This window comes from Taudactylus pleione, unplaced genomic scaffold (genome assembly GCF_031769625.1).
Source record: "Taudactylus pleione unplaced genomic scaffold, aTauple2 ptg000116l, whole genome shotgun sequence".
Classification (NCBI taxonomy): domain Eukaryota; kingdom Metazoa; phylum Chordata; class Amphibia; order Anura; family Myobatrachidae; genus Taudactylus; species Taudactylus pleione.
The window spans coordinates 16,489,394-16,614,358 of record NW_028284518.1 but is presented as its reverse complement, the minus strand read 5'-3'; the positions used below and the strand labels follow the sequence as shown (position 1 = coordinate 16,614,358).

The window sequence follows — 124,965 nt, the reverse complement described above, 5'->3', positions numbered from 1 at the left end:
AGCAATGTCACGTCTCCGTTTAGGGAAACAGAGGGCATCGCCACCCCCGCCCCACCCACAAACTGCAGTAGACTGTCAATCACTGACAGTCTGCTGCCAGTCTCCGTGCGGGATCGCAGACCCATTCTGCACATGCGCAGAACAGTTCATGCGCCAGCGTAGATTCCCGATTATTGGGAATCTGCGTTCAGCAGTGCACTAGCATGCACTGCTGAATAAGGCCCTTAGTTCTCCCCCGCCTGGTCCTCTTGTAGCACATTCCAGTGAGCAGCTCTTCTCCTATCTTTTTACTAAACCACTCAAGCAGTTTGTGGCCTTTGTCCTCAACTGATCAGATAAGGTTGAACTATAGGATCCTCATTTGGGGAGCAGTGGGAGACTTGCCCCAGTCATGTGAGGAGAAAATATCTGTACTATGGCACAAGCTGCAATCTCTCACTTGTTCTCCACTATTCAATGTATTACAGGCAAAATCACCTATTTTAATACAGTACATATACCCAGTATAATACATGCCCCAGCCACCAATCAATCTCTGTAACTCTTTGTGTAATTATTTAATACTGTATATGTATCAATGTATCAAGAGGCATATTACTTTGCACTGTACTACAGTCTCCCCTTCTTATTAATACATGTCCTCATGAGTAGGACTCAAAGACAGGATTTTCCCTTTGTAATGTTCTTGGATTTTGTGCATTTTCCCACTTTCCCTTCTGATGTTGTTTTGAGTTGATTGCATATAAGGTGCACAATGTCCATGGCATAAGAGAACCCAGGACACAGGAACCCAGTCACAAAATCTTTTCCTATATCAATGCCTACCCACCACCTACATTGAAGTGCAACATCCTTCTAATTATTTTAGTCCTGTCAGGAAGCTTGGTCAGGGCTGCAGCTTCATTTCACATTCATGCCTTTTACTGTGCAAGATTGGCAATGTGATATGGGTCATAAACATATAGTATTGCCTGAGGCTGAAAATAGAAAGAACTGCATTGAGGAAGTACTATATAGCTCAAAACGCATTGACTGTGGAGTGGAGTCATCTTGGGTGGAGAGGAACCTGATCCTGGAGCTGGTGATTGTGGATGCTGTGTCCGTGGGGTTCCGGAGCCTTGATCCATTTTCCAACTATGTGCATCTAACACTACTTTATGGTAAAACCTCCAATCTACATTATTATTATTTTTTATGGAAATGTGTGTTGAATTATTTGATGAATAAATTTGCGTAAACAATATTATACCATGTTGGGGATATTATCTCCTTTATATTTTCATATATATTGAATATCTTTCTTCTGTGGGATTCTAAGGTAACAATAAGCAAATAAAACAAGAAAGGGAAGTACTATTTCAGCTTTTTTTACTTTATTATATTGCAATTGTATGGTGCGATTGAACAAATTCAATGTAAATGCCAATATCCTTACCATACCTGTTCTATGCTATTTTACACTTGTTCTTGGGTGGAACTGAGGTTCAGGAATGGACAGCTGAACATTGGGCATTTGAGGGCCATCTGGTGTTCACATATAGCAAATCAAACTTTTTGGTTCTTGCTTCTGCATTAATCCACTTTTCCAAAAAGCAGTATTCTATGCATAGGTTTTCCCAACAAAATGTGCACTTGAAAATGGTAATACATTTTCTTTCTGATAATTTTCATTCTCTCGATTTAAATTCTTACTATATGAAGGAATAATGTGGTACCCCAACAAGGCCTAAGAAGGACCTTTTTTAATTTTAATACAAAATGAGAGACTCTGCTCTCTCGAACAAGACTTTACTCAAGTGTGTTCGGGGGAGTGGAAAACTTAATTTTTCCATAGTGCAGGGATATATTATCTGGTGATAACCAGGCACTATTTGCTAAAGCACTACATTGTTTAAAGAATGAGCTTCTCTCTTTCAAATGTGGGTACCCCCACATGAACAGGTGCAATAAGTCAATAAGTATGGGTGATAGGGCACTAAAATGATGTTGACTCTCCCCTTGAACGTCAGTATTATTGGGGTTAAGGCATTTCTTTTTGTATTCCACTGATTGATGTTGGCTTGTCCTCTGCAGTCTTAAGGCACAGTATATGCAGAGGATGAGCCCCACTCATCCTCAACAGCAAAGGGGTTAAGGACTTTGCTTCTGCCTGACCCTTTTGCTTATCCTGCACTGTGGGCCTGATTCAGAGCCGGATGCTCTGACCAGAGCGCTCGCTCTGAATCAGGGCCCTCCTACCTAAAAATGGAGCGGCCTCCTGGCCGCTCGCATAGCTGCGGTAGGGTCTCGCTGCCGCAAGCCCAGGAGTGCTTTTGGCTCTATCAGAGCCAAAAGCACTCCCACTGACATCACTAGTGATGTCAGTGGGGTCTAACCCAGACGGAAGGCGTTCCCATGGGAACACCTCCATCTGGGCAGCAACGCCCCCGGCACGCCCACCAAAGGGAGCGTGCTGTCAGTCACCATCGACAGCACGCCCCCTTTGGTGCGAGACCCATAGCAACAGCTTGGCTGTCGCTATGTAGGTCACGCGCATGCGCATTAGGGCACCATCGAGCCACTTGCGAGCGTCCTGCGTTCGCGAGCGGGTATGAATGAGACCCTGTGTATCAGACCATTGGAAATGTTCCTGCTGCTACTTGCTCATATATGCAGGGCCGGCACTTCCACTAGGCAAACTTAGGCAGCTTCTAGGGGCGCCGGCCTCTAGAGGGCGCCCGGCCCTCCGATCACCCCCCCGATTTGCTGGGTGCCCACTGACATTGTGTTACCAGCGGGCACCCGGCTCCTTCTCTACCTCTACCCCCTCCACTCCCCCTCCTTGCTCCCCCGGTGCCGGAGGACGGAGCTCACTCCTGAGCTCCGTCTTCCGAGTCCCGCAGTGCACTATGGGAGTGACGTCATGACGTCACTCCCATAGTTCCGAGGAGCCTTTGCCGGCACAAAATTATTAAAAATATTGGATAAAATTACCTGCAGGCTGTGTGTTTAAGGTGTTTAGACATTCCCAAGATATCTCATTATGATATGCAAATATTTAAAAATACGGAAACATCCGATATCCAAAATACTTCTGGTCCCAAGCATTTTGGATATCAGAGACTCAACCTGTATCTACTAATATTTGGGGGTTGGGGAGCCGGGTAATTCCCCGGTGATCCCCACTGCTTTATGACTCCGCTTAGCGGGCTGTGAAGGAGGGGTGATACTGTCCAGTATGCTCTGTCAACTTCCCCCTAGGTTGCCGAGGGGGTCACATCACTACTGTCATGGTTGGGGATGGCCACTACCACCTGTAAGACTGTGTCTGCTGCTTTCTCCATTGCCTTAAGATCTGTCCCTTCTCCTCAGTGAGTCTCCACCCCTTTCCTTCTACCCTGTCTCTGTCCTCCTCCTCTAGCCTCCAATCATAGTCCCTGCCCCATCCTCTCCTCTAATAATGAGAAATTATAGCCACCGGCACTACCAAGAATACCTGATATTAATTATAAAACTACAACAGATGTTCCACCCTGCTGTTAACGGTTGCTAACCAAGAGAAGAACAAAGGAGAAAAATAACAGTGCTGTCATACCTCCCAACATGACCCTCTCCAGGAGGGACACAATGCTCTGGTCCTGGACTTCCCTGCAGCGCAGTTCAAAATTCAAATAGGGGAGCCACACCAACTGTCATTTCACACGCTGCCAAACATCACTGGCTGGGACTCACTGGCAGTTGGTGTAACTCCCCTATTTTAATTTTGGACTGTACTGCAGCCCCATCTCTGGTGCCGGCATCAATCATAAATTACCAGGGAAGTCCAGGACCAGAGCATTGTGTCCCTCCTGGAGAGGGTCATGTTGGGAGGTATGCGCTGTGGAACACCTTAAATATGAATTCATTTAATAATAAAAAAAGATTTCAGCTATGCTAGTAAATAATTAAATCTGTTTAATCATGTATGTAAAAAATTGTAAATGTAATATATAACAAATTTACTTATAACACACATGAATGTTCATATAAAAAGCAATCATATCAATGATCAGAATGTTATAATATGTCTCAAAAATGTAACACTAGATAATCGAAAATAACTAATCAACATCAGTTGATGATAAAAATAACTAACACTGAAACAAGGTAGCTGGTTTGTCCAAATCACATTCGAGTGGCACCGCTGCACAGAGAGTACCCTGCTCAGCCCTCAAAGTCCTGTCCACCATGGCCACAGTGATTGAGTGGCACCGCCGATCCCCTGCCCAACCCAGTCTACAGGCACAACTCCATCTAGCTACGGCTCTGCCCCATGTGCTGCCGATCACTGTGGCCACAGTGATTGGGTAGCCCCGCGGCAAACAGAATTCCCCACCCAGTGTCGCACTGGAGCCACGGCTACATTTGCCCCAGTTGCCCTGCAGCACAGCTAGTCCCCCACCCAGCCTGCCCCCAGTGTCCCAATCAGCATCGCTTAGCAGCCGCGGTACCACTCTGCCCCCAGTCAGCTCCTCACTGATTAATGCTGGGCAAAGTGATCAGGCAGCATGTTCAGTGTCCCCCCCAGTGGTCCCTGCAGCTACATCCTGCCCCCCCCTCCATCCCATTCCATATCTTAATTTGAATCCATATATTACAGTGTACATCTACTTGATCTAATTCTACCTCTCCCAATATACATATACCCATTTCCTCCCAATACACTTCCTGTACATCTCATCTCCACTCATCCATCCCTACACCATAGTCATACACACTTTACACGAAAGCGCTCTATATACCTCAATCATGTGGGATGCATTTTAATGTTTGTGTATATAAATATACATATAAGTCAGATGGAACCTACAGTATTGCACTATACAGTATACTAATAGAGTTGTAACTAAGAAGTGCAACTTGCACCACTGCCAAGGGTCACTACCAAATTTGTGTTGTTGGGGGCACTGGTGTGGTCTCTCGCCTAGGGCAGTAAAATGTTTAGGTACAGATTTTTAACTGCAATCTGCTGTATCCCATTTGCATGTTTTAACTGTATACTAGAATTGTCTTTTATTTATATTTAATATACTAGCTGAAGTACCCAACGTTGCCCGAGTTTAAATCTTCAAGTTATTACGTTAGGCATCCCAGAACAATTGACACTCCTCTGTGAAGTTTTCATTAGTATCCATCCAGTGGAAGGCCCAGAACAGGCTGCCCGGGCCAAAGTTCTGCCTAGCGTACACCAATGGGAGTCTGACTGGGACCCTAACCCTCCTAAAACCTGGCAAGAATCCAACTGAACCACCTTGCATTGGTTTCAAGTCCATTCTGTGAAGGGGTGTCCGAATGCATAACCGGACAGTCAAACAAACAGACCAATTAATTTTATATACAAGATTATTTAAATAAATGTACAAACTCCACATACATGAATCCCACATCCCATAGCCTCTTACTAGTGTCATGATGGTGATGTCTTTTCACCAGTTTGACTAAAGCTGTGTACACACTGGCAGTTATATTGCCCGCTCAACTAAATGGACGATATACAGCACCTGCAGATGTGTGCAGAAGATACGGCTGTGAATGACATATCACTTCAGCCCTGCAGCACAGCCGATGCCTGATATATCCACAGATATATATCAGCACATCTGGCTGTGTGTATGTTCAGCCCGTACACTTGCTGCAGGGACTGCCGGTCACTGACATCTTAATTGGGCAGGCACATTTAAATGCCAGCTCTGTTGTGATGTCAGACACAACACATCAGGTGGACGATTGGCAAGTGTATATGCATTTACCAATCATTAAATAAATCGGCGGATCAGCCGGAAGGTATGTACCCAGCATAAGCAAGTATAAGTTAAACTAGTGTTTGGGCTGTGTGTTTATCTTAATTTTTCCAAGATTCAATAAGGCCCTTACTATAGAGAATCCATTGAGAATTGGTCTATTCATATAGGCCCATTCCATTGCTCAATCAGTGTCAAAATATTGCCAAACCATTTACAATCTATTTTACCCCAAATTTTCACCTACCCTCAGCTCGGTTTCACCCGCAATATGTTAGGGGGTCAGAAAAGCCTTGCCCGCAAACTCAATTTAAAAAGAAAGCTTATGCTAAAATGTTTATATGCTAAAGAAAAGTTTTGAATATTGTGTTCTGGAACCACTTGATGAGGATCTTATGAGGCCCAAGCTTTTGGACACTCTTTTTCCCAGTTTTGTCCAGTATTTATATTCGTCTTTGGTCACCACCCTGGTTATTATCGATGTTCACAATTCCCCCTTAGTTATGTTCAGAGAGACAAGGCAGGGGTGGACCATGTCTCTTTTTTAGCATAGCTTTAGACCATCTTTTGTGGACATTGCAGTCATGGGATGGTTTTACTGGAATTTCATTGGCGACCCAAGAGAGCAAATGTTTGGAATTTGCAGATCATCTGCTTTTGTATATATCTAATCTGGAAGCTGTTTTAGCTAAAATCTTGGATATGTTTATGGAATTTGGTCTGGTTTTGGGTTTTACAATTAACCTTGTTAAATCACAGGCATTATATCTGGGCCCCATTACAAAGCCTCTCTGGAGTAAAGGTCTTCTATGGTATGCAGTCGGGAAGCCGGCGGACCTAATCCCGACCGCCGGTTTCCCGACTGTCATATCCTGGCAAGGGTCCAAAGACAGGCGTCGACATGCAGACGCCTGTCTTTAGACATACGCCGGGAGGCCGACGCCCGGCATCCTGATCGAAGGGACGTTGGGTGCGGATAGCCGTGGGTGAGGGATAGGGTTCCCGGGGGGGACTTAGGGTTAAGAACCCCCTCGTGAGGTTAGGTTTAGGCTAGGGGAAGGGGGGGTTAGGGTTAGGCACCCCCCCCGGGGGTCTTAGGTTTAGGCAGCAGGGAAGGGGGGGCTAGGTTTAGGCACTTAGAGGGGGGATTAGGGTTAGGTACTGGGGGGGGAGGTTAGGGTTAGGCACCCCTAAGGGAGGGTTAGGGGGTAGAATTAGGTTAGCTAATACTTACCTGAGGACGATCGGGATTTCCACTGCTGCCGGGATACCAACTGTAAATCATACCGATTCCTCTTCTATCATGCACTTCTAAATCCCTTACATGCTTATTAGTTTATTTGCTGAAAAGCATCCATAACTTGTATCTATATATCTTAATATGAGAGAACTTTTTAGCGTTGTTTTGGGTGACTTGTCTAGTTGGAAACATAGGATCTGATTCAGGTATTTTCATTTTGTATTCCCCTATCGATTTGGGCTCGTCCTCTGCAGACTCTGGCTAATGGTGGTGTCAACTTCCATAATTTTAAATTTATGTTGGTGAATTTAAGATTTGTCTGGTGTATCTAGTCTCAATATACTTAAGACAAATTCTTATACTGACCAGTCTTTTCTTACCAATGAAAAATTAGGGTATATTTACTAAAGGTCGATTTTAAACAATTTAAAATTGATCAACATCGATGTTGTGTTTCTGGGGCTATATCACACATTTACTATTACTTAGGAAAACAAATCAAAAATTGTATGTTAGTAAATGTGTGATTTAGCCCTAGAATCACAACATTGACCTTTAGTAAATATACTCCTTATTCTCTTTTCTACATTCTCATAGACAGGAGCTCACAGATGGGTGCTCCTCCACAATCCCTTATAAATGACCACATGGTGGTTATGGCACTATAGTCTAAAACAGTGGACTCTGAAGAGACGCCATTCTCCATTCCTTCCATTAGTCTCTGACCCCAAGTTTAGTATGGCCACACTGCCTTTTTCTTTATGGTCCCTTAGAGGGATCTCAACAATTCGTGCATTGGAGGACGTCATGGCTGAGAAAAAAAAACCCCTTCAGATACACTATATTATGGACAAATATGCCATTCACTATTTGCAGGTCTTGGCACTGTGTCAAGCCCAGCATTATGTTAGATCAGTGGTGCATCACTTCATATCTCAGTACTGGTCTAACGCATTAGATTTAATGTTATCACAACCTCTGTTGGGCACAAACGGTCTGATTCAGATTTTGGAATAGGCCAAGATACAGCAAGTAACAGTGTACCTGGACAAACCATGTTGCAATGCAAGGGGTGCAAATACATAATTTTTTTTGCATGCAGGGTAAATACTGTCTGCTTCTGCATGCAGCCAAGAAATGCTGGAGAGCTGTATTTTTACACTGCAATTTAGATTTAAGTTAGGACACCTCCCTCCCAAATCTAAATCTCTCTGCACATTGTAAATCTGCCCCACCTGCAGTGCAGCATGGTTTTACCTAGATGCAGTTATTTGTTCTTTCTTACTTTATTCCCAAATCAGAATCAGGCCCAAAGGCCATTTTGAGGCAATGCAACTATCCCTTTGTTTATTCACTACATTTGGGTGCGTTTCCTTATATGTCATTTTTGGCAACTAGTTAATCAATTTGCCTCTACCTACATAGCTGTCTCCCATTATCAGCAAAAAGGGAGTTTAATATTTACAGGAATAATTCCTAAAACTACTTATGTAAAAAACTTTTACTGATTGTATCAGCGTTGGTAGAAAATGTATACTGCACATCTGGATTATAAAGGATCCTTCTGCCTCGTCTTTGTTTCAATCTCAGTTATGTTACACTTTTCTAATGGATCGGCTAGAATCTACCCTGCATAAGGAAATTAAATGTTGTTTTAGACCTCAAGACTCAAAGCCATAGATGTTCTTGCTCTACTCAATTGTATGAGACTTGACAGTTGGTGGGGAGACCCTCCGATTCTACTAGTCACAGACGATTAATGGATGCTCTGGCCCATTGCCTCTCCCCATTTGGCCTGACTTTGAGAAATGTCGATCATGCCTAGTGTAAGGAAGGGGTTTCTTATGCATCACTACCTATAAATTCAGCAATTTTGTGTGCTCTTTGAGGCATGATCACGGTTTTTATGCTTTGATAATGTGTTTGAAGGTGTTCTATACCTCCCTTCAATATGTGCTAACTCACCTCTGTTCTCCATTTTGTCTGTTTTGAATACTGGGCCTGATTCAGACCCGCTCGCGAGCGCTGAGCGCTTGCAAGCGGGTCGATGTTGGCCAAGTGCGCATGCACACGACGGAGGCGGCTCCGTCGTGCGCATGCGTTAGGCCCGAATAACGACGGCCAAGCCGTCGTTATGGGTCTCGCACCAAAGGGGGCATGCTGTCGATGGTGATTGACAGCACGCCCCCTTTGGTGGGCGTGGCTGCCCAGACGGAGGCGTTCCCATGGGAACGCCTACCGTCTGGGGCCGGCCCCACTGACATCACTAGTGATGTCAGTGGGAGTGCTTTTGGCTCTGATAGAACCAAAAGCACTCCAGGGCTTGTGGCAGACGAGACCCTACCACAAGGGTCTCATCGCAAGCCCGATGGTCGCGATGGTCTTGACCATCGCAACATCATTTTGGCCGCTCGCTATAGCTGTGGGTGGTCACCCACACCTATGCGAGCGACCAGGAGGCCGCTCTTAAATTCAGAGGGACGGCCCTGATTCAGAGCGAGCGCTCTGTCAGAGCGTCCGGCTCTGAATCAGGGCCACTGTTTTCCATTATTGTATGTTTTGTTGTTGTCCCAACAAAAATTACTTTAAATAAATAAAACAAGAGGGGGCGTGGCTTGTACGCTGAAGAAAGAAGCAGCATGTTTAAGTGATGTTACTGCGTTCTGATGCGCTGAAAGTTTGTCTATGTTCAAATTTTAGGGTACTTTTCGACCCTTACAGTTTTTTGTCTGTTTCTCCCTTTTTTCTTAATTTTATTAACCCTGATGTGTCTTGTCCTGCTTATCTTATGATACGATTTATATGGTGTTTTCGCTATATGATGATGTTAACGTGGTTCAGTGGTTACTACATATCTTTTGTATATCACTATGACTACCCTTGTATATAGTACCTGGAATGTGGGTGGGATCAATTCCCCGATAAAAAGGAATCCTCCTTTATATGAAAAAACTCAAACTGGATGTTGTTTTCCTGCAGGAGGTACATCTCCTCCCTCCTGAGGTGATTAAGCTAAATATGCTGGGTTGGTCGGTTTTGGCCTCCTCCACATATACTTCTAAGGCTAGGGGGTAGTCATTTTGGTAAATAAAAATCTCAATACAATTATTCATTCGACTACTACCGACCCACATGGCCGTTATATTATTGCAGACGTATCAATTAACACTTCTAGATTTATGCTATGTAATCTATATGCTTCCAAATCACAGACCAAAAATTTTTTTTTACATATTCTTTCTAAAGTACATATGTACTCAGATGCATCCCTTATTCTTGGAGGAGACTTCAATTTAGTTGCCTCAAATGTATTAGACGGAAATACTATGTCTACAAGATCCTCTCCCCGAAAAATTGGTATCCCTTATATAGTGTTCACTCTAGCTCCGGCGGCAGGCAGGGCGCCGGAGCTAGAGAGGGCAACTTTGTGCGCGCGGCTGAAAAAGGGGCGTGGCCATGTAAAGGGGGTGTATCTATAAGACACGTCCCCTTTTCGTCATACTTGGGGGCGTGCCCGGCACTTACGGACACGCCGGGCAGCCCCCAAGCGCTGCAAACAGTGAGAATAGATGCCGGGCGCATGCGTCCGGCGTCTATTCTCCGGCGGTGACCGGGTCACCGCACATTTCTCCACCCGCGGGACACTGCGTCCCACCGGTGAAGACGGCACCCGCAGGCTGTGAGGGCAGGGCGCTTTTTGCCCTCCTTCTGGAGGGCAGGGTGCTTTTTGCCCTCCAGAAGGAGGGCAGGGCGCCGCGCCCCGCTAAAACAGCCTAGCGGGAACGCTACTTATATATGTGACCAGCTAGGATTGGTGGACGTGTGGAGAGCATGTCACCCGGTGGAACAGGATTTTACATGCTTGTCTGTGGCTCATGGCACCCTTTCCCGCATTGATTATCTATTGCTCTCCAATCATTTATTTTCCAGGGTAATAAACTCTAAAATAGAACCAATACATATATCGGATCATGCTCTGTGCTGGATGCAGATATCAAGCACTAGTGATAGGGGTCCTATCCATCAGTGGTGTTTTCCATCTTACTTGTCTAGTTCTATTAAGTTTCGTAATATGCTGGAGTCAGCGTAGAATGATTATAAATTTAATAACTCAGATTGTAAACATACTGATCCGCTCCTTTTTTGGCACTCTTCTAAACCTGTGTTAAGGGGTGTTATTTTGTCATATTGCAAACAGAGAGAAAAACAAATGGGATCGGATTACTTGGAATCTCAGGCGAAACTCACATCCACATATCATGAATTTAAAAGTAATCCTAATGCGATATCCAAACAGTCATATTATCTTCAAAAAAACAAGAGATATGGTAAGAACTTACCTTTGTTATCTCTGTTTCTACGAAGTCCATAGGGTCCACAGGGTGACCTTGGGGTATAGCTGGATCCTGGATCCTCGGGCACCACGGAGTTAAAGCTTTTAGCTGCTCCCAGGATGCACTTGGGTCCAACCTCCCCTATACCCCGCCCCCGAGCCACAGGCACCTCAGTTGGTAAGCAGCCCAGGCCGGAGGAGGAGACGAAACAGAGAGAAGGAAGACTGGAACACACAAGAACCATACTCACAGAAATGGGAGACGGAAAACCGGTGACCAGTCACAGAGCCCATATGAAGCCAGGTGCGTCAGGGCGGGTGCCCTGTGGACCCTATGGACTTCGTAGAAACAGAGATAACAAAGGTAAGTTCTTACCATATCTCTTGTTTTCTACTTCAGGGTCCATAGGGGTCCACAGGGTGACCTTGGGGATGTCCCAAAGCAGTCCAACTAAGGGCGGGGACGCTCCTGTGCTGATAGGAGAACCCAGCGCCCAAAGGATGCATCCTGAGAGGCAAAGGTGTCAAACGCATAGAACCTCAAAAAGGTCTGAATGGAAGACCAGGTGGCCGCCTTACAGAGCTGAACAGCAGAGGCGCCACGGCTAGCAGCCCAAGAAGGGCCCACGGACCGAGTGGAATGAGCCTTAACAGAGGCTGGAACAGGTAAACCCTCCTGCATATAAGCCTCAATAATAACAGAACGAAGCCAACGGGCTAGAGTCTGTTTGTTGGCAGGCCAACCCCTCTTGTGAAAACCAAAGAGGATAAACAAAGAATCCGACTTCCTCACAGAACTAGTCCGGTCCACATAAACCTGGAGTGCCCTTACAACGTCTAAGGAAGTCTCCCCAGCCGAAAGATCAGGTGACTGAAAGGCTGGTACAACAATTTCCTGATTAATGTGGAACCTGGAAACCACCTTAGGCAGGAAATCAGGACGAGTGCGAAGCACCGCTCTGTCCTGATGAAAAATCAGAAAAGGGGGACGACAAGAAAGCGCCCCCAAATCTGAAACCCTCCTGGCAGAAGCAATTGCCAAGAGGAAAACAGTTTTAAAAGTTAGCCACTTGAGCTCCACTGACTCCAAGGGCTCAAAAGGAGGACCCTGTAAGGCCCTAAGAACCACCGCCAAATCCCACGGGGCCACAGGTGGCACAAAGGGAGGCTGGATTCTCAAAACACCCTGGAAAAAGGTGTGTACGTCCGGCATAGCAGCGATCCTGCGCTGGAACCACACCGACAGACCAGATACGTGTACCTTCAGTGAAGAAAGACATAATCCTAAATCCAAACCGGACTGAAGGAAAGCCAGAATACGCGAAACTCGGAACACCTGGGGATCATAGTTTCTGGCCTCACACCACTGAAAGTACGTGTGCCACACTCTGTGGTAGATCCTCGCGGAAGCAGGCTTGCGCGCCCTCTGCATGGTGGTAATAACGGAGCTAGAAAAGCCCAGAGACCTCAGGACGGCTGTCTCAAGAGCCACGCCGTCAAAGATAGTCGACCCAGATCCGGGTGAAGACAGGGCCCCTGAGACAACAGGTCCCGCCGTTGAGGTAGGAGGTACGGAGCATCGATGGACAGGCTCCGCAGATCGGAGTACCACGGCCTTCTGGGCCACCAGGATCAGTGTGCCTCCGTCCTGTTTGAACTTGCGCAGGACCCGAGGCAGCAGAGATATCGGAGGGAACAAGTAAGCCAGTTGAAACAGCCATTTCACCGACAGCGCGTCTATCAGACTTGCGCCTGCGTCCCTTGTCCTTGACCCGTACACAGGCAGCTTGTGATTGTAACGGGACGCCATCAGGTCCAGCTCTGGCAGCCCCCACTTGTCCACGAGTAGTTGGAATACCTCTGGATGAAGCGACCATTCCCCGGGATGCACATCGTAACGGCTGAGGAAGTCTGCCTCCCAATTGAGGACTCCTGGGATGAAAACTGCCGAGAGAGCTGGAAGATAGCGCTCCGCCCAAGCCAGGACGCGGGACACCTCCGACATCGCAGCTCGACTGCGAGTCCCTCCCTGGTGATTGATGTACGCCACTGTGGTGGCGTTGTCTGACTGCACCTGAACGGCCCTTCCGTGAAGAGCGGTGCCGGACGACTGCAGGGCTCTGTATACTGCCCGCAGTTCCAGGATGTTGATGGGAAGAATCGCTTCCTCCGCCGACCAACGACCCTGAAGTGACAAGGAGCCTGTCACCGCCCCCCAACCCCGGAGACTGGCATCTGTCGTGAGCAGAACCCATTCCGGGATCCAAAAGGGGCGCCCCTCCAGGAGATGCGCTGTCTGCAGCCACCATGCTAAGGACAGACGCACCTCCGAGGACAACACCAGCATCTGAGAGCGGATCCTGTGTGGCAATCCGTTCCATTCTGAAAGAATCAGCCCCTGCAGGGGCCTGGAATGGAACTGGGCAAACTCCACCATGTCGAATGCCGACACCATGGACCCCAAAACTCTCATCGCTGAGTGCACCGACACTCTGCCACTGCTCAGACAACTGTGAATCCGCAGCTGTAAGGAGGAGACCTTCTCCGGAGTCAGAAAAATCCGTTGCTGACGAGAGTCCAGCAGGGCCCCCAAATGAACCATCCGTTGTGATGGGATGAGGGAGGATTTCTTCCAGTTGATCAACCAGCTGTGCGCCTGTAGACAAGCGACCGTCAGGTGGAGATGCTGGATCAGTACCTGCGGGGAGCTTGCCAGCAAGAGGAGGTCATCTAGATACGGTAGCAACCGTATCCCCTGGCTCCGAAGGTGAGCCGCCATGACCGCCATCACCTTGGTAAATACCCTTGGTGCCGTGGAGAGACCAAAGGGTAGAGCCCTGAATTGGTAGTGGTTGTGGAGAATAGCAAACCGCAGAAACCGTTGGTGCGATGTTGCTATAGGCACATGGAGGTAGGCATCCTGGATATCCAGGGAGACCATATAATCCCCCGGTTCCATCGCCAGTATGATGGAACGCAAAGTTTCCATCCTGAATTTGGGAACCCTGAGAAACCTGTTCAGGGACTTCAAATTGAGGATGGGGCGATGAGAGCCATTGGGTTTCTGCACCAGAAACAGCGTAGAGTAATACCCCATCCCACGTTGAGACTGTGGTACGGGTATAATGACCCCCGCCATCAGCAAGGCCTCTATGGCTTCCTGAACCTGCAAGGCCTTGGTTTTGTCCTGAGAAGGACTTGTGCAAAAAAACTGGCAAGGCGGCCTGTGCCGAAAAGACAGGGCGTACCCCTGGGAGACCACTTCTCGCACCCAGGCATCCGTGGTTGTATTGTGCCAGCACTGGGCGAATTGAAGAAGTCGGCCTCCCACTCTGGTGTCCCCCAGAGGGAGGCCTGTCCCATCACGCAGAAGGCTTATCTTCTGGCTTGGAAGAAGGGCGCCTAGCACTCCAGGCTTGCTTCTTTGGCTTTGAGGCGGTCTTGGGTGCGGACTGCCTCGGGAAGGACTGACCCTTTGCCTTGCCCTGAACCTGAAAGGAACGAAATGCCGAGCTCCGGACCTTAGCAGGTGTAGTAGCTGAAGGGAGGAAGGCTGACTTGGATTTTGCCAGGGTATCTACTATTTTGTCCAGGTCCGGACCAAATAGTAATTCCCCATTAAAAGGTAAGGCCTCCAAGCCTTTCTTTGAATCCGCGTCTGCTCTCCAAGACCACAACCACAAGGATCTACGAGCAGACACTGCTGCCGCCGAAACCCTAGAGGTCAACAGGCTAGCATCCAAAGATGCTTCTCCAATGTAGGAGGCGGCATCTCTCATCTGTCCTAACAACGCCCTCTGGACGTCCGGAGATTCATCCGTAAACGTGTCCTCCAAGGCGTTGGCCCACCCCTCAATGGCCTTGGCCACCCAGGAGATGGCCATGGACGGCCGGGCTACAGCCCCTGAGAGAGAATAAATAGACTTTAGACAAGTCTCCACCTTCCTGTCCGTAGGATCCTTCAGCGAGGATATAGACGGCAATGGCAAAGTAGCACTCCTGATGAGGCGTGTTACATGGGAATCGACTGCAGGCGGAGTTTCCCATTTCTTACAATGCGCTTCCGGGAATGGATAATTGGACGCCAAGCGTTTCTGTGGCAGGAAACGCTTACTGGGCGTCTGCCAGGCCAACGCCATGTGATCAGTCAACTGATCAGACAAGGGGAACGCTGTAGAAGTAACCTTAGCTTTTTTAAAACTAGGATACCTTGACTTGGGAGCGGGTGCCTCATCCTCAATCAGAAGAATAGCCCGCACCGCCTTAACCAGAGCCCGCACATTGATGGAAGACTTAGTGTCTACCTCCTGGACTGAGGCATCTGAGGCTGAGTCATCCTGTACCTCACCATCATCCGAGAACCCCTCAGAATCCGAAAGATGCGCAGCCTGTGCCATGACTGAGCGTTTAGACGCCCTGGAGGGCACGTCACTGCGCAACATCGACTGAAAAGCCGAAGATGCTGCCGCCAAATCTTGGACAGTGTGGGAAAGCGCATCCACCCAGGGTGGAGGAGCTGTCACAGGAGCCTGAAACGGCACCACAGGCGGCTGTGCCACAGGGGTGGACTGAATATACATTGGCAACCCCGCATAGGGACCAACAGGCTGAGACCCCGGGGGAGACTGCAATAATTGTGGGACACCCGGGGAAAGGGGGATGGCAGGCTGGGGCAACGCCCTAGTAGGGGCGGCAGTCGGGACCGACAGACGGTCCGCGATGGACACCAGCACCTGGGAAAACATCGCCCATGGTGGCTCCTGCGAAATGGGAGGTTTAGACATACCAGGGACCGCCTGGCACCGTCCGCACAGGCCGTCCTGTGACAAATCCTCCCTATCCACTCCTGCAGAACAGCGCCTGCAGGAGAACAATGCTGGAGCCCCGGAGTGCTCAATCTCCTCCTCAGACATGACTTAGGAAGAAAACGTGCGCACTCACCAGTGTGCTGAACAGCCCACAATATGGCACCGTGTAGCACACAACTGTATGTGACGGACCTCACAAATACGTGATCTATATAGGTGAGGTCAGTAGAAACACCCTTCCCCCGCACACCTGTAGGGCTTGTAGGAGAAGGAAAGGGATAGGTACAGGCTGACAGTAAGTAGAAAAAAGACACAGACAGGCAGCACTAGCAAAAGTCACATACCATGCAGGAAGATATACTCACTGCACCTTTCCACTACAATCAACCTCCCAGATTCAGTGTCTGGGAGGGCTATAGCGCTGTGTACACTGTCCTTGTCGGGGGAGAGGTACACAGGGGGACCGGTCCGCGTGCTCCCTGAGAGTATCCACGCTGCCAGTAAGAAAATGGCCGCTGGAGACCTCAGAGGAGGAGTGGCCGAGTAGCTGCAGCTCAGCGACGCCAGACTCCGAGCTGAAAGGCGCGCTGAGCTGAGGGGAGGAGCCTCTGACAGGGAAGGCTTCCTCCCCTGGCTAGCATATTTAACCCCCAAGGTTGCGGCATCCCGCTTGCCGCTTAATTACCCTGGTGGTCTAGTGGTCTGGCGGGGTATGCCTCCGATGGAGGGGGGGCCCGCTGCCACCGCTAGCGCCCCCGGTCTGTCCCCTAGACCGGGGGCATGGGACTGCATATGAAAGGCATTACCCGCGCACCGCCGCTAATCAGCGGTGCGCGGCTTACCTGATCTCCCCGGCGTCTTCCGGCAGCAGTCCCGGGGGAAACCAGAGTCCGGCTAGTACAGACTCTGGCTTCCCCCGCCGCGATCCCCAGTTCAGTGCTGGCGTCGCGGTGCCAGCAGGGAGAAGGAGCGGCAGCGTGGGCGTCTTACAGACAGCCCAGCGCTGCCGCTCTGGAGAAAAAAAAAAAAAAACTAATGTAAAAATAAATTTAACCTAGTTAAATAAAAAGCTTTAGGGGGCTGCTCCTGCAGCCCTCCCCCCCCGCAGGGTGACCCGACTCCGGCCGGGCACCATCTAAAACTGAGGTGCCTGTGGCTCGGGGGCGGGGTATAGGGGAGGTTGGACCCAAGTGCATCCTGGGAGCAGCTAAAAGCTTTAACTCCGTGGTGCCCGAGGATCCAGCTATACCCCAAGGTCACCCTGTGGACCCCTATGGACCCTGAAGTAGAAACAATGTTTTATCCTCAATGGAGTCTAAATATGCTTTCAATAAGGAATCGAGATACTATAGCCATGAGAATAAATCCAGTAGATTATTGTCTGATTTATTAAAAGGACATCACTCTCCTACACTTATTAAAGCCTTAAATAAAAATGACGGTAACTTAGTCAGATCTAATACAGATATCACAGAAATTCTTAAATCATTTTACTCTCAATTATATTCTAGTCCGGTCGTGGATGAGTCCAGGAGAACGGCTTTTTGGTCCAACATAAATGTACCCGTTATGTCCACAGATCAGGCTTCATCTTTGATAAATCCAGTAACCACAGATGAAATCACGGGAATAATTTCTTCTTTAAAACACGATAAAGCCCCAGGTCCTGATGGCCTCTCTAATGATTATTATAAGATTCTCTCCTCAAAAATTTCTGATACCCTCACGGCGGTTTATAATTGTATTCTAATGGGCAATAGCCTCCCACAATATTTTAACTCTGTCACTATCAAGAGTCTTGCCGAAGCCAGGTCGTGATCCAGAACTCCCCAGTTCATACCGTCAGATATCATTATTAAACACGGACTATAAGATTCTCACAAATTTATTAGCAAATAGATTTAAATTAGTCTTGCCATCCATTATTCACGCTGACCAAACTGGATTCATCCACGGCCGCCAGTCTGTTGCAAATATTAGGAAGGCAATTTCAATTATGCAGTGGGTGGAGTCCGCCGGTTGCCGCGATGCCAATGTAATATTATCATTAGATGCCGAAAAGGCGTTTGACTTAGTCACGTGGGGACACTTATTCGAGTCATTGCGGAGGTTTGGGGCGCCGGCGGAGTTCATCCAATTAATTGCTAATCTGTATTCAGACCCTATGACACAGGTGATGGGTAACGAATTTTTGTCCTCCCCGTTTTATATAAAGAGGGGTACTCGCCAGGGTTGTCCATTGTCGCCCTTACTTTTTGCGTTGGCTTTGGAGCCCCTGGCGATTGCTCGAGAATCCTCGCTTTATACTGGTATTATGGTGGGGAAGGTGGAGGCTAAGATGGCATTGTTTGCAGACGACATGCTTTTATTTATATCTAATCCTAGTGTATCTATTCCGGCAATTGTTTCTTTAATTGAGGATTTTGGGACGTTTGCTGGCTATAAAGTAAACTATACTAAGTCTGAAATGCTTTATCAGGAGATGTTACAGGGTTCGATTTACACCCAGTACTTTCCAGTGGTCACAACTACTCTCACATACAGTCAGGTGCATAAATATTGGGACATTGACAGAATTCTCATATTTTGGCCTCTATTCACCACCACAATGGCTTTGAAATGAAACAAACAAGATGTGCTTTAACTGTAGACTTGTATCAATTCGAGATGTTTTTGATCCAGGGGGGTCTTGATGTCTTTCTCTGAATTAAAAAAATAAGTATTAGTAAGTGGACAGACACTTCTTCATGTACTTGCAGATTAGACATTTCATTAACTCTATGCCCAAACCTAACGCTGAGCCACCTGCCCCTATGCAGACTATTTTTTCCTTTTCTCGTACCAGTCTTTATAGACTTAAACATTATAATATATATCTTAGATTCTCTCGGTATGGAAAAATTTGGGGAAACACTCTTAAAAGATGGTCAGAGGATACTGCTGATATCTCTGACGTAGATGTCTTGTTAGATCATAATTCAATGGTATTTAAATATTTACATACTGCTTCATTGCAGGAAACACATTTTAAAACAATGCACAGAGCATTTATTTCACAGGCTCAGAGAGCACATATTGTTCCAGACGAAACTGGCAAATGTCCAAAGTGTAAAATGCAGGGAGCTACATTCTTTCACAACTTTTAGCAATGTGTGAAGATAGCAATATTTTGGCATAAAATTATCAACTATATTAATCAGGTATTCAATTTAAATTTATCTAGAGACCCAAAAGCATGTCTGTTGGTAAACTTGTCGGGGTGGTACCTAGGTGTATTGGGAAAAAAGATTATTCCTGTCATAACCGTTATTCTCACTGTTGCAAAAAAGTTGATATTGAAATACTGGATCAAGAGGTCTACACTCTCTCTGGCCGAGCTGAAAAATATTCTCCTCCGCATAATTTATTTTGAAAGACGAGCTACCATCCCGGATATAGAAAAAGGTGTAACCAGATTCCATAAAAAATGGGAACATTATATTGCAGCTTTAGATATGTCAGTCCAAACACATATATACAAATTATTTAAACCCACTGCCTGGATTCTACACAGACAATTAGCCCCTTCTGTTTCATAATCAGAGATATCCAAATGTTTTGATACTTAAAAATTTAAAAGAGTGATCAACTGCTCACGTTTTCCTTTTCTAAGGAAGTAGAAAGTATACCATATATACGTGGTTACGAAATGTTCCCCCCCCTCTTGTGTGTTTCTAAATATGACCCCCTTTTTGTTGGTATTATTTTTGTATGTATGTTTTAATTTTCCTGTTGTACTATTTAACAAAGGAATATCTGTTTTTGATGCTGCATTTTATGTAACAAATAATTATTCAAGTTCTGACAACTTTATGTAAAATGTATCATTCTATATTTTGATAAATCCCTTTTGGAAAAACTTAATAAAATGTTTATGAAAAAACATAAAACAAAAATCTATACTGGCCAGACACAAAGCAGCTTGAGTGATATGCTAGTGAGAAAAACATCTTGTCACATCTTGGTCACAACCTACAGTAGTATCCTATAGAATCCTAGATTGTGACACCTTATTACAAGTTGTTACATTCTGATGTAAGCGGAACATTGAGGGATGAGCCTACTGTAGACTATGGGCCGGTTGACGCTATGCCGATCTTTGATTACACTCAAAGAGAATAAAGAGTTTATTGAAATACTTTGCAGTGTGAGGAAGGATGTTTTATAATCTGATGATCCATTATGGAATATATATATGAAGTGATGGTTCATATGCTCAGAAGAAAGGCGATTTCTGTACTGCTGTGAATGTCACCTTTTATTTTAGGTGAGCAGAACTACACTGTTTGATGCTTACTCTGCCTCTTTGAATGTATTCAGTGCCGGATCACCAACCAATGGGCCTCGCGCCTTTTAGGGACCCCGTGTCATTAATATTGATTTGATCTTGAAAGCAAATTACAACCAATCGTTCTTAAATGGTTTCCAAAAGATAGAGAAAATTAATCAATTCAAAGAAATGAAAACTTTACATCAAAAGACTCTATAATAGAGAAATACTGTATTAATGTAATGTAATTAACAATTTAAAGTACATAATCCATAGACATTAGATTCACATTACAGTTTGTCTCTTAAAAGCTCATCTTCTGTCAGCTTGTAAAAAATTTTCGGTGCAACCTACGTACGGTTTATTAAAATAGTTGGTAAAATTAAAAACTTATTAGGAGATAATTTGCGAGGGGGTCCTGAGATTTGGACTGCCTAGGGGCCTCCACCGAGTTTAGTCCGGCACTGAATGTTTTGCACAAACAATGTATTGAACTACATAGCAGAAATGTGATTTCTGCAAGGCATTGATTCTCACCCAATTCGCATGAGCAGAGCCTCAGTAGATTTGATTTGGTTGTGAACTTTTTTCTTTCCCCTTGACAACCTGCTCTGGAGGAGAGTTTACAGTCTTTCATACTGACTATCCGTGGTCAGGTTCCTTTTCATTCATTTGCGATGCTGCCCTGCCAGCTTTCCCAATAAGTTAATGGCTGCCAGGGCAATTTCTGCATTTACTATGTCCCCCAGTCCAGGTGGTACGGGAAGAGCCCCAGTGCTATCCAGCACTGGTTGGTTTGCATTGTAGGGCCACATTTTTGCAGGCTGATATAATGCCTTTGCTCAAGAGATCTCAAAACAAACTATCACTTGACTAAAGTAAAAGATCTACTAATACATATCACAAATATATACTGTATGCAAAGTTTAGAGTCCACCACTAAAATAGCTAGATAGATTTGTGATTGTGGAGATGGAAGGAGTGTGTTAGATTGGCAGTGCTACCGCTTCAGAGCTATTAATAAAATTCACTGAACGAAACTACAGTATCAAGTGTATGGAGCCTAATACATACCTACAAAAATATTTATTGTTGGAATTAAATTGCTCATAGAATTGGCTTATTCATAAACTTTACATAAAAAAGCAACCACATCAGTCTGGAACTATTAAGCAAGATACTGTATTTGAGATAAATAACTGACATCTGCCATGTTCTCACTAAACAGTATATTGTTAGTTATTTTGTGTATGTGACTTTGCATGTTCACATAGACAGTAATGTCAGAGCTATTCTTGTTCTATAAAAATCACTTTCTTTTCCCACAAGTAAAATGTTATGTATTTAGACCCTGACCAAAAATGTAAATTAGCAAACACGCTGAAGAAAAATACCAACAGATGACAGGGGCATACAGTATATACCAGGTAACTGCGCTTATTTATTTTTATTAATATGAAACCCCAAGTGGTATTATTATTATTATTATTATTATGAAAACATGGTTAAGTAAATTAATATTTTCTCGTGTTTTAATAAGGTTAACAGACAAAAGAAATATTTCAGAACCTATAGAGCATAAGGCAAAAATCACAACTTTGCTTTCTTTTGAAAGAAACTAATAATAGCATTCATGCACTCGTCCGACAGCCAGCGCTCCTTCAGGCGTTCACACTCTTGAATATTCACAGCATGTAGCTTCTCCTTTTCAGTCTCACGAATCAGCTGCTTGGAGAAAGCCAAGGACTGTTGGAAAAAGTCAAAAAACTATTTCTTAGGTTATATGTAATATATAAAACACTAATATCAACTATGATTACAGACTTTTGCGTCCCGGTGATATGTCCATCTAGTGCAGTGGTTCCCAAACTGGGTGCCGTGGGTACTTGCAGGGGTGCCATGGCTTGTTGGTTCAGGATCAAATCAAATGTATGGTCAATGGGCCTGATTCAGAATTGTATGCTTTTAGCATCGCTGCTGTGTCATTGGATGCAGCAGCGATGCTAAAATATGGTAATACCGTAGAAGCCGTCTTGTGTAAATAGCCACCTCCTGTCGGCTTCTGTGATCTGCGTGCACATTGGCCGAGGACGCAGCCATCGGATCAACTGCGTGAACATTGGCAATCTGAGTAATCCTCTAGTTACTCAGGATGGCCGGTGTTTTTACGCAGCCGGGGCTATAGAATCCGCATCGGAAAACACAGACACTGGCCTTGACACACCCAGTTTTCTAGGTAGCCGTCCGGCGCCACCCCCTTCCCAGCCTCCAAACGGCAGCAGCATGTCAATCATACAGCAGTTTAGGAGGCACTGCGAGCAATCTTGCAGACACAGGTCGGCATATGTGCAGTATCAGCCACTTTTGGAGTTCTACGCAAACCATCTGATTCGTGTACAACTCTGAATCAGACCCTATGTGATTGGCAGCCACCAGCGCTGGTTTTGCCTATTATTAAATATGTGGACAAACAGAAGCGCAACCCTGTTCACCACCACGGAACTGGACGACTGGTGAGCACAATTTATTTTAATAATAATCTCTGCTGAATTTCTCAATAAGAAAGTTTTGGCCTAGGGGTGCCATGAAAAAAATGCTGATACTCTAGGAGCCATGATTCAAGAAAGTTTAGGAACCACTGATCTAGTGAATTGTAAAGCATTTAAAAATAGACGTCTTTCATACCTTAATATCAATTGTTATAATGTAAATAACAAAACATTCAAAAGCTTTAAAATACGGTACATGATTTATAACATCCAATAAAATAATTTTAGTTCTGAACAATATTTTCTAAAAGCTAGAGCCACAATTCATCATCAAGTAAACAGTTTCACTTACATAGCTTATAAAAGTTTGCCTTGAGATTAGAGATGTGTCCTTGACACCCATTTATTACTTCTGCGTTTATCAATGTGAAAAGATTTTCATCTGTGTTTAGCTTGCAAAACAACTGTGAAGATGTACACTGAAAGCCAGTTGCCACCTTAATCTGAATGTGCACTCTGAGGACTAACAACATTACTAAGAGCTGCAAATTTACACTGAGACCTTAGCTCCCAGTTAGTAATTATCTTTAATTGCTAACTGGTAGCTAAGCATGTTAGTGGATAAAAGTAAAGGTCTTAATGAATATCGATGTTTTTGTTCAAATGTACACATTAAACAAATGTTAGTTAAAAATCTTCAATTCACATGTATACATTTGTGGAGAATGAATATACAGTACACAATATGTATATCTGAATAGGTGCCCACTAAGAAAAAACAAAACATCTGTCTAACATGAACAAAACTAGTGGCCATTTGCTGGGGTACAGACTAGTATTTACAGTAATAAATCATTTATTTCCTCCTCATTAATCATTATTTGCATGCAGTGCCAAGTAAAATTAATTACCAATTAAAACTGGAAGACACTACTTGGAAAAAATATTCTTACCATTACAGTACACTTCTGTACTGTAATGGTAAGTTAAATATAGCTGATATTATTCGTAGAAAAGTTGCACAAATATATATTTACTTGCAGCAAAGGCTTGGCACTCAGGATCCACATACATCATCAATGAAGGGTGCCCTCCGCAATTATTATATATATATATATATATATATATATATATATATATATATATATACATACACATACACACACACACACGTAGGTTGTACCCACTCAAATTTTGTGCCATATAGTCACCCTGGGTCACCTGTTAATGAGATTACTGTTCAAAGGTCATAATTGTACTTTTAAAATTTGCCCTTCAGTAACATAATTCCAAACCCAATTACTGTTTTCATGTATACTTACTGGAAGATTGCAAGACCATTCTTGTTGGTAAATTATTATTGATTGTTTTAGAATCGCTCCTTCCTCACCTCTATGTTTTTCTCTGTATGGGGGCAATTCAATTCAGAGCGAGTTGAATAGTTCAATTCAGCGTGCTGTTTAGTCCAACTATTACAAGTAAAGTCGGAGGGGACGATTCAATTGTTGTGTGGGCGGCGATAATGAGCGCCCAGTTTCGCGATTCAATTGTTCTGGGCGTCCATTAAATATCGCCCTCTTCACGCCCTATTAGACTGGGTTTAGCCATGTAAAATGGCTAAGCTTGTTTAAAATCTTGTTTAGGGCACCCTAATTATGGGTTTCTTGCACAGTTTTGCTCACACCCTGCTGAGGTTGCAAGCTGTAACGCAGGCGCCGGCAGCTATCGCGCTCAGACAGAGCAAAAATTTTATTGCTTTGTCTGGAGCCTTAAAAAAAATAGCAGAGAAAAAATTATGGAATCGCCCCTGGAGAAGGTCGGTTCTCGCAACTTAACCTGAGTGTTTAGTCGCGAGAACCAGCATTCCGGCTGCGAGACTGTTAGCACCGCGCTAAGCCGGAAAACAGCCTCATGGCCGGCACTTTAGTCAGATTTCTCCTTGCACCCTGAGGAGGGTGCGAGAAAAAAATAATTTAGTCGACCTAACAGTGAGCTGAATTGAATAGCTCCAGGACCAACTTTCTGGCGCTATTCAACTCATCCTGAATTGAATCGCCCCCAATATCCCTAAATCACCCTATTCTTATACTATGAGAAACTTTAATTCTTTATATATACGGATGTTATATGTACAGTTTCAGACTAATGAACACTGTGTACACGCCACAGTTATCAACCCTTTATTGACACTATAGAGCCAATGGGATGACAGACTTACATTTTTAGGTAAGCTACCATAAGCCTTCAATCTTTCCCAAACTTCCTTTTGGAAAGTGCTGTCTGGAAAAACCTCAGTGACCAGTCCAAGCTTACAGGCTTCATGTGCAGTCAGCAACTTGTTGAATAGAAGTACTTCTGCAGCCTGTTACAAAGACATGGATCAGCTTTGAAAAGTTTGCTACTAAAATGCCAGACAAGACAGGTCTATCAGAGCAGGTCATTATTTCTATAGTACATTTGGCCAACATTGCAACAACTGTTAGATTTTCCCCACGTCAAACTCTGCAGCAGACAATGACTACAATTACCCACATAATGTTTTTTTTTCATGGCTCAGTGTTGATCTTTTGATTTTATACTTTTGTTGCTTCAAAGCAGAACTGTTCAAAGGGCACTTTATTGAGAAACTTGTTTTTACATAAGGATCATGGTTTGCATGGATACTCTTGAAAATTCACGTTTTGTATTTTAAGAAACTTATACAGAGATTTCAGAACTGTAATTCATATCTAAAATGGAACAACTAAGGCAGAGGCTCAAATGGGTCTGAATACTTTTGATAATTACTGTATGTATGTAAAATGTGCCAAAACATTTTAAAATTGGAAAAACGTAACTGGCATCAACAAGTCCCATGCACTAACCTCATACCCGAATGCCAATCTGCAAGGAAATTTACCACCTACTATGTTTTACTAGCACAGAAGATCAGATGCATTTCTTTCTATATCCAGAGAGTGCAGACTTCATTATACATCATGACTTACTTTGCTTACACCCATAATACGAGGGAAAGTGTATGAAGAACAACCCTCTGGACTTTGCCCTAGCTGGCTGAAAGGAGTGTGGAAGGTTGCCTGCAAAAAGAGAGACACAGGGTCATACTTGTAGTGTGCATGTATTTTATCAAAAAAGCGAGAGCCGTATTATCGAAGGCAAAAAACACCTGCAATGTACGTAGATACAAATGAGCTATTGGTTAATGGAATGAAGACAAAGCAAGATCTGCACTCATAATGCCAGACACAATTTCATTAAATTTTTCTGGCAATAAAAATTTTCAAATTCAGAATTTTTTTAAGCAAAAAACAAAATGCAGTTAAAAATCAAGTCTTTCCTTCACATTAACAAACAAAAAACGGACACACAAAGTTTAGAATTAACCCATTACCCACCCAATAAATCAACACATTTTTTCATTTGTTTTGCTTGATAGATGTAAGAACATTTAGCAAAACTGAAAAACAGAACAAGGCTGTTGCAGTCACATCTGTCTTTTAAAAAGTGTGCCAGCAATTTATTATATTACCATTTCTTAAGAACAAATACACACTTCACTTTATTCCTATTGTCATTACCTATGAACTGATTCATGCATTATGTATTCATGTTTTAATGCATTTTATATTTATTAATATTCACCATTCACTTACATTAATACCTACATGCTGATACTATATTTAATATTTAATAACTTATTACCTCTATTTTTGTTATGGGTACCTGCTACCATTTAATTAAAATTGTATTTTATCTTACCTAAATCAGATTATTAATTGAAATAATAATATACAGTAATTGTTTGGTTTATTGAGAAATAGTAGAAACATAGGAATATACCAGCCACAACATTAAATATAAAATAAATAAATAATAAAAAAACTACAAGTTATTGATGTCTTGCAATTACGGAATAAAAATTATATTTTTCTATGGTCCATTAATCACAGTCCTCTTTGGGTTCTAGTATTTATTTGGGGAAAGTACATTTCTTAATAGTGGGGAACAGATCATAAATAAATATAATATATTAGTACTGTTCTTTATTTTAAATATGATTACCACTGCGTCTATTAGTTCATAAAGGACCAGTAAACTTACTCTGTCCGTAGCATAGACAAGGTCAAACAACCCCAATATAGTCACTGAGATACCAACTGCAGGTCCATTTACAACAGCAATGAGAGGCTTAGGAAAATCAATGAATTTATTGACAAATGCCCTGGTAGGAAAAAATGAAAATGTAAAAGATTAAACATTTATTTACATATTGAGCAATATCACTATTCTCACTTCCCTCATAAATAATATGACCACATTTTCCTGTTTCTACCCAGTTATCTCATTTAATCCTGTCTTAAATAGCTAATTCTTAAATATTTTTTCATCCCCCTTCTAATCCCCTATTTACCCAACTTTGTCACAAAAACATTCCTTATTTTGTCAAAACATTATACATTCTATTACCCTGCTCATTGGGTTGGCTAATTTCATATGAGCACACCTGCCTGACTGCTCCCATACACAAAACCAGCTGCTCTCATTCTAGTGATATACAGTACTGTACATAACAAAGTCACATAGAGAAGTGAAGTCATATGACATTTTTACAAAGGGGAGAATGAATGGGGTTATACATCATGTTTTTGTAGCTTGGTCTGCATAACCCAGTCAAACCTAGTGCATGACTGGTGCACAGATACAACATTTCTGACTTCATACAAAATGCCTCAAGTGAGTACACGTTCTAAAATATAATGATGTATTTGTGTACATACTTTACAGCAGGTTTCCACACTTGGTCCTCAAGGCACCCTAACAGTCCAGGTTTAAGGATATCCATGTTTGACCACAGGTACTTAATTAGTACCTCAATCAATTTGATTTAACTACCTGTGCTCAAGCATGGATATCTCTAAAACTTGAACTGTTGGGGTGCCTTGAGGACGATGTTTGGGAACTGCTGCTTCAGTCTTCCACAGACCTTCATATTTTCATAATAAGACATACTTGAAATGTGTGATAGGCTTTGTCACAGGCTAATTGCTGGTATAATATTTTGGATACCAGTGATTGGCAACCAATACTTTAAGGGGTGCATCTGTGGTCCTGTAACCTTCAAAAGCTTAATCTCATTAATAAGTAAAAAAAATACACAATTATTGTTACTGGTTTCTGATAATGCTGCTGCCTTGTCACGATCCTGTGCAGTTCCCGTGCTCTACCTGTGGTGTTGATCTCCTTGCAGAGGTTTTAAGCACATCTGAGACTCTATCCTTGTGATTTCCTGGGATGATTGCCTAATTAATCTAACTCCTCAGAGCCCTCCTTGCCAGATCATCAAGTCAAGTCCTGTGACTGCTCTCTAGGTCACATTTCCAGTTGTTCCTGCAAGTATATTCGGTGTCTGTCTGTAGGTTCTAGATCAGGGGTGGGCAATAAGCGTCCCTCCAGAAGTTTGTTGAACTACAAATACCAACATGCCTTGCAGCAGTTTTAGCATGGCCAAATAGCAAAACGGTTGGAGGGCATGCTGGGATGTGTAGTTCTACAACATCAGGGGGGCTGCTTATTGCCCACCCCTATTCTAGATCTTGGCTCCCTGATACCCTTTTTGCTTTGTGCCTTCCTTGAGTTAGTTATCTGGGTCATTATGCCTTACATCTCCTGTATCCTAATCATTGCATCCAGGACTTGTTTATTACTGCTTTCATCAGCTATCCAGGACTTGTGTAATTTTCTGCATTTACAGCGCATCCTGAAAGTATTCACAGCAATTCACTTTTTCCACATTTGGTGTTAATTTATTCCATTTTGGAATAAGACTGTAATTGTTGTCCTCAAAATTCTACACACAATACCCCATACTGACAATGTGTAAAAAATATTCACAGCCTTTGCTCAATACTTTGTTGATGCATCTTTGGCAGCAATTCAAGTCTTTTTTGAATAGAATGCCACAAGCTTGGCACACATATCTTTGGGCAGTTTCGCCCATTCCTCTTTGCAGCACCCCTCAAGCTCCATCAGGTTGGATGGCAAGCGTCGGTGCACATCCATATTCAGATCTCTCCAGAGATGTTCAATCGGATTCAAGTCTGGGCTCTGGCTGAGCCACTCAAGAACATTCACAGAGTTGTCCTGAAGCCACTTCTTTGATATCTTGGCTGTGTGATTAGGGTCATTGTCCTGCTGAAATATGAACAGTCGCCCCAGTCTAAGGTCAAGAGCGCTCTGGAGCAGGCTTTCATCCAGGATAACTCTGTGCATTGCTGCATTCATATTTCCCTCTATCCTGACTAGTCTCCCAGTTCCTGCCGCTGAAAAACATCCCCACAGCATGATGCTGTCACCACCATGCTTCACTGTAGGGATGGTATCGGCCTGGTGATGAATGGTGCCTGGTTTCCTCCAAACATAACGCCTGGCATTCATGCCAAAGAGTTCAATCTTTTGTTTCTCATGGTCTGAGAGTCCTTCAGGTGCATTTTGGCAAACTCCAGATATGCTGCCATGTGCTTCCGTCTGGCCACTCTACCATACAGGCCTGATTGGTGGATTGCTGCAGAGATGGTTGTCCTTCTGGAAGGTTCTCCTCTCTCCACAGAGAAATGCTGTAGCTCTGACAGAGTGACCATCGGGTTCTTGGTCACCTCCATGTATAGGGCCCTTCTCCCACGATTGCTCAGTTTAGACGGCCGGCCAACTGTAGGAAGAGTCCTGGTGGTTCCGAACTTCTTCCATTTACGGATGATGGAGGCCACTGTGCTCATTGGCACCTTCAAAGTAGCAGATATTTTTCTATACCCTTTCCCAGATTTGTGCCTTGAGGCAATCCTGTCTCGGAGGTCTACAGACAATTCCTTGGACTTCATGCTTGGTTTGTGTTCTGACATGCACTGTCAAGTGTGGGACCGTAAATAGACAGGTGTATGCCTTTCAAAATCATGACCAATCAACTGAATTTACCACAGGTAGACTCCAATTAAGCTGTATGAACATCTCAAAGGATGATCAGTGAAAACAGGATGAACCTAAGCTCAATTTTGAGCTTCATGGCAAAGGCTGTGAATACTTATTTTTTATAAAATTTGCAAAAATCTCATTCCATTTTGGAATAAGCCTGTAACATAACAAAATGTGGAAAAAATTAAGCGCTGTGAATACTTTCCAGATGCACTGTACTATATTCTGCTAATTATCTTCTGCCTGTAAGTTTCAGAATTCAATTATGCAGTGTATTTCCACCACTTATTAACCTGTTACCTGCATCCAGTACTAGGAACCAGTCTGCTTCATATCCTGCCTACTGTAGTACCGTACACGCAAGTCTGTTCTGGTTGCCTGGACTATACCTAGCTATATCACACATGTAGCATACTGCAAATAGTTTTTGGGTTTTCCGCTGCATTTATTTCACCCAGCATTTATTATAATTTCCTGTGCTACTAGAACTTGCATTCTATATCAGTGTCTGCTTACTGCCTGGACTTTTTGGATTGTTAAGACTCCGTGTATAGCAAGGATGGGATACGTTAAATATGCTGGTGGACGGGATCCCAGGCGTCGATATACCAACGCCGGAATCCCGACGCCCAGCATAATGCAGACACAGCTATCCCAAAGACATCAGGATACCGCCATCGGCATCCCAAAGGTAAGTATTACAGTTAGCTTGGGGATGGGGGGTTAGGTTTAGGGACCTCCAGAGGGAGATTAGGGTTAGACAACCCCCAGGACGGTTAGGCTTCTGGGGGGGGGGGGGGTTAGGCACCACAGGGGGAGGTTAGGGTTAGGCACTCCCCAGGGAGCGTTAGGTTTAGGGTGCGGGAAGGAAGGGTTAGGCACCACCTAGGGGGAGGTTAGGATTAGGCACCACCAAGGGAGAGGTTAGGATTAGGCACCACCAAGGGAGAGGTTAGGATTAGGGTACTTACCACCCGTCGGGATTCTGGACCTACCGGTGTCGGGTTTTGAAATGGCGGCCATTCAGCCGCCAGCCATTAATACCCAACCAGCAAGGACTTTATTTCAACTATCTGCATTCAGCAAGAAACTTGCATTTATTTACAGTATCCAAGTGCAGCAAGGACTTTTGCATTTCTTCTCCATCTCCTGCATTATTTGTGAATGCTTTTTCTGCTAATATCCTGCATGATTTGTATCCAGTGCTCTGAAACCTTAATCATCTGCATTAACTACTTTATACCTGTGTGTGTAATAAACCTAATTTCTGCTTCATCTTTAACTGTGGCACTTCTAATTCCCACACACAAACTTCCAGTGAAATTCCTGACAAGCCACATACAATTACCCACCAGCAGCTAAAATTGTTTTCTGCTACTGTATCTATGAAATGTTTCACAAACCTCTGCGATTTTAAGTTAATTTGGATGACCCGTTTTCACTTTCTGTTTTAAGTAATTTCATGTAATTTGAGTCAAGAGCCCCTCAATGTACAACGCTACATAATTGTAGTGCTTTATAAATAAATGATGATAATAGTACACTTAAAGAAAAATAAAAAATTGTCACAAAATGCCCCACAACCATCCCATTCAACTCACCCCTCACTGGGAGCATCAGTGTGCACCCACTACCAATAAATACTACTAAATGATACCTACCACTAATTTAATAACACACTGTCCAAAATGTCGACTTATCCTGTCAGTCATGATTCAGGAATTGGGGTCTTTCTTGTGATGAAAGGAGGGAGATCAGGAGGTGCTGACTGGACTAGACTCTAGTCCCTTCCTCCATTGATATTACTCAGATATCCTGCTTGTGTGATTATGTAATAGAGGCTGGACGAACATGATGTACTTAAAGCTTTACCTGCAACCTCAGGTCTGCTTTATTAAAATATGAGTCAGACTGGGAGAATAAAGCTGGAAAGGGCTGAAGATCGCAGCACGTCAGGCCTTCATTGTGGTGTGCATGAGGTTTCTGGCACAATCTACAGTAGTGTAAGATGTACTCTTGCTGACCCTTTGCTATTTAAATTACATAGTTAACTACATATATTATTTTCAAACAAAGCCATTTGAAATGAATCAAACATGTTGTTATCGCACTGGGGTTTCTAGTATATGCACCAAGAGAATATAATAAATTTGCAAATGAGTCACACACTGTAAAATTACTGCAGAATCATTAGCCATCTTCTCTTTGCCTTCTGCTGGAATGTTTGTGAAATTATTCAAGTCATTACCACTGCAAAAATAATCACCATGTCCTACAAATAAAGAGAACACAAACAGTGAGATTAGCCAAAAGACATAAAAGGCCTATATTTATATTTATTGGCTTATATTTCGAGTAGTGATATAATTTGTATTACAAAACATTTTGAAAGCGCTCTGTGCTGAAACATATAATGGTCAGCAAAGGCAAACAACAATTCAAATATAAATCCTAACCCAAAAACAACATTCTTGCCTAATCAATGCTTGGAGTTTGTCAGAATTTGTGGGTTTTTGTATGTCCACCAACCTCTTGAAGATTGATCACAAGTTCTCAATGGGATTAAGGTCTGGGGAGTCTCCTGGCCATGAACTCAAAATTTCGATGTTTTGTTACACGAGCCACTTAGTTATCACTTTTGCCTTATGGCAAGGTGCTCCATCATGCTGGAACAGGCATTGTTCATCGCCAAACTGTTCTTGGATGGTTGGGAGAAGTTGCTCTTGGAGGATGTTTTGGCACCATTCTTTATTCATGGCTGTGTTCTTGCGCAAAATTGTGAGTGATCGCCTCTCCCTTTGCTGAGAAGCAACCCCACGCCTGAATGGTCTCAGGATGCTTTACTGTTGGCATGACACAGGACTGATGGTAGCGCTCACTTTTCCTTCTCTGCACAAGCGTTTTTCCAGATGCACCAAACAATCTGAAAGGGTATTCATCAGAGAAAATTACTTTACCCCAGTCCTCAGCAGTCCAATCTCTGTACCTTTTGCTGAATATCAGTCTGTCCCTGATGTTTTTCCTGGAGAGAAGTGTTTTTTTTGCTGCCCTTCTTGACACCAGGCCATCCTCCACTTCTTGACACCAGGCCATCCTCCAAAAGTCTTCGTCCTGTGTCATGCCAACAGTTAAGCATCCTGAGACCATTCATGTGTGGGGTTGCTTCTCAGCCAAGGGAGCTCACTCACAGTTTTGCCTAAGAACACAGCCATGAATAAAAAATGGTACCAATACATCCTCCAAGAGCAACTTCTCCCAACCATCCAAGAACAGTTTGGTGATGAACAATGCCTTTTCCAGCATGATGGAGCACCCTGCCATAGGGCAAAAGTGATAACTAAGTGGCTCGGGGAACAAAACATCGAAATTTTGAGTCCATGGCCAGGAAACTCCCCAGACCTTAATCCCATTGAGAACTTGTCGTCAATCCTCAAGAGGCGGGTGGACAAACAAAAACCCACAAATTCTGACAAACTACCAGCATTGATTAGGCAAGAATGGGCGGCCATCAGTCAGTATGTGGCCCAGAATTTGATTGACAGCATGCCAGGGAGAATTGCAGAGGTCTTGAAAAAGAAGGGACAACACTGCAATCATTGACTCTTTGCATAAACTTAATGTAATTGTCAATAAAATACTTTGGGGTCTATTTACTAAGCAGTGTTAGGAGACAGAGTGAAAAGTGATAAGAAAGTGATAAGATGCCAACCAATCAGCTCCCAACTGTCATTTTTAAACACAGCCTGTGAGATGACAGTTGGGAGCTGATTGGCTGGCACCTTATCACTTTTCACTCTATCTCTTAACACTGCTTAGTAAATAGACCCCTTTGACACTTATGAAATGTCTTTAATTTTACTTCAGCTTACCATAGTAGCATCTGACAAAATGGTCTAAAAACACTGAAGTAGCAAACTTTGTGAAAACCAATACTTGTGTCATTCTTAAAACTTTTGGCCATGGTTGTATATTGAAGTAACAGATGCAGACCTTCAGAGGTCTGTCACTAGCTCTATCAATTGCTGGTGCCTGAGGACCGATGCAAATACATGTTGATAACAACGGCTGTCGGCACTAGTTAGCAGCTTCTGGTTGGCTGATTTTGCATTAGCGACTGAAGCTGGTGCTTTATTCATCGATTGCCTATAGATTGTGAGTTAGCGTACTTAAGAAAAAAATGGATTTATTTTCTTTAAAAACATTAGTGTTTATGGAATTTTCCACAAGAAATGTATTACAAAAGAAAAAAGGAAGTCATGAAGAAAACATAAGAAGGTTAAAGGGCCAGGAGAGTATACACAACACAAAAACAAATACAAGACCACATAGAATAAATCAGACACAAACATATACAATACACACTCATCTATTATAGACAGCAGGAAGGCATAGCAGTAGATCACTAACTTCGTCATTAAAGCCCAGAGTGAGAAGACTCCAAAAGACAAAGATCTGTAGTAGCATGAACAGCACTTTCTACTACCTCTCCGTTCCTCCCAATGTTCACTGTATGCAGAACAGCTCATTAAAAAGAGAGGGTAGAGTATCTACAATTTGCGGTTTCAAATTCGAAATGTTTCTTAATTTTTTTCTCAATAGCAGATAAGCTAGGTAATGAAAACAGTTTGCCAGACTTGCGCAATAGCCTCTTTAGTAGCCCCAGCAATAATTAGATACAGAGGGCAAGATTTTGTGCTGCCTATCCTGGGTTGGTCTATAGCTCACACACACGATTTTTTGAACGATTATCGTTAACGATATAGTTTATCATTCAATCGTTGTAAAAATTGTTCACTTTCTGAGTTAAAACGATGAACGATTATAGTTTATGAGCGTTCACGTTTTTAGTTTAGTCAGACTGACCAACTGAACGATTTTCATTAAGGGAATATGCAAAAATCATTTGTAGTTCAAAAAAATCGTTCATTACACTTTAAAAAATCTGACAGAAAATCGTTCATAAAATCATTCATAAAATCGTTGGTAACAAAATCGTTGTGTGTGTATGCAGCTTTAGTATTCATTTAAAGAACATTTCTGCATGATTACTATTACAGGAAAACCTGGAAACAAGTTTTAAAAATAATTGCCCATACAACCATGGACAGTGGTCGTGACAGATCATCCTTCCATTTGAGTTGGGCAGAAAATGTAACTCTCTTGGCATCATGTGGTAGTAGATGGTACCACAAAGTGACATCACCTCTATTGGTAGTACAAGAAAAGTTAGCTAATACTGTACATACAGAGGAGAAAAGGTTATTGAATACTGAAGGTGTATACTCTGTAGCCAAAGCCTCAGTTGCAAATATTTATAAAAATCCCAAGAAGGAATAGCGAAAGCAGACTGTAAATGACAGAAAGGAAGCAAACCATTAGCAAATGCTCCCCGGGAGTAGATAATCCATTGCTAGTCAACTTAGTAAACTGTAAATTTGGAATAAATTGGGCTTTCCCAGCCAGAGAGAGAGTTTGGGAAGGCAGCTGTATGTCCTCCGAATTCTTCCCAAGTGTATGCTTTGTCATAATGGTGGCGGGATGTAAAACTATGAGGACGGCTAGATAAAGGAGCCATAACAAACCTGAAAGTGAAAACAGCGGGGATAAATCTCTTTCGTAGACAGCCCACAACTTTGGGGAGATAAGCACAAACCATTCCCAATCTTGGTTTAACAAGCATGTAATCTGGTAATTCTCCAAACTAGGGAACGCCAGACCCCTTACTTAGGCATTGTCTATATATACCTAGCCATTCTAGGTTTACCTTTCACACATAAGAGTAGAATATTTTATATATGTATTACACAAGGTGACAGGAATCATTCTGGGCATGGTATGGAATGGATATAAGAATTTTGGGAGCAGAACAATTTTTATCACTGCAAGCCATCCCACCTACGAAACTTTCTGAAACATCCAATCTTTTGTGAGTTTCTCCATTTTACTGGGAAGTGGATTGAAATTACAAGCAAGCAACTCTTGCTCACACACTGGAATCTGTACCCCCAAATAGCTAAAACTGTAATATTGTAAAGTATATTTAAAGTTATGCTGCAATTCTGACACTGATGCAATGGCACTATGCAGGAGAGGGAGTGCTTCAGATTTAGGAGTATTTAACTTCTAAAACAACACAACACAAAGGCTCCTTCAGTGCCTCACACCTCTCCAGAATGCTTTAACACGTGGAGGGTATTATCTGGGGGTCTGTCTGCCCTTACAAATCCCACTTAATCCAATTGAGCTAAAGAAGGAAGCAAAGGATCCAATCTATTGGCAATTTTGAATAACGTTTGATGTCTGTGTTCAACATAGCAGTAGGGCGATAATTCTTAACAGAAGTAGGTATTTTGCCTGATTTAGGAAGGGCCACAATTTAGGCTTCAAGCATTTTCCAAGGGTAATGTCTGCAGAGGCTTCATTGAATACAGTCACCAAAGCAGAAGCTATATCATATTTGAAGACTTTGTAAAAATGATTAATGTAACCATCTGCGCTCAGAGCTTTGTCGAAAGCCTGAGATCAACAGCCCGAACAACTTACTCCTAACATCCAACGAGAGCCAAGAGACTGACAGACATCAGAATCAAGAGCGGGGAGACCAAAATTGTTCAAGAAAAGGTCAATGCCCTCTGCAGTGGGTTGAGGAGTATTCGTATCATCCCCAAGACTATATAGTAGAGCATCCTTTGGAATGTGGCAAATGTTTTTGCTGTGTATTATCCTTACTACAGGCCTGGCCAACCTGTGGCTTTCCAACTGTTGTAAAACTACAATTCCCAGCATGCCCTGGCACAGTATTTTTATTAAGAAATGCTAAAACTGTATCAGGGCATGCTAGAACTACACAACAGCTTGAGTGCCACAGGTTGGCCAGGCCAGTAGTAGAGAGTAATACTCAGCAAAAACATTTGCTACATTCAAAGAGTCAGCATCCTTTGTACCCACAGAGTTAAATATAGACCGAATTCGCTCTCGAGCCAATTTCACAATCAACTTCTGTGCAGGCAGTCTACCAGCTCGATGTGAAACATAACATTTCTGATTAAGGCAGAAAAAGTTCATGTGAACTTCCCGTAAAGAGTAGATATTCAACTCCTCTCTAGCTGTGACCAGCTCCTTTTAAAAGACCACTATCATTGGGATTAGTTTTATGTTTCTCCTTCAGCTGAGCGACCTTAGATTTTAGAGGAGACTGGCGTTTCAAATTAGCTTTGAGTCTAGTTGCCTTCTGGATCAAAGTTTAGCTTGCCATCCCAATTAGTGCACCAAACACAGACCTTTTCCTCTTGTTCTTCATTGGATTGTGGTCCCTCTTACTACAGCCTTAAGAAAACACCACAAATTAAAAGTAGATGTCCACTGCTTTGTTCATATCCACTAACAAAGTCAGGGATTGTTGAAGGACTTGTTTAGGCTCGAGTTTTGCTAGCAAATGGCCTCCCAAGCACCAAGGCAGATGGGGATTCCTTTTAGAGCCCACATCCCACAACAGAAAAAGGGGGGGAATGATTCCACCAGGACATAGGCAATATGGTGATTTTCGGAATTTGCTGTATGGTCCACTTATCGGACAAAACCAGCTTAATCCTAACTGTAAACATGTGAGAAAATGTAGTCCCTAACCATGGGATATCTTGCCCTTCACACGTCAAACAAGTCATACTCCGCTAAGAGTTGGTGAAAGACATGAGAAAGGTCCTGTGAAGGGGGGCTGTTTAGCTTAAAAGTAGGGTGTGATCTATCTAAAACTAGGCACTCCAGCATTTTTCTTTTATGCGGGCCATTTGACGCATAGCAATGGGGGTACTTAAGGCGAAGGCCTTATTAAAGTGAGTTTACTGTACAGCCGCTACATGAGCCTTTAATTTGGCAAAGTTCCTTGAGGCCAATTTCTGCTTATGGAGAGAAAGAAGTCCGTTAGCATTAAGAGATATTACATTAACCACAGCAGGATGAAAGGAAAATAATGTAAAACCTGTGTCTAGAAGTATGAATTATAGCTGCATACCCAGGTGTAAGGGATGAGAAAAGTTAGAAAACAATAAAACTGAAATAGCTTCACTAGGAGCTAGAAAGGGCCGCCAAAGCGTAGCGGCCCTAATGGTGAGATGGCAGTTAGAGGCCCATTTGCCATCACTCTTATAAAGAGAAAGAACATTAAAATACAAAAACAGAATAACTTGAGTGACAATGTGTATGGCCTACAGACTAACACAATGCCACAGAGTGGGGGAACGGGCACAAAATTGCAATCTATAAAACACGAACATAGCTGAAAATCACACCAGAACACAATATAAGTTATCAAGTACAGTGAAGGTCAGATACATGTATATAAAATACATATATATATATATATATATATATATATATATATAAAGATAGCTAAGAAGCAACAGGTGGTAGCAGGCAACATTATATAGAGTTAGTAAAGACTAAAGACCTGCAAAAAAAACCCAAACCTCTATTAAATAGAATGCAATATAACAGCTCAGGAAAAGGTGCCAAGAGACATTAACTACATGGCAAAATGCAGAGTCATCCCGTTGGCCCCATTGTGGACCAGTCCAACAAGATCATGGAGCCAGAAGAGCTCTGTGGAGAAGTTCCAGCAATGTTCCAAGAGACGAGCAGCTTGGAGGCTACCTCAAAAGTAGATATTTAGCAGTCGTCCTGTTGTGAGAAAATCAATTTTGTTGGGACTTCCCATCTCTAGGTAATATTTACCTCTCTCAGAGGATTGGTGAGACAGACACTTGGCAAAAGTAGCTGAAGAAATATCGCCAAAGACCTGAAGATCTCCCAAGGCCAGCGCATAATCTGACCACGGTCTGGCAGCTGTAAGGCATGCCTCTTTAATATGGAAAAAGTGCATCCTCATGAGAGGATCCTCTGAAGCCTTTTTGGTCTTTGGAATGCGGTGGATACAGACATGAGTAGATCAGAAATATTTGTAGTTGGCAATAGCTTCTAAAAAAGATCTGTAGCAAAGTCTATGAGACCAGCGTGTGGAATGGATTCAGGTATGCCTCGTAGTTTAAGGTTGTTTTGACGTGATCTATCTTCCAAATCACTGACCTTGTCCCTCAGAGCTATTACCTTCCCCGGCAATGCTTTGTGAAGAACTATTAAGTCATAATGGGATCCGACCACCTCGCCCATTTTGGTTTCCAGGTGTTCTGTACGGCCACCCACATCATCAATAGATTGTGGACAGGACAGAAGAGTAGCTCGCAATTCAACTGTCACCTTAAAGAGGGAGAGATGTTGTTTCACCGTCTCTACTTTAAGTGGTTCAGCGTCACCCACAGTACCAGACACCGGGCTTGGGATGAAACTAGCGGGTCTGGCCTCAGCTGGGGGGAGCGTCCCTTCCTCTGAGTCTCTGAAACACTCAATCCTCTTGAACCAGAGGGCAGGGTTTAAAAATAACTAACCGGAGGAACAGACCTGACACTTTCGGTCGTTTAGGAGCCATAATGGGGAGTCAAAAGTTAACAGACACAGGAAAAAGAACTATAAAGGAGGCGGTCACTGAAACAATGGGACCAATTAAAACATGAATGTGCAAGCTATAAATGAGCAATGGGAGATAGCAATGACAGGACATCCTGACGCCATGCTGGCATATGGCTGGCAGAGAAAGATCACATATTAGTCCAGGAAAATACTGAGGGTGCAGCAGCACCAAATGGGGAAGAATAAGCAATAAAGAGGATAGTAACTAAAGTACAGGCAACTATATACAAATTTGTATGAACAGTCTTGATATAGTGTGGTTCAGGGTTGCATAAAAATGTGATTTTTTTTATAAATAATTAAAAAAAAAAAAAAATCGGATTTATTTGATTTAAATCGGATTTATTTGATTTAAATCGTTTTTTTGGATTTAAAGAGGATTTGTTTATAAAATTTTTTTTTAAGTAAACTGTTTCATTTTAGATGTTTAAATCTTGTTTTCAGTAATAAATTAACAATTTTTGAAGTGAGAACAGTAACAAAATGAACACAGTAATAGAATACACACTAAACAGTTGCATCAAGAAGTACAAGTAGGCTCTGAATTTCACTCAGTTGTTTGAGTCTGACAAACATGTACATGTCTTTGTCCACGTCCTCACGTTTGTCCTCAACAGAAAAGGTTCTGTAGAATGCAACCAGCTTAGCTGCTTTTTCATTTCCCAATCTGTTGCGTGTTTTGGACTGTACAAAAATCCTTTCAATTCCTGCACTTGATGAAACTGCAGTGAACATCTGCTTCAGAAGATTTACTACAGAAGTGTCTAACTGAAGTTGAGCTGCGTAGGACAACCACCAGGCTAGAGGAGATACTTGGCATCCACTTCAAACATGTATAGTGCAAATGGTTTCATGGATGCATGAAAGTTGATGATGACCTGCATAATTTGACGATTATTGGCATGAGCAAACTCTATAGCAGTCTCAATTTCAGCAGGACTAAGCTTTACTCCTCTGTACCTAGGATCAAGTTGATTAGCCAGCAAGTGGGCATCTGTGAGTGCAATTTTAGCTATTGCCTTTGCCATCTTTACTACATTGCTCTAGTGTCCAATCTCTTCAAGATCATCTAACAGCTTCTTCCACACTTGTACGACATCACAGATTGTGCAGTTGCGTCTTTGTGCATGATCCAGAGCTACAGCTACATCGTTTGATTTAAATCGTGCAACCCTGTTGATTTAAATCATGAAAGGTCAGGACCGGATGTGGTCCAAATAACATTAAGAAAAATATGGCATTAAACAACGAGGTATCATAGGAAGAGCACTGAAGCATTTCTGAAAGCGCGGTATACTACTAATATTAGATATAACTTCTTAATATGCCCATAACCACCATCTAACAGCCAACAAAATTATATAAAATAAGAATATTAGTCACCGAGTTCTGTGACCAAATAATGGCAAGAGGCCTCAGACATACTACTAGATGTACTTTTCATTCAAAATACATGTTTCTATTTGAAACAAAACCAGTTATTTGTGTAAGGTTTTACTATAAAAGATAGTTATAATTTGTGATACCACTTGTAATGTATAACGGATGACATAGTTACTCACAATATAGGGGGAGATTTATCAAATCTTGGAGAGAAATAAAGTGAAGTTGCTCATAGCAACCAATCAGCTTCTAAGTGTCATTTTACAGACTGTGCTAGATATATTACAGTAGCTGATTGGTTGCCATGAGCAATTTCTCCACTTCATCTCTCTCTCTCTCCAAGACTTGATAAATCTCCCCCATAGTAATATATTTTTTATTATGATACTACACATATTTTACATCTAGTGATTTCAGTATTTTCTTCCAGATATTAGACCTACCTGTGCTGCTTATGTTGAAATGGAAATAAAAAATGTATTCTAAAAACAAACCTAATGTGCTTTTAGAGTAATACAAACCCACATATAGTTGTGTGTGATCCAACAGGTTATAACAGAGTGCATATAAATATTCAGTAAACAACATACCAGTCAAGACAGTAATAACAGAATCATCTCTTGTCGCCTCTTCTAAAGCCAGACCAATCTCCTCATACATCTGAAATAAAAAAATAAAGCCAATAAAAACTGGCATTTAGGACTAGGAATATAAATTAGGGAAATGTTCAAAAAGAAATGAGACTATTCTGCAGAAATTTCATGTTTCGCCGGCATTTGGCCTCAAGTATTCCCAGTCCTACAACATCCACACCACATGGCAGAGTGAATGAAAGTCATCGTTCCCCATATAGACTAACATTCTATAAATATGAATTTACAAATGCAGTGCAGAATGGCATTCCGAAAAATGGCAAAAGAAAAGAACAACTCAAATAGTATTTGCCAGAAATTCTCGCTTCTGCAATTTTGCCTCAAAACTTAAATCAGAATTTTAGATAATGACTACTTGTTTGCTTAGCAATAATATAAATTAAAAATCATACTGGCTACAACACATTATCACTATAAACTGACTGTCAGAGTTAACTGAAAAAAAAAAAAAAAAACCCAAAAAGCAAAGTTGCTGTCAAGAGAGAGCGTGTCAAAAAACAACATTAAACTCAGAAACTGACATGCCCCTGGCATAAGAAACTGCTTAAAGTCAGTGGTAAGCCATAATTCACTGGCAAAATCTCAATGGTCTGTTTCCAATTACTAACAGCCCATAATAAGACATGAGGAGATCTAGCAAGTGTACTTTTACTGTATTTTCTCATGCAGGCAAATGCAGTGGAAGCATAATTAGGTCAAATTGATATATGTCAACAGTAAGCAGAGACACACTGGACAAAACAATACACAAAGACAATACAACATGTACTTCACCTGCAAAGTGATAGCATTCTTCTTTTCTGGCCTATCCAGAAATATTGTAGTTATATTATTCTGACAAGAAACTTGTAGTGTTTCATATTTCTGTTCAGCTCCTGATGATGTCGATAATAGATTTGTGGTAGGAGACTCAGAAGAGATGAGATTAGAAACAATTTCTATATAAGATTGTCTGGCTTCATCCTGAACACACACATAGAAAAAAAAAACAATTAATTTCCTTGTAGAGTGCGCAATAAACTGTATTCTCTCCATTCTATCAGTTAAGAAAAGAAAAGGGATGTTTCAAAATGGATATATATAAAAATAAGTGTTGGATGTTCTTTTTACACAGCCAGCAATTCATTTTAGGGTTTGTTAACATATGTGAGAATTTCTTCCAAAGTCATTATTTATTTTAAATGCATTCTTTTAAAAAGACTGTAATAACAATTTGTTGTGTGGGTAAGATAATAATTCTCTGTATATTGAAAGATATAGATTTTTTTTTTTAATAGAAAAAGTAGAATTTTTAATGCTTGCCAAATAGAGCAAAAAACTTGACTCAAAATATTTCCATCTACAAATACATTCAAGATAATTAAACAATTTAAGAATTATAGCATTAATTGATGATTTAATCTTACCTCAATAGTTAAGCTTATCAAATTGTTTTTTATTACCTATGGCATAGTTCCCTTAAAAAAAATATTCAGGTATTTGCTGAGGCTTAGTTAATTAAACAATGGCCTCAAGATAGTGAATACCCATTGTATATTTTCCAGTATCGGGATGTATTTAAACCAGTGGTTCACAAACTTTCTTGAATCACAGTGTGCTCGAGTGTCAGCATTTTTTTCTTGGCAGCCTTAGGCCAAAAGTTTCTTATTTTGAAATTCAGCGGTTCTTCCTACAAACATTAGGCTGAGCAAGGGGGTTCAATGTGACCATCGCACCAATGTACTTCTGTTTGTAGTTTAGAAGTTAATTTTCTTTTCTAGTCCTGTGGTATCAATACACATTTTAGATTATTCTCGTTATATAGATAACATCTTTTTATGGTGTACAGGTGACAAAATAGACTTGTGCTGTTTATTGGAGAACCATAATAAAACTTTTAGTCCTGTTAACCTTTCTTACACAATAGATGTAGATTCAATCAATTTTTTGCATGTCACTATTAGAAAACAAGGCCCACTGATCGCAACATGCTACTTTCCTTCTCTAGTTTCCATTCTAAAACCTTACAATAGGGCTTATCTTTTTCACAGATATTATGCAGGTATATGGTTAAAATTACTAAACAGTGATTTTGCTGGGGGTTTGAACCCATATTGATTTATTTTTCAGTGGTTTGGACAGATATTCTCAAACCACCGGCAATGTTCAGCATTTTAGAAATGTCCAAACCCCCGGTGATTGGGTTCAGACCGCAGGAAAATATATATAAAAATGGACTTGAAATAAAACATCTTATGGAAATATACTTTGGCCCAGGACATTACATTGTAGTTAAATAAATAAATATAATAAATATTATATAATAAGAGTTATGGTATAACATGCCTTCGTTAACTCTTTTTCTTCGAGGTCCATGGGGTCCACAGCCATTACTCTGGGGTATATGGATTCATCCAGGCACCAAACAGTTAATCCAAGCTCTCAGCTCCCAGGATGCACAAGGTCCCCCCTATATACCCTGCCCCTGGTCACATGCAGTCAGTTGTTCTGTTTGGTGCAAGAAGGCACCACACTAACAGTGGGACTGCTGGAGCAGTCCCGAAGACCAAGTTTTTTTTTTTTTTTTTTTAGTATTACTGTTGCACTCTCCTGTTTGTATTTCCTGATAAACCTTAGAATAAGGGAAACCGGAAGAAACAAAAAATACGCCAGTCTGAAGTTTCACCCTACTGCCAGAGCGTCTACAAACTCAGCCACAGGATCCCTGGTTCTGGCCCGAACCCGGGGACCCTGTGGCTGTGACCCGAGGCATGTGGTCTACCACTGGAAGTTCCCATCTGTCCACAAGGCTCCGCAACCCCTGTGGCTGAAAAGCCCACTCTCTGGCATGTATATGCTGCTGGCTTACGAAGTCCACTTTCAAATTGAGGACTCCTGGTATGAACACAGCTGGTCCTGCTGGAAAAACTACATTCTGCCAAAATCAGAATGTTTGCTACTTTCGCTATGACAGCCTGGCTCCAAGTGCCTTCCTGATGGGTGAGGTAGGCTACTGCGGTATCAATGTTGGTTTGTATTTGTACAGGCCTGCTCCTTTAGCATTTACTGAGCTTCAACAAGCGTTCTTGAATACTGCCTTTAGTTCCAGGACGTTCATGGACAGACTGCTTTCCGTTGTTGTCCATCTTCCCTGAAACGTGTGTCGACCTGTCCATGCTCCCCAACTGCGGAAGCTGGCATTGTTCGTGAGGAGTACCCAATCTGGATCCAGAATGGGTGACCCTTGTTGAGATGGTACATCTGCAACCACCATGACAGGGACAGTCATACTTATGGTGAGAGACAGATTGTGTGTGCCTTGATTTGGAAATCCAGGCCGTACCATGGCCGGGCACCTAACAGCTCCTGATAGAGAAAGGACTGCCCTGAGGCAGGCTTCAAGTCTCTTATCAGTGGAACATTTAAAGGCAGATAACGATGGTACTGGAAAGGGATATAAGGCGTCAACCTTTTGCCCTTACTTCCTCCGAATAGATGCTGAGATTTCACTACTTTCTGGAAAAGCAGAGTACATGGACACAGGAAGAATTTCGGGCCAAGGTGGGAGATGAACCCACAACCTCTGCGCTGGGAGGCAGGAATGCTAACCACTACACCATCTGTGCTGTCGGCGCTAACAATAATATACTGCAAATTTATGTGTGTGCAGCAAATAAAACAAAGGGGATTTTGTCATGATTTGATCAAAGCATTTAAGCCTGCAGCCCAGCATCAAGGGACCCCATTTTTCTGCAGGTCCCTAACACTAGCATATATGCCTAGCACATCATTACATTGCAGTTAAATGTACTCACCTCCTAGATACAGAGGGACACATCTATACAGGGCTGGCTGTTAGCCACACCCAACTAGGCTTTTTATAGCCTTAATTAAAACAAAACAGAAAAGAAATATGCCCGCGCTCGGTTTTACCCATATTTTTTTTTAAAGAAAACAGTAGCATAAGGCCACATCAGTTTGCAAGATCTTTATGCATATATCGCAAAATAGTTAAATAGGTACTAAATCACAATCAACCCAATTCAGTATGATTCCAGTGTTTACACCTTCCTAGTAGCAAGGCAGACACAGGGATAAACCAACTCTCCCCTTACCCTGGTCAGCATTCAACTGACAGATTTTCCCTAATTAATTAGGAGGGAGGAGAATGGGCAGCCCGTTTTCCACAAGAATGTGAACCACAATTTAGCCACTACAGCTGGGGCCAATTGGAGCACTTCTTTTACAAAGGCACAATGTGATGTGCTAACCTTCACAAACTAGTAAATGTGAAGTACAGTTATAACTGACAGTCTCCCAGAAACCACAAAGGCAGCATAACTCAGCCTCTGTATAACCTGCCTACCCAAGCAGAGGTATATTGGTCCATAATCTGGGAAAAGGAAACCCCAGGGAGTTCCTGTCCAGAAGCTGGTAGGTTTGACTGATGTAGTGACTACTTAACAGTTTTGTATAAAATCTATCAGCACAAGGGCTTACGCCCCGTTTTTCAGATTCTTTGGACATAACACGGATTTTCCAAAATCCCATGTGACCATGTTTCACACCCAAATTTCCCACACACCTGTATTAGAGGGTTATGAGGAGAAACAGCAGTGATAGGTTATAACTGACAGTTATTTACACATGAAAAGACAGCACCACACACAGCAGATTTTCATAAGTCACATATAATGCATATATATTAAGTATATGCCTTTCAAACCCTTAATTTACTACGAACAGCCTGAGGCCTAGTAGAATATAGAGCTCTGTATGACCAGTCCTAAGGCACCTGTAGTAGAGGGCTATAAGGAGAGACAGCAGTGCTAGGTTAAATTTTGTAACACACAGCTTTTAAAAAGGCCACAAATAATGCATACATATATACTCTTAGCAGAGTCTATGCAATCCAGGCTCCCAATGAACTACGAACAGCCTGAAGCTTAGTAGCATATGGAGCTTATAACAGAGTGGCTTATCTATGCAAGGAACTGTGTACACATGTGAAAATGCCACACCTTTAATTACCAAAGTACCTACAGCACCTGGTATTCCCAGGTGGTCTACCATCCAAGCACTAACCAGCCCCAATACTGCATAGCTCCAAGATCAGACCAGTGTGGTGTGGCTGTAGCTCCTTCAGTGAATGCGATCGGGAATCGTGCGCTCGTAGCACAAAGACTGAGCGCTACTTTGAGTGACAGAGTGCCGTTTGTGGGTGGTGACAGGGGAAGGTGCTTGTAAACAGGAGAGTGGTGCTGCGATCGCAGGCGTGTATGGGTGTCAAAACGGAAGTTTTATGGGTGTGCATAATTAGCATGGATGCGTCATTGTACACGTCACTTGGTTGTATTTCAGCCTGCAGTGATTGCAGTGCTTGTGGTGGGGTAGGGTCTACCTCAAGCGCTGCTTGCAGCTCCGATGGGTCTGATTAATCGAACACTTCCTGGAAATGACATGTGCCAAGTAAGAAAAGTGGGCGTCTTTATACCGGCATGCGCACACTCTGCCGTCGCTCTCTAAGACAGAGGGCGTCCTTACACCGGACCATGCGATCGCGGAAATTGCATACCCGACCCCTTTTGGATGTGAGCGATTGCGGCTTAGCGTCCGGGTCTGAATAGCCCCCTTAGTCTCTGTGGTGTCACAAGTATAATCTTATGAATGGTGGACGAGCATAAAAAAGTTAACCCTAATGTATTTCTCATTATTTAACAGCTTCTGACTGCTCAAGCATCTTCAGCTAGTGTAAAGAAATTTTTCTTCTTTCGGTTTAGTTCATTCGAAGCTTCGAAACAGGCTGGGAACTGAAACGGCCTCTAAACTAGTTTTTTTATTAAAAATGTTTAATGCCAGTGACACTACCAGTTCTAATGCGTAACTCCCTTTTTTTGTGTTTGTGTGTTTCTCTGAAAAGTACTTTTGCATGTTTTAATTATGTTTAGTCTAAAATTGGTTTTATTGAAAGATATCAAATAAATCATATCAAACCCTAATAACTTTGGTTTGTTAATGTTAGAAAGCATTAAAACGTGATTGATCAAGGCAAACAAGATTCTTTTTTTTTCTCATTTAAACATTAATGCAAAAAAACTGGTTTAAACCAAAAAAACTGTTTTTTTTTCCAGCCTTGCCAGCCTCACTTGTGAAAACCATATAACACAATAAGCGCATCTGATTTCCTGATTAAGTTGGTACGATCCACAAAGATACGAAGGGCTTGAACCACATCCAGGGAAGCTTCACCTGTAGAAAGTTTTGAAGACTGAAAAGCCAGGACTACAATTTCTTCATTCATATAAAAACGGGATACCACCTTCGAAAGGTAACCCGTCCGTGTACAGAGGACAGCTCTATTCTGATGAAAATTTAAATATGGGGAGCGACATAAAAGCCATGCCAAATTAGAAACTCTGCAAGCTGAGGAGATATCGAGGAGAAAAAGTGCCTTTGCAGTCAACCATTTGAGGTCCACTTTGTCAAAGGGCTCAAAGGGAGGAGCCTGCAGCACCCTGAGAACCAAGGATAAATCCCACGGTGCCACTGGAGGGACAAATGGAGGTTGAAGACGGAGAACACCCTGCAAAAATGTTCTAACATCCGGCAGAGGAGCAATTCTGCGCTGGAACAAATCTGACATTGCAGAAACCTGAACTCTCAAGGTAGCAAGGCGAAGACCTATGTCTAGTCCAGCCTGGAGAAAAGCAAGAACTCGGGAGACCCTGAAAACCTCAGGGTCATACTTTCTGTGGGCACACCATTGAAAAAAGGAAAGAGGAAGGCTTTCTTGCCCTGAGCTAGTCTGAATCACAGAAGTAGAAAAACCCTTAGCTTTTAAGTAGGAAAACTCAAGAGCCACGCCGTCAAAGCCAGACTAGGTAGATCCGGATGTAGGCAGGCACCCAGTCCTAGCAAATCCGACTATGGAGGAAGAGGATTGTCTAAGGATAGACATGTCAGATCAGTGAACCAATGTCGCCTGGGCCAATCCGGGGCTATAAGTATCACCTTGCCGCCTTCTTGCTTATATCTTATGAGGACCCTTGGTAGGAGGGAGATTGGAGGAAACCAGTATAGCTACCTGAAATTCCATCTCACCGCCAGAGCGTCCACGAAGGCGGCTAAAGGGTTTCTTGTCCTGGTTTACCTGGAGGCCTTGTGGTTTTGACGCGATGCCATGAGGTCTACGTCCCCAATTGTCCACCAGGAGCTGAAAGATGTCCGGGTGGAGAGCCCATTCTCCGGCGTGTATGTCCTGACGACCTAGGAAATTTGCTTCCCATTTGAGGACTCCTGGGATGAATATTTCCAAGATTGCTGGAAGATGGCATTCTGCCCAAACCAGAATGTTTGCCACTTCCCTCATGGCTGCCGGACTTCGTGTGCCTCCCTGATGGTTGATGTAGGCCACTGTGGTCGCGTTGTCGGATTGAATCTGGACCAGCTTGTCCTAAAGGAGGTCCTGTGCCAGAATAAGCGCCTTGTGCACTGCACAAAGCTCTAAAATATTTATGGGCAGGTGACCTTCCCGATCCATCTTCCCTGAAAGGCGTGATGACCTGTCAAAGCGTCCCATCCTTGAAGACTTGCGTCTGTGGTGAGGAGAACCCAATTTGAGATCCATAATGGGTGACCCTGGTTTAGATGGGCCCCCAGGAGAGAGAGCTGAACCTCTGGCGAGATGAGGATCATTTGAGACCTTATCACATGATACTGACTGTCCCACTGAGACAGAATACATCGCTGCATGGGCCTGGAATGAAACTGGGCATATGCCAACATGTCGAAGGTAGATACCATGGACACCAGGACCTGCATTGCTGAGTGAACTGATACTCTTTGATTGTGGAGCAATTTGCATACCCACAATTGTATAACAGAAATCTTCTCTCCTGGTAGAAAGACCCCTTGTGCCAGAGAATCTAGTAGCGCCCCCAGAAGAACCATGTGTTGAGTTGGAGAAAGAGAAGACTTTTTCCAATTGACTATCCAACCGCGGTCCTGTAGACAGGCAATTGTCAGCTGGAGATGACTTTGTAACATCTCCGGAGACTGCGCCAATATTAGGAGGTTGTCCAAGTATGGCAGTATCCTGACTCCTTGTCGTCTGAGATGAGCCGTCATGACTGCCATTATCTTGGTAAAACACCAGAGAGGCTGTGGACAGACCAAAGGGCAGAGCTTGAAACTGGTAATGTTGCTGATGAACAGCAGACCTCAGAAACACTTGGTGAGAGTGGCAATAGGCACATGCAGATACGCATTCTGTATGTCCATGGAAACCATGAAATCCCCAGGCTCCATTGCCAGCATAATTGACCGTAGGGTTTCCATACAAAACTTGGGCACATGGCTAAACCTGTTGAGAGATTTTAGATTCAGAATAGGGCGATGAGACCCATTTGGCTTCTGAATCAAAAATAAATTTGAATAATAACCCCTTCCCTGTTGGGCCACAGGAACAGGGATTATTACCCCTGAAACCAGCAGGGCACAAACAGCCTCCTGAAGGGCCAGGGCCTTGACCGGGTCTGATGGAGGAGTTGTACAAAAAAAAAAAAACTTCAGAGGGTAATGGCTCTGAAATGGAAGGGCATATCCTTGAGGGCCCACTTCTCGAACCCAAGCATCCGTTGTTGTCTGATGCCAGGCGTAGGAAAACTGGAGAAGTCTGCCTAACACCCTGAGAGCCCCCAGGTGGAGGCCCGCCCCATCAGGCAGATGGCTTATCATCCGGCTTGGAAGCTGGACGTCTGGCCGACCATGATTTCTTGGTCTGCGGTCTGTTCTTCCTGCGGAAATTATTTTGTCTGGAAAAAGACTGTCTCTTTGCCCTTCCTTGCGGGGGAAAGGTCCGAAACGAAGAGTGCCTATATTTAGAGATAGTCGCAGATGGCAATCCAGCAGATTTTGCTGCTGTCAAGGTAGCTACGATTTTATCCAATTCTGGACCAAACAACATCCTGCCAGCAAAAGGCAGAGGTTGAAGGGCTCTCTTAGATCCCGTATCTGCCTTCCAGTACTTCACCCAAAAGTAAAGCATCCTGAGAAAATTCATGTGTGGGGTGCTTCTCAGCCAAGGGAGTGGGATCACTCACAATTTTGCCTAAGAACACAGCCATGAATAAAGAATGGTACAAAAACATCTTCCAAGAGCAATTTCTCCCAACCATCCAAGAACAGTTAGGTGACAAACAATGCCTTTTCCAGCATGATGGAGCACCTTGCCATAAGGCAAAAGTGATAAGTGGCTCAGGGAACAAAACATCAAAATTTTGAGTCCATGGCCAGGAAACTCCCCAGACCTTAATCCCATTGAGAACTTGTGGTCAAGCCTCAAGAGGCGGGTGGACAAACAAAAACCCACAAATTTGACAAACTACCAGCATTGATTAGGCATAATTTGATTGATAGCATGCCAGGGCGAATTGCAGAGGTCTTGAAAAAGAAGGGTCAACACTGCAAATACTGACTCTTTGCATAAACTTAAATGTAATTGTCAATAAAAGCCTTTGACACTTATGAAATGCTTGTAATTTTACTTCAGTATACCATAGTAACATCTGACAAAAAGGTCTAAAAAAAACTGAAGCATCAAACTTTGTGAAAACCAATACTTGTGTCATTCTCAAAACTTTTGGCAATGGCTGTATATATGAATAAAGGATACAAAAATGCACACAGATGATTGAAAAGAATATTTTATCACCTCATTTACTTGATATATTTTTCACATCTCTTATATTTTTGAATACTTCACTGATATTTATAGATATAACACTGCCAATCATATTAGATCGATTTTGGGGTAACTTTGTGGTGATAAATCTGAATATTACTTCGGTTTCACAAAAGATTGGCTCTAAGTTTTATGAAACATAGACGAGAAACAAACAAAAAAAAAAACACAATAGACAACAGTCAACTGACTGCTGGGGATGTAGTCATGTGACCGTAATACTGGGGACGCCATCCCAAACGAAGGTAAGTCTGGGGCATCCTTAGCGTTAGCCAAGGGGGGGGGGGGGGCGCGAGTGGGGATAGGATCAGGGAGCCTAGCGGGGTTAGGTTTTGGTGGGGGGGGAGAGAATAGGGTTAGGCACCCCTGGTTGGTCGGCAGATTACTTAAATAGAAAGTGGGAATATTCTAGAGTGATTGCGGAGTGAACGCCTACAATATTCATGGATTCTCATAGGCACGTGTTATGGGCAAGTTCGGTATTACTTGTGAGTAGTCATTATCTCAAGACCTAGAGCCAATTCACACCCTACATTTGTTCAAAAGAGCCGCATATCACTGAGGAACCATCCTTTCACCTACTCATACCAAAAAACCCTACGTGATGACCAAAAGATTTCAAATTGTGATACATTGGTCACTAAGACCTTCTCCCAGTCTTCAGTAGTCCACTGGCAGTGCTTCATGGCCTCTCTTTTTGGGCCCTCTTTTTATTTTGCCATCTTAGCAATTGCTTTTTTACTACCACTCGACCTGCCAAACCTGCAGCTTAAAGTCTTCTCTTCACAGTTGAAATTGTGACTTGCTTACTTCGACCAGTATTAAGCTGTGCTTGAAGCTGGTGTCTTGTGAGCCGCAAGCTGTTGACTCTAAAAACCTATCTTCTGATTCTGATGTGGCTTTGGGTCTGTCAGACCTCTTCCTGCTTGTGTTTTCTCCAGTTTCCAAGTGCCTTTTGATGGTGTAGGAAACTGTACTCATTGACACCTTAGTTCTCTAATGGAAATACCTACACTATTAATGGTTATAATGGTCTGTTAATCTTGCTTTTCTCCCATTAAGATAACAATATACTACTTCCTGCAGTGCAATATTGCCCAAATAATGTTTCCGAGGGTGAAAGTCTTTCCAACACTGTTTTTATACAGATGTGGATTGAAAGATCTACAGTAAAATGGTAGACAATGTCTAGATAGACACCAGGGGGTAAATTTACTAAGATGGGAGTTCTATTAAGAAGTGATGTTGCCCATAGCAACCAATCAGATTCCCGGTATTATCTTCTAGAAGTTGCTAGATAAATGAGAAGTAGAATCTGATTGGTTGCTATGGGCAACATTACTTCTTAAATAGAACTCCCATCTTAGTAAATTTACCCCCTGATGTTAGACAGTCAATAGATCGACAGGGACAAAAGATCGACAGCGAGAAAGGTCGACAGGGACAAATGGTCAACAGGGTCAATAGGGTGGCACAAAAATGATAAACACATTTTTCTTTGTTTTCTAACCCTAATCTTCACCCTGGATGTCCCTTCTAGAGTCTAACCCTAACCCTCTGGTAAGTGCATAACCCTAAACCTCCTTCATGGTGCCTAACCCTAAAAAAACACACACACAAAAAAAAACAAAAAACGTGTTGACCATTTTTGTGTCAAACCTTTTATCCTGTCAACCATTTGTAGCCGTCGACCTTCTTATATGTTGACCTTTAGTGTGTCAACCTTTTGTCCCTGTCGGCCTATTGACTGTCTAACATCTGGTGTCTATCTAAACATTGTCGACCTTTTTACTGTAGATCTTTAGACTGGATCCCTTTTTATACAGACTGGGGATTTGTAATTAAGTATTTAACAGAAATTGGGACACTTGTACTGTAGAACACATCTGCATCAACTTTCAAGGCTTAAATTACTTTCATTGCTGCAGAACAGCTGTAAGTTCTTTACTTGTTCCCTGAAAATAGCCTTTTTTTTTTAGAACTCTGACATTTACATTATTTTTCACTTTTTTTTTTTTTTTAATGTCTAGCATTTTACCACTCGCCTTTTTACCATTTCATGTTATTCACTGGACTTTTGAATGGTAGTGTGTGTGATTATATATTATACACACACACTCAAATGTGTACATATTCACATGACAGGTACTCATGCTGTTTCAAGTATGTAGGATCCAGATTATTTGGCGATTTTAATGTCAATATTCAGACAGATTCTCCAATTTATAGGCAGCCAGCAAAGAGAATGAAGGGCACATGTTATGTGGCTGGAATGGAGCTAGTTAGTTGATAGCTTGGCTACTGCATTTTATACCAGCTGCAAGTGGAGCAATTATTCTTCTTTGTACCCAGGTACAGTGCACTACATTAGTCCAAGTGTGAGTGTAGTGAGATCTTCTCATGAATTTAAATGTTTGACTCTGGCCATGTTCCTCAGTCATTAGAAAACATGAAACTGGTTGCTGATATGAATTGACTGTACTCCTCTATTAAAACTCTGACATCTTTTGTGACAGGATCGACCTACTGCGCGCCAGTAAGAGTTTATAGATTGTTTGTAATTTTGCTTACAATCGGTCAAACCAAACACTTTCAGACTTAGTGCTAATTCAGCAGTGCACGCAATTGCACTGCTGAACGCAGATTCCCTATTATCGGGAACCTGCGCATGCACAGGAACTATTCTGCAAGTGTGCAGAATGGGTCCTGCTAACAAGCACGCTAGCCCTTGAATGCCTCTGCCTGACTGACTGAGGCATTTAAGAAGCGGTGCACGGGAGGCAGGCGTTCCTGGAAACAGGGTGTATCCGTCCCGTTTAACAAGAGTTGCCAGCCCAGAGACTGCGTGGACGTACAGTCTGCTGGGCTCGCAAGCCAGCCAGTCTGAGTAAGCTGAGGCTTACTCAGCTGGCCGGCCGCCCAGCGCCGTCCACCATCGCGACCATCGATGGTCGAGATGGTGCTCCCAGCACTGCAACGCTGGGATCTCAAATGCAGAAGGGGGTGTGTCATACACCTTCTGCTGTATTTGCATGATTACAAGGATCGCATTGCAAAGCAGCCTGCGAGCAGCTTTGCAATTGCGATCCTTGCAGAATCAGACCCTTGGTCAACAACATGATGCCCTAGTTGCTGCCAGTACCAGGCACCTGGAACTACTCTTTGCTGCATAGGCAAATGCAGGGGGGGTTTCCGTCTGCCTGGAAACCCCCCCTCCCCAGCACATACCATGACCACAGTAGAAATAGTAATATAATAGAATTTTACTAGTGCTACATGTTCTTCTCAGTATCACAAATTAAACAATTAGCACCACCTGTGGATCTTTTAACATGTATCAGCCAGTAATAAATAACCTGTGCACCAAATCTGGAAAACATGCACTGTTAGGGATGCACTGCTATAGAGCCCAATATGTAAATATATATCCAGGGCAGTGCTAGGTTCTTCTGCTGCTCCTCCAGGCTCCCAGACTTGCTCCAATGCTCTGGAATGGTGCTCACATCTAAAATAAAGACATTCAGCTCAGGCAGGATGGCTTACTGCCGCATCGAATGACTTACTGTGATCCTGTATATGCTGGAATTATGACACACAATACACATTGTTTGACGCATATTAAAGCTGGTTAAGTACTAATTCTGCCCACTCGCTCTAAAATCAAGCATTTGGAAACTCCCCTCTAGAAATCCTGCGTTTGCCACTGTGTTGGTTGCACTTCCTAACCCTTTCCTGACCACATAACGTGGATGAGGGGTGCCATGAAGCAGGCCAACCAAGGTCTCTAAACACTAGGTTCAACAAAGGACAGTTAAGGAATGGATTAGAGTGTCAGTAGTTCATAAGAGCTGTTACACAGACACAGACTTTTTCCACATTTTGTTATGTTACAGCCTTTTTCCAAAAAGGAATAAATTCAAATTTGTCCTCAAAATTCTACACACAATACCCCATAATGGCAACATGTAAAAAGTTTTTTGGGAGATTTTTGCAAATTTAATAAAAAAAAAAAGAAAACTAAGAAATCACATGTACATAAGTATTCACAACCTTTGCTCAATACTTTGTTGATGCACCTTTGGCAGTAATTACATCCTCAAGTCTTCTTGAATATGATGCCACAAGCTTGGCACACCTATCTTTGGACAGTTTCACTCATTCCTCTTTGCAGCACCTCTCAAGCTCCATCAGGTTGGATGGGAAGCGTCGGTGTACAGCCATTTTCAGATCTCTCCAGAGATGTTCAATCGGATTCAAGTCTGGGCTCTGGCCGGGCCACTCAAGGACATTCACAGAGTTGTCCTGAAGCCACTCTTTTAATATCTTGGCTGTGTGCTTAGGGTCGTTATCCTGCTGAGAGATAAACCGTCGCCCCAGTCTGAGGTCAAGAGCGCTCTGGAGCAGGTTTTCATCCACAATGTCTCTGTACATTGCTGCATTCATCTTTCCCTCTATCCCGACTAGTCTCCCAGTTCTTGTCGCTGGAAAACATCCCCACAGCATGATGCTGCCACCACCATGCTTCACTGTAGGGATGGTATTGGCCTGGTGATGAGCGGTGCCTGTTTTCCTCCAAACATAACGCCTGGCATTCACGCCAAAGAGTTCAATCTTTTGTTTCTCATGGTCTGAGAGTCCTTCAGGTGCATTTTGGCAAACTCCAGGCAGGCTGCCATGTGCTTTTTACTAAGGAGTGGCTTCCGTCTGGCCACTCTACCATACAGGCCTGATTGGTGGACTGCTGCAGAGATGGTTGTCCTTCTGGAAGGTTCTCCTCTCTCCACAGAGGAATGCTGTAGCTCTAACAGAGTGACCATCGGGTTAGTGGTCACCTTCCTGTATAGGGCCCTTCTCCCACGATCGCTCAGTTTAGACGGCCAGCCAACTCTAGGAAGAGTCTTGGTGGTTCCGAACTTCTTCCATTTACGGATGATGGAGGCCACTGTGCTCATTGGGACCTTCAAAGCAGCAGATATTTTTCTGTACCCCAGATTTGTGCCTCGAGACAATCCTGTCTCGGAAGTCTACAGACAATTCCATAGACTTCATGCTTGGTTTGTGCTCTGACATGCACTGTCAAGTGTGGGACTTTATATAGACAGGTGTATGCCTTTCAAAATCATGTCCAATCAACTGAATTTACCACAGGTGGACTCCAATTAAGCTGTAGGAACATCTCAAGGATGATCAGTGGAAACAGGGTGCACCTGAGCTAAATTTTGAGCTTCATGGCAAAGGCTGTGAATACTTATGTACATGTGATTTCTTAGTTGTTTTTTTTAATTTTATTAAGTTTGCAAAAATCTCAAAAACGTTTTACACGTTGTCATTATGGGGTATTGTGTATAGAATTTTGAGGACAAAAATGAATTTATTCCATTTTGGAATAAGGCTGTAACATAACAAATGTGGAAAAAGTGAAGCGCTGTGAATACTTTCCGGATGCACTGTATATATGCTCACTCTAGCACCCTGCACCTGTTAAAACCCATGCAGTTCCTCTTTCCTGCCTGGGGTGTCGCTCTCTGCTCTAATGCTTATAGCACACAAACTGCTTAATCTCAGCAGTTTGTTGCATCAGCTGAGTGTGCTAGAAGCACCAGTGCAGAAAGCGACACCCCTGGCAGTCTAGAGGAACTGCACGGCTGTGACAGATGCAGGGTGCTAGAATGAAGACTATATATATATATTTTTCATTAGGGTACACCTGTATATTTCCTTATTATGCACTGCCTTGTTCGCTAGTATGAGAGCACATAACATGGCATGCTCTAAGCATATAGCTTATCTCCAAATAAATACAATTAAGTTCATTTGCAGGAAAGATTAGTATGCCCTTATTACACAAGCAGGAAATAATGCCTTGCATGAAATGAAGACTCATAACTTAAGTGTGAACAAGTGTCTTACCTTTGTTAAACTTCCAAGAGAATTCCAGGCATCCCACTTTGCCTTGTTTACAAAGTCCAACATACTTGGTTTAGGAGTACTACAAATTCCTTGTGTTCCCTTCAAAGAGACAAAATAAAAAATAAACCTTTTCGGCAAACTTTTTTTTTGTTTAACTAGAGAGCGAAGTCCTAAGGTTAAAGATAACAAAATATATTTTTTTCAGTCATGTACTTGTCAAGCATACAAATTCCCTGATGAATGACTAATATATTGAACTGTGTACTCTAGACACCATACTTAAAACATAAAAGTCATAATCAAATACAGTGCCTTTCTAACTTATCACTACAGAAGATATCTATGCAGATGTATATATCAGGTGGAGTATCTGGGCCATAGGTGAGATAATGGGAATAAACTACTACTAACTACTTTATAAGAATCTTAGGAGTACTGTAACGGAGTTCAATGACTGTGTCAAGGCGCACACTACAGGTTACAAAGGGATTTGGTTTACTCACACACACATACCTTTACATCTCTAAACATATGCACAGACATGCAATAATACATTAATACATAGTGGGTTGGGTACGGGATGCTGGCGCGGGATCCCGGCGGTCAGAATTCCAACCAGGTTTCAATGCCAACGGCTAAAGCTAAGTACACCTAACCTAATGCCTAACCCCACCCCTAACCCTCCCCGTGCCTAAAGCTAACCTCCCCCTCTAATGCCTAAACCTAACCATCCTGTACACACAGCAAGATGGATAGATATATCTGCCATCGCCTGTGCAGCACAGCCGACGCAATATTTCCGTGAACTACGTTGTTCACATACATATGGCTGGTAGACACTGGCTGACGGGCACACGATATATTGGCCAATCAACTGATCGCCCAATATAGCTGCCAGTGTGTACCCAGCTTCACATGGCATAATTATTCAGCTTACACTTGTCTTTACGGTCTATAAAAGGTAAAAAGGAAGTGTCCCATTACCATTATTTTATAAGCCATTTTAGAATACAAACACCATGCAATTACTGTTGAGCCATGCCAATCAAGGAAACATGCTCCATCTGTATATACACAATATAATTTAAACTGCACACATGACAATCTCTCCCCCTCTCTCCCCCTCCATCTATCTATATATCTAGCTGACTATCACATAAAAAATGTTCTGACCCATACTGTCCAGTGAAGGGATATATGGAAAAATATATATTTCAAGCCAAGTACAAAGTGGAAACTCATAAAGAGATAGGTCATGTTTTAGTACAGTGGCACGACAGTACAGTGGTCACCACTGTGGTCTCAAAGCACTGTGGCCATTGGCTTAATTTTCTATGTGTGTGAGGCTTGTATATTCTACCAGTATTTGTGCGAGTATCCCTTGAGTGCTCCAGTTTCATACTCATGAGTTTGATGTTCGGGTGTGTGCTTGTGTAGTAGAAAATTTAGACTGTAGGATACACTGGGGCAGACACTGCTGTGTATGGCGAAACATTTTCTATAGAGCACTATATAATTAATTGCCACTATTTAAATAAAGGTTAATAAGTAGAAGGAAGAGTGTTTACTACTCCTGCTTGGGGCAGATTTGTTAACAAATTAAATCAGTGTTGCAGAGTATACAGCAACATTTCAGGAGATAAAATCCCTTTTCTTCAGACTTGTTTCTTTCAAAATGTTACTTGTATACTGCACGGATGCACAATTGAAAACAGTGAAACCAGATTTTCTACCTTAAGGTGGAAAAAACAAGTACATACCGTTCATGTGTAGGGTGTCTGGAGAATACATTCCTTTTTTCTCTAAACAAAGCTAGCACAAACGGGCGCTTTCATGTATCAGTGTTACATTCCATCTTAGCTGTTTGCAGCTTGAGGAATGTTGTTAAACTACACTGAACCCTTGTGCAACCAGCACTCAACTGGTATTGAACCATTATAGAAGGTGCCAAAATTACAGTGTGGGCACTGGACAAAATATGGGTGCAAAATAGTAAGATCTTTTGTACCCATATACTGAGAAGTGTTAACCATAAATGCATATGTATACTGTAGACACTTTGACAAACCCTATATGAAGAGCTAATTGTGTTGCATTCAATGGAGCCAATCCAATTAGGTGCGAGTTCCTCACACCTGCGAGTAAGTGCGGCTATATGCCGCACTTACAATACATCTGTACTCACACATTTCTGTTCGCAGGGCTCTAAGCAAATATGTGCAAATCCAGGGTGAAAATGGACCGAAAGGGGGGCGAAATGTTGTGCCGTTGTCGGCTTTTTTATGGTGTTTGAATTGTAATTCGCACCTAAATTAGAGTGACCCCAATACATAACACACATAAAAGTCACATGAGAACAGGGAAAGTGTCCCTGTATACAGGACCAAAATGGTATTATGTGTTGTACATTTTTAATAAAACAAACTAGCATGTTATTACCTGCTTAAACAGAGCATACAACTTCAATTTTACATCATTGCCGGGGTCCTTTTTCAGCAATTTCAAGTCATTTTGTGCTTTCTCAAAGTCTTTCTGATTTGCTTGCATATATCCTCCTGTTGTGTGTATGCCAAGGGATGTAACACGACTCCAGTTACCGGCTCTGCTGTTATCACATCAATATTATGTCAAAGGTAAGAGAAAGTATTAGTTTTAGAACTTGCATACTACATCAATTTTACTACATTGCTTTATGCAAGATATATTATACACATACAAGTGCACAGCTGAGGGCTCATGTCTGAAATAGTCAACTACTGTACTTTTATTTCACTTGAAAAACAAAACAAAACAAAACCAATGCAGCTATCATCACCTCACTTCCTTGACCTGTTAGCTAGAACAGACCGTTTTTTTATTATATAAACCTGGAATATCCTTACAGAGAGACTTAGAGAAGGACCCTGTGAGGAAAAAAGGAAGAACCCTTTGTGGAGGCACAACTTCAAAATAAACATACAAAACTGATATGTGGAAATGGAAAATAATTAAAACATAACTTTTAATCTATACACTTACAATAAAATAAATTAAGACATTGACACAGTGAGCATCCTTTGTAGATACTCACACTTGAATAATAAAGATAAAGATTATACAAATATGTAAGAACAGCAACCCTTGTTTATAAATACTGGTTGATGTTTCAAAAACAGAAAAACCACATGTAAACAAAATAATTGGTACCATTTCAGGCTTATACGAACAAAATCACCCAGCTAGGTGAAAATGCTCAAAATGATATCATAATAATATTTTAATCTCACTGAATATAGGCCTATGAGAGAAATGGCATGAGAAAAAACACATTTGATGTATATATCACAGCGTTTTAGAATATATAATGCCTAAAACAGGGAAATCAGAAATCCTGCAGATGCAGCTATTAGTATGATCCAGTATCTGTATTAAGAGTTTCAATCTGACGTATAAGCTGTTAACCAATCTATAAGTCTTTCAGACTACAAGCCAACAGAAATGTATTCATTGGTAAATATAGCACACAGGGGCCTATTCATCAAAACATAATTATCACATGTGATAATTATGGTTTGAACTCGCTGCGAGTTCAAACGCAGTTTAGGAGGCATTCATCATGCCTCCTGCCCTAAACTATCACTTCCGAAAAACTGCTGTTTCTGCGAAGCAGTTTTTCGGAAGCGAGAGACTTTTCTCTTGTCCCTCTTCAGTTTTCACTGCCTGTCTTCAAGCTGCGCATGCGCAGCTTGAAGACAGGCAGCGAAGACCGAATTAACCCCTTCCTTCCACTAACCTTGCTGGCGTCTTGTAAGGCTGCCGGCTACCCCCGTGTCGCCCGGAGCCTCCTCACCGCTGACAGGCAGTAGCCGCTGGAGACTGTGCGTTTCCCACCCCCCGCTGAGACCTGCTACAACCTCGTTCCCTGCTGCAGCCGCTAGGTCCTCCGCCGGATCCTGTGCACCCCCGCTGGCCGAGTAGGGCCCCCGCCGCCGCTGCTGTGCGGGAGACCTACTCGTCTAAGCTGTTGCCGGAGACAGCCGGCCCCCCGTCATACCAGCTGCCTCTGTAGGATAACCGCCGCCGCCGTGCTCTCTCCTGGCCCCAGCTCACAGAAGGACTGCTCTGAGAGCCGGGAGGGAGCGTCAGGCAGGTAAGTGGACACAGCAGGGAGGGATCTGTATCGGATGCTGAACGCCACCTCAGAGTGGCGAATAGCATCACTGTCAAGCTCCGAAAAAAATGCTTTTTCGGAACTTGATGAATACCACAATTCCCACATCCCATACTATAGTATGGGGACTGTGGAAATTATCGATGCACAATTGTAACCAGGAGATATCTGTGATATCTCCTGCGTTACATGTTTGATGAATGGGGCTGACACATAATTTCCACAAAATTAGGTGAAAATCTTAATTTTCACCTGCTTTTGTGAAAATTAAGTGATGATGAATAGGCCCCACAGTGTTAAAACATTATTGTAATATCACGAGCTACAGACATCTCTGTATCACTCAAAAATTATAATGATACAATATCAAAAAAGTAGTCTGGATAGAAAAAGCAAAAGAGGATTGTATAGCCAGAGTCAGGGTCCCTAATACTGGATGTGTGCCTTAAGCAGTGAACAGGCAGTTTTAAGGGGTCAGACATGCGGCAACATACATAATGGAAGAAAGAATAGCTCACCTCTGCCGTTTGTGACTATTCAGATCTTATACTATTGACAGAATCTGGTGCAGGATAATTTGCGGTCTTCAGTTTTGTTATTATGTCAACAATCACAATGTCGACAGTCAAAATATCAAAAACATAATGTTCATTGTCATAATGTAGACATGGTACCGTTAACTGCTAATACCTTCAAAATGTTGACAGTTAAAATGCCAATAGTAGAAATTTTAGGGTTAGGCTGAAAAATGTGTTTCGACATTTTGCACTTGTCAACATATGGTGTGCAGATAATGAATGTCGACATTATGAATGTCCACAAAACACACCGAACCCTTTTACAGTAGGGTACTCCCCATGGATGGGTATGCCATTTCACATGTCCCTCCCCTCTTACTTCAATACTCCATTCCTTTACACTAAGTGTAGTGAGCATGTTAATAAATGCAACTGCACCTTCCTATTGTTATTTATTATACTTGATGCTTACTTTAGTACAGTAGTGCAGAAGATGCGAATAGACTTGTCCAGTAATACACATAACAATTAATGGTGAAACACTCACTTGGAGGGCCTTGCATGGAAGAAAGTGACTAATGAGATTAATGCTGGTTTGTAGAATTCCAGCAAAGAAGCCCAGACCTGGGGATCCCTCCTGATACCAGGTGTCAGGGACAGGCCTCACCTGAGCATACCTGACATGGGATATTACTATAAGGGTTCCTCCAGTAATCACCTCATTATCACATGCACAGACCTAGAAGATTGCAGATTAGCTGGCTTACTCTACAAAACCGAAATCCCCACACAGCATAAACCGCGGTAACTGCAACAACGTAGTGAAGGCCACTATGAACCTGCAACACAGTCGCAGAATAGGCCAACTCTGCGTCAAATAGCTCACCAGGTAATATTTCCTAAAGGTTAATGTAAACGAGCAATCTTTCTCTTCTGACCAAGCTATGGTACAAATACATACATTAATTAAAACAAGTTACTAAATAGACATCAAATACAAAAGCAATAGAAATAAAAATAGAATTAGAACAAAATCACTTTTCAACAAGATAAGGGGTCTATTTACTAAGCCATGGATGGAGATAAAGGGAACTGCGAAAGTCCCAACCAATCAGCTTCTGTCATTTTTCAAACACAGCCTGTAAAGTGACAGTTAGGAGCTGATTGGCTGGCACTTTATCTTTCTCCACTTTATAACTCTCCAAGGTTTAGTACTGTTCTCCAGCCAATGGTTTGGAAGAGTGGGACAGACTTCCCTGTTGGATTAGGTTTGCACAGGATTTACTGAAACATTTCTCAAAATGTTACAAGTCTTTTCAAAAATGTCTCTTATCCCCATCTAGTTCCCTTTATATGTGACCCCTCAGGACGGAAGTACATTCCATATAAGGGCATCTGTTTCTCACAACCTGCCCCCAATGGAGTAAGCAGCCAGAAATATTGGGGGTGTGGATTAACAGGTATACATTAAAAAGGTCAACAGTGTCTAGATAGACACCAGGGGCCAAATGTAATAGGGTGAGAGTTTAGGAAATGTGAGCGTTTAGCAGTAAAACTCTCACACTAATACATTGATCGAGTTATATTTTCAAAACAGGAAACACCTGGATGAGAGTTTAAATGTTGAGAGTTTTTTGACTCTGAAAAACAGCAATTTTACATGTTCTGTGACTTTATTACATCGGCTGAGTTTAAAAATGTGAGAGCTTTCTCTCACATTTTCTAAACTCTCACCCTATTACATTTGGCCCCAGATGTTAGAGAGTCAATGGGTCGACTGGGACAAAAGGTCAACACGCTAAATGTCAATATGTAACGTAGAAATGGTCGACATGAAAATGGTAGGCACAAAAATGGTCGACACATTAGTATTTTTTTTTTTTAGTCCTAATCTTCAACTTAACCCTCCCCCTGGTGCCTAACCCTAACTCTCCCTCCTAACCCTGACCGTCATGGTAGGTGCCTGACCCTAACAGTCCCTTCTAGTGCCTAACCCTCCAGTAAGTGCCTAACCCTGTCGGGGTATGTACCTAACCATCTGGTAAGTGCCTCACCCTAACAGAACAACAAAAAAGTAATGCGTCGACCATTTGTGTGTCGTCCATTTTCGACAATTTGACACTGTCAACCATTTGTACATGTAACCTTTCTTACATATCAACCTTTATTGTGTCAACAATTTGTCCTAGTCGACCTTTTGACTGTCTAACATCTGGTGTCTATCTAGACATTGTTGAACTTTTTACTGTCCATCTATAAAATTTGGTTGTCCCTGCAACCCAAATATTAGTAACAGCTCTTTGTCCTTTAAATAGCTAATACAGCTTTATGACGGGGAGACAATGGTTTGTAGATGAGAGCCACATACTTGTGCCTCTGTCATACAGAAGTAGAATTTACCTACTGGGGCAAATTCTTTATAGACATTCATACATTAATTTCAAGCCTTGCTTTGCCTGCAGACAAAGAGTTCCATATTAAAGTCAACCACTGAGTTATCGCAGAGAATTTAACATTATACATTCAGATTTTATGTTATTACATTACCTCCTGCCTATGCCATAATCTTCATACAACGACAGGATGAATTCAACAAAGGACTGCTTAGTGAGATGTGTGAGGAAGCTCAAGTATTCCCACACACAGGAAATAGGAATTTTAATACAGGTGTTATATACCTGGAGGTATGGCTTACTAAGCACTAGGAAGATGCAGCGGTTCTCAAACTGTGGGCCGCAAGTCGCATGGGGTCAGAATGATGACTTCTCGGATCTCTCAGCCAGTGATCAGAGTAGTCTGAAATAGTTTGAACTGTCTGGTACCTCAGACTCCTTGGATCACTGGCTGAGTCATCAGACAGTCCCGCCCCCATTTCCAGTGGTCAGCCTCTCCTGTTCCACCCAGTAGCAGACTGTGGATGTGGATGGGAGGACACACATTAAACACCCACTGCATCTCCCTGCTACTCTCTGCCTTACCATGCCTTCCCCGTCTCCCCCCTGTCAACTTCTACCTTCTGTTACGCACAAACAGTGGGTTTCAGCTGACGGGTGCCATTTGGAAACAATTACTAAAAACATTGACAATATTGTTGAAACTTTCTGTGAATAAAGTTGGGTACACACTATACATTTAGCCAATTCAGATGGTCATTCTGATTAATGGATGGTGTGTACGTAGCACCAGAGCCCAATGGTCGTTTAAAAGCCCGTCGGACCTGCTCCTGACATCAGGACTGCTGTACATTCGTTGGTCCTGATGAGCAGATGTTGTGCAGCAAATGCAGTGTCTATGGACATTGGGCTGATTCAGAGTTGGGAATTGGGAATGGAGTAAGAAAGAGCAAGTAACTGTGCATCTTGGTAAAACCATGCTACACTGCAGGTGGGACAGATGTAAAATGTATTCCCAATTCCGAATCATGCCCATTGTCTAACAACCTAAATATAAAAAGATCATCTCGACAATCTTTATGGAAATGTATAACTTTTATAGGAATAATAATTGTGTAGTGTTTATATAATAATGTTCTCGTGATCGTTTCAGTTGTAAGAAAAAATAATTGTGGACCGTTTCGCTTTTCTTTTAAGCGTGTACCTAACATTACTCATATTGAACACACAATCTTTTATAGATCAACAGAAATCTGCATACTACAGTTATCTAAAAGAAGATATTAAAGAGAATGAAGCTGCCATTAGTTTAGACTTCTCAGAAAACTACTCTTTTGTGAAGCAGAATGAAGCTCAGGACCTCATTCAGAGCCAGTCGCACAGAGCGTGCGGTCGGTCTGAATGAGGGGAGGACCTCTTGAATTTTCAAGACGTCCTCCTTTGCGGTGGTAAGGCTGTGGGTTAACACCCACAGCCTTAAGACCGCCTAAGGTGATGGTCGCGATGGTCTTGACCATCGCGACCATCGGTGCTTACGACGAGACCCTAGGGTAGGGTCTCCCTTGTCATAAGCCCCGGAGAGCTTTCGGCTCTGTCTGAGCTGGAAGCTCTCCACTGACATCACTAGTGATGTCAGTGGGGCCGCCCCCAAACGGTAGGTGTTCCCATGGGAACGCCCCCGTTTGGGCTGCCACCCCCCCGGCCCGCCTTCCAAACGGGGCGAGCTGTCAATCAACATCGACAGCTCGCCCCCTTTGGATCGAGACCCACTACGACCAGCGCTGCCGGTCGTAGCGGGTCTCACGCATGCGCACGACGGCGCCGGCGCCGTCGTGCGCATGCTCTGTGGGGGGCCATCGACCTGGTCCGAGCGCATCGGCGCTAACGACCGGGTCTGAATGACCCCCTCAATCCTTTCATTAAAACAATGGTCAAGCAATGGAAAATCCCATTGCAGTCTATTACAGGAATCCAGATTAAATCAAATACAAAAAAGTTTATATTCATTTTTGAGTGTTTGATACATACCCGTAATACAGAAGTTGTACACTTATTTCAATAATTTATTTAATAAGACACACGGTCAGATTTGTCGTTCGTCTGACAGATCTGACCGTGTGTATGCACGATAAGAGCAATATGGTGCCAATATTGCAAAATATTACTTTTCTGATGGGTCAGCTGCACCGTACAAAGGAAAAATGTCTCCAATCAGTCCATAGCAACCAATAGGATGTTTTATTTTTATTTTCTAGACTATACTAGAAAAAATATAGCTAGAATGTGATCTGCTATAGTCAACACCTCCACTTTTCCACATAAGTGCATGCAAGGCCAAGTTGCTACCAACACCAGATGCCTGGATTTTCCAGGTTTTAAATTTGTCAAAACAATTCACTCTGACAACTTATAACAACATTACCCAAATAATTTAGGTTTTTATTTTGTTTTGTTTTTTTCAATTGCAGAGAAAATACATTTTCAATTTATAATATTATGCACCCTTAAAGGTTGCCGTTTCCAAAATTAAACACAGCCAATGAAATCAATTTATGATAAAACACTGCCAAGATTAAGAGAAACAAACCCCTCAAAATTGTCAACTTTTTCTTTTAAATATAGATATTTCACTGCAATATAGTACAAACATAAAAACATACTAAAAATATTAGATTTGATTGAGATCACAACTTGAAATGTGGTATGGACAATATTAAAACAAAGATTTTATTTGAGACTCTCTTATAGTATTAAATGTGTGCAGAGAATAAAAGTAAATGGAATGAACCACAATTTCCAAGCATTCTTGAATTAGGTTACCAGGTATTGGCCCATATGTAATAGCCTGCAATCTGCTGGTAGAGATGTGACTTTGGTGACATAGCTGCTATATTTATTGCGGCATATAGTTTAAAGCCAAACCCAGTTTCTTTTGCGTTAACTAATTGGTGCTTCAAATGTAGTGGCCATCTTGCAGAAATGACGCTAAGTCTAGCCTATCACAACCTACTGTATTATATATGGGCCATAATCACCCCAAAATGGCAGGAGAATATACTTTAATTTTAAAACATTTTCAATAATAAAAAGGTGTTATTTATGATACCTTTCAGTTAGCTGCATAACTACCACTGTGGTAACCCATGCAGCTGCTATGAAGCCTGGAAATGAAGGCCAGATGTGTGCCCAGATATTGCAAAAGCCCCCCTGCTCCACTCTTCTGAAGATACCAGAGGCCAGTTCATGCAGAGTGGAGCATGTTTGGACTTACAGTTCTAATGTGATGGGGTTGAAATATTGAATGGGTCTTTGCATGTACCAAGTCCGTGTATGCTCAGAAGAGTAGAGCATAGCATGAGACTTTGGAGCGGTGAAGAGACACCAGACTCCAACCAAAATACATATTCTTTAGGACCCATGACTCCTTATCCAACTGCTTCCAGTGTTCCTACCTCCAGTTAAAAAAAAATCTATTTACATTTTTAATATTGGACATTAACCCGTAGCACCCCGACAAGTGCCCCGGGACCCAGTTTCTAACCTGTAAATATTTGGCTCTTGAGGTCTTTCCTGATAAGTTTTGTTATTTAGGCTGTCTCCATTTCTATAGCCAAACCTTTATCCACATCACTATCTTTGAGGCAAGTTGAAGCACTTTAAGTTCATGAATTATTGTTGCATATAATATCAAATTCTTTGGTAAAATCTAAAATAAGTAATATACCCTGTTCCACCCTCATCTACCAGTATAGTTAGCAGCTCCACTAGATGTTTTTCAGAACACAGCAGCTATTCCGTGATGCACTGCATCTTGTATAGTTTGACCCTGTAAGTAAAATTGTATTTAAATTGATTTAATCAATTTGACTACTATTGATGCGAGCCTCATAAGTCTATAGTTAACACACTATTACCTAACTAATTTATATAAAGTGGGACTACACTTGCTGCAGAAAACAGCAAAAGCAGAAATTCTCCAGTGTCAAGTGTTCATGCTAGGTCTAGCGCCGGACTTAGTTGGGGGCACTCCTGCGTGCGCGTCCAAAAAGGGGGCGTCTTTAAGACATGCCCCCTTTTAATCACTCTCGGGGGCTTGCCCAGCACTTATGGACATGCCGGGCTGCCCACAAGCTCTCCTGTCTCTGAATAGATGCCGGGCACATGTGCCCGGCATCTATTCACTGGCGGTGATAGCTGCACCGCAATCTTTCCCACCTGCGGCCCGTGGGTGGGGACGGCACCCACCATGTTTAAGCGGGGTGCTGCTAAAAGAGCAGGGCACATTCTACCCTTTTGAAATCAGGCAGGGCGCAGCGCCCCACTAAAACAGCCTAGCGGGAATGCTAATTGTTGCTTCTTTACCGTACTTACCCTCCCCGCTTAAGACCCTTAGGGATATATTTACTAACGTGCAAATTTTAGAAGTGGAGTTGTTGGCCATAGTAACCAATCAGGTTCTACTTATTTATATAGCACCTTCTAGAAGATAATAGTTAGAATCTATTTGGCTGCTATGGGTAACAACTCCACTTCTAAAAACCCGTACTTTAGTAAATATACACCTTACTATTCACGATATGCAGTCATAGTCATAATTGAGATCTAAGAGAGCTGTGCTTCCATTCACAAAGTATTCAATTCACAAAGTATTCAACTGAACAGTTAAATTAACATTGAACAACAATTAAGAGCAGGTAATGTCTAAATCACAAGAATATTTATTGTATATTCAAAGAATTTCACTTTTTAATCTAAATCTTATTTCACTCCATGGTATCTTCTCTAAAGCTATTACATCCTTCACTCACCCTGCAGCTCACCCTTCGGCACACATTGCAGCCTCAATTATATACTCCCCTCTTGTGAATACACATGAGCTATTTACTTATCTGTATAGGTTGACAATAACATTCACATGCTGTCGCCATAAAATACTTTCAGACAAAACCAACAACTATATTTATATATCTCTCCTTCTACTTCTATTAGCTGGTGACATATCAACAAATCCAGGCCTTACCCAAATGCCCCACTCACAACGCAATATAAATCCAGCAAACCTCAGACACATCACATGCCTCCTGTCACCCTAAAAAAAACTCAAAAATGTCCCTTATGGAATGCACACTCTGGGCCCGATTCAGAGCCGATCGCAAGCGGCCCGATGTTAATGAACTGTGCATGCGCCACGTCCCGGCGTGCGCGAGCCTCGCTGAGCGACTAAAGTTCAGTCGCTAAGGGTCTCGCAACAAGACGGGGCGGCTGACGATGTTGATTGATAGCTCGTCCCGTTTTGTGGGCGGGTAGGGGGGTGGCTGCACAAACACAGGCGTTCCCTTAGGAACGCCTGGCGTTTGTAGGGCGGACTACCTGACATCACTACTGATGTCTGTAGTGGACTTCCTGCTCTATTAGAGCAGGAAGTCCACTCCGCCTTGCAGCAGCTAGACCCTGCTCCAGGGTTTCGTTGCAAGGCCGATGGTCACGATTATCGCGACGGTCTCCTGCCCGCTCGTACAAGCTGTGGGTGGTCTCCCACACCTTTGCGAGCGGCCGAAGAAAATAATAAAAAAAAACCCCCATAAGCTCACATTCCCTCCAAGCGGCCGCCAGCAGCGAGGGGCTCTGAATCAGGGCCTCTGTCTGCAACAAGCTAACATCCATCCATGACCTCTTTATTCCAAATAACTTCAAACTCCTGGTAATAACAGAAACATGGCTCACGCAATCAGACACTGACTCCCCTGCAGCACTCACACGGTGGCCTACACTTCAGCCACACCTCCAGGCCTGGTAATAGTAAAGGAGGTGGAGTAGGAATATTACTGTCCCAATCGTTTACTGTACACACACAGTTCTCCCACAGGTACAGTCACTCACATTTACCGTATATACTCGAGTATAAGTCGACCCGAATATAAGCCGAGGTACCTAATTTTACCACGAAAAACTGAGAAAACTTATTGACTCGAGTATAAGCCTAGGGTGGGAAATGCAGCAGCTACTGGTAGTAATCCCCCCCTGGTACTGTCCCCAGTAGTAATCCCCCCCTGGTAGTGCCCCCAATAGTAATCCCCCCCTGGTAGTGCCCCCAGTAGTAATATCCCCCCCTGGTAGTGCCCCCAGTAGTAATACCCCCCCCTGGTAGTGCCCCCAGTAGTAATACCCCCCCCTGGTAGTGCCCCAGTAGCAATATCCCCCCCTGGTAGTGCCCCCAGTATTAATCCCCCCCCTGGTAGTGCCCCCAGTAGCAATATCCCCCCCTGGTAGTGCCCCCAGTATTAATCCCCCCCCCCCTGGTAGTGCCCCCAGTAGCAATATCCCCCCCTGGTAGTGCCCCCAGTATTCCCCCCCCTCCCTGGTAGTGCCCCCAGTAGCAACATCCCCCCCTGGTAGTGCCCCCAGTATTAATCCCCCCCCCCTGGTAGTGCCCCCAGTAGCAATATCCCCCCCTGGTAGTGCCCCCAGTATTCCCCCCCCTCCCTGGTAGTGCCCCCAGTAGCAACATCCCCCCTGGTAGTGCCCCCAGTATTCCCCCCCTTCCCTGGTAGTGCCCCCAGTAGCAACATCCCCCCCATGGTAGTTCCCCCATTATTAATCCCCCCCCTCTGGTAGTGCCCCCAGTAGCGATATCCCCCCCCCTGGTAGTACCCCCCGGTAGTACCCCCCCCAGTAGAAAGAAATGTAAAAAAAACAAACACTTACCTGTAACCCCGCTCCTGGTCCCGACGCTGCTACAGGCTCCTCCGCCGCTTTGCATAATGGGAGAGACGACGTCATGACGACGTCTCTCCCATTACCCACTGCGGGAGCCGGAAGATGGCTCCCGCAGTGGGAGCAGCAGTAGCCGCTGAGAGTCTGACAGACTCTCAGCGGCTGCTGATTATACCAAACACATAGCTGCCGGCTCCGGCGGCTGTGTGTTTGGCAGTGTGTAGTGCTGGCCGAACTCCGTCCGGTCAGCGCTACACACGCAGTGCAGGCTGTGTCACAGTGACACAGTCTGCACCGCGGCCCGCATGGTACGCTACTCCGCAGCGTACCATGCGGGCATGACTCGAGTATAAGCCGAGGGGGTGCTTTTTCAGCACAAAAAATGTGCTGAAAAACTCGGCTTATACTCGAGTATATACGGTATATCATTTGAAGTACATTCTATTAGGACTTTCACCCCTTTCTGTCTGCGCATTGGTGCTATCTTTCGCCCACCTGGACCACCCAATCAATTTCTGGAACATTTTTCTGCCTGGCTCCCTTACTTTTTATCCTCTGACATCTGCACCATCATCATGGGTGATTTCAATATCCCAATTGACAGTCCACAATCTCCTCATGCCTCCAAACTTCTCTCTATAACCTCCTCTCTTGGCCTCTCCCAATGGACTGACTCCTCTACTCATCAGGATGGCCACTGCCTTGATCTAGTATTCACCAGACTATGCTCAGTTTCTGATTTCATGAATTCTCCTTTCCCTCTCTCAGATCATAACCTCATCACCTGCACACTCTCCTCCATTACGTCAACCTCAATGTCAATCAAATCAACCAAGCCTCCTCAAACCCGCAGAGATATTAATGCTGTTCATAGTCAACTAGCCACCTCTCTGCAACAATTACCGTTACCAATTTCTAAGTTCACTTCTCCTGAGACTGCTGTATAACACCTGAACCAGACCCTAGAACTAGCCCTTGGTGAAGTAGCTACAGCTACCCATCACACCCCACGTAGGACTTGGACGTCAACCGTGGCATTCCAAATTGACAAGACACCTACAAAAACTCTCACGTAAAGTAGAACATCAGTGGCATAAATCTCATACGCCAAGTGACTTCCTCACATATAAGACTATCTACCACTCTTATCGTAATGCACTAGATACTGCCAAACAAACATATTTCCAATCTGTCATCTTTGCCAAAGCCGCTACTCCAAGTGACTTTTTAATCCATTTAAATTACTTCTTGCCCCTCCCTCACTCAACCCACCTGCTACTATCAGTGCACAAGATCTTGCTTCCTATTTCAAGGACAAGATTGAGAATATCCAAAATGAAATGGTGGGCTCGTTCTCGGCCAGTGACCTGCTAAATTCCTTACCTGAACCCGCTGGCACATTCTCTTCATTTGACCTCACTAATGAAGATTAAGTATCTACACTTATCATCCTCCTACTCAGTAAAGATCTGTCTCCTGTGCTCATCCCAACCCTAACTAAAATCTGTTATCTCTCTCTCTCTACTGGCATCTTTCCATCACTGTTCAAGAAGAAACTAAATTCTGACCCTAACACTCTCTCAAATTACCGATCTATCTGCAGCTCCCATGCCCCTCCAAGCTACTGGAGAGACTTGCCTACACTCGCCTCACACACTTTCTTAACACCCACAACTTATTGGACCCACTTCAGTAAGGCTTTTGTTCCCAAAACTCCACAGAGACAGCACTAAGGTAGTAAATGATCTGGTCACTGCCAAAGCTAAAGGACATTACTCACTTCTTATTCTTCTAGATCTCTCTGCTGCCTTTGACATGGTTGACCACTCCTTTCTCATACAAACACTACAATCCTTTGGTCTTCAAGACACAGACCTTTCTTGGTTTTCATCCTACCTATCTAATCGCTCTCACTGTTCGCTTTTTTGATTCTACCTCCACTTCGCTACCTCCATCAGTTGGAGTACCGCAAGGCTCAGTCTTAGGTCCTCTAATTTTCTCAATCTATACCACCTCTCTTGGCAAACTAATTAGCTCCTTTGGTTTCCAGTATCATCTGTACGCGGACGATACTCAAATCTATCTATCTTCCCCAGATTTATCACCATCTGTGCTGGTCCGTGTCTCTGAATGTCTCTCTGCTATTTTATCTTGGATGGCATCTCGCCACCTCAAACTTCATACAGTATATCCAAAACAGAATTAATTATATTTCCACCAACCAATAGTAGTTACCAACCGGATATCTCTATCACTGTTGACAACTCGACAATCAATCCCATCCCACAAGCTCGTTGCCTAGGTGTCATCCTTGACTCTGAACTGTCCTTTGTTCCCCACATTCAATATGTCTCAAAATCCTGTTACATACATCTAAAAAATTCGACCATATCTAATGCCTAACCCTAACATCGTATGTCGACATTCAGTAATTGTCGACATTCAGAACATGTTGGTATTCTGAAAGTCGACATTATGAACGTATACCATAGCAACTCCACCTCCCTTTTTCCTACTGTCCTTTAGAAACAGGGCATACAGTAATTAGATATTGCTATGTCCCAATCATGGTTATTATTATACAATGGCTCTGTAATAGATAAGATCTCTAAACTATCTCTAGACATGATTGGAAATCAGTTTAAGGAGCTCAATCCTAAACTGTAAGCATTTGAACCATTTGTGATAATGTCCCCGCTGATTCATAAGCACACTGCAAGTAGGTATATCAAAATATTTAAAGATCTGTTGATATTCACCTTACTTATAATGGAGCAGAGGCAAGTTCCACTTGTAGAGAAAAATATAGAAGTTTCCAGAATAAAGAAATTCTGCAGAACTATTTAACATTGAAGTCAGCTTAACATGTGGACTTAATCAGTGCGTAATCACACAACAGGATCTGAAAGCAAATCAGGTGACCACTGTGTCAAAACTACACTATGGGCCATATTCAATATGGTGCAAAAAGTCAGTTATAAATTATCGCCGATGATGTCATTTTCGCCAGTTTCAATTATCCCCATATTCAATCTCAAAGACTTAACTGGTGCGAAAAGTCTTTGCTAAAAAACGAGGGTAAGTTTTCACCATGTAATACATGGCAAAAAAAAGTGCAGAATTGGGGTTTTGAGGTGCAGACTTTAAAAAAGTAGTCTGCACCCCTTGGAATGTATCCCAAAGGTTTTCTGTGTCAGAAAAAAAAATTGTAGAAATGTCCTCTAGACACCCCAAAAAAGGTACTTTAATTTTGGGGGGTAAAAAAAAATGGGGGACAAACTTCTTAAATAGCGAAATTGATTCCTGAGGGGTTCCCAAGTATGTGGGTGGTAGCGGCAAGTGCATTTTTGAAGATTTTTTATTTTAAATAATTTTTTGGGACTTAAAAATATGCTTGCACCCATTTTCATGAACCCCAAATTTGATGGGCATAGTTATTTAAAAAAAAGAAAAAAGAAAAATGCTATTCTTTACAGGCGCATTTATGCACCGGCCTCGGCTATTTAAAAACCCCAATTACCTTCAGCAGGCCAAATCCGGGGTACCCATAGTGATCCATGTCAGACCATCTTTAGGGGGGTGCCAGGATGATTTCCCGAAAACTGACAGGACTTTTCCATACTTACCTTTCCGCCGGGTCCTGTTTTCGCCGGATCCAAATTGAATACGGGGATAAAGCGGGCACGCGCTCGATACTATATCCCTGCAGAAACCTCCGATGATGGCGAAAAGTCAGAGCTTCAATAGTTGTTTCTGTCATATGAAACAGGATACAGTAGCAACTTTAAATTGTACAGTATATAAATTCTGAAGAAACTATACTGTTCATGGAGAAATGTCAGGGGAATTGATATATTATGCTATACTGTACAAAGCCAGATACAGTACTATATGTGACGTGTTGCAACTTGTAAAACAGAAAAGTGCATGCTTATAAGGATGTATTATTTTAAACTAAACATAGAAAATTGTTAATGTAAATAAAAATGAGTTTTAAATGTTTAAACAAAGTAGAAAAGCTAGCTTAAATTATATTGAACTTAAAAGAAAGAAAAAAGTTAAGCTATGATGTACACATACTTTTGTGTCTGTAGAGAAGGCACTGCTCAGAGAGATGATTTACCGCCGGATGCATGTTCGGCAGTTCATATCCCGACGCCGGAAGACCGGCACCAGTGAAGATCCCGACTGCACTAAAGGTAAGTATAAACTAACCTATCCCCTCCCCCCCTTACCCTCCTTTAGGGGTGCCTAACCCTAACATCCCTCTCTAGTGCCTAAACCTAACCCCCCTTCCCCGCTGCCTAAACCTAACCCTCCCTATGGGGTGCCTAACCCTAACCCCCCTTCCCCTAACCTAACCCTCCCCCCCCTGCGGCTGTCCGCGCCCGGCTTACCTTCGATCGGGATGCCGGGCGTCGGGTTCCCGGCGTAGGTAAAATGACAGGAGCCGGGATTTCGACGCCTGTCATTAGACCCTTGCCGGGATTAGACAGTCGGGATGCCGAAGCTCGGCATTTACACAGTCGGCATCCCGATCGCATTTCCCGAGATGAGGAAGCCCCATCCACTCTGCTTAACTTTTAAAAGTGCATGAGAAAAGAAGAAGGTTTAATAGCTCCTTACAGACAAGTGTGACATACTGTACTAGGATAATACATACAATAACAGAGTGTATTAAAGAGGAAAATAAAATTATAAGAAAGGTAAATAAAATGTATAAGGTGTGTTTGCAGTATTATAATAAAATTCATGCATGCAAAACAGGATACTAAGCTGAAACAAATAGCATATGTAAATTGCAAAAGTGGAGGAGGTGTACAGTGTCGTGCAATTAGCTTTTTGAACACAAATTTTATTTTTAACAGCACCCAGATACTGCCAAATTGCTTTGTGGGCACAAATACAGTTTTAAACAGTGCCCAGATATCGCCCAATAAATGCTCTTTGGACACAAATAATCTTTTATAAAGTGCCAAGATACTGGACAATTGCTTTCTGGACACACATTTTTTAAACTGTGCCCAGATACTGACCTAGTCTTCATTCTAGATTCTTGATTGAGCAGGACACAGTTTAAGAAAGGGCACATCATGTGTATGTTCCAAAGGGGGCTTTGCTTCTCAGGGAAGGGGTGTGGGTGGCCTCACAGCACGCCCCCCATGCAATTAATCTAGGGAGCATGCCCAGCACTCACGGAGATGCAGGGCTTCCCCCAAGCTATAAATAGAGACTGTGCGTATGCGCACAGCATCTATTCATCCTCTGCTCACTGCTGCCCCAAACTTTTCCCCCTGCAGAGGTGTAGCAACACAGCGGGAGGCGGAGCCCGCTGGCGTCAGGATAATCAGTGGGGTGCCTCCATAAGGACATTTTAGCCAATTAAAAACAGGCAAGGTGCTGTGTCTGTCTGAAACAGCCTAGCAGAAACGCTACTGCCCAATATGTGCATTTTGGACACAAGTAATTTTTGAAACAGTGCCCAAATACTTCACAATTGTTTTTTGGATAAAATAATTTTTTTAAGGCAGCCATATACTGACCCCACTTACTGGCTGCACTGATAACCAGCCCAGATACAGCTGGCTACACAGAAGGCCCCCCAATAACAAACACATGGCGGCTGAAACTCAGAAAAGTGGACGTAGGAGGACCACTCTCTGCAACTGTTCCTGCCGGCAACAATGCCCTTCTTTTTATATAGAGGGAGAAATCTATTGTGCCCTCCAGTCTGACACCACTTGGCACCGTGATGTGGCCAAGGGTTGCGTTGCAAAGATGGTTCAATATGAATAGTCAGTGCAGCACGACTTTCGGCTGTGTCATAGTGCCGGACAGCAGGGGTCAATGCAGCGTCACAGTGCCAGACGGCAGGGCATTTTTGGTCCGACAAAGCATGGTGAGAACACTATCATCCTATAAAGGCACTGAACACTGAGGTATGGAGATTCAGTCAGGATGCTGACATTTTAAATACTTCCCCATCTGGCTTGGAACTCTGGGCCTGATTCAGACCAGTTTGCTAGCAAGCGTACGCTCGTTGCTGGCCATGTTCAAAAATGTGCGCATGCGTATGCATCTCAGTGCGATTGCGAGAAATAGTCAGAGTGATTGGGAAGCGCTCGCTCAGCAAAGACAACCTAGTGGAATGAGTGACAGGAGAGGCAGTTTGTGGGTGGTAACAGGGGCAGGGCAGTAATAACGGGGGAGTGGAGGTGCGAGAGCAGGCGTGCCTCAACGCCATTTCAGAGGCGTGCATAATTAATAGGCAGCGTCATAGTACACGTCACCTGGCTGGTTTTTACACTGAACTGCTCGCAGTGCTTGCGGTAGGGTAAAGGCAACCTCAAGCGCTGTGAATGCTTCCGATGGTACCTGATGTACAGATGGTTGAATTCACATGCATATAAGGACCTGTCATGGCTTCAAACTAAAAAATAATAATAAACTAGTAGTTTTATTAATATTTTTATATTTATTATTAAATATGTAATTGATAATATTCAGATTAAATATAAAAAAACAAATATCTCACAATCAACAGAATAAATATACAATACACTAAAACCATGAACCTCTATTAAGCGTACTACACTAAGGACCACTTGAATATTTATGCATATTATAATGTGGACAGTTGGAATCAATAGGAAGTTTAAATATCCAATCTTGAAAAAACTCCAGTTAGGGTGGTATTAATGTGTCCACCACAGAACAAATAAATAACATGCAGAGTTATTCTAGCCGGATATATGTATGCCGCTGTAATTGTAATATACCTGTCCGTGATGTGAGCCGGCTTCTCCAGTCAAGGTGAGCGGGTATTGAAACAGGGCTGACCTTGCAGCAGCAATCATACAGTCTCCCTTGGTTTCTATTTGCCCGTAAATGTTGCTCCGCTGTACGTAATCGGTGTCGGGCAGTGACAGCGCCACACTGCACCAAATGAGCCGGTTTATCCAGTCGAGGTGAATGGGTATCAGAGCAGGGCTGACCTTGCATGAACAAACATACCGTCTCTGTTAGCCCGTTAATATTGGTCAGCTGAGGGAATGAAGCCACCACCTTCTGGTAATGCCGCTGTGCAGGAAAGTATATGGCTGGAAAAAATACGGCTAGTAGATCCAATGGAAGTCCGATCACGGACAGGTATATTACAATTACAGCGGCATACATATATCCAGCTAGAATAACTCTGCATGTGATTTATTTGTTCTGTGGTGGACACAATACCACCACCCTAACTGGACTTTTTTTAAGATTGGATATTTAAACTTACTATTGATTCCAACTGTCCACATTATATTATGCATAAATATTCAAGTGGTCCTTAGTGTAGCACGCTTACTAGAGGTTCATGGATTTAGTGTATTATATATTTATTCAGTTGATTGTGAGATATTTGTTTTTTTATATTTAATCTGATTATCAATTACATAGTTAATAATAAATATAAAAATATTAATAAAACTACTAGTTTATTATTATTTTTTTGTTTGGAGCCATGACTGGTCCTTATATGCATGTGAATTCTGTCATCTTATAGTAGACTTTTTATTAGCACAGTCTGTTCTCATGGTTTCTTTACTGTGGCAACAGTACATCTTCTTTCCTGGATCTGTAGAGTGAACTACAATCAGATTCTGGGCCTACTAGAGGCTTGGGTGGCTCTACTCGAGGTGCTGGGTCACATATTCAAAAATAGGGGACTGACCCCCAGGACTGGCTGCTAACAACCTGAGATCATGCGGGAGAGGCATACCTAAGGCAGCATAAATTGAACTCCCGCCTGGCTGATTTTATCTGTGTACTTAATGTCAGTCTAAAGCAGGACACTGTATAGGTAGCTCGTGTGCCCAGCTACAGGGAAGTACTTCTAGGTGGGACGGGATGCATGATGCATTGGTGGATGTGTATATTTCTGCTGCATTCATTTGTATCTGTTGGTACTTGGTTTGTTACTCTTTATATGGGAAGCACAGTCGCACAGAGTTTAGCATTGCCTCAATAACAGTTGGGTCATGAGTTCAATTCCCAACCAAGGCCATATCTGTGTCCAGTTTGTATATTCTCCATACAGAGCCGGCAGTGGCAAGACAGAGATGGGCTGATGTCGCCGACGGCTCTGCTCTGGCTGCCCTATCAGAGCTATCAGGTCCGATCTACAGCAGCTCATACAGCCGGCAGCAGCGGGAGTGGGGAGCAGAGACAGTGGGGGCAGCAGGCAGTAACTAAAATAGCTGCTGGAGGACGGCTGCTGCATATGTCCAGCTGCAACAACCATGGGCTTTTGCAGGGTCCAGCAGGCTAAACCTGTCTGCAGGGAGACACACGGTGCCAAACTGAGCATAGAGTGAGGAGTGCAAGCATGGCATGGTGACGAGGTCACAGTTTTATTAGCCGGGTGAGTGCTGTGCAGGGGTACGGGGAGGTTGGGGATTAATAATGTGTGGCATAATGTGTATAAGGGCATTACTAATGTGAGGCATAACGTGTAAGTGGCATTACTGTGTGGCATGTGTATGAGGGCATTACTATGTGGCATAATGTGTAAGCGGCATTACTGTGTGGCATTATGAGTATAAGGGGAGCTACTACTCTGTGGCATTAGGTGTACAAGGTGCACTACTGTGTAGCGTAATGTGTATAAAGGGCACTACTGTGTGGTGTGGCATAATTTGAACTGGGGGTGCGATTGTGGGGCCACGCCCCTTTTTTTGCTGTCACTATTTAAAATATGTGGTGTTGGGGCACCAATGTTCTTGCTGGTACAGGGCACCAAAATGTCTTACAGCTCAGTGGATGAGAATTGCTGTGGGTGAGGGGTGATGAGTGTTGCTGTGATCTGTGCTGCTGGGTGCTGTGCTGGAAGAGGGGTGCTGGGCCAGAGGCAGAGCTGGCGGCGGTGCTAGGGATTAGGGTGTTACAGGCCCCTCCCACTATCCTAAAACATACTAGTAGGTTAACTGGATTGTAACAAAAATGAAACCTATGGGGAGATTTATCAAATCTTGGAGAGAAAGAAATCTGGTTCTGTGCACAGGTAAAAATACATGGAAGAGTTTGCAAGAGCATACAGATTCATTCATCCATTGATGGAGCACATTATCTGTGAAAATGGCAGTTTCTGGGTGGTGACCATGCATGCACGCGGAACTCTTCTGTCTGGCTGATTTGATCTGTTTCCACAAAGTTTGCTGCTTCAGTGTCTTTAGACCTTTTTGTTAGATGTTACTATGGTATACTGAAGTAAAATTACAAGCATTTCATAAGTGTCAACAGCTTTTATTGACAATTATATTAAGTTTATGCAAAGAGTCAATATTTGCAGTTTTGACCCTCCTTTTTCAAGACCTCTGCAATTCGCCCTGGCATGCTGTCAATCAACTTCTGGGTCACATACAGACTGATGGCCACCCTAATCAATGCTTGAATTTGTCGGAATTTGTGGGGTTTTGTTTGTCCACCCGCCTCTTGAAGATTGACCACAAGTTCTCAAGAGGATTAAGGTCTGAGGAGTTTCCTGGCCATGGACTAAAAATTTCAATGTTTTGTTCCCCGGGGCACTTAGTTATCACTTTTGCCTTATGGCAAGGTGCTCCGTCATGCTGGAAAAGGCATTGTTCATCACCAAACTCTTCTTGGATGGTTGGGAGAAGTTGCTCTTGGAGGATGTTTTGGTACCATTCTTTATTCATGGCTGTGTTCTTATGCAAAATTTTGAGTGATGCCCTCTCCCTTGGCTGAGAAGCAACCCCACACCTGAATGGTCTCAGGATGCTTTACTGTTGGCATGACACAGGACTAATGGTAGCGCTCACCTTTCCTTCTCTGGACAAGTGTTTTTCCAGATGCCCCAAACAATCTGAAATGGGATTCATCAGAGAAAATAACTCCTCAGCAGTCCAATCCCTTTACCTTTTGCAGAATATCAGTCTGTCCCTGATATTTTTTCTGGAGAGAAGTGGTTTCTTTGCTGCACTTCTTGACACTAGGCCATCCTCAAAAAGTCTTCGTCCTGTGTCATGCCAACAGTAAAGCATCCTGAGACCATAAAGTAGAATAAGCATTTCATAAGTGTCAAAGGCTTTTATTGACAATTACATTAAGTTTATGCAAAGAGTCAATATTTGCAGTGTTGACCCTTCTTTTTCAAGACCCCTGCAATTCGCCCTGGCATGCTGTCAATCAACTTCTGGGCCACATACTGACAGATGGCCGTCCATTCTTGCCTACTCAATGCTTGGCGTTTGCCAAAATTTGTAGGTTTTTGTTTGTCCACCCGCCTCTTGAAGATTGACCACAAGTTCTCAATGGGATTAAGGTCTGGGGAGTTTCCTGGCCATGGACTCAAAATTTAGATGTTTTGTTCCCCGAACCACTTAGTGATCAATTTTGCCTTATGGCAAGGTAGTCCATCATGCTGGAAAAGGCATTGTTCATCACCAAACTCTTCTTGGATGGTTGGGAGAAGTTTCTCTTGGAGAATGTTTTGGTACCATTCTTTATTCATGGCGTGGGTCCCCCTGGATTGCGTTGGTTGATCTGTCTCATGGCACCGCATTATAACACATTTTTCCTTTATAACACATTTTAACCCTTCACTGTGTGTTTAATATATATGTACTTCACTTTTTTATTTTCATTCTTTATATGCAGCTGCTCCTAACTATCTCTTTACACTGCACTTTTCTTACTATGGTGGTGCCCTGGGGCAGCTTGGCTGGGCCATTTTTTGGGGGTACTGGATTTGAACCCTAGTATGTTAGGGACCTACCCGAAAGAGGTTACCTGGATATGGTGGGTAGGCCCATAACCTTGGCCATGATTATGCTAAAAACCTCTATTGATTGCAAAATTATATTGCATTTATATATATTATTAATAATTTGGAGTTGTGCACCTGAGATTTGTCTTTTTCTGTGCCTTATCTCTCTTTACACTCCCACCCACTTTGCTCCACAAAGGAATCCAGCCTCTCCACCCGACTCATTACTTCCTCCCACTCCCATCTCCAAGGTTTTGCCTGTGCTGCTCCCTACCTATGTAACGCTCTCCCAATCAGACCCGCCAGCTCTCACAAAATTTCATATGGGCTCTAAAGACACTCTTCTTTATCAAAACCATCCAGCTCATCACCATACTGCTCCATGCTCCTTGCTTACTGCCTCCCCACCCGTCTTTCTGCCCCTCCCTTTAGATTGTAAGCGCTTATGAGTAGGGCCACCTTCCCCTGTGTACTTTTCCTTCCCCTACTTATACCATCTACATCTACTCCCTACAATGGTACCCTTGGATTTTGCTGTCCTGTTGCCTATTTGGGGGCAATTCAATTGTTTACAAGGCTATTTTTTAGGGCACATGTACGGAGCAGTTCAATTGTTGCTCCGGACATGCGAGATAGCCGCTGGCAAAGGGTGTGAGCAAAAATGTGCAATAACCAGGACTTTAGACTGGTTTAGCCATTTTACACAGCTAAACCCAGTCTAATGGGGTGTGAAGACCGTGTTTAATAATGGGCACCCAGAACAATTGAATTGCAACATTGGGTGCCCATTAATTATTGCCGCCCACACAACAATTGAATAGCCCCTTTGAGTAGTATGGCCAGTAATGCAGCAATGTTTATGCAATCTCCATGTCCTGCAATGATCAGTACTATAAGTCATTTTTTTCTTGTTTGTCTATGTACTTTGTAAGGTGATACAGACCCCTTGTGGTGCTATGTAAAGAATAATAATCACCATCAACATCCCAGTGCCGGCAGCTTTTGGGTTAAAAAAGTGAGTGTCTTTGACGGGAGCCCTGAATTTTCATTAAATTCAATATATTAATTTATACATACCCCAGTAACTTTTATAAAACACATTGTTATATATCTGTTTAGCTTGCTTTAGGCTTTCACCAATATATTTATATTTTCAAGCATATACTATTCTTATAGAGATGATCTGAGCTGTATACAAGGTACAAAAAGCATGTACAGGTTGAGTCTCCCATATCCAAAATGCTTGGGACTAGGGGTACATATTTTGGATATCGGAATATTCCGTATTTTGGAATATTTGCATAAAATAATGAAATATCTTGGGAATGGGCCCCAAATCTAATCACAGAATGCATTTATGTTTTATATATACCTTATACACACAGCATGCTGGTAATTTGATACAATATTTGTAATAATTTTGTGGCTCAAACAAAGTTTGTGTACATACCGTATATACTCGAGTATAAGCCGAGTTTTTCAGCACAAAGAATGTGCTGAAAAAGTAACCCCTCGGCTTATACTCGAGTCAAGTGTAGCGCTGACCGGACAGAGTTCGGTCAGCGCTACACACTGCCAAACACACAGCCGCCGGAGCCGGTAGCTGTGTGTTTGGTGTAATCAGCAGCCGCTGAGAGTCTGTCAGACTCTCAGCGGCTGCTGCTGCTCCCACTGCGGGAGCCATCTTCCGGCTCCCGCAGTGGGTGATGGGAGACACGTCGTCATGACGACGTCTCTCCCATGGAAAGCGGCCGGAGGAGCGGACAGCGGCGGGACCAGGAGCGGGAGTTACAGGTAAGTGATTTTTTTTTTTTAATTCTTGTCACGTCTCTCTCTACTGGGGGGTGGGGACTACAGGGGGCACTACCAGGGGGCAATTACTGCAGGGGGCACTAAAAGGGGTATTACCACTGGGGGAACTACCGGGGGGGGGATTACTACAGGGGTCACTACCAAGGGGGAATTACTACAGGGGGGGGATTACTACAGGGAGCACTAAAAGGGGGGGGATTACCACTGGGGGAACTACCAGGGGGGATTACTACAGGGGGCACTACCAGGGGGGGATTACCACTGGGGGAACTACCAGGGGAGGATTACTACAGGGGGCACTACCAGTGAGGGATTACTACAGGGGCACTAAAAGGGGGGATTACCACTGGGGGTACTACCAGGGGGGGATTACTACTGGAGGCACTGAAAGGGGGGATTACCACTGGGGGCACTACCAGGAGGGATTACTACTGGGGGCACTACCAGGGGGAATTACCAGCTCCTGCCATTTCCCACACTAGGCTTATACTCGAGTCAATAAGTTTTCCCAGTTTTTTTGGGTAAAAGTAGGTACCTCGGCTTATATTCGGGTCGGCTTATACTCGAGTATATACGGTACATGAAATTAATTTATGTTTCATATACACACAGCCTGAAGGTAATTTTATACAATAGTTAAAATGTTGTGCCTTAAACAAAGTTTGTGTACATTGCACCATCAAAAAGCAAAGATTTCACTATCTCAGTCATGTTAAAAATATTCCGTATTTCGGAATATTCCGTATTTCGGAATATTTGGATATGGGAGACTCAACCTGTAACTACTTTATGTTTAATTTGTCAGATTTTAATTTTAATCGATTATGGTGTTCTTTCTCCCTTTCTTGTTTACCGAAAGTTATGACTGTCATTATTGTGAATTCTGAAATAAGTCATGTATATGTTTTGGAATACAAAAGAGCAAATCATAGAAATAAAATGGCTTAGGGCACACATCCATTTGCCGATGTTACTGACTGATTGCATGATAACGACATCATTATCGTGCAATCACTCAGAAATCGTGCACTTTTTTGTCAGAAACGACCAGCGATGCGCGCTCCCGCTGTTCGTTTCCGACATAAATCATCGCACGAAAATGCTGTACCACCTGACGAAAATGTCAGGTTCAGCATGGTAGTGGATGATTGATGTGCCTACACTGAACGACTGAACGTTCAGTGTAGGCACAGCACAGACTGACAAAGGAATGCACGATTACAATTCCGTAATCGTGCAGTCGTTTTGATGTCTGCAAGTGGATGTGTGCAGTTATAGATCTTAGATTTATTTCTAGAGAAACAAACAAAAAAGTTATGCTTGAAAACATCTGGACATCTACTGTACATTATTAAAATGCATGCCAGCAAACACAATGTTGTTAAATGAATTTCATTATGCCAACAATAAACTAGAGTTTGTTTTTAATAAAAACTGGATTAGTAAATAATTGAGCTTCATTCTATATAATGAATGCCAGGTTATTTCTGCTTAATTAAAACCTGTAACGCCTTTGGGCTTTTACAGATAAAAAAATAAAAAAAATGAACATAACAAAACAGCTCAGCAAATTCATTGTATAAAAAGTCTTAGTATATGTAAGCATAATTAGATACATTTGCAGAACTTTAAATTACACATTTAAGCATATATTAAAGCAATGCCAAAAAAATATGGGGAATATTTTTCTGCCTCAGCTCTGGGCTATAATAAATCATGTAATGTCCACATAAATTATTGTGCAATGTAAAATACAACAAATGTGACCCTATTTACTGTACATCAACTGACTAGTGACAAGGTCTAAAAAGGTATTTGCATATATTCTCTGCATAAATTAAAAAAATAAATCTATTACTTTGTTGAACTTTTCACAACAGTCACTTTCCACCTACAATAAAGTGTATTTATTTATTGCTGCCTGACTTCGAGTGCCTCCTTCATGGTTGATGTAAACCACTGTTGTGGCATTGTCGGACTGTGTCTGTACAGGTTTTCCTTGAAGTATGTCCTGGGCCAGTATGAGGGCCCGGGAGAAAGCTCGAAGTTCTAATATGTTGATCGGCAGGGTTGATTCGACCGATGTCCAATGGCCCTTGAAGGAGTGTTGACAGGTCACTGCATCCCAGCCCCGGAGACTGGCGTCCGTTGTTAAGAGTACCCTGTCCAGGATCCAAAAAGGGGCAACCCTTGGTTAGATGAGATGTCCGTAGCCACCAAGATAGGGACAGACGAACCTCTGCAGAGAGCACCATCATCTGAGCCCTGATCCGAAGGGGCAACCCGATCCACTTGTAGAGTATTAGCCTTTGCAGAGGCCTGGAGTGGAACTGAGCTATCTCCGCTATGTTGAAGGTGGATACCATGTATCCCAGAACCTGCATTGCTGAGTGGACTGACTGTGGAGGAATCTGCGCACTCGTATTTGAAGTGTAGAGATCTTGTCTGATATCAGAAAGATTCTCTGATTCTGAGAATCCAGCAGGGCTCCCAGATGAACCATTCTTTGTGAGGGATTCAGGGAGGACTTTTTCCAGTTGATTAAACATCCGCGCTTTTGAAGTTAAGCGATGGTTAGCTGCAGATAGCGTTGAAGCACCTCTGCTGAGCAGGAGGTCATCCAGATATGGCAGCAGTCGGACACCCAGTCCACGCAGGTGGACTGCCATGATAGCCATAATTTTGGTAAATACCCGTGGAGCTGTGGATAGTCCAAAGGGCAGAGCCTGAAATTGGAAGTGTTGCTGTAGTATAGCAAACTGGAGATATCGCTGATGAGAGGGCGCTATACGTACATGTAGGCAAGCATCCTGAATATCCAGAGATACCATAAAGTCCCCAGGCTCCATAGCTAGGATGATAGAGCGTAGGGTTTCCATCCTGAACCTGGGTACCGAGGAATTTGTTCAGGGACTTGAGGTTGAGGATACGCTGATGAGACCCATTTGGCTTCTTAACCAGAAAGAGTAGAATAATAATCGGTCCTTTGCTGAGATAGCGAGACTGGCACAATTATCCCTGCTTGAAGCAAGAACTGTATGGCTTTCTGGATTTGCAGGGCTTTGGTTGGGCCTGTGCAGAAAAATTGGTGGTGTGGCAGTCTTAGAAATGAGAGTGCGTACCCATAGGAGACCACTTCTCTTACCCAAGCTTCCATGGTGGTATGACACCAGCACTGAGCCAACTGAAGAAGTCGGCCTCCTACTTTGGGGTTTCCCAGGGGGAGGCCCGTCCCGTTAGGCTCAGGGATTGTCCTCGGATTTTGAAGCAGGGTATCTGGTGGTCCAGGCCTGCTTGGTTCTGGACTTGGCGGTCCTAGTGGAAGCAGACTGCCTAGGAAAGGACTGACTTTTAGGCTTTCCTTGAGGACGAAAGGACCTAAAAGATGTAGACCGACGCTTTGTATTAGTAGATGCTGAAGGCAGAAATGCAGTTTTTGATGCCGCCAATGTGGTTACAATCTTGTCAGGGTCCGGGCCAAACAAGATTTCCCCGTTGTAGAGCAATACTTCTCAGCCCTTGTTAGAATCCGCACTGGCCTTCCATGAGCGTACGTCGGGCAGACAACGTCGTGGCTGAGACTCTAGATGTTAGGAAACTGGCATCCAATTTCGCTTCTCCAATATAAGAAACCACATCTCGTATGTGAGCTATGAAAGACTTCTGATCCCTAGATGCGTCTGAGGGAAAAGAGTCTTCAAGTGTGTCAGCCCAGCTCTCTATTGCTTTAGCCACCCATGCAATAGCCATGGTCGGACAAGCAACAGCCCCTGAAAGAGAGTACATCAATTTAAGGCAAGATTCAACCTTTCTATCCGTAGAGTCCTTCAGAGAGGAAACTGTAGGGATAGGCAATGTAGCGCCCTTGATTAATCGCGTAACATGGGAATCCACCGCAGGGAGAGTCTTCTATTTTGAACAATGAGCCACAGGAAATGGATAACAGGAGATCAGACGCTTTTAGGGCTGAAACCTCTTACCAGGCATCAGCCAAGCTGCTGCCATGATCTGACAGAGGAAATTCTGCTGAAGCCACTTTCTGTAGTTTAAACAGTGGGTGCTTTGATTTAGGGGCTAGTTCGTCATCTTCTATTAGTAATATGGATTTAACAGCTCGCACTAAAGTAGGAATATTCATTTTTTACTGACTCTCTTCCACCTCCAGAGGGTAGACAGTGTTAGAGATATCAGCATCTTCTGCCTCCTCAGATGACACCTCAGTATCTCAGAGCTGCGTGGTCTGTGAAGATAACACAGGATGCTTAGACGTTTTACTGAGTAGGAGCATCTCACCTTGCAACATAGTTTGAAAGACTGTAGAGGTAGCCACCAGACTCTGTACTTAGCACATAAATAATCTTGTATCAAATCCTCCTCACTTAAGCCTGCAGCACATAATTTGCATAAGAGGAGTATGGGTGCAGATGCTTGCTTGCTCCTCTTGCCCTGCAGAGTAGCTGCAGAGTAGTACAGCACACAATATGGCACTGGGTATAATGCAACCACTAGGTATGTAGAATACAATATACTGATCCTGTCTTATGCTTGGGCAAGCTGCAGGAGAGCACATCACAAATATGGCACAGTGCAGTAAACAACTGTATGTGACAACTCTCACAAATACAAGAGATGTGAGCACAAGAAAACCCTGAACACACCTGTATGTTAGGGCAAAGTAAGAAAAAAACAAGGGAAAGATATATGCTGACAGTATAGAGAAATATACAGACAGGCAGCGCTAGCATAAGTCATATACAATGCAGAAATACAATTGAACTGCAGAATGGCACTACAATCAACTACACAGACTCTGTAGTCAGACACTCAACATCTTGTAGGTTATAGTGCTACATAACCTGACTCCAGGGTGAGGTATGTAGGGGGACCGGACCCAGCGTTTCCCTGAGAGCAGTGGCTGTGCCTGAGAAAATGTCTGCCGGAGACATCTGAGGGGGCGTGGTTGAGGGAGCTCAGGGAAGCGAGACCTCAGAGGAATGGTGCCCTGAGCTGAGGGAAGGGACCGCTTTAATGGGGAAAGCTGACCTCCCCATGCCGATTATTAACCACTGGGACACTGGATTCCCACTCTATATGTACCCTATTGGTCTAGTGGATCACTGTGGACAAAGCCTGTGTTCACTCTCAGCACCTCCGGTCCGTCCCCTGAGACAGGAGGTAAGACTGCCAATCCGCTGGTTACCGCTCACGGTGACCCGCCTTACCTGTCCCCTTGCAGTTTGGGTCCGTCCGCAGGACTCGCTAGCAAGGTCCCCGGGATGCCCGCGGAAATCCCCAGCCGGAGCTGGCATTGCGGAGCCCGAAGGGGTGACTGAGCGGGAGCGCAGATGTCCTGCAGCCTACTGCAGAATGGTGACCCGACGAAACTGAGGTGCCTCTGGCTTGGGGGCGGGGTATAGGGGGAGGGAGGGACCGATGAATCCTGGGAGCTGAAAGCTTTAACTGCATGGTGCCCGGTTCTCAACCACCACCTACACCCCAAGGTCTCCCTATGGAGCCTGAAGAAGAAAAATAAATTATGTGCAGTAAATACAAATTATATTAAGATGAACAACACATGATAGGGGGCGCTCAAATTAATTCAAAAACATAAACTATAATAAGAATATTTAATAACATAAAATAGGTTCATAAAATATAAATTAATGAGAGATAGTTTTATATTAATTTAAGTTTTATGAACTATTTTATATTATTAAATATTCTTATATTATAGTATGTGCTTTTGATTTAATTTATGAGTGCCCCCCATAATGTGTATTCATCTTAATTTATTTTTTCATAGCCATTGGTAATTCAGATTTACCTACTGGAGGCTGCTGTTACTGAATCATACAAATTGACAGTTGTTTAAATTGTTGCACCTAGTTCTAAATATTTTTAAGATAAATTAGATCAATAAAAATACATGACTAGGATGTGTGGAGTCAAGGATGACACCAAGGCAGCAAGCTATATGGGAGAGTGTGAGGTTGTTAAATCTGAGGGAAACAGACAGTAGAGAGATGGAGGGGAAACAGGTTGAGCTCCGGAAATGTTGAGCTTTAGGTAGTGTTGGGACATCCATGGTGGAGATGGAGGAGGGGAAATTGGACAGCTGGGATTAAAGAGAAGGAAAGGATCAAAAGGTAGATTTGTGTGTCTTTGCAAAGAGATATTACTGGAGGCTGAAGGAAAGTACTAGTTCACAGAGAGAAGATGTATAAAGAAAAAAATGCTGAAAGTTGAGGGTTCCCAACAGATGTAGGAAGTAGAGTGGATGATGTGTCATTAGTTGAGAAACTGAAGAAGTATTCAGAGGTAGGAGGTGATCCTGGAAAGAATAATTATGCGAAGACAAGAAAGTGGTCAATTGAGAGGATGAGTCAGCAGAAGTGCCCCTTTGAGTTAGCCAGGAGTAAATCATTAGTCAAGTTAGTAAGGGCAGTCTCTGTGAAATGTAGAGGACAGAAAAGAAACACGTCAGGAGGTTGCAGACAAGCAAGTCGAGTATTTTAGAGGTAACCAGGAGGACAGAAACAGGGCAGAATCCAGAAAGAGAGATAGGGTTGGGATACAGTAGTTCAGTGGTTCTCAAACTCGGTCCTCGGGACCCCACACAGTTCATGTTTTCCAGGTCACCCAGCAGGTGCACATGTGTACTCATTACTCACTAAGACATGTTAATAGATCCACATGTGGAGCCGACTCTTTTACTTGTGATTCTGTGAGGAGACCTGGAAAACATGCACTGGTTGAGGTCCTGAGGACAGAGTTTGTGAACCTGTGCAGTAGTTTAATGCACAGGTTTTTAAACTCGGTCCTCAGGACCCCAAACAGTGTACATTTTCCAGGTCTCCTCACAGAATCACAGTAAAATAATTAGCTCCACCTGCGGATCTTTTAAAATGTGTCAGTGAGTAATGACTACACCTGTGCACCTGCTGGGTGACCTGGAAAACGTGACCTGTGTGGGGGTCCTGAGGACAGAGTTTGAGAACCACTGGTTTAATGAGATTAGTGTATGCTTGAAGACGATAGGAAAAGTTTAGACCAAAATCCCTGTTTATATGGGCCTCAAACAAATGGCAAAATCAGTTCAACATTTTAATGTGAGATGCCAGAAAAACAAAAATTCTAGGAATGACAATAGGTGCTTGCCTGTAATTAGGAAGCAAATGGCATGGTTACTGTTTGCAGCGCTATAGTAGCACATGCTGTAAGTCAACTCCAGCCAATCTTTGTTCACTATTTAGAAAATGGAACCATAGCACAGTAACCAATGACAGAGCATATTGCTGTCTATCAATTTATTGGCATATGGTTCAATACCTAAGGGACAGCAACCTGGTGATTGTGTACTCTCAGGACATGAGGCTGTTATAATGACTTGATGCTCTATACATTGCAGGTATGTCAGGGGAGTCTTATGAGAGGAAAAGGTCCGTGTGCAGTCTGAGGGGCCCCATCCCCTCCTGCCGAGGAAGGTGTCGTGTAGACTTTGGCACTGTGCTAGAGGCTACTGTGAACACGCATATCTCTGGGAAAATGGCATTAATGTATATAGGAGATGTTGGGACTGTATGTGATTAGATGAAGTGTTTCTCTATCTCTCTATTCAGGACTATTAACAGTTCATGCTTTACAAACCACACGTGGATCTTTTAAAATGTGTCCATCAGTAATGAAACCCCCTGTGCACCAGATAGATGGACTGGGTAACATGAAATGCCCAGGCTCCTGAGAACTAAGATTAAAAATCACTGGATTAGATCAAGTATGGGCTGTTAAATTGGAAATTCAAGTGGGAATGTACATAGCAGATAATGGGCAGTATATGATAGACATTAAGGGGGAGATTTAATAAACTTAATTATCTCTCTCCTTACTTTTCGCTTCGTATCGCATTTCATTTACCTCCATATTTATATAAATTTTGCTGCCAGGACAACTGGAGTGATAACAGGCTGCCTGACGAGTTGTAACTCACTAGAGTAGCGGTGAGGCAGGCAGGCTTCTGTCAGACAGGGTCAGGAATCCCGGAGCTGGCTGTGTGCCTGGCTCAGCTGCGGCGGTTGCGGGAGGGCTGGGCAAGTGAAGCCGTGACTGTGATCTGGGAGGGGGAAGGGAGGAGAAGACGAAACTGGCTGCTATGCGTTGTGCGACGGGGGAGGAAGTGGATCTGACGGCTGGCAGCCGCTGTTATGTGTGCTACGGGAGGAGTCCGACTGCTGCTATGCCTTGTGTGTGCGGCGGGGGTGGGTAGGGGATCCGCCGACTGCTATGTGTACTGGGGGGAGAAGGGGTTGTTGGCCACTGCAGTTGTTGTGTACTAATATTATATATATCCTGGACTTAATGAATCAAAAATAGTGCATCTTTATTTCAGCCGACGTTTCAAAGCCAGAAAGGCCTTGTCATCAGGGCGTAAAGAAAAAGTGTAATTATATATATATATATATATATATATATATATATATACACACACATACACACACACATACAGTCATGTCCATAAATATTGGGACATTGACAAAATTTTCATATTTTGGCCTCTATTCACCACCACAATGGCTTTGAAATGAAACAAACAAGATGTGCTTTAACTGCAGACTTTCAGATTTAATTTGAGGGTAATTACATCCAAATCAGGTAAACGGTGTAGGAATTACAACGGTTTCTATATGCGCCTCCCACTTTTTAAGGGGCCAAAAGTAATGGGACAAACTAAACAATCCTAAATCTAACTTTCACTTTTTAATACTTTGTTGCAAATCCTTTGCAGGCAATTACAGCCTGAAGTCTGGAACGCATAGACATCACCAGACGCTGGGTTTCATCCCTGGTGATGCTCTGCCAGGCCTCTACTGCAAATGTCTTCAGTTCCTGCTTGTTCTTGGGGCATTTTCCCTTCAGGTTTGTCTTCATCAAGTGAAATGCATGCTCAATCGGATTCAGGTCAGGGGATTGACTTGGCCATTGCATAACATTACACTTTTTAGCCTTAAAAAAACCTCATTGGTTGCTTTTGCAGTATGCTTCGGGTCATTGTCCATCTGCACTGTGAAGCGCTGTCCAATGAGTTCTGAAGCATTTGACTGAATATGAGCATATAATATTGCCCGAAACACTTCAGAATTCATTCTGCTGCTTTTGTCAGCAGTCACATCATCATAAATACAAGGGAACCAGTTCCATTGGCAGCCATACATGCCCACGCCATGACACTACCACCACCATGCTTCACTGATGAGGTGGTATGTTTTGGATCATGAGCAGTTCCTTTCCTTCTCTTCTCTTCCCATCACTCTGGTACAAGTTGATCTTTGTCTCATATGTCAATAGGATGTTGTTCCAGAACTGTAATGGCTTTTTTAGATGTTGTTTGGCAAACTCTAATCTGGTCTTCCAGTTTTTGTGGCTCACCAATGGTTTGCATCTTGTGGTGAACCCTCTATATTCACTCTTGTGAAGTCTTCTCTTGATTGTTGACTTTGACACATATACATCTACCTCCTGGAGAGTGTTCTTGATTTGGCCAACTGTTGTGAAGGGGTTTTTCTTCACCAGGGAAATAATTATTTTGTCATCCACCACAGTTGTTTTCCGTGGTCTTCCGGGTCTTTTGGTGTTGCTGAGCTCTCCGATGCATTCTTTCTTTTTACGAATGTTCCAAACAGTTGATTTGGCCACACCTAATGTTTTTGCTATCTCTCTGATGGGTTTGTTTTGTTTTTTCAGCCTAAAGATGGCTTGCTTCACTGATAGTGACAGCTCTTTGGATCTCATATTGAGAGTTGACAGCAACTGATTCCAAATGCAAATGTCACACCTAGAATCAACTCCAGACCTTTTACCTGCTTAATTGATAATGAAATAACAAGGGAATAGCCCACACCTGTCCATGAAATAGCTTTTGAGTTGATAGTCCCATTACTTTTGGCCCCTTAAAAAGTGGGAGGCACATATTGAAACTGTTGTAATTCCTACACCGTTCACCCGATTTGGATGTAATTACCCTCAAATTAAATCTGAAAGTCTGCAGTTAAAGCACATATTGTTTGTTTCATTTCAAAATCACTGTGGTGGTGAATAGAGGCCAAAATCTGAAAATTCTGTCAATGTCCCAATATTTATGGACCTGAGTGTGTGTGTGTGTGTGTGTACACACACAGTAGATACACACTATATATATACATTCAGGGGCTCCCTACAGATGGATAATGTTTCCAGCTTCTCCGTAGAACAACACTGCTCGATCACCATCAGGGAATGTACCGACACCCACGCTTTCCGACCCTCCCCGGCGCTTTCTCATGGTCAGCCTGGTCATTCACTCAACTGTAGCAGGGTCTACCCTTATTGCTGACACGCTCAAAGTACTGTCCGTTGTCAGTTATTCCACACAGCCGGTAATTACTACATCTTCAGCCATACGGGGATATAGAAGTGTGAATGCCGATTTACATGCTTATTTCTTATACTTTGTGATTGTGCAATGGATGACTTTTGAATGCGTTTTTTAAATGTTGTTTGATATGCTCCTTGACTAAAGGGGTGTTATGCTATATATGAATTTGGTATGAAATACCGGCGGCTCAATAGACGCCAGTTCATATCCCGACAGCGACATCCCAATGACCGAAGATCCCGACAGGGGCGGTAAGTACCCCAACCCTCTCTTAGTGGGGCCAAACCCTAACCTCCCCCTAGTGTTAACCCTAACCTCGTTCCGGTGGTGCCTAACCCTAACTGCCTTGTTCCTGCACCCTAAACCTAACCCTCCCAGGGGGGCACCTAACCCTAACCCCCCTCCTCCTCGTAGCCTAACCCTCCCCGGGGGATACCTAACCCTAATCTCCCCCCGGGGGTGCCTCCACCCCTCCCCGCAGCACACTGCAGCCCACGGTAGGGTCGGCACCCGGCAGTTCACCGCCATAAGGGCATGGAGCATTTTTTGCCGCTTTGGAATCGAGCAGGGTGCGGCGCCTTGCTATAAATAGCCTAGCAGGAACACTACTTAAGTACTTTTTTGCAGCAGCATGCTATCTATACATGAATGCATGCTAAGTATTCTTTTTTTCTTATATTCAATGTACAGATGTGTCCTTGCTCATCTAGCCTCAATATGCCATGCAGCGCGATATGCCTGGCGTGAGTGAGCCGTCCGGTCCCGTGCAGCTCTGCTAATGTTGGGCTTTTTTTTTTTTACTGAAATGCGATGAGACTAGGATGCACCAAGAAACTGCGCTGATTAATTTGATATGTGACACTTGTATATCTGTGTGTCACTGAGACTGTAAACAGAACTTGCTGTGGAAAAAAGCTGTGGCTGTTGCATCGTAGCACTTCGCATGCTGATTGAGAGATTAATGCCAGGTACACACTAGACAATATGTCGTCCGATCCGCCTGGATCAGACGACATATTGTGCACATCGTCTAGTGTGCACCCTCGATGTCACTGACTGCATGCAGGTCCAACAGGCAACATAGCTAGCACTGGCCATGCCAACGAATGCAGCATAACCCCCTGGTCGCTGCTGGCATCGGCAAGTGAGTATGCACTTGCCGGGTGCCGTCGCTTACAAGGTCGGTACACACTAGACATTTTCTAATGTGTACCGGCCTTAAGTCGCATTTTCGGCAACAAATTACGCAAAAATTTGCCTTGTGCTAGCAGAATCTAAACGGGACCAGACACTCCAAGAGCGGCTGTTTGACACGACTGCAACAAAGACGAGTGAGGACACATCTACTATATCGACGGTTACCATGTTGATATAACGACAGTGCCAACAAGAAATTGTAACACTAACATTTGTATTGTTGCCATGTCATACCTAAGCATAACATTCAACATTCTGGTGTCGACTTTACGAATGCCAACATGGTGACTGCAGTTTTTCACATAGTGTTGTGCTCTATTTTACAGATAGCAAAAATATATTTTCTTTTGACAGATCTTCTCTTTTCCATTCTCAGTCCCATTTCCTGAGTATTGTCCTTGTCAGAACTGCCAGATGTCATTCTCTGTGTAACTTCATTGTAAGGTTATGAAAGTTACACAGCTTTACATGCTTATGAAAGGTACTGACCATCTTATACATAAATGTGTGACTCCATTCCCATACAGCACGCTGGGAAATAATTATCAGCCATTTCAGAAGATAACAACTCTGCATGTCAGCAGCAGGAATGTTTCCTTACACTAATGATGGACTTGCATGTAACGACCAAATACCCGTAATATTTGCTTGTTTAGTTACATATAAAGATCGAGGCTCACCTGATTGCACTAGATATTGGGAGCCTCAGTATGCTCTGAGCACAAAATAAGGCAGCAGCAGCCATAGATGTCATCTGAATGATAGGCAGCAGCGACAACCAGTGAGGAGACAGAGAGCAGTCCCCACCTCTTCCCTCCTGCCACTGCAACACACACACATATAGTCAAACACACGAGCTGCAGGATCACTGCATACAATTACTACAATGGAAGATGTAACATGTTCTCTGATTGGACATTGATTGCAGCTCGGATCGACGTCAGTGTTGTCCGACCAGGTTCCTTATTTCTCAACCCCCTCTGCTGGCAGACAACAAGTATTGCTTTAATTTCTGTACACCATAGTAAATTATTTTAACCTATGACAGTGTTTCCCAAAGTTATCCCTCAGGGACCACCAACAGAGCATGTTTTCCAATTTCCCTAGCTGGTGCACCTGCTGACACATTTTAAAATATCCACAGGTGGAGCTAATTATTTCAGGGATACAAAAGGTCATTTGGTCGACACTAAAAGGTTGACATGGAAAAAGGTCGACATGGAAAAAAGTTAGACAGTACAAAAGGTCGCCAGGTACAATAGGTCAACATGAAAAGGATGGACACAGAAATGGTTGACATTTTTTTTTTTCTAACCATAATCATTATCTTAACCCTAACCCTCCTCTTTTTGCCTAACCCTAAACGTCAGGGTAAGTCCCTAACCCTAACCGTCCCTCCTAGTGCCTAACCCTAATCAGAAAAAATATGTTGACCATTTCCATGTCGACTTTTTGTACTGACTAACGGTTTTCATGTCGACCTTTTGATGTCGACCAAATTAGTGTCGAACTTTTGTATGGAACCCATTATTTCACTTGTGATTCTGTGAGGAAACCTGGAAAACATGCACTGGTAGTGCTCCCTGAGGAATGAGTGACACATACAGACAACCCTAATTAATAAATGATCAGTAAAACAGCCAACGTGCCAAAATATATATAAATAACATTGTGCCACAAGTCACAACGTAGTAATTATAGTCGTAGCATATACATATAGCCTCATATGCCACTGGGTAGACAACATGTACCTCCCAACTGTCCCGCATTCAGCAGGACAGTCCCATTTTTCTGGGACTGTCCTGCTGTCCCACCCACGGGCCACAGTGTCCCGCGGGCGAGTGAGGAGCACATGGGTAAGCAGCAGCATCTATTCACAGTGTAGAGGGAGCCTGGGGGCAGCCCAGCATCTCAAAGAGTGCTGGGCACGCACCCACAGTAACATGAATGATGGGATGCCACAAGACTCTGCCCCCTCTCCACAAAACTCTGCCCCCTTTCAATGAGACCCCTGCATACCACTGTGGCTCCCTGGGGTGTTGCAGTGCTCTCACCGTGGTGCCATGGCAGCCGGTGGCCTAATGAGATTGCCCAGTGTATTTTTTTTTATTTCAGTGCACGGGGTGAGAGGGGTTATGGCACAGTGCGGAGCGAGAGGGGGGGGGGGGGTGGTGGTTGATTGTGATGAGTGGAGGGAGCATGCAGGAGCGGTCCAGCAGTGTGTACATCATCTTCACATAATATTAATTCATCCCTGCTGGAATCCACCATTACAGTTACCTCTGTATTTTTTCCAGTTTATTTGATTAACATAATCTTTTTCACTTTTGAGAAAGTAGCCTCCTAAGCCGATTGCTGATAAGGTTACCCGCTGTGCTGAAAACTCTTTCTGAGTACACACTGGAGGGTGGGCAGCTTAAGTAATGCAAAGCCAGTCTATACAAGGGCCTCCAAATTGCATTATTTTCTTTCCATTAGTCAAAGGGACTCCGTGACATCCCATTTGTATGGTGTCATGAAAATAATCCTCCATCGTTCTTTGGATGGTGACCCTATCAGATGGAGTCGTTATAGAGTCACTAATTTTTGGCAATTGTTTTAGACCTGACCAGATGTCAGATGTCTTCTGCATCACCACTGGGTCTTTTGGGAAAGCTGAGTTTTTTCCTGGCAGCGGTCTGAGAAACTGAAGGAGGAGATGTCATCGTGTCGTGTACCACCTGAGCTGCCAACTTGCCCACCAGGAGCTCTTTGCATCTCCTAAGATCTGGGTCAGTTGGAAAGAAAGGCACAACATACGACTTAAAGCTATGATATTGGCAACCCTTGGATCCTTGTGAAGTGTACAAAGGACAGTGGCGTAACTACTGCCCCCGCAGCCCCCGCGGTGGCTTGGAGGCGCTGGGTAGCTTGGGGGCGACAGGGGCAGTAGTAGTAACTACGGAGGGACTGCACCCCCTGCACCCTCCATCTGCCGGGCACTCACTGAGTGTGTTACCAGCGGGCGCCCGGCTCCTATTCAAACCCCCGGCGGCAGCCGTAGGACGGAGCTCCCTCCGTCTTCCGGGTCCCGTAGGGCACTATGGGAGTGACGTAATGACGTCACTCCCATAGTACCGACGAGCGGACGCCGGGGACGGAGCTCAGGAGCTCCCTCCGTCTTCCGGGTCCCGCAGAGCACTATGGGAGTGACGTAATGACGTCACTCCCATAGTGCCGAGGAGCCGACGCCGGGGTATGGATGGCAGCAGTACTGGAGCGGGGATAAAGGTAAGTGTTTGTGTTTTTTTCTTTTGTGTGTGTGTGTTTGTTTGTGTGCGTGCGGAGGGGGGGAACAACTACACGCGGCTAACTACAGGCGGCTAACTACAGGGGGCTAACTACTAGAAGGGGCACTACAGGAGGCTAACTACAGGCGGCTAACTACAGGCGGCTAACTACAGGCGGCTAACTACAGGGGGCTAACTACTAGAAGGGGCACTACAGGGGCCCTGCATAATGGGCACTACTACAGGGGGCACTACTACAGGGAGCACTACTTTAATGGGCACTACTACAGGGGGCCCTGCATAATGGGCACTACTACAGGGGGCCCTGCATAAGGGGCACTACTACAGGGGGCATTGCATAAGGGGCACTACTACAGGGGGCATTGCATAAGGGGCACTACTACAGGGGGTATTGCATAATGGGCACTACTACAGGGGACATTGCATAATGGGCACTACTACAGGGGACATTGCAAAAGGGGCACTACTACAGGGGGCATTGCATAATGGCCACTACTACAGGGGACATTGCAAAAGGGGCACTACTACAGGGGACATTGCATAAGGGGCACTACTACAGGGGGCATTGCATAAGGGGCACTAGTATAGGGGGCATTGCATTTTGGGGCACAACTACAGGGGGCACTGTATAAGGGGCACTAATTTGATACACAGTTTACAGGTTATAAACTATGTTCCCAATAATCTGGTTCTACACGGACATAAAAACTGTGCAACCTGTCTTGAGCTGAGGTGACGGACTGGCAGGAGCAGAAAGGAGGGTTGGTGAAGTACATCTATCAGGGTGGGATGTAATGGGCATTACTGTTTGGCATAATGTGTATTTGGCATTACTGTGTGCACAATGCGCTTTTCGGGGCATTACTGTGTGGCATAATGTGTAAGGGGCATTACTGTGTGGCATAATGTGTTGTATGTGGCATTACAGGGTGGCATAATGTGAAATAGGGGCATTACAGCATGGCATAAATTTGTTATAAGCGCTTTACTGTATGTCATTATGTGTTATATGTGGCATTATTGTGTGGGATGTGTAAGGGGCATTGCTGTGTGGCATAATGTGTTGTAAGGAGCACTCCGGTGTGGCATAATGTGTTGTAAGGGGCATTCCGGTGTGGCACACTGTGTTATAAGTGGCATTACTTATTGTGTCATAATGTGTAAGGCACGTTGCTGTATCATGTAACCACACACCTTAAACATAGTCTTTGGGTGTGTTTGATCTTTTGGCGCCTGAAACTTTTTTGGCATGGGGGAGCAAAATTTATAGTTACGCCACTGACAAAGGACTTGATCTACAAGTCCTACATATGGAATCACTTTGTTTCATCTCTTCCTTCAATTTCTCAAGTTGATTTTCCAAAAGCTTAATTAGGGTAAATCACCTGACTCAAGCTAGCAGTGTGTGAACTCACTTCACAGGTGGCTACGTCAAAGGGTTTGAGCACCTTGCAGAAGACGGAAAGAATTTTCCACTGTGCTGGACTAAGCAGCACTCCCTTCCCCTCTCCCAATGTCATGGCTTGTTCTATACCTGTGGATGGCTTTTTGCTGTTCATTCATCTGCTGAAGCATATAAAGGGTGGAATTCCACCTGGTTACCTTCTCTTGCTTCAGTTGGTGGCAGGGCAAATTCAACTGTTCTTGCAGCTGCTCCAATCTCCTGCATGCTGTGGCTGAATGGAAAAAATGTCATGAAATTTTTGGGGCTACAGACAGAATCTCATGCACACCCCTGTCATTTAAAAAAATAAAAAACACTATACCACCAAGTTGATTGTATGAGCAAATCATGGGATGTGTTGGAATTCACCTAGCTGTAATGCTCTCACAATATTGGTGGCGTTGTCAAAAGTCACAAATCCTGAGGAGAGTCCAAGTAGGGTAAGCCATTTTGCTGAGAGGTTTTCAACGGTATGCCTTTAGTATAGCCGGAGGTACACAGAGTAGCCTGCCTCTGAATGAGCTGGTGTTGTTAGTTATATATTGCTGCTGCTGAAGGCGAATCACCCACCCAGTGGGCTGTCACAGTCATGTAATCTTTAGTTTGCCCACTACCACTTGTCCACATATAATTACTGAGGATATTGAGGATGAAGGTGTTGGCGGTAGAGATTGCAGGTGCTGGGATCTAGTTGAATTTGAGAGAAGGGAGCTAGCTGATGCTGGACTGATTGTTGTTATCTATTTAGCACCAGTTTCTGATGTTGTTTAAAAGTTTTCATGAGCTCGCTGCAAATGACGTAACAGGGAGGAGGTTCTTAGATGGGTAACATCCTTACCTCTACTTGCCATGGTTTTACAAACGGTACAGATGGCTTGACAATTGTTATCAAGATTTGGGTAAAAATTATTCCACACATAAGAGGTGCATTTGTTTGTCCTATGGCATGACAATAGCCTTCCTCTTATAATGGCCAAAATCTGCTCCACTGGTGCCTGACTTACACAAACAACATCCTCATTAGCGCTATCGCCAGCTACACATCCCCCTCATCCTCTTGCACTTCCTCGGTGGCATCCTCAATCTCTATGTCATCAGCTATATTTGTGCTGCTCATCCCCACATTTACAGAGGGAGCAGAAATGGTGGAATACGGTTTCTCTGCGAGTACAGTCACACATAACACTCTTGGACACACTTAGACTCTCCTCAGGGACTTGTGACATTTCAGTTTCTGAGAACACAGTTTGTTCTACTGCATTAGTCTTTCATTTTATTTACACTCCTTTGAGTGAAAAGGTCTTGCATCATCATGAAAGGCAGTGGAAGATGCATCACTGACACTTGCAGAACCACCACTCATAAATAAAGGCCAAGACCTCAGTCTTTCCTTGCCACTGCATGTGGTAAATGGCATGTTGGCAGTTTTATGTTTTTCTGCACCACACTTTCCCTTTATTAGATGTGTTTTTTTATTTAGCACTGTATATTGCTTTTTTTTATTTAAGATGCCCTGACTTAGGGCGTGATTCAGACCCGCTCGCGAGCACACAGCACTTGATGGTCGATGGTCCTCAACTGCGCATGTGCCGCCTCCGGCGTGCGCATGCATTAGACCCGTACTGCGATGGCAGCGCTGTCGCAATGGGTTTCGCTACAAGATGGGCGGCTGTCGATGTTGATTGACAGCTCGCCCCGTGTTGTGGTGGGGAGGGGGGGTGGCTGCACAAGGCATTCCCTTAGGAATTTGTGTGCGGCCCTACTGCCATCACTCGTGATGTCAGTAGTGGACTTCCTGCTCTATTAGAGCAGGAAGTCCACTCGGGGCTTGCGAGAGCTGAGTCACAAGAATCGCCAGGTCACCTGCAAAAGTTATGGTTATGGATGGTCACCCACAGCTAAGTGAGTGGCATGGAGGGCGAAAAAAAAACCCCAAACCCCGCCCTGATTCAGAGCGAGCGCAAATAGCGAGCGCCTCTGAATCAGGCCCTTAGACCCTCTATGCCCTTGAGCATCGCCTTTAGTAGATGATGTTGAAGGACTAGCATCGTCATCGTGACTGGTGACAGCAGCTACAGCAACAGTATTTGGTTGCTCTTTTCTAAACTGAACGTTATCATTTTTTTTTCAATGCGCAGATCACTGAACGTGAACAAAGTGCACTAGGGTAAAGCACACCAAACAGTACAAAGAATAATAGATCTGTATTTTTTTAACTTTTCAGCTCGGTTCAAAAGTGTACAAACATTAGAAGGAAGAAAATCTTTATTTTTCACTTCATAGGTAAATTTTCACTGTGGAAATTCAAAGGGGTTTTACTTTATTATGTACGTGAATAATAATGCACAGGGGTACAGCGCACACAAGTTGTGAAAACTTAAAGTTAAAATAATCATTTTTTTTTTACTTTATTTAAAATGTTTACATTTTTAAATTATTGTTTACTTTTTCCATAACTGACAGAGACAATAAACAATGTAGTGGTGCTTGTGAACAGTCACTTTAGATGGAGACAGCACAGCTAATTTACAGCAGAATACAGCGCAGCATACAGCAGCATACCCCTATATACACTGACTATACAGAGCACAGCCACTTGTTAATAAGTCTGGAGTCTGGACACAGCACAGCCAATTGAAGTTAAAGCATTGACTATACAGAGCACAGCTTGTGAGTCTGGACATAGCACAGGAAATACATCACAGTACAGCGCAGCATACAGCATTGTGCCCATATATACACACTCTGACTATACAGAGCACAGCCACATGTGATTCTGGAGTCTGGACATAGCACAGCCAGTATTGACTATACAGTGCAGCACAGCCACTTGCGAATCTGGACACAGCACAGCCTATACAGCAGAGTACAATGCAGCATACAGCAGCATTCCCCCCTATACACATTGACTATAGAGAGCAACACAACCACTTGTGCGTCTGGACACAGCACAGCCTATACAGCAGAGTACAGTGTAGCATACAACAGCGTGCCAGACAGTGAAATGGTGCAGAGTCACGGTTGCGGTGCCTTATATAGTATCCAAAACCCACGAGAATCCGACGCCGCAAATATGACATTTTGCATCAAAGTGGAATCAGAGTTAGACAGGAAGAACCGAACCGCCACTCGGATTGACTCGGATATCAGAAGTTCAGGATGGTTCAGATTACAGGTAATCCGAACCACTCATCTATAGTGCAACGTGGTCTCATAAATGGCTCCCAGGAACGAGTTATCAATCAAAAAGTAATCTACCACAGTCGCTTTAAAAAATGCAGGGCATAGTTTGCGAGAAATTGCTCACCTGGAGAAGGTTTCTCTTGGCGGCGTGCAGTGTACAATCAAGATATGCCGTAAACAACAGAGTACATGATCGCCCATGACATGTACAAACTCGAGTGACCACAAAACAGGAGGACAAATTTATGAGGATAGGGAAAATCTTACCTGGAATCGATGGTCTGTGATGAGGGGGTAGGGCTTCACAACGCACTTCTATGATAATCCCATCATTTGGCCTGCCTAGCCTAATGGGGCCTAATGACTCAGATAGTCCTGCTCCACTCTTATCACCGCCCACCTACATCTCCTCTCCTGGCTTCTCCGGGAGGAGAAATACATTAAGTAAGCAAGAATAGGTAGTTGGTGCTAAGGCCGTGGCAACGCGATCACGTAATTGTGGCCCCGCCCCTGATAGACAATTCAGCGATTACCAGAATTGTGAAGCAGAGTGATCGACCACCTGAACTGGTCACTTCACTCAGGAAGTGGGTGGCGGTTGGCTTCTGGAAACTTGCCTACTCTTGTGGGGAGAGTAAGTAGATATGTTTATATTTGAGTGTATGTGTACATACTGTGACAGGGTTAGCATAATTCCACATGAAGTAAATGTGGAATATCAAGGACCTCCTGGGTTTGACAGAGCAAAGGCAGTAGGATTGTGTAAATGTCCAGTTCAGGTGTTGCCTCAATCAGTGCCAGGAAAAGTCAGAAGATTTCAGACACCAGTTAGAAGCTAGTTTAAGAACTGCAGAGAGACACTGGGGAAAACTGAACGTGACGGCGAAATAGTCACCCAGCTTATAGGCCTGGGGGTGGTTAGTGTTAGGATTCCTGGGCCTGCGAGTCCACGTAAGATATATTGCTGTATTGGAGGACTTTGTATGACATCTTGCCTGTGAAACTGCCATATCCTATGTGTGCCTGCCTGTGGGGAACAATAAAAGCTACTGATGGATTTTAGCCAGTCTATGTGATTCTTGACTATCTATACAGTGTATATATCAGTGTATATAAATATGCTATACTAGACAGTGGCATAGCTTAATTCCAGTTGCCCGGAGGCAAGATAGATGTTGGCACCCCATGATATTAGTAATTATTATACTAAATTAATTTATTTTCATGTAATATTCAACCTCTCCATCTGTATGTTCTGTAATGTGCCCCTCACCTCCCCGACCCCATTAGTGACTACCTACTTTAAAGTAGAGTTGTGCGCCGACCCCCGTGTTTTGGGTTGGTTTTGGATCTGGATCTCCCCTGGTTTTGGATCTGGATCTTTTTCCTTGGTGTTTTGCTTTTAGGTTTTGGTTTTGGATCTATATTTGTTCCAAAAAAATTATTTAAACAGCTAAAACCACATAATTTGGACCTGTTTTTATTATTAACCTTAATAACAATAATTTTCAGGCATTTCCATGCATTTTTAGCCACCTCACAATATTGATTTCACTATATTTCGCCAATACAGGCCAAAGGCTGCAGCGAGCTGGATGGCTAAAGTAAGAAACAGAGCAGCAGCACAAACGCACGGCAGTTTAAGAAAATATAGGACATCTATGAAACATTGCCACACAGCAGTGCCAGTTTAATAAACTATAATAATGTCAGTCGGCAATGCCCCAAATTGTGCAAAATGTAAAGATAAGGAGGTGTAAGATGGAATTGTCCCTCCCACTCACTCTTATGTGGGATATTAAAAAGGACATGCAGTTTAACAAACCAAGAACTTTAGCAACTAGCTGTTTAAAACTTTCAATTGGAGAAATGGAAGAATCCGTGATAGATGGTTTGCACACAGATTTAATATCTCATTGAGTAATGTCCGTCTCCACAGGATAAAAGACTGATGTTTTGATTAAATGTAGTCTCCTGCAGTGTCACGGCAAACAGCCGCGTTATAAATACCTGATCAGCTGAATGGTTCCAAGTGGCAGCCTGAGTCAGGTACCCCTGCATCGGCAGTATCAATTGGCTCCCGCAGTCTCCCGATAGTCTGGCTGTATAATGTGACCAAGACTGACAGGATGTGTGGCTGTGAGCGGCGTAAGAGCTTGCGGCGTCTTCTCCGTATTGCGGGTAAATGAACCGGAATGACACACCAGTGTCTAAATCACAGATTTTTGGTGCTTGTTATCCAGATGTCACTGACGCATTTTTCCCTTGCATATGGAGGGCTTTGTCAAAGAGTAATGATGGTTTGAATTCTTCTATATATACCCACACCAGGGCAAAAATAATTTAAACAGATGATCACAATTGATTAATTGACTAAGGCGCAATCCACCTGTTGTGCTTAATTGTTCTAAGATTGAATACATGGAACAATACCATTTAAAATCATTAGCACTATACTGATACTTATTAGTGCATATATCCATGTATGCATATTCCGTCAGAATGGAACAAATACTTATTGAATAACACACATACATAAATATATGAACCTTACCTTCCACATGTGTATTAAAAAAACACTTCGACTGCTATAATCAAAAAGAATTAAACTAGTAACCTTTGAATAAAATATAAATATATATATATGTGTGTGTGAATACACTCTTAAATCACCTGAGAACCAAACCCCTGACCTTATGCACACCAAACAGTCAGCTTTACCCCTGCTCTACAGGGGTTTCTGTTATTCTTAAGTATCACCAGATACCATGTATTTCCATTTCTCCGATTGAAAGTTTTAAACAGCAACCAATGAACTTATATGTATCATAAGGAGATTTACTACATACTTTCCTTAGTATGATATATTCTTGCGGGACAATATTTTATATTTATTATTTGAATGATAGCCTGGATTGATATCCAGATACCTATCAATCAGCAGTTTATTTATCAGTAAATTAGCATGCTATGTATTTTCATTGTTTTATTATTATGTATATTTATGTGACTTTTCATATGTGATTAAAACCAAAGTTTCTTGGTAAATCCTGACTGCTATATAGTATTTCTGCCACCTAACAATTTGGGTATCTAGAGCGCAGTCCCATTTGTATGTTGTTTATTGAGTTTCTTTATTTAGGTGTGCACTCACCTAAAGTGTGGACATGCAGCTGTTAAACTAGGAGGTTATCAAGAGACATACAGGCCTTGATTCAGAGCCGGATGCTCTGACCAGAGCGCTCGCTCTGAATCAGGGCCCTCCTCTATTAAAATGGAGCGTCCTCCTGGACGCTCGTATAGCTGTGGGTGACCACCCACAGCATATACGAGCGTCCAACAAGATGGTCGCGATGGTCTTGACCATCGCGACCATCGGACTTGCGAGTGAAACCCTGTGGTCGGGTTTCTCAACCACAAGCCCTGGAGTGATTTTGGCTCTATCAGAGCCAAAATCACTCCCACTGACATCACTAGTGATGTCAGTGGGGCCGGCTTGAGACGGTAGGCGTTCCCATGGGAACGCCTCCGTCTGGCAGGCACGCCCCCGGCACGCCCACCAAAGGGGGCGTGCTGTCAATCAACATCGACAGCTCGCCCCCTTTGGTACGAGACCCGGAGCGATGGAAAGTCCTTCACTCGCCGGGTCTCGCGCATGCGCACGACGGAGCTCCCTCCGTCGTGCGCATGCGCAGTGGGGAACATCCACCCACTTGCGAGCATACTGCCGCTCGTGAGTGGGTCTGGCTGCCCCCATACTTTCTTTAAATTGTAACATAACAGTGATTGTAGTGACTCTAAGGAGTATAATAAGCGCCAAGGTCATTTGTTGGTTACTTTAGCAACTAGGACTGACACTTTCGTGGCTGAACTCCTTGGTTTATTTGGGCCCCCACAAAACAGTTTTTGGAAGGACTACCTTCAATTATTAAGGAGGAGGTTGATGATGAGAGTGTTGGTGATGGAGATTGCATGTGCTGGTCCAAACTGCTGGTAGCTGATACTGGACTGTTTGTTATTAATTTACAAATTATTATAATTTTGTTAAACAAATTGCATGACCTCGCTGCAAATGACATAACAGGGAGGAGGTGCCTAGATGGTTAACGTCCCTTCCTCTGCTAACTTTGGCTTTACAAATGGAATAGATGCCTTCACAACTGTTGTCAGAATTTAGATTAAAATAATTCCACACCCAAGACGTGGCTTTTCTGGGTTTCTTTTTATAATGAGCAAGAACTGCTGCCACTGGTAGCTAATGTACACAAACAACATCCTCATCATGAACATCCTCATTACCCATCAGATAGGACACAAATTTCCCCCTCTTCCTCCTTTTGCACTCATTTGTTATTATTTCACCATCTAATAGCCGTCATGGCGTCAGTGATCCGCTGTGAAACTGGGTGACAGCTGTTATACTTACTTCCTCTATCAAAGGACTGTTTAATAGTCAATTGTTTTTTTAAATTACTACTAGTAGCAGTCTTCTTGGTCCCTTTCTGGGATGAAGATCCACCCCCAGCAGCAGCAACAGGCATAGCACTTAAGGATCCTCTAAGGAATCACGGATAGGAGAGGAGTCAGTCATGCTTATTATTTTGAATGCAGGACTACTTTCGATCATGAATGAGGATGTTGATCATGATGCAGATGTTGGTGGTGGAGATTGCAGACACTTGGATCCAGATAGAAGGGAGCAGCTAGGTGACACTGGACTGATTGTTGTTCGTTTTTTTGTACCCAAAGTTTTAGAATTTGAAATCCCCTTTCCAATTTGATGAATGCGCTGCAAGTGACATAACAGGGAAGAGGTTCCTAGATGGTTATGGGCCTTACCTCACTGTTACTTGGCAATGGTTACAAATGGCTTGGCAAAGGTTGTCCTGATTTGGGTGGAAATAATTCCACACATGAGAAGTGGATTTTTTGGTCCTTGACCCAGGCATGACAACAATGGGATTTTCCCACCATGGGCAACAACTGTTGCCTGATTTACAGTTTTCACCCTCGCCATCAACATCCTCAACATCCTTGTAGTTATCATCAACTACATAAATATCCTCTTCATCCTCCTCATGCAATTCCACAGAAGCATCCTCGATTTCTACGTAAGTATATTGACTTGTGCTGCTCATCCCCACATTTGCAGAGGGCACACAAATGGTGGAAGTAGGATCCTCTTCAAGTACAGTATTAGAAATGTCAGGCTCACACATGGCAACTGCGGACACACTTGGACTCTCCTCGGGGATCTGTGAGTTTTCGGAGACAATTAAAATTTTTTTTATACCTCTTCTACAAGCAGAAGGGCTTAAATCATGACAACTAGAACCACCAGTCATAAATAAAGGCCAAGGCCTTATCCTTTCCTTGCTACATTGTGTAGTGAATGGCATATTGCCAATTTTTTGTTTCTCTAAAGCTGACTTAGCTTAGATATTTTTTTCTTTAACAGGGTAAAAGTTGACTTTTTAGCCTGACTTTTTGGCATGACTTAAGCACTGGTACATTGGCCTTCATAGGTGACGTTGACGGCCTTGCATCGACATCATGACTGCTGCCGGCAGCTACAATACTGGTATGTGGATCCTGCTCTCCTGTCATGTGACTGTCCTACATACTCACTGTGATCTTAAAGCAGTGTCACCAAGAAATTGTGTGGCAGGTTAACACACACACCAAAAACTTATTTTTAATTTCACACTGGTGGTGTACACACAAAAAAAAATTGTTTTTATTTTCTCACTGGTGGTTGTGGCTAACACACACACAAAAAAATTGTTTTTATTTTAACACTGGTGGTGTGGCAGGCTAATACGCACACACAAAAAAAATAATTTTATTTTTTTCACACTGGGGGTGAAGAGCACCCTTGAACGAGGCAGCAGCCCTTTGATAAATGAAACACAGATAGCACAGCACCCCTGCGCACCTACGTTGCTGATAAGTGTGGCTAACAGAAATAAAAATAAAATACTTTATTTTTTTCACCCTGTGGGTTAATATTAGCACCTCTGATGGACAGAGCACCCCCTGGACAACACAGCAGCACAACCAGCCCCTAGAGACAACAGCCAGCCCCTATGGAGTGGACATGACAACAGCCAGCCAGCTCCAGTATATATGGATATTATTGACAACAGCCAGCCCCTGTGGCGTGGACAGGACAACAGCAAGCCAGCCCCAGTATATGAACAGCCAGCCCTACCCCCTATGGACATAAGCAGCCAGCCCCTGACACAACAGTAGCCTAGCCAGTCCCTATGCACATATGGACAAAAGCAGCCAGCCACTGACACAACAGTAGCCAACCCCTATGCACAGCAGGACAGAACAGCACAGCAATGCTCCCAGCTCCCTCAGCACAGTTCCCAGCTCCCTCCCTCTCCAATCTCCACAGCCAGAATGAAAAATGGCAGCGATCGCGGGACCTTTCTGAAATCCAAAACCCGCGAGAATCCGATAGCGGGATGATGCCGCTGTGCCTCGTTTTCAGATCAGAGTCAGGCAGGAAAACCCGAGCAGACTAAGATCTGACTCGGATCCCCTAAGTTTGGGTGGATTCGGGTCTCTGAGATCCAAACCCGCTCATCTCTACTTTAAAATGCTCCAAACAGTTATTACCTTAATGTCTACCCTCACATTCCCATCTGACCTCCCATACAGGGGCGTAACTAGAACTTTGTCAGTCCCATAGGAACATTTTGAGGGGCCCCCAATGCTTCTAGAGATCCACCTCTATCTGCAGCAATCTACCTCTTAATGCTTTAGGATGTCAACAGTAAAAATGTCGACAATGCAATTTCAGCCGAACCCTCACTCAAATTGCAGTCTGACCCCCACCTAATTGCACCATAACCCTAATTGAAGCCTACCTGCAGCCAACTAACAGCAGCCTAATCCTACCCTAACTGCAGTCGATTCTTAACCACAGCCTTATCCTAGCCAAACCTTAACTGCAGCCTAACACTACACTAACCGCATCCTACCCGTAAGCACAGCCTACTCCTAGCCCTAACTGCAGCCTAATTCTAAACCTACCATAGCTGCAGCCTATTGACTAAAAGTAATCATCGACAACATAAATGTATTGATAACAATAATATAAACTTTTTAATAATGAAAAAGGGGATGTGCGCCAGACCATTTTTGCTGGATTTTGAATTGGCTCCGATTCGTCGATCAGCTTTAAATTTGGATTTGCCAAACCTGCCGTGACTGGTTTTGGATCTTTTACTGAAATGTTCCTAGAGTATTATTAACCTCAATAACATTCATTCCCAGTCATTTACAGTCAATTTAGACCATCTCACAGCTTACAATATTGTTTTCACCATTATTGGCCAAAAACTGCAGTGAGCTGGCTGGTTACTAAGCGACAGAGCAGCGGCACAGACACCGAAGTTTAGAGCACATCTATGAAGCATTGCCACACAGCAGTGGCAGAAATGAAAGGTAGTACAAGATGGAATGGTCCTTGGGCCCCCCCACCCACTCAGTGGGATATGGTCAGCAGAGTCACAGTGCTTGTATACACAGTGGGCTATGACCCAAGGAGTCACAGTGCTTGTTCCCACAGTGTGGTATGGCCAGCAGAGTTACAGTACTTGTTTGCACAGTGGGCTACGTCCCAAAGAGTCACAGTGCTTGTATACACAGTGGGCTACGGCCTGCAGAGTCACAGCACTTGTTTACACAGTGGGCTAAGGCCCAAGGAGTCATGGTGCTTGTATACACAGAGGGCTAAGGCCCAAGGAGTCACAGTGTTTGTATACAAAGAGGTCTAAGGCCCAAGGAGTCACTTTGCTTATATACACAGAGGGCTAAGACCCAAGGAGTCACACTGCTTGTATACACAGAGGGCTACTGCCCAAGGAGCCATGGTGCTTGTATACACAGAGGGTTACTGCCCAAGGAGTCACAGTGCTTGTATTCAAAGAGGGCTAAGGCCCAAGGAGTCGCGGTGCTTTTACACACAGAGGGCTACTTCCCAATTAGTCACAGCACTTATACACACACACACACACACACACACACACACACACACACACACACACACACACACACACACACACACACACACACACACACAGAGGGCTACTGCCCAATTAGTCACAGTGCTTATACACACAGAGGGCTACTGCCCAATTAGTCACAGTGCTTATACACACACACACACACACACACACACACACACAGGGCTACTGCCCAAGAAGTCACGGTGCTTATACACACAGAGGGCTACTGCCCAATTAGTCACAGTGCTTATACACACACAGAGGGCTACTGCCCAATTAGTCACAGTGCTTATACACACAGAGGGCTTCTGCCCAAGAAGTCATGGTGCTTATACACACAGAGGGCTACTGCCCAATTAGTTACGGTGCTTATACACACAGAGGGCTACTGCCCACGAAGTCACGGTGCTTATACACACAGAGGGCTACTGCCCACAAAGTCACGGTGCTTGTATACAGTAGTAACAGTACACTATACAGTGGGATACAGCACAAAAAAAAAATATTAAACTTTTTTCTTTTTTCACTGGAGCAGATGGGCAATACTTTAATCAGCAGCTAAGCATACATCAGCAGTGCACGACCACTTAACAGCACAGCCAATGGATTCTGGAGTCTGGACAGTGGACACAGGCTACTACAGCCACTGCAATTATTAGCAGAGTAGCGCAGCATACATCAGCGTGCTGACTCATCCCCTACAGTCACTTAACAGCACAGCCAATGGGGTCTCTTTTTTTTTTTTTTTTATATACAGGTACTGGCAGTCGACTTTGCAGAGCTGTGCACAGCTTGCGTGCTTAGTGCCAAATGGCGACAGGTCCCGGTCCCGCCTCCTTATATATTTATTACCAGTTATTTATATAGCATCAGTCCCTGCCCCAGTGGAGCTTATAATCTATATTCCCTATCACATGCACACACATACAGTACACACTAGGATTAATTTGTGTTGGGAGCCAATTAACCTACCAGTATATTTTTGGAGTGTGGGAGGAAACCGGAGTACCCGGAGCAAACCCACGCAAGCACAGGGAGAATATACAAACTCCGCACAGGTAGGGCCATGGGGGGGATCAAACCCATGACCTCAGTGCTGTGAGGTAGTAATGCTAACCATTACACAATCTGTGTTGCCCTAGAACCAAGTCTTGCGAGAATCCGACATCGGGAAGATGACGTTAGGCATCGAAGTGGGATACGAATCAGATGGGAACACCCGAGCGACGGCTTGGGTCGACTCGTATTTCACATATTTGGAGCGGTTTGGATTCCACAGAATCCAGACTGCTCATCCCTACGAAAAATGATGGTGAAATCAGTGTTCAATTTTAATTAAGAATAAAACTACAATTAAAATTCTTGTCGAACTCAACACTGATCATTCATACACTACTTTCTATTTTTGATGTAGGGTAATTTAAAATTTTTAAAGAAATAGCATGTGTTCTAGTTATTTGCAGAAAATAAATATGATCTGTGAAGGAAATATGATTGCGTATTGCACTTGTTCTAACAAACTTAATTAAGTTTGTATATGATATTAATTTGTATATGATATATGAGAGTACTACGGTAAGTCAGACTCAGCATGCAACACATTCTCAGCCTACTGAGCCTAGATTACTAATCACATTGTTAAAGGTATGCTGTCTTCAAGTCATACTTTCTTCAAGTCATACTTGCCTACTTTTGAAAATGACTTTGAGGGAGATTGTAGATGGCTGCAGAATGCGACGCGCCTTTGTGGGGGCGTGGTCTGCTCCACCCAAAGGGCGTGTCTAACTCCACCTATGGGCGTATATATTCCTATAAGCTGACGCCCTAGCTCCCCCACTGACATTAATACATCTCTACCCTGCCATATTGACATTAATAGATTCCCCCCCAGACGCACACATTCATTTATATGAATAGATTCACACACATCACATGAATAGATTCATACACACACACAGTCTCACGCACATCACATGAATAGATTCATACACACAGTCACACACACACAGTCTCATACACAGTCACACACAGACAGTCTCAGCACATCCCATGAATAGATTCACACACACACACAGTCTCTCACACACAGACACCCAGTCAGTCACACACATCATATGAAGATTTCACCTCCCCACACACACACACAATTACATCACATTACTACACACACACATACATCACATTAGTACACACACATACATCACATTACTACACACACATACATCACATTACTACACACACCCACACATACTGTACTACACATACATCACATTACTACACACACACACACACACACACACACATCACATTGCTACACATACATCACATTACTACACCCACACATACATCACATTACTACACACACATACATCACATTACTACACACACATCACATTGCTACACATACATCACATTACTACACACACACACACACACACATACAATTACACAGTAATAGATCGCCCTCCCTCCCCCACGGCACTGACATGAGTTATACATTTGGCAGGAGCTGCAGGGAGCTCTAACACTCACAGTCTCAGGCTCAGGCAGCTCCTCTGTCTTCAGTGTCCTCCGGCGTCGGCTCCTCCCCCCTCTGTCATCACAGGCTGGCCAGGGAATGCTGGGAGCATCAGTCTCTCCCAGCAGCAGTCTGTGAGCAGGGGAAGGCGTGCCCAGGAGACCTCACAGCAGCCACACTCCTGCCTCCCTGCACCCGGTGAGTGCGCCCCTGCGTCTTAAGCTCGGGCCCCGCCCCCTTTACCTCCAGACTCGCGTATGCGCATTCCGGATTTTTAGACAGGGCAGAGGGAATGCGGGGGATTCAACCTACTTTACGGGGTAGCGGGAGCTCCCACCTGTATTCGGGAGACTCCCGCGAAAATTGGGAGGGTAGGCAACTCTGCTTCAAGTTCTAAAGGGAATTTTAGAGAAACTTTTTTTAGTGAAATCCATTACAGTATCATTAAACAGCAAAAATTAGAACTAAAACATTATTAGACTAAAATTAAATCTAAGGTCCACTGACTAAATCTTGACTAAAACAAAGCAAAAAAAGAGACTAAAATATGACTTTAAAACCAACTACAGTTTTAAATAAGCGGCATAGGGCCGTATTCAGTTGCTGGTTTTGCCTCCGGAAAAGTATCGCGCTAGTCCCCGCTTTTCGCCCTATTCAATTGCAAAGGACACGAAAACGCATCCCGGCGAAACTCAAACAGGTGAAAAATGCTATCAGATCTGGGGAAATCAGCCTGACACCCCCCAAAAGATGCACTAACATGGAGGATCACTATGATACACCCCCTACCCCCAATAGCCTTTCTGAAGGTATTTGGAGTGCTGAAAAGCTTGCAATTGCTGTTAATTGTCTTTGCACAAGTAGTAAAGAATAGCATTTGGTTTTTTAGGCTAAAATAAGTAGTCCCTGTAAATTTGGGGTACATGAAAATGGGTGCAAGCATGGTTAAAAATCGCTAAAGTGATGTTTTAAACAACGCACCTTCAACAAACACCTGCAAACAAAAAAAAAAACACCTGGGACATACTTGGGGGACCCCTGGAGTCTCTCTCTAGTTTTTATGTTTGTCCCCCAACTTTGTTGGTAATAGTACTTGGAGTCTCTGGACAATGATAATCTACAGGAGCTCACTGGAAAGCACACAGCTAGGTTGTGGACAACATTATGCTGGCAAGTGCTGTGTGTAGGGAGAATCCTTATATAATCCTGGGAGAGTAGGGATTGGCTGCAGGCATCAGGTGACAGCACACTGGTCTCCTGTTGGTTGGTGGATGGACAGCCATCTGACACAGATAGTCATGGCTGTGCCCAATAAGTATTTCAGAAGCTGCAGGAAGGAGGAGAAGTGCAAACCTTAATCACAGAAAGTCTGCCACAGAGCTGGAGCATGGAACGGGGAACCATGTAAGTAACCCTGCGGCTGCAAACAGTGAGGTTTGTCACAGTACCGCCCCCCATTCAGAAGTGGCCTCAGGATGCTCTTGGCCTTGTGGGGGTACTTGGAATGGAAAATCAATAATTATAACTGGAAAGGCAAACTCAAGATCTTCAATGATTCCTCTTCTTTCTGCAAGAACGTCTCGAGCCACCAAAAGAAGAGGAATCTTATTTAAGGAGAAAACTGTCAGGATTCAGGAAACATGGGACCTCCAAGGAAGAGAGTAGCATAATGATCAGAGTCCAAGTCTGGCGTTAGAATTGAATCTTTATTTTTTGGATTGGAAAATTCCAGAGAATCACTGTAATAACATGAAGCAAAGGATCCCACACAAATTGTAAGACTCGAAGGACCAGAGGACTGAGTATTAGAAGAACACTTGGAAGATTGTGTAGATGATGAAATCTGAGGACCAGAATACTCAGAGGAACCACTGTATAAAGAAGACAGAAGTATACCCAATTCTCATGTCCCTGGATACAGATTTTCAAGTGCTTTTCCTGGAGGGTTGGAAGCCCTTAGCATGTTGGTCCATTAATGCTTGATTTTGCGCAGGTGGCATAGGAGTGGAGGACTGAGCAATAGGCGACATCTGGGCAGAAGAAGTTGGTTGCTTGGATAACACAACATGGTCTATCTTTGGGCCAAATTTACTAAATACAGCTTTACGAAAAATTTGTAAATCCTGGAACATTGGACCATCAGACTCAATGAGTGGATTAGCCCATTCTAAAGCTTCATCTCTGAAGGACAGGAAAATATATCTAATATTGTTAAAAGTAATACCAGATGATAAATCAGACTCCATGATAGTAAGGTTTTGATTAACCAATGAGTGGTATTGCACCAGATCTCCATTGAAGTAGGTAAATGATGAAGCATCAGATGAGTTCAGTGAGGTTGAATCTTGTGATACACATACAGTAGCAGAAGTAGAGTCAACTTACAGAACTTCTTATTGGAGAGAAGATGCCATCTCTGGAACTCATGGGTTGAAGTCCCTAACTGGGTCAGACAGAACACTGGAAGCCCCAACCTAAGGCATTTTGGTTGAAACCCTCACTTGGATTGGGGCACTTGCAGAGGCAATGGACTCTAGAGGTTTTGACAAGGAGGTAAAAATCAGAATCCATTGTTGATGTAGCGGACTGAAGTTCTTTACTTGGACAAACGGATGGAATCAGTTTTCAGAGATGCTTGAATCAACTGAAACTGAAGGAGACAACTTGAGTCACTTGAACTGGCTGGAACTAGAGGTCTTCAGACAGATGGATGGGACTGGATTGAGTCTGGAGACACTTGGATCAGCTAAAACTGGAGGAGATCCAGAATGGGACCAGAATTACTTGAACTGGAAGAGACAGAACTGGGATTAGAATCTGATTTACTTGAACTGGAGAAGACAGAACCAGATTGCAAATCGGATTTACTTGAACCTGCTGGAACCGGATAAACCTTCGGACAGATGGGACCAGACTAGGTTTGGAGACACTTGAATCAGCTAGAACCAGAAGGCTAGAGTTCTTGACTGGGACTATGCCACTGGAGACCCCTCCTGGGGCTGAGGCACTGGAGACCCCTCCTTGGGCTGGCAACTCAGACACCTCCTGGGGCTACAGAAATAGACACCTCTCAGAGATCTGTCACAAGTCGTGGCAGCGACTTGTCTGCTTCCAACTCAGGGCTTCCACTTACTGGCAATGCACTAGATTCTGCTCCATTGGTTGCTAGGTGCACTGGACACCACAGGGAGTGACGTATGGTCTCAAATGCTGCTGATTGGCTCCCTTACCTATTTGTATCATCTGGACTTTTGCTGCCTCACCGGTTATAGCATTTCACGTGTTCTGGTAGTGTTTTGTTTCCTGTTCTTTCAGTCAAGTATCAGTGATCCTGTCTTCCAATTTCCAGCCTGCCATTTGTACCATCGAGGCGGCATGGTCCGCATAGCATCTGCCAGCTGCCCCTTGTGTCATCTAGGCAGCATGGGGTGTATTCCTGCTCCAAGCAGCTTGCGTCAACCTGGCGACATAGGCCGTACCTCAGTGTCCAAAGTACACAACTCAGGGTACCCTCGCTTGTCTCAACCTGGCAGCATAGGTCGCAACTCAGCGTACCCTCGCTTGTGTCAACTAGGCGACATTGGCCACATCTTGCTTCACAGACCAGAGGCTGCTTCTCTTGCCAAGGCTCACCAGCCCTCAAGGCTGTTACACGGCCACATCCTTGTTACACAGCCCAGAGGCTGCTTCTTGCCAATGCTTATCAGCCCTCAAGGCTGCTACTCAGCAAAGGCCGCATCTTGCTACTCACCCCTCAAGGCTGCAACACCTTACCAGCCCTCAAGGCTGCTACACGGCCAAGGCTGCATCTTGCTACTCAGCCCTCTGGGCTGCTACACCTCACCAGCCCTCCAGGCAGTTACGGCCACGACTAGCCAAATTTTCCAGCCCTCAAGGCTGTAGCGGTCTATCTTATCAGTCCACAAGGGGAACTCTCAACCTATCAGCCTGTTGACCACTACATCCCTTCCACTTCTGGAAACCCATCCTGGTCTGTCAACACCTCCATAACAAGATCTGAATATTCTTGTTTGGTTACCCAACTTAGTATATGGTCTTCTTGTCACAGGACCCCAATCATAAATTTGAGTCTTTTTCTGGGCAACTTTCTTGACACCCCTATCAAGAGTAGTGGGAATTGAAACTGCAGAGGGCACACAGGATGGCTTGGAGACATGAATACTGTGACACTGAGACTTGTGACTATCTCTTGGCTTGCAAAGGGTACAATCTTTAGTGAAATGATCAGAATTTCCACAGTAAAGGCAGAGGTGGAACTCCTTGCGCTGCTGGCATTCAGCTTCGGACAGCTTGGACCGAGGATATCTCTGATGTATATATCTTTCCTGAGCATGGAGAAAGAGGCTTTGGTTCCAAAGGAGCCAAAATCAGAGAAGTCTTTAGATACAGGATATGCAATGGCAGTCTCTACTGTGTCTGAAGTATTCCCCAGGAATTCAAGGTATTACTGAGATATTACTGGTCAGAAGGCTTTGTAGCTGTATGTTAGGAATCAGAGTATTAGTCAGAAAGTTTTTGGAGAACAGTGACCTGTAAGACGTAAGAAGTAACCACGGTGCTGCTTTTGAGCCATGTAGCAACCTTGAGGGGTGGTCTCTTGGCTAGCTGTGGCTAGTGAGCCATAAGTAATATGTGGCCTTTGGGCCGTGTAGCAGCCTTAAGGGCCAATATGTCTTGGCTGGTAGCAGCCTATGGGCAGTGAGCAAGATGCAGCCTCTGGGCTGAGTAGCAACCTTAAGGGCTGGTATGCCTTGGCTGGTAGTGGCCTGTGGGCTGAGTTAACACAAGCAGAGGTGCGGCCTATGTTGCCGAGTTGACAAGCGTTGGTGCGCTGGATTGCACACTGATGTAGAGGTGCGGCCTATTTAGCCAAGTTGAAACAAGCGTTGGTGTGCTGATTGCACACTGATGATGCAAAGGTGCGGCTTATGTCACTGAGTTGACACAATCGTTGGATTGCACACTGAGGATGCTGTAATGCGACCTGTGTTGCCAAGTTGATACAAGCCGCCAGGCTCTGGTTTGCGCACTCAGGATTAAGAGTGCACCCTGTGCCACCGGGATGACACAAGTGGCAAGAGGCTGGCAAGTACGCTGTACCGCCTAGATGACAAGCGGCAAACAACTGATGTTAAGCGGACCGTGCCACCTCGGTGGAACAACGGCAGGCAAGAAACACGGCAGACTGGATTTCAGGAACTCAGCTGGTAACAGGAGACTGACCACTACCGGAAACATGTGTAAATGCTATCACCGGCATCGGAGCAGCGTTCACACAGGGAGGAAATAGAGACAGAGACCAATCAAGGTCAATCCCAGCATGACAGACAGGAGGTAGGAGGAGTTCCAGTGAACATTTGTCTGGCGTTCACCTCGTCCTGAATACGCAGTTCGACAGCTTGTGACACTGTACTAGCATTTGATGAATAATCCTCAGTCAATCAGGATTCACTGTACTGGTGACTGAGGTAACCAAGAACAGTTGAAAGAGGAGGTCGCACTCTCAAATCTTCCAGAAGTTAGCTGACAAGCAGGTCGATGGTTGTGCATTGCATGCACAAGCCCCGTAGCGAGTGAGAATTTCACTTGCTCCGGGGCACGCTACAAACGGGGCGGCTGTTTCGACAGCTAAGGGGGGGGGGGTGGCTGGACAAATGGAGGCAGTCCTGAAAGAATGCCTGCCGTTTATGGGCGGCCCTACCGACATCACCAGTGATGTCAATAGTGAGCTTCCGGCTCTATTAGAGCCGGAAACTCGCAGGGGCTTGCGGCAGATGAGACCCTACCACAAGGGTCTCGTTGCAAGCCCGATGGGCACGACCATCACCTGGCCGCTCGCAAAAGCTGTGGGTGGTCACCCACATCTTAGCGAGCGACCAGGAGGCCGGCCTAAATAAATAAATAAAAAGTGGCCGCCCTCATTCAGAGCGAGCGCTCGCTTTTTGCGAGCGGCTGTGAATGAGGTCCATAATGTTACGATCTACCTGGTACGTAGACCAAGTAAAGCTTTTCAGAGGCACAGGGTGATTGGAACCCAATAAAGGTTTAAATGAACAAATAGAATACACATGCAGTAAAACATAAAAAGGTAGGATCCCAACAATTCAAGGAGTGTTAGTTAGCAAAGAGTACATGAAAAGGTCCTGGAAATAGAAAATAATTTGATGCGGCATGGGCCGAGTTGCGGCTGGTGAGCCGGCAGAAATGGTGATTGCGCCAGTGAAGACATAAAACCTTGAGGGTCAATTGGTGTGGCACGGGCTGAGTTGCGGCTAGTGAGCCGAAGTGAAGTGGCGATTGCGCCAGTGAGGATGTAGGACCTTGAGGGTCAATTGGTGTGGCACGGGCCGAGTTGCGGCTAGTGAGCTGAATGAATAGGCGATTGCGCCAGTGAAGACGTAGGACCTTGAGGGTCAATTGGTGCGGCACAGGCCGAGTCGCAGCTATTGAGACAGAAGAAACAGTCACGGAACAGGTGTGCGTACCTGTAGTATGAAGCTGAAAGTGCAAGTATGTTGAACTCCCAGAAGGTACTAGTAAAGTAGTCCAGACTTGATGAAGACGCAGCTGATTCAGAAATACATGCAGGTAAAGAAATGATGTGTATAACTCAGGCACTAAGCATATGCAGAATGTATACAAATGAAATGAGTGTAACAACTGCAGCAGTAAAATGGGGTACAAACTTACAAAGTGAGTTCAAATTTGGAGAAGATATCATGGCCGCTCGCTATAGCTGTGGTTGGTAACCGACAGCTATGCAAGTGGCCAGGAGGCCGCACCAAAAAAAAAAAAAAACGCCCTGATTCAGAGCGAGCGTCCGGCTCTGAATCAGGGCCTCAGTCACTAAGAAAATGCAGGATGTGCACAGATGAAATGAAAGCAACAACTGCAGCAGTAAAGGCCCCCATACATCAGCAATCTAAAAACCACAATTGAACAATTTGAAGATTTAATGCCCGATCTTAGGATTTCCCAATCGAGCAGTCTGCGCCCATACACTACAGATCTTTTTCACTGATTTGCAGATCGATTGCAGCAAACACAGATCTGGCAATCTTGAAAGGCCCATCATTTTGCTAGAAATGGTCTGCAAATCTGCTGTTCATGTCCATACACTAGCAATCTACAGCCCCAATCGATCTGTGAAATCCAACATGTTGGACAATCTGATTAAACAATTCCAATCACTTTTTGGTTGCAATCTGTGATCTGTGAAGCCCATACATTGCAGATTTTTATACACAATCGATTGCAAATTGCACGATTGCTGCAATCCATCTCTGATGTATGGGGGCCTTAAGATGGCATTTCCAACTTGCAAAAGTGAGTTCAGATTTGATGAAGATACAGCCGGTATAATTAAACATGCAGGTTTAGTAATGGTGTGCAAAACTCAGGGGCCTATTCATCAATGCCAAATTAACGTTTTTAAGGACATTTTCCTTAAATAACGTTATTTTAGTATTCATGAAGTATCTTAACGCAGGAGATATTACTGATATCTCCTGGTTAAGTTCCCCTGCGTTAATTTCACACTCCCCATACATTATGTATTTTTGGAATTTGATGGAGGTACTATCCGCTACTGTGAGGTGACGAATAGCAGGTGAAACTTACATGCTTCCAGCTGGACAGGTCACCCGACGTCTCCCTCCGGCGCTCTGGTGCGTCCTCTGGCTCCGGAGGCTGGTCGGACACTGTGTTCTCCCAGCAGAACACAATAAAGATTAGAAAAAAAAAACAACTTTTTTTTTCTAATCTGTGCTGTGGTGTGCTGGGAGACCACGTGTCAGACCAGCAGGACGGAGCCAGAGGCCGCTGTGCGGACAGGTAAGTGCGGGACGGGGGGGGGGGGGGGAGGAGAGCAGAGGGGGGGGGTACACAAAATTACCGCAGCTCTAAGTAGTGCTGCGCATGCGCTGGGTTGACGAACGCAGCACGGATTCCAGCTGCGATAATGCAGTGTAGTGAGGGAAAACTATATATTTCCCGAAAAGCTGTCATCGCAAAAATGACAGCTTTTCGGAATAGAAAGTTATGGAGAGGAGGAATGATGAATTCCTCCTGTAATTAGGTAGAACTCCATGTGAGTTCTAAACCTAATTACCTCCATCGATTTTTATGTGTTAATGAATAGGCCCCTCAGTCACTAAGCACATGCAGGATGTGCACAGATGAAATGAAAGCAGCAACTGCAGCAGTAAGGTGGGATTTCAAACTTGCAAAGTGAGTTCAGACTTAATGAAGGCTCCACTGGTATAATTAAACAAGCAGGTTTAGTAATAGTGTGTTAAGGTGCATACACACAAAGATTTTCTGATCATCAGTTACTCCCATACGTTACCAGAATTTCATTCCAACCAATCAACTAGTTGGATGGTTGGACAGAAAATCTTTATGTGTGTACCCAGGGCCGCCATCAGGGGGGGACTGCCGGGTCTGGGGTCCCGGGCCCGGGCAGGGCCCTGGCCGCTCGCATCCTACGTCATCTCCGCTATTTATTAGATTAATCGAGTACATCGAAAGGCGTATGAACTGCTCGGAGTGCTTGTGGTTGGATTTTCCTACCGCAATCATGCGAGCAGTTCAGGCTAAAAGACAACCAAGTGACGTGGTCGATGACGCTGCTTTGTTAATTATGCACACCCTTAAAACGCCCGTTTTGACTGTTTGGCACGCCTGCGTTCGGATCTCCGCTCCCCGTTTTCAAGCACCTTCCCCTGTTACCACCCACAAACGCCTCTGTCACTCAAATTAGCAGGCATTCGCTATTTTGCGAGCACACAATTTCCGACCGCAATGACTGGTTCGCGCATTGCGTATTACAACCCATACGCAGTTGTGCGAACATCGCTCGGAGCGAACGAGCGGCCGCTTACGAGCGGCTCTGAATCAGGCCCACAGTCAGCTGGGATGTGGTAGGATTGAACTATAGCCAGCAGGGCAGTGAGAGTCCAAAGCCTAGAAATAGGACCAACAACCAATCTTGTGGAAGGGAAGTCCGGAAAGCTACCTGGAATGCCTGGGTCTTCTGAGGACCGGAGTGAAACCCACACTGTGAGTTGTAACACATAGATAAGGGTTCGAAGAAATTTGTGGAGGCTGGGAAGCCTGAGTTCTAATAACAGAATTTTCAAGATAGGAGAGAGCTCCAGCTCCTGTAGGATTTGAGTTTTGGGCTGGAATGGAGTCTGAGGCTACTGACGCAAGCTGGATGGTCTTAAGTAGTTTCTGCTTATGGACTGGGACAGGAATGTGAAATGTATGAGATGCACTTGTGTGTACTGGAAAGCAAGAAGTGGCTGCTGGCAACTGAAGACACTGGTGGAACAGCTGGAGTCTTGACAGAATGATAGGTGCTTGAGGCACACCAGTGCAGACTTGAACCAGTAGGAATCAGGTGTCGGACTGAAAACCAGTGGTACAGGATAGTGAACTGGAACCGATGGAATCAGGTATCAAACTGGAACCATTGGTGATGGTTATCGGATTAGAACCAATGATACAGGATATTGAACTGGTACCAAAGGAATCAGGTATCTGACTGGAACCGATGGTGATGGTTATTGCATTAGAACCGATGATACAGAATATCAGACTGAAACCAATGGAATCAGGTATTTGACTGGAACCGATGATGTTGGTTATCATATTGGAACCGATGGTACAGGATATCAAACTGGAATCAATGGAATAAGGGATCAGACTGGAACTGATGGTGCTGGTTATCAGATTGGAACTGATGATACAAGAAATTGGACTGGAACCAATGATATCAGGTATCGGACTGGAAGTGATGATGCTGGTTATTGGATTGGAACTGTTAATAGAGTATATCAGACTGGAACTGATGGTGCTGGTTATCGGATTGGAACCAGATTGCTGGAACACCGGAATGGGACCAGATTGCTGGCACCAGTAGTGCAGTAAGATGGTAATAGTACTGGAAGTCTCTGGACCCTCTGTCCAATTCAGACCCGTCCACTAGCAAGCGTTCGTTCGTAGCCGGCAATGTTTTGCAATGTGCGCATGCATATACATCACAGTGCACGTGCGCAAACTAGTCCAAGTGATCGGGAAGCCTACGCTCGCCCAGCATAGATAGCCCGGCTGAATGAGTGACAGGATACAGTGTGTTATACAGTGTGGGTTGGATACACCAATAGTGCACTTACTGTAACAGTAGTGTCGGCAAAACGGGGTTGCTGACGGTGTCCACAGTACATGGAATGGCAGTACTGCGGTGCTGGCAGTGGGCCTGATTTAGACCCACTTGTGAGCGCAAAGCCAGATGGTTGCGATAATGGTGACCATTGCCAGGCCGCACGCAAAAGCTGTGGGTGATCATCCACAGCTATGCGATCGGCCTGGAGGCGGATAAAAAAAAGAAAAATCCGCCCAGATTCAGACGTCTGAATCAGGCCCAGTGTCCTCAGTTAGAGGTATCGTGATGTTGGCAGTGCGGGGGTGCCAGCAATGTCTTCAGTGCAGGTTTGTTGGCTGTGTCGGCAGTGCGGGGGTTGCTGGTGGTGTCCTCAGTACATGGATTGGCAGTGCTGCGGTGCTGGCAGTGTTCTCAGTGAAGGGTACCGGCGGTGTCGGCAGAGCGGGGATACCAGCGGTGTCCTCATTGAAGATTTGTTGACTGTGTTGGCAGTGCAGGGGTGTTCTCAATGCAGGGTGTCGGTGGTGTTGGCAGAGCGTGGGTGCCAGCGGTGTCCTCATTGCAGATTTGCTGACTGTGTCGGCAGTGCAGGGGTATTCTCAATGCAGCGGTGTCCTCATTGCAGATTTGCTGACTGTGTCGGCAGTGCAGGGGTATTCTCAATGCAGGGTGTCGGTGGTGTTGGCAGAGCGGGGGTGCCAGCGGTGTCCTCAGTGCATGTGTGCTGACAGTGGGGGTCATTCAGACCCACTCACGAGCGGCAGTACGCTCGCAAGTGGGTCGATGGTCCCCACTGCGCATGCGCACGACGGAGGGAGCTCCGTCGTGCGCATGCGCGAGACCCGGGGAGCGAAGGACTTTCCTTTGCTCGGAGTGTCTCACCAAAGGGGGCGTGCTGTCGATGGTGACTGACAGCACGCCCCCTTTGGTGGGCGTGCCGGGGGCGTGCCTGCCAGACGGAGGCGTTCCCATGGGAACGCCTACCGTCTGAAGCAGGCCCCACTGACATCACTAGTGATGTCAGTGGGAGTGATTTTGGCTCTGATAGAGCCAAAATCACTCCTGGCCTTGCGGTTGAGAAACCCGACCACAGGGTTTCACTCGCAAGTCCGATGGTCGCGATGGTCAAGACCATCGCGACCATCTTGTTGCACGCTCGTATATGCTGTGGGTGGTGACCCACAGCTATACGAGCATCCAGGAGGACGCTCCGTATTAATGGAGGAGGGCCCTGATTCAGAGCGAGCACTCTGGTCAGAGCGTCCGG

At 43.8% G+C, this 124,965-nt stretch overlaps 1 protein-coding gene across 3 annotated transcripts; it reads right to left on the bottom strand.

Annotated features, from left to right (window-relative positions):
• Positions 1-20,658: 20,658 nt before the first annotated feature.
• ECI2 (enoyl-CoA delta isomerase 2) lies at positions 20,659-95,950 on the bottom strand. 3 transcript variants are annotated; one of them, XM_088471702.1, is made up of 10 exons: positions 95,734-95,950; positions 59,533-59,695; positions 57,094-57,192; positions 42,237-42,425; positions 41,400-41,469; positions 32,074-32,176; positions 27,040-27,160; positions 25,926-26,015; positions 25,157-25,300; positions 20,659-22,216 (listed from the first exon to the last, which is right to left on the bottom strand). In XM_088471702.1, exons 1-10 carry the CDS (start codon positions 95,805-95,807, stop codon positions 22,040-22,042), a joined length of 1,230 nt encoding a protein of 409 aa, XP_088327828.1. In that variant the 5' UTR covers positions 95,808-95,950; the 3' UTR covers positions 20,659-22,039. The 3 variants fall into 3 exon arrangements, with proteins under 3 accessions (XP_088327828.1, XP_088327827.1, XP_088327829.1); XM_088471701.1 differs by having other exon boundaries at positions 59,533-59,698; positions 95,734-95,944; XM_088471703.1 differs by having other exon boundaries at positions 20,659-22,195; positions 59,533-59,698; positions 95,734-95,934.
• Between the last annotated feature and the right edge of the window lie 29,015 nt (positions 95,951-124,965).

Coding starts and splice junctions, on each gene's coding strand:
- ECI2 (XM_088471701.1), bottom strand. CDS start 95,807: ATGACATCTATGGCTGCTGCTGCCTTATTTTGTGCTCAGAGCATACTG. Junction 27,161..32,073: donor GATTCTGCAGTAATTTTACA/GTGTGTGACTCA, acceptor TTTTCCTACCAG/GGCATTTGTCAATAAATTCA. Junction 22,217..25,156: donor ATGGTAGCTTACCTAAAAAT/GTAAGTCTGTCA, acceptor CCTAAGAAATAG/TTTTTTGACTTTTTCCAACA.